Source organism: Lytechinus pictus, chromosome 9 (genome assembly GCF_037042905.1).
Source record: "Lytechinus pictus isolate F3 Inbred chromosome 9, Lp3.0, whole genome shotgun sequence".
In the NCBI taxonomy this organism is placed as follows: Eukaryota; Metazoa; Echinodermata; class Echinoidea; order Temnopleuroida; family Toxopneustidae; genus Lytechinus; species Lytechinus pictus.
Window position 1 is genome coordinate 8,758,279 of NC_087253.1, and position 144,179 is coordinate 8,902,457.

The 144,179-nt window shown below is 36.5% G+C and overlaps 6 protein-coding genes and 1 pseudogene across 6 annotated transcripts; 5 read left to right on the forward strand and 2 right to left on the reverse strand.

Moving 5' to 3' along the window:
* The first annotated feature begins 2,338 nt into the window (after positions 1 to 2,338).
* Positions 2,339 to 12,952, forward strand: LOC129280582 (regucalcin-like). The gene is made up of 7 exons (XM_064105057.1): positions 2,339 to 2,492; positions 6,722 to 6,904; positions 7,416 to 7,516; positions 8,583 to 8,636; positions 9,699 to 9,759; positions 10,836 to 10,967; positions 11,586 to 12,952. Exons 1-7 carry the CDS (start codon positions 2,339 to 2,341, stop codon positions 11,792 to 11,794), a joined length of 894 nt encoding a protein of 297 aa, XP_063961127.1. The 3' UTR covers positions 11,795 to 12,952.
* Positions 12,953 to 23,330: 10,378 nt separating this feature from the next.
* On the forward strand, positions 23,331 to 38,706 carry LOC129280406 (regucalcin-like). The gene is made up of 6 exons (XM_064105058.1): positions 23,331 to 23,483; positions 24,548 to 24,742; positions 25,835 to 26,027; positions 35,351 to 35,436; positions 36,370 to 36,501; positions 37,397 to 38,706. The coding sequence occupies exons 2-6, from the start codon at positions 24,589 to 24,591 to the stop codon at positions 37,603 to 37,605; spliced, it is 774 nt and encodes a 257-aa protein (XP_063961128.1). The 5' UTR covers positions 23,331 to 23,483; positions 24,548 to 24,588; the 3' UTR covers positions 37,606 to 38,706.
* Positions 38,707 to 52,430: 13,724 nt separating this feature from the next.
* On the forward strand, positions 52,431 to 54,561 carry LOC129280681 (alpha-(1,3)-fucosyltransferase C-like). Its single transcript, XM_054916699.2, has one exon. The coding sequence runs from the start codon at positions 52,722 to 52,724 to the stop codon at positions 54,279 to 54,281; it is 1,560 nt and encodes a 519-aa protein (XP_054772674.2). The 5' UTR covers positions 52,431 to 52,721; the 3' UTR covers positions 54,282 to 54,561.
* Positions 54,562 to 62,240: 7,679 nt separating this feature from the next.
* Positions 62,241 to 64,118, reverse strand: LOC135155401 (uncharacterized; annotated as a pseudogene).
* Positions 64,119 to 65,370: 1,252 nt separating this feature from the next.
* Positions 65,371 to 67,282, forward strand: LOC129280403 (alpha-(1,3)-fucosyltransferase 4-like). The gene is given in 2 exon segments (XM_064105059.1): positions 65,371 to 65,375; positions 65,766 to 67,282. Coding segments are annotated over 2 exon segments (1,431 nt in total). The 3' UTR covers positions 67,192 to 67,282.
* A 1,956-nt stretch (positions 67,283 to 69,238) lies between these two features.
* LOC135155492 (mucin-2-like) lies at positions 69,239 to 86,929 on the reverse strand. Its single transcript, XM_064104612.1, has 5 exons — positions 86,316 to 86,929; positions 82,483 to 83,094; positions 78,848 to 79,459; positions 75,213 to 75,824; positions 69,239 to 71,054 (listed from the first exon to the last, which is right to left on the reverse strand). The coding sequence occupies exons 4-5, from the start codon at positions 75,802 to 75,804 to the stop codon at positions 70,594 to 70,596; spliced, it is 1,053 nt and encodes a 350-aa protein (XP_063960682.1). The 5' UTR covers positions 75,805 to 75,824; positions 78,848 to 79,459; positions 82,483 to 83,094; positions 86,316 to 86,929; the 3' UTR covers positions 69,239 to 70,593.
* A 6,086-nt stretch (positions 86,930 to 93,015) lies between these two features.
* LOC129267800 (histone H1.1, embryonic-like) lies at positions 93,016 to 94,614 on the forward strand. The gene is given in 3 exon segments (XM_064105060.1): positions 93,016 to 93,048; positions 94,035 to 94,255; positions 94,257 to 94,614. Coding segments are annotated over 3 exon segments (612 nt in total).
* Positions 94,615 to 144,179: the final 49,565 nt, after the last annotated feature.

The following is a 144,179-nucleotide window of genomic DNA, read 5'->3' on the forward strand; positions in this document are numbered from 1 at the left end:
CTGGGGAGGGGATAGCGCGCGCTATGACGTAATTTGACAGCTGGCGAACGGACCGAGATAGGTTTGAAAGCTTGTGTGCGTTTACATCTACGAATCGGTGGACTGGGGCCGGCCCGATACCTACCCGAGACTACCTCTTGATGTGGTCTCGGGTAGGTTCGCTAAAAGGTGGCCTGAGGTAGGTTTGGGATGTTTACATCTGATTTCTTTCCGACCCGAGGTAGGCCCCGGGCCGGCCCGAGGTAGGGAATCTCTCAGATGTAACAGGGGTCAAAGTTGCAAAAGATATTGGAATAATACATCGCCTAAGTTTTTACTTGCCTAAAACTGTATTGCGTACATTATATTGCTCTTTAATCTTGCCATATTTTTATTACTGTAATTTGGTCTGGGCGAACACATACCAAACCCATCTTAAGAAATTATGTTCCCTTCAAAATAAATTGTGCGTATTATTTCTCCAGATTACAATATACCACTAGTCCACTAGCAAATACTAAAAATTTGTTTCATTCCCTAAAATTGTTGAAATTAGACGACATCAATAAACTTCAACAATGTCAGTTTCTCTACAGGTGTTTAAATTATCAAATTCCACACAAATTTCGTGATTTGTTTACGCATGTTTCCAACATACATTATTTTGATACCCGCTCAAATAATCAAATATTAATTCCCAAACATAGAAAAATAATCTTCCAACACAACATTCGTTATACTGGCCCCAAAATATGGAACGAAAATACCGGATTACATAAAACAATCTCTATCGTCAACTAGTTTTAAGTATAAAATAAAAAAAACTTCTTCTGTCATTTTATATATGAATATTTTCCAACTTACGTTTCCTCTTGACTTTAAGTTAACATGAACCATGGACAATTGTTGTTGCGGCATTTATATTTTGCCCCCACTGATACATTTGTTGAGCATTCTATTTTATACAGTAATTCATGCCCGCCTCCCGCTCACGTCTCCCTCTCTCGTTCCTTTTCCTTCTCTTCTTTTCTCTGCCCTTTCCTTTGTATTGTATTTTGTATTGTATTTCTGTCTATAGGCGTATCCCGTCACAAGCCTCGGCTTTTAGGGTATACGCCTTCTTCTTTATACCAAACATGTACATAGTTATATTCCTTATAACAATTTGATTTTTGTATGAACTAATGTTTATGAAAATTGTTTTGAAATGGAAAAAAATAAATGTTTATTTTAATTGAATTGAAAAAAAAAGGCCTGCGCTCTTGCGTTCCCCGTTGAATATTACGTCCATTTCAATTTGAATTTGGTGGAGCATTTTGCAAAATACATATCGTATTTTCTGTTATTTATTCATTTACTATAAATGTGTTCTGCTTTTGATTTATCATGTTTATGTTTCTTTTTATTCGTGGAGGGCTCCGTTGTAAAAACAGTTTTTTGACTGAACCGGACTACCATCCACTGTTCTTTTTATCGATTTTTTTAAAAATAAAACATGAATAAATAATAATAAATAAATATCGCAAACGTTGAAAGCTTTCTTTAAAAAAAATCCACCGGCCATCACCCCGAGGCAGCATTGCATGAAAGGAATAATATTGTAATGTAATTATTATCATCATAATTATTGTATCTCAGTTGTAAGAAATGATTTGTCGGACGACAAATTTTGATGAAATTCATAGATTCGGATGGGATTCCCAATTTTCGAGAACGTATAGATTCCTTCTGACACAGGAGAAGTAAGAAATGTTTCGTTTAAACATAAGTCATACCAGGGACATCCATGGCATTGTGTTGATAAACTGCACCCATTGACCCGTATTCTGTTCAAGTCCAATTCAACTAAGTCAATAGTCTAATTCTGTGCTAAATGGGAAGCCAAAATGTTCACATTCTGTTTGTAATTATATTTCATATTTCGTATGTTTACATCTTCTATCGCAATTCTTTAATGAAGAAAACTATTTCATTTCATAGTTTCCAGGAAGTTTTGAATGATTTGAGTGACAAATATGAGTTGATATTAGATTTGAATCTGCACCGGTACTGTTTGAGATATGCATGAGTTATGATTTGCTATCCATTAACCCAAGTTCAAAATACGGGTCATTGCCTCTAAATTCGATAAAACATTTTAAGGCAATGGTTGCTTTATTTGATTTGATGCCATTGAACATTACGAGAAGTCAACTGGCTACAAAAATGTGTACTTTTATATCCAAAGTGTATCTTCGTTAATGGTGCATGGTACATAAAACTGTTGCGTCATGTCATTTAAGCAAGATACTAAACCACTTGATATCGTTGTATCTAACATTCGATTTTTTTTTCTTTCCATCTAGAAACAAGCGTCATCATGACTGTCGAGGTGTACCTCAAGGATATGGGCTACCTCCTAGACGGCCCTCACTGGGATGACGTCAACAATAAGCTCTATTACGTCGACATCTTCGGTAACGCCATCCATCGATACGATGTCGCCTCGCAGAAGGATGAGAAGGTCGATATAGGTAAGGAAACCAAAATTGACGGGGATAATGATTGAGCTACCTACTGTTAAAGGTCAAGTCCACCCCAGAAAAATGTTGATTTGAATAAATAGAGAAAAATCAAACTAGCATAACGTTGAAAATCATTCGAAATGAATGGAAAGGGCAGGTTTTTTGTTCAAATGGATCTAATCATGCCAGAGGAGTCGCCATTCTTATTTCAAAAGATTTACCAATAACTTTCAATAACATAATTTATGGTCAAGAAGGACGGATGATTATGTTAAATATTATGATTAGTAATTGTTATCTATGTATAGTAAATATTTATGCACCCACAGAAAAGAAATACAGAGAACGATTCTTCAAAAAGCTTTATAGGTGGATCGAGTCGAACAGACCTCTAGATAGCGAGTTAGTAATAGGTGGAGACTTTAATTCCATCCTCTCCCCAACTAAAGACGTGAAAAGAAATCCGAATACTTATTATAAGACACCACAAAATCTTAAAGCTATTATCAAACATTTTGATTTATGTGATATATGGAGACGTTTTAATCCAAACAAACGACAGTTTACTTGGAGAAATGTATCTTTAGATTTGGCATCACGCCTTGATTATTGGCTGGTAAATAAGAATCTGAAAGCAAAAATAATGATGTGTGATATACGTCCATCTGTACGTTGTGACCACAACGCTATTTTTTTAAAGGTGTTGATAGGTAAAGTGGAGAAAGGTCCAGGATTCTGGAAATTAAATACGCATATTCTGAAAGATGATGTGTATAAAAGTAAAGTAAGAAAAATTATTAGAAACATTGAAAATATGAATCTTAGTTTCTCTGAAAGATGGGAACTTACAAAGATTAGATGTCGTGAATTTACACAAACATACTGTATTGGAAAGAAGCATAAATCAAAAGAATCAAAGACAAGCTTAGAAGAAAGATTTGCTAAGATAACTAGGAAAATTGATGAACAAGGTAACATTGATGATGTGACTAGAAAAGAGTACCTCTGTATTAAAAGTGATTTAGATAGACTGTATAAAAGAGATTGTAAAGCAGCAAGTGTACGAGCTAGAATCAAATGGCTAGAAAAGGGCGAAAAGAATACAAAATATTTTCTGAGTCTAGAAAAGAAAAACGCCCAGAAAAGAAATATAACTAAAATACGAAAAGATAATAAGATTATTACGAAACGAGTACAGATTCTAAATGAGGTTGTTTCTTTTTACAAAGAACTATACGCCAGTAAACATATACGAAAAGAAGATATTGAAATATATTTTGTAGGTTCCGTTGTAAATAAGTTAAATGAAACAGACAAAGAAAAATGTGAAGGACTATTAACATATTCAGAATGTCGAATTGCTGCTTTTAAGATGAGCAAAAACAAAAGTCCGGGAGCAGACGGTTTACCCGTCGAATTCTTTTTCGAGTTTTGGGACGATATTGAATTTATGTTGGTCAATGCTCTAAATGAAAATTTTAGTAATAAGGTTATGTCAAAAACCCAACGGTTAGGAATTATTACATTGATTCACAAAAAAGGACAGATTGAAGATTTGAATAACTGGAGGCCAATAACCTTGTTAAATTACGACTACAAAATAATGGCCGCTGCCTTATCAAACAGGTTACATAAAGTGTTATCAAAACTTGTTCATGAAAATCAGGTAGGTTACATAAAAAACAGAATGAGTGGTTTTAATATTAGACTTACGCAAGATGTTTTTGATTATATGAAAAAGTACAATTTAGAAGGTGCCTTAATGTTAGTTGACTTTCGGAAGGCATTCGACTCCGTGGAATTTGATTTTATTGAAAGCTGTTTGAGTCATTTTAATTTCGGCGAAGACTTCCGATGTTGGGTTAAATTAATGTATGAAAAAGTGGAGAGTTCGATACTAATCAATGGTTGGAGAACGCAAACATTTCAGATCTGTAGAGGCATAAGACAAGGCTGCCCCCTATCGGCAATGTTGTTTATCTTGGTGGTAGAAACCCTAGCAGAAAGAATCAGAAGAAATGACAAAATTAAAGGAATTATATTTGGACACAACAAAAGAACAGAATTAAAAATCTTACAATATGCAGACGATACATCTGTGTTTTTGAGAGAGAAATCGTCTATGCAATATATTATGGAAGAATTAGATAAATTTGGACATGTGGCCGGGCCGGTTGTTAATAAAGACAAAACAATGCTGAAATGGTTAGGCTCTACGGAAACTTATTGGAATTTTGATAAATATGGTTTGAAATGGACGAAAGGTTGTATTAAATATTTAGGAGTTCATATAGACCATGACCTAGATAAGGTTGTGAAATTGAACTGGGAAACCAAATTACAAAAGATACAGAGAATCGTGGACAATTGGAGGAAAAGAGATCTCACAATTATAGGAAGAGTCCTTATTATCAAGACTCTACTTGTAAGTCAAATAATTCATTTACTTATGTTTTGTCCAGTTCCTCACCAGATAGTAAAGAAATTGGAGAAGATAATTTACCATTTTTTATGGAACGCGAAAGTTGACAAAGTTAAGAGAATGACAATTGTAAAGGAATATGAGGATGGTGGTATTAGAATGATCGACATTCAGAAATTAATACAGAGTTTCAGATTGAAATGGTTGGCGAGAATAGTTGACGATACAAGTGGTTATTGGAAAGATTTTGCTTTATTGAATTTGGAATCAGTTGGGGGTGTCAGACTAGTTCTTAACTGTACTATGGATAATCACATGATAGAAAAATGGTTTGTTAACAAATTGCCAAAATTTTATGTTGAGATTATAAAATCATGGTCACACTTGAAAGAATCCACAAAAAAAGATGAGTTGTTATCGAACACACAGATTCTATGGTATAATAAATATATTGTATATCATAATCAACCATTTTTCTATAGAGATTGGTACGCTAGCAAAATAATTTTTCTGAAAGATATTTGTATCGAAGGAAAATTTGTATCTCTTACGAAACTGAAAGAATATTTTGAATCCGAGAAAACAAAAGCAAGAGCCCTGTTTGATTATTCTAAACTACAAAGGGCGATACCGAAAATATGGTTGAATGATTTAACAGATGGTATTACGTTGGACATTCCAAAAATACCACTGAAGGGAAAAGACAAGCAACTTAAGTTCTGTTCCAGCAAGCTATTTTACTACATTTTATTAACACATGACAAAACAAACGACGCTCCTACATATTGGGCTGACTTTGCCGATAGTCCTATAAATTGGAAGAATGTCTTTCAGAGAAATTTGAAAAATATAGGGGAAAACAAATTGAAACAATTCAACTTAAAATTGTTGTATAACTTAATTCCTACGAAGAGGATGTTGTTTTTATGGCAATTGGACAATGATGATAAATGTGAAGTTTGTAATATCAAAGAAGATTTAATACATGCTTTTTTGTATTGTAGTTTGAATAGGCATTTCTTTTATAATTTATTCATAATGATTAAAAATGTGTATGACGTAGACCTTTGTTTTCATGTCGATATTTTGTTGAAAAATTACAAAGAAAAGAAGATTGATGATATTATAACAATAGCACTTTGGAGTATTTATAAGATGTTAATTTTTAGAAACTTACATAGAAAAGAAGAAAGAGAAAATAAATTATGGTTTACTTTTGTCAGAGAATTGAAATTAAGATTAGATATCAATAAGATTCTGAGGAAAAGAAGTAAGAAAGAAATGTATAATTTGCCTGTTGCTTTGGAAATGTATCTATGAGTTTTGTTAAAAACGATGTGTATATGAAATGATTTTTTGTTGAAAATAAATGCCCCTGTTATGGGTGAAAGAGAAAAAAATAACGTTGAAAATTTCATCAAATTTGGATGTAAAATAAGGAATCCGAGCGTGTAAATAATTGCAACTGTTGGTGCTAATGCTGATGGCGATTTATTTTGATGGTAAAGATTTATTAGTTTAGTAATGCACCTAATTAATTAACATTATTGCAGAATCTAACTACTAGTACACGGCTTTTCGCGGTCCTGTAGTATACACAAACTCACTATATATGATGGTTACGATGATAATGACAATATAGAACAGAATGACGACGAAAGTTGTGATGACCACAATAATCACAATAACTACGAAGATAGTTTTGAAAATGGTGTTAGACATTTCACACTAAGTTCAAATTTAAGTTGATTTCTGTTGATTTCATTTTATTTATCATTGTTTTTAAACTTTTCTTTTACCTTAAACAATATTATAGGTGAGAGCGTAGGGGCCTCTGTCCCGACTCGCAGCGGGAAGACTCTGGTTGCTGCCAAGCATAAGATGGGCTATTGTGATTGGAGAACGGGTAACTTCGAGACCGTTGCTATGGTGGACGAAGACCAGCCGACGACGAGATTTAACGACGGAAAGTGCGACCCCGCTGGTAGATTATGGGCAGGTAATTAGTGTGAGACGATTCTTCATGCTTGCTTTACCCGAAGGATCCGAACATTGTTACATAAATATTCAAGAACGATGCACAAGTATGATTTAAAAAAAAAGGATGTTAGGGGTTCCAATCTCGATGTGTCGTTAGGACGCCTTCTCTTTTAGTATAAATTGAAAGTAATAAATCCCTAAAAACAGGGGAAACTCACCCTGATAATAAATTGACTATTAAAAATTCAAATTGTTTTATTTCGTTTTCAACAGAACAAAGTAAAATGATCGTATATAATAACAATGACATTTGCAAATGAAAGTTATACAAACAATACAAATTGATGTTAATATATGGCATTTTCTCCATAAGTAAAACAAGTTATCATAAACATTATAACGATCTGAGAAAATGGAGGGATCAACTAAAAGCTGAAATTTTTGATTAAACAGAGGAAAATTTGTAAAACATTATCTTTATTTGTCGAGAAATTTTTCATGCAATAATTATTTTTGTGACCTTGCCACAGGTACAATGGGAGCAGAGGAAGTACTGGCTGGTGTTGAGAAAGGAAAGGGCTCCCTCTTTTGTCTTCATTCTAACATGAAGGTCACAAAACATGTTGATAATGTAAGTTCGAAATAAAGTGATTTAAAATCCATTGCTCAGTCTCACCAACATCGATCAAAAGTCTTCGTTTGCACCCCCTAATTACGTCAGTGGTCACGACTAAATAACCACAAGGCCTATTCTTCTATCCACCCTTTCACACGGTAACAACAATCATAATTTGAATGATGATTCCAGTGAAAAAAATAAGGCTAATGACGAATTTTTAGCATGTGTGAAACCAAACTAAAAATTATTAGAATCACGAACGCTAAATAATCACGAATTAAAAATCTACTCCGGAGGTGAATTTCAATTAAGTTTCGCTCAAATTACGGTACGAATTTTGCGTGTGAAAGGCTTGACCTCCAAATATTTTTGGGGGCGAAGCTTACGTGACCTTTTAAGCACTTCCGTAGATAATACGATTGTCATGGTCATGGTAGTTTGTATTTGCGACGCAGTGCTTTGATTGACAAGTCACCAAGGACACATATCGCCTTCGCTCAGGAATTCGAATTCAAATCACAGTTTTCGAGTGAGCGTGTGAAAGGTCTGATGATTCTAAAGACGAATTGTAATCATCATTTCAATGATGATTCAAGATCCACGTGTGAAAAGGCCCTATATCTTCTTTCTCAGCTTTGACTTTAGATTGTCAGCAAATTGTTTCAAGACGAGATAGCATTTCACACAGGGAGAAATCGAAGTCTTTATTTTACTAGTTTGTTTGTTTTATTTTTTTCAAATATGATTTTACTTTGTTCTATTTACTTAATGTTATTTAGTTACTTTTGGTGGGGGGGGGGGCTGTAAACCTTTAGGTCTGGGGGTTTGGAAAATTTTTGAGGTAAAATTATTGTTTATTGAAATAAGACTTGACCAGCCTTTCTTTTTCGATCCAGTTATCTCGTTATTTAAAATTTGTATTTTATCAAACTTGAATTGATGACGAGCACTTGTATCTGCTTCTCCGTCACCTGGCCACAATCACCATCCAATGTGCATATTATACAAAATTTATTTCGATGTTCTTATGCTTTTAATAAATCAACTTACTGTTTCCTATATCATCCTTATTATAAAGATCGACATTTCTAATGGTATGGCGTGGACGGCTGATCGAAAAACCTTGTACTACATTCAGTGGCGTACCGTGGGTCACGGCATTGGGGGGGCACCAGCAAAAATTTTGAGTCACTAAGTGAGCGCGCAAAGCGCGCCCAGTTGCCAGGTATACTGATCTAATAGACATTTTAAGGACAGTGCCATTAAACGGATATGTCTCTCACTGGTCAAATAATGCGAGCGCGAAGCGCGAGCTTAAAATTTTTGATATTCAGACATAAAAAGGGACATTATAATCAATCTTTTGTAATCATGATACGTACCTGTCTCGCTACATAATGCAAGCGCGAAGTGCGAGCTGAAATTTTTGTAAATATTGACCCCAAAACAGGAAGATTTTAAGGACTATATTTTAGGAATCCATTAAGAGTATACACATCTCACCATAGTCATCTAATGCGAGTGCCAATAAGCGCTTGCTGATTTTGTTAGAATTCCATCTAAACATGCACATAAAGAACTTGTAATCATGATTAACATACCCATCTCGCTAATCAAATCTTGCGAGCGCGAAGCCTGAGCTGAAAATTTAGGAAATTCAGACCTGAAGAGGGGCATTTTAAGGCTTGTTTGTAGGAATTCACGAAGACAATACGTAGTTAACTAACCAAATGATGCGAGCGCGAAGCGCGAGCTGAAAATTTTTGATATTCAGATTAGAAAAAGGGACATTTTAAGGACTGATTCTAGGAATTCATGGAGAGCAGACATTATTACACCAATCCACTACTGCGAACGTAAGCACGGACAGGAAATGTTTTATATTAAGACCTTAAAATGGGGCAATCACTTTAAGTAGTCATGAAAAAGAAGCATACTATTGTACATAAAACAATAATAACTCGAAGTGCGAGGAAATATATTTGGCAGTTTGGTGTATATTGACTTGAAAACGGGAGGTTTTCATTATAATGAACAATAATGTCTTCTTTCCCATTTAGTTTCTCTTCCTTTCTCCCTCTTTTTCTCCTTTACCCCTTTTTTTTTTTTTTTTTTTTTTTTTGTCAGCCGATTGGGGGGGGGGGGGCACGTGCCCCCCCCCCCCATGCCTCCCCGTAGTTACGCCACTGACTACATTGATACGCTAAGACATGGCGTCGATGCTTTCGACTATAACAACGAAACAGCTGAAATTGGTAAGAGTTGTATTGAATTTATTTTAATGCCATAATCTTTTTTAATACACGTTTATGAAATTCATGGGCTTGAAACAATGACTCTATTATGATACATATAACCTTGAAAGTATAGCATATTTACAACGATTCCGTATACAGTACATTCGATAGGCCTATAACAATAACCTCCTATTGGCGAAAGCTGGATCCGCCCCCGGAAAAAAATCCGGATATCCCATCAGACTGCGAGATTGCAGGCATTGGTAATAATTAAGTTCTTGACAGGGACCGCGGAACGGTTTTGAAAGTGGGGGGGGGGGGGGGGGGCTCACCATGCAAAAAAAATTATTAGATGGTAATTTCTACGTTTTTTACACGGTTTTTTACCCGCAGCCCCCCGTTTCCGCGCCCCTGCTTGAGAATGTATAACGTTATATTTTGAGCTGATTTGTAGGCAATCTAAGCGGTTAATTTTAAATTCGTCTAATGCCAATTCGTCCAATTGCCAACTCGTCTACTATCAATTGGTCTACCATCAGTTCATCCATTATCCACATGGTCTAATTGCCATTTTGTCCAATCACCATTTCGTCTAATAGTCAGTTGGTCTAATAGCCATTTGGTCCAATTGGACTAAGTGTTATTTGTGCAAAATGAATGAAAATTAAATGGATTTAGACCAACTGGTTATGAGACGAAATGGTCATAGACGAAATGGCGATTAGACGAAGTGATGATTGGACCAAATGGTTATTAGACCAAAGGGTTGTCAGACGAAATGTTGATGGACGGAATGGCATTAGACTCAAATGAATTACAAATAATTTTCGTTTCAAATTTCGCTGAAACCAGCCCTCTGACCGAAATCATGTATTTCTATCGTTAAAAATAATCATACAATACACTCCAACATATTATACATAAAATAAAGCATAATAATGTATTCTAAGAATTGTATTATATTTTGTATTGAATTCTATTGCCCTGCATTTTCTCGTTAAAGACAAGTGTCCTGTGCGTATTGTATTCCTTTAATGTGCAGATTTGCAAATAAAGTGATTAACTCGCGTTGATATCATCTCCTGTTGTCATAGGTAACCGTCGTCAAGTTGTGAAAGTTCCGGACGAAGAGGGCCTCCCTGACGGTATGTTTATTGATAGCGAGGATATGCTGTGGGTTGCACTCTTCAATGGTGACGTCATTAATAGATACAACCCCAAAACAGGTAATGACATAATACAATCAAAACTTTGAAAAACAAGAAATCCAATCAAAAACCGCGATAGTGAATTTTATAAAATGTCTTAATAACATTTACCCCCCTTTATCTTTTCTGAAGAATCAATTGTCAAAGTCTCAGATTAATATAGACCATCCTCGATGATGATAAGGATTTCTTATCGTTGTAAATATTAATTATTGCATCATTAAGGTAGTATTCAATATTACTTTTATGACAACCTTTATCATGTCGATAATATTAAGTTTATTCACAGATTACACAATAATGATTATACAGATTTGGATTTAACTGACAACATTGAGTTTGGTGAAAAGATAAATATGGATCACTTTTGTTGCCAAAAATTGAAGTAGTTAGGCTACCTGACCTCGGGAAGCGGGGTGCTGCGTATGTTATCCTGGAAACTTAACCAAAATTACCTACATTTTGGAATGAAAACTTTTTTGGGGGCTTGTCCTTTTTTCTAAACCGGTACCCCTCTTGAAAAATCGTTCCCATGGCTACACCAGTTGGTTACTTGAGTACTAAGAGGATTGAAGGGGGGGGGGGTATATTTCTGTTATTTATTACAATGAAAACCACTTTTTTTTTTTTATCAAGGTGAAAAGTTGCAAACGATCCCCTTCCCGACCACGAACATCACTAGCTGCTGCTGGGGAGGACGCAACCTGGATGAACTCTACGTCACCAGCGCCAAACATTTCCTCACCGACGAACAAAAGAGAACACAACCATTGGCTGGATCTGTCTTTCGGGTCACCGGCCTCGGGGTCAAAGGGGTCAAGTGTGAACCTTTTAATGATAGTTAGACTCATCGAGAATTCATTGCTAGATATTCAGCATCACTTTGCAATTTGTTCTTCATTGTCGCATTATGTATATGAGAAAATTAACTTTGTTATAGTAAAAGAAATGTGATAAGGACAATATTTAATAGTACCCAAGGTAACGCAATATACAGTGCGCCCCACAAAAAGGGAAACCCGTTTTCAGAGATAGGTTTCACAATTATCAATTATGTTTTTACTATAAATTTGATACTCATGGCAAGAGTGGAATCAAATCTCGAATTTGAAACCAACTGCTAAGCAAATCGTTCACGCATGGCAGACTACAAACAATAAATATTGAGGCATAATTTGCGCAGGAACTCGCGTGTTCCAATCCCATCGCAGCACTAGCGTCCTTTGGCAAGGCGTTTATCTACATTTGCCACTCTTGACCCAGGTGTAGAAAATAGGTACCCGGTAGGAAGGTATTCCTTGAATGCTCGATGCGCCCGATCAGGGTAGCCGTGCTAAAGCCGGGGTATAATATGGACAGTGCTTACTCAAGTGTTAAATTATGTCAAAGCGCTATATAAATGTTGCACATTATTATTATTAACAGTCTTCATTAGTGCAGTCCTGTAGTATAGACCCACTAGAATGATAACATACTAATTTACTACTCACTACACTAATCATATATCTTACCAAGTAACAAGTAGTTTTCCTCTTTTCCACTGAAGTTTCTCTGCCAAAAATAAAAAATATTTTAAAACTAGCTATTGAAAACAAATTCAATGCAGACACTATTGGTCAGTTCGCTCCCCCTTTAAAGTGCCTTTAAGCATATCAGCGTAATTGATATTATAGTATCTCACAAATTCATCTGTTTTTATAATAATGTATGAATGTCTTGTAAATATGCAGCAATAAATCAATATGATCTTGGAGTGAAAAATCAATGAATAGACATTTATTTTGCGTAGTAGTTAAATTAAGATGGCGCTCGTCAATCTCTCTAGATTTAATTATGAGAGGTGCCGTGGCCGAGTGGTCTAAGGCGCCTGGCTATACATGGAAAGTCGGGGGTTCGATCCCCGGCCGCGGCACCTATGCCCTTGAGCAAGGCATTTAATCTACAATGCTCTTTTATCCTGCTTTCAAATAAATGGAAATGCTATATGCATTATTGGTAACTAGGTGTGCATTAGTTTTTAATTATATAATTAAGTATATTATTTTTAGTTCAAGAAAACAGGGAATATTGCCAACCGTACAGAAAGTGACACATTTGGTCAAAGAATATAGAGATACGGAATATCAAATGGCGTTTAAAAAGGGGAAGCTGGGGGTGCACTTAAGAAAATGGGAAAAAATCAATGCATACTTTTCTTAATATTATGGATGTATTGGTTGCTTCATTTTTGTTTCTGTTTGTTTTGTTCATTTGTTCAAATACAGATAGTTGTACCAGAGCAGGATGTATCGTGTATTATGGGTGAACGTGTGTAGATGGATGTGTAAGTTTTCTTGACGGGGAAGGGGCGGGGGGGGGGGGGTTAAAGTGAGCTTGTGTGAGTGTCTAGGGAGAGAGATGACGAGGGGAGGGGGTGTGTGGGTAAGGTTATGAGTGTGTAGGGACGTTTTTAGGCTAACAACCTTTCTCTAATTAACCTTTAAATTTTTTATCCCTTTTTCTTGTACATTTATGTTAAAAAGAGATTATTTCTATTCTGTTCAGGAAAAAAGTCATATTTTACAAAGTCTGTTTTTTTTTTATTTGTCCCCCCTGCTTTCACATTGTTCAGTTGTTATGGAAGAGAAATATTATTGAGCAGTTAACTTCATTGTAATAATTCTGAAAAATTGATCTCATAGTGAGATTGATATATTTATTTGTTTCGTATACATGTACAGAATCTTGATTTTATATGAATTGTGATTGTAAACTTATTGATTTGAAAGAGGAAGACAATGAAATATTATAAAAAAAAAAAATAGACCGGCCAAACGTCAAAAAGTGTTCTATAATGATTCAACGGCAAAATTTGTTAATGCTTGGCATCCCAGCTAATAGTTTTGCTAAAATACCCAGGAATAGCGTACGACCGGATGCCAAGCGCACCTTTGCGCGAGAGTGTCATTTTAACGTGAAATGTGAAAGGATGTAAAAAATCACGCACCATAATTTGACGGAATACTTTGCCACCTTTGATACGCGATCCTTTTTATTTGGATTTTAAAATTATAAGTCTAATAGATATACATTTCAAATTAGAATATTACACACACATATATGACACAGTGAACATTGGCGGCGGAAGCCAACAAATTTAGGGGGGGCCCACCTGAAAAAAAATGTTATCAACCTAAATTTTAGGAGGGGTTCGCGAAAAAAAAAAAAAAAAAAAAAAAAAAAAAGGTCATCAACCTAAATTGTAGGGGGGGGGGGACCACAAACATTTCAGGGGGAGGCACGTCAATTTAGGGGGGGGGGACGCAGGAAACAAAATTGACAAGCAAAAAAAAAAAAAGGTTTTCAACCAAAAATTTAGGGGGGGACCGTCCCCCCACCTCAAATTTAGGGGGGGGCAGGTCCCCCCGCTTCCGCCGCCTATGACAGTGAAAAATAAAACCGCGATTTCCTCAAAATAAAAGTTTGTGAAAACTATCAATAGTTTGAAGGTTTTTTTTACACGTTAAATTCTTCGATTTAAATGCGTACCCATTGAATGTATAGTAAGTGTCCTAATGTCACAAATATTGAACTAATTTTCAAGTATGATGGAAGATATCTCATTTTATGTTATCCGAAATGGGTTAATGTATATTTTACCGGGTGCGCATTTTGAATGAATGTGGCCATATGCTCATGAGTGACAACACTCAAAATCTGAAGAACAGAAAGTGGATGTAAAAAAAAGCCCTAGCTCATTGTGAAAAGCAATTCATAATTATGAATATTAACAGTATAATGCACCCAAAATCCAATAGTTCATAGCGAAATATTATATCATCATTGGTGTCTGAGCTTACAATCAGAGCAAAGAGTCCTGTAATTGTTCAGTTCATCCTAGATTGAGAATTGCAATTAAGTAATTGCAGTATACACGGTAGAGCAAGGCATTGATATTCCAACAAGTCCAAGAAGCAATTCGGTGGTGTGCCTGTGAGGCATACTGGTATCATTTTAGAGCAATATCGAGTACTGTTTATTGACAATATACATGGTATTTTGTTAAAAAGTTTTGTTTCCATAAAAATTCAAAGATGGCCGTCATAATTGCAAATTTTGAATGGTCATCTGCAATGAAAACGTATGATTTAATTCGCTAGACACGTTAGGTTATATATTTTTAAATCGTTAAAATGTAATGATACACCGAAAACCGGCTATTTCTGAATCAACTTTTTTGGAACCGTCTGTAAAAAAAATATGAAGGTAATTATAATCCACTTTGTCGGACTATACTTATATCATGGAGCTATAAAACACAGATATCTCCATGTTTATATGAACTTCTCTCTTGCAGTGGGTTGAAAATTTTACTTACACGACTATAGGCCAATTTATTTGGTGTAGCAGCTAGGTTCTGTCAACCATTGGAACAATTCCTTTTCAGGTCTAACTGTCAAAACTCATAGCTCTGCCTGCTCGTATATATATATACATATATATATTTATATTCATTCTAAAAACTACTTAAAATCCCCTTTTCATATTAGTTTATAACAATTTTTGACTCGCGTTTCGCGTGCGCATTGATAGTTAAAAATATTCATTAACGCATCCTGTACAGTATTACAAAAGGTGCTTAAAACATGTAAAATGTCCCATTTTCAGGCCTGAACATAATTATATTTAAAGAGCGCACTCTCATCGGGCCAATTAATTAATGAGATATATATCATTTTCATGAATTCCTACGAATAGTCCTAGATCAGAATATCAAATAGTTTCAGATAGCATTGCACTTCGAGATCGCATCATTGAAAAGGTGTAATTTTTTTTCCTGTTAAATTTCTCCCTTTTCAGATCGGAATATCAAAATTTCTCAGCTGTGTGTTCGCATATATCTAGGAAGATACTTATCCTTTATCACGCCTACGGAGGGAAATGTATAGAAAGTTATTTTCCCGCTCCTCCCTATTGGCTATTGTATGAAAACTTCAAATAAATTCAATTTCATGTAACAGAAAAAAGAAGGTACATGTCGGAACATGACATCATGAACCCAACCTATTATGAACATGAATGCGTACGTATAACTGTTTTCACAATGCTACATTTAAAAAAAATCAATAATATTTCATTATCAGATTATGCCACAGCGTTTTGCGAAGTAAAATGTTCTTTTTACTTTTTTATTAACATAGAGTTATTTATTTTCAGCCCGGAGTATGATCGGTGTCGAGTGTTTACAATGTTGTACGCTAAAAATGATACTTTCACGCAAAAGTGCACTTAGCATCCACCCGGAACGTCATTCCTCAATATTTCCGCAAGACTTTACGCTGGTATGCCAAGAAATGACAAATTTTACTATCCAAAGTATATACATATACTTATACATGTAATTACATGTATGTACATAATGTACGGTATGTTCATTTTTTTTCATTCAAAATGAGCATATTGTAAAATGCACATTGCCTCCTTTTGGCTAACATGAAACGAGATATCTTCCATCTTACTTGAAAATTCTTTTAATACTTGTGGCATTATAACATTTACTATATATACATTCGATGGATAAACGAATTCAAATCGAAGAATTGAAGTTGTGTAAAAAAAACTTCAAACTATTGATATTTTTCACAAACTTTTATTTTGAGGAAATCGCGGTTCTTGTGTTTCACTGTGCCATATATGTGTGTGTAATATTCAAATTTTAAAAATGTACATTTATGAGACTTATATTTTTAAAATCCAAATAAAAAGAATCGCATACCAAATATACAAAAAAATTTAAACATTCCGTCAAAATATCAAAATGCGTGATTTCGACATTCTTTCAGATTTTACGATAAAAATGATACTCTCACGCAAAAGTACGTTCGGCATCCGGCCGTACGCTATTTCATTCGGCTGGCCCAAAAAAAAGCACACACAAAAAAAAAAGGGGAAGCGATAAAAGGGAGAAAGGAAGAGAAACATAATAGTTGGGGTCTTGAGGTGAGACTATTATCACTGCTGGTTCGTATTTCATTTAAGAGGTGAAGCAAGGACGTGAATAGCGCAGTGAGCTATTAAAAAAATTTGAAGATGAAAAAAAAAACCTGAACATAAATCATTATATTCTAATTCTGTAGTTAGCCTTATTACTTATCACGCTGGATTATTCCATGACTATGACCTTCAAGTAATACACGCATGACTGAACCTTGTTGCACTGTTCATAACAAAATAATATAGGCCCTATTGAAAGCTCCTTGCTCATATTTTGCAGATACAATACTGCAATTGCAACCGATTTATTCCCTAATTCGACTCACAATCGTGAATAAATTATTTTCAGTCACGCCTCACTATCCTTAAGCACAACCAGTGCAACAACATCAACACCTGAAATAGAAAACATTTATATACTTTCCAAAAAACATACCTGTTTCGAGGGGAGCACCAAGCTTCGACGGCAAGACAGCACGAACGGTACTTACTGACGAATGTACTGAGGCCTCCCTCTGAGTTCAGATCTCGAAGAACTCATCAATGTACTGTACATGCTGTAAGGCCTATTCATCCATCAGAATTCTCTTTGCTCTATCTTCTTGCATCCAGTCAATCGTCCACATATCCATCCCGAATAAGACGTCCGTACTGTGCTGTGTCGAACTCGGTCAGTGAATTCCGAATCGTTTAGGAATTCAGACACTCCTCACGCAAGCATTGTTATGCTAATCGGATACTTCTGCTAAGAAAAGAAAATGTATTTATTCCCTAATTCGACTCTCAATCGTGAATAAATTATTTTCAGTCACGCCTCACTATCCTTAAGCACAACCAGTGCAACAACATCAACACCTGAAATAGAAAACATTTATATACTTTCCAAAAAACATACCTGTTTCGAGGGGAGCACCAAGCTTCGACGGCAAGACAAGCTAAACTTATAGCTCCCCCTCTCAGTCAATCAAAGAACGGGTAAACAAGAAAATGAGTTACACGACGCAATCATTTCAATTTAACCAACTTTAAATGTATAATGATAATAATACATGTCTCATTCAACAATCTCATCGAACGCCTACAATCCATCTTTAACAAAGTTATACGTATAATCATACTAGGCTGAGGCTAATTTACCCGGTATAAAAATAATTCTAAAGCCCCAAATTCATAGAAATTGAAAGACAATCCTTCATATTGTCTTTAATATATCCATCCTTAGCAGTCTCCGACCTCCACCTACCATGTTTCTTAAACAACCTGTCTGGAACACCAAAGTTCGCTGCTGCTGTGGCTCCGCCACTTCGGAGGCTATGCATGCCAAAACTCTTTGGATTCAACCCTACTTTCGCCAACGCCTCTCTCAATAATTCTAAACATCTAGTATAAGACAACTGTCCACGTCTTAACTTGTAACTATTACTGGATTTACAGTAATTTAGAGGCCTAAAAAGAAATACTTCATCAGAGGCATCGTTAAGCCCCGCTGCAATCAAATATTTCCTCAAAGCTAATACGGGGCAGGTGGGGAATTTGTAGCACCTATAAGAACCCATGCTCCTTGCCTGTAAATATCGGTTTTACTTTTCATGATGAAAGTATTCACATGAGACAAATACAAGTCTAAATCACATTTACGAATATGTATCATTTCATCAAATCGTAGAATGCCTGCGTAGGAAATCAAAATCATAGCACATAATCGAATATCTAATAGACTCGTTGAAGATCCATACTTCTCAACAACTGCTTTCAAAATGTCTGGGGTTATAACTTCTTTCTTAACGATCGGTTTGTTTAGTAATTTCTTTAAACATTGTAAAACAATATGTATGAACTTGCGATCACAGGGATTAACATTCATCCTTGGCTTGCAGTCAAAATGCCACTTAATGGCGTAAAAAGCCGATTCTATCCTCGAATAAGGAGCTTCTCTTTGATACAAATGAATAAGATAGCGACTAATATCTTCTGGTTCTGCTGTGTCAGAATTTACTTTATTTTGCTTACACTAATCTCTCCAGGTATTCAACGCTCTGTTGTATTTACTCATAGTGTTATCAGCTCTCGAAGCTGTCAAGACCTTGTTCAAAGTTATATCATATCCTTCATGAAGAGAATTTCTGGATTTAAGAAAAATTAAACAAAACTTATAAGCTGGTATATATTTATCTCAACACAATATATTCAAATTGTGATAAATTCTCAAGTTCAGTCATTCTTATCAAATTCTCAAAATTTAATCACTTCTAATACGTTTTACAGCCATGACAGCAAAATTAAACATTAACTATGCAGCTATCCTCAAACCAGGTGGTTTTATATTTTCACTAAAATTTCAGTATGAAATTCATTAGATCACAATTCCATATCATAATTCGTTTCAATCGTCTTGAAGGCTTAGCAAAACAATAGCTTTGGGATTCATTTCCTTTGCGAAAATATTTATTTTTGCCTTAAAACACTTGCAAAAAACTTTCTGAAACATTTCATTCACAAGAATTCTGTAATTTTGAGACTTTGAATGTTTTCAATCATCACCAATTTCTTCATTCTGAGCTCCGCCGCCAGTAAATTATAACTAATTTGAGAATGAAATCTCATATCAATTCCTTATCAACCTTTACGATGGTTATCCTTTTACATAATCATAACATTCTCCAATTTCCATCACCACTTATTTGCTCTGCAGCATAAGTGGATCCTAGCTATGCAGCTATCTGCCATGCGGCCGTGTAAAAATTACATGTTGCATTCCAACAGTATAATTTTGAATTAACCTCCATCAAATGGATTTATTACATACCAGCATTCATGTCAGCCATCTCTCACAAACCGTTTTTTTTTTTTTTTTTTTTTTTTTAATTATTATTTCTGCCTTGAACGAAAATTCCTTGAGGATTATCAATTTTGAAGTATTCAGAGAATAAGGAACGAAAATCACTTTGTTCAGAGAAAAGAATCGGCCAGAAGGGTGCAGACGGCCAGAAGGGAACAACCAAAGTCCCCCTAGCAGAACAAAACCTTCAGATGCTTAAGTACTTGCCCTATACATGCTATACATTCGATAGGTGGAACCAACCAATTATTCTCGCCCGACCAATCACATGAGAAGGGATCAACATGATCTATTAGGGGACACCAATATTTAGAATTGAACTTCTTAATTTTGAAATTAAAATCGTCCGCAAGTCTGTCCACAGTGTGAGGGCCCCAGATTTTGTCCAAAAATCCGACAAATTCATCTGACACACCCCAATCATCAAAATCTATCATGCGACTTAATGCATCTGCAAAACGGTTCTCCTCTCTGGGAGCCCAATGAACGTGAAGACTAATGTTGTTTCTTTTACACAACTCAAAGATGTGTAAACTCATCTCATGCAATTCTGCAATCATACTTCCTTTATTTACAATCGATCCTACTCCTTTATTATCACAGAGGACCTTGACAGTTTTATGTCTCATGTGAGATACAACTGTTTGCAGTGTCATACTTACTGACTTGAGTTCTCTCCAAGTGGAGTTTTTAACCATTTCAAACTCAAACCAATCTCATCCCATTTCATGCCTGCGCACTCAGAAACCCAGGCCCCGCAGCCTGATGGACTTGCATCAGAATAGATGAAAGTCTGTGGAACTGAATAAGCAGAAATAATGTTTACGTTAAGAATATGCAAATTCTTCTCCAGAAGAAGAACACGAATATTAATTCATCACTATTGATCACATTATGTCCTATCCCAATGTACCCTCCGGATGATTTCGTGATGCATAAATCTGGTTTTTAATTTGAGTAACTGTGCCAAACACTGGATACAATGTATCTTTCCAACTATAACTACGATCTTTCGTTCTGAAACCTCAGGCAATTCTGCTTGAAATGAATCTGAACATAACTCAAGATCCTTCATCCTTCTTTCAGTAATCTTTATATAAGCTACTCTGCTTTCCCGTGGTATTCCTAACCAATCCAAACACTGGACAGGAGTCCATTGAGATATTTCTCAACATTTGGTATCAAACCTGCTTCAAGTAAGTCATTTTTCACCGTCTTGACCATAGTATCATACGAATCAAAGGAAGCAGCACGACCCAATCATCTATATACAAAAAAAAATGAAAATACCATTTCTATACGCCAATGATTAACGATAGGCTTAAATCGTGTAATGAAAACAAAGGTAGCTGTTGCCAACCCAATGACAACACCTAAAAGGAGAAAAAACCTTGTACCACTACCAAAATCCCAACTAAAGCCTACAATTTTTCATGCACTTGAAAAATGTAATAATGATGATAACCTTGCTTAAGTTCAAAGGAAAGCATAAAATCTCCCTGTTTTAAATAAGACATGACTACATTCCAGTCTTCAAGTATAATAGTGTTCTTCCACAAGTGTTAGTTGACATAACGTTAACCAAGAATCAGTCTCTTTTTATATCTGAACTCTGAATTGAATCTGAAAGGGGGTAACATCATGGGGTGTAGTGGTGGATTCAACAACCAAACCCTTTTTAATAATAATTCGTTAATGGCTTCAGAAACGAAATCGGGATCGATGTCAATGCTGACTTATCATCTTATTGTAAGGTAATTTGTAACCATGTTCATTGACATCTACAACAAATTGAGATGCATCAGTTGATTTCCAAATTGTAAGGAAGCATTCAATCTACCTTTAACCAAAGGTTCTGAATTTCATTGATCATACTCATAATTTCTCAAATAAAATTCTTCCTCCTACCCTGCACATCTTGTCGAATCAACACTAACGTTACTCGATGTTTCCCAACCGAAACAAATTCAACAATGCTCTGTTTCTATATTTCTTAATTTAGAAGGGCCCGCTGACGGACCAGGAGTAGTCAATATATTCCAGATTGTTTGATCTGTGTCATATCTATGTCTAGGTTCATTAGTAAGAGGTGGAATTCAACCAAAATAACACATCTTTTCTTAACATATAATTATGGACTAGGTAGAATCAAGAATAGATTCCTTTGCTACGCCCTTCTGATCATTCTACTCTTCAGTTCTCAAATACCACACTTCGTCAATATACAGAACAAAACTGACATTTACCTTGCTCAGTTTGACCATGATCAATGGATCATTTAACTCTGTTGAGCATTGTTATCTCTGAAGGATGAATCTTGCTGGGATCTTGCTTCCTGATACCTGGGCAACTTCTCCAGTGCCCATGTCTACCACAGGCAAAACGTTCGTCGGTGGTCTGAGGCAACTTGCATACCCGCGCCAACTATTTTGTACATATAAGTTGGCGACACTGCCAAGCGAATATCGATTTCTTGACCCAAAGGGTATACGAAATAAGTTGTCGGAAGTAGTAGAAGAACCTTGAAAATTTCCAACATTCTTGCCCAATATAACCTTTGTTTGTTGAACGAAATAACTTACGCTTTCTATTTACACAAGCCTGAGCTTGCCTCATTCTTTTCTCCCTCATCAGTATTCATCCAATGCTGACCAACCTAAAATATAAAAATGATCTCTATATATTTATTTGATTAATCTCCCATAATTAAGTCATAAAGTAATTCCGCTGAAAAACGAACAGCTTCCATTAACAACATAAGGCCATATCTATTATGTACAACCGTTCATAAATTTCAAAAGCAATAGCCTAGTTTGGAATTTTCATTCATCTTTATCTCACTAACCTGCTTCAGATTCATCTGCTTTTCTGATATGTTTCTTCCTTTTAATTATATCTGCAATACCTTACTTCAGCAAAGCAAGGGCTGCGCCCGCTGCTTACCTTACTCTAATAAGGCAAATTTCTTATCCAACTCCTCCTGGCCTCTAGAATTATATTCATATTGAACCTTATTACCTTTCGAAAGACATCTCCGACGCCCTTTTTTAGTTGTAGAAGCTCCGCTGACCCGGGCAATGTATCGAGAATCAACATAATCAAACAGCCAGCCCAATCTTTAAACGAGCCAATGCTTCCTTTGTAGCATTGCTTACAAGAAGGCGAAGAGACTCCAGATTATTGAGTAAAATTTTCTGAAACTGCCTTTAATTTGTGGCATAACCCGAGGTTAATTTCTTGATTCGCCATTATTTTATATTTAACATCGAATCCAAACGTAGATCTATTACGATAAGGCCTATAGAGTTTAACACGTGGAAGAAGCGTTGAAAATAAGACGTCCGTACTGTGCTGTGTCGAACTCGGTCAGTGAATTCCGAATCGTTTAGGAATTCAGACACTCCTCACGCAAGCATTGTTATGCTAATCGGATACTTCTGCTAAGAAAAGAAAATGTATTGGGTTGGGACTTTGACCTACGATATCGTGATTTATTCCCCATTCACCCGATCTAATCATCTGTAACAACTCACCTTAGACATTATCCATATCCAGGCGAGGGATGTGCGCACGTATACACGACCCACACATGTTGAATCATTTCAGCTGTATTGAGGGTGTTATATTTGAATAATCGCACGTTCTTGCCGATAATTGCGATCAATACAACCAGAGCCGTAGTTGAAGGGAAACAACATCCACAAGCGATCGATCGAAGTAGCGTAAGTAAACACAGATATAGAATGGCACTGGCTTTACAATTTTCATATTTTAAAGGTTACTGCATTGGTGATGCTCATTGCCACGCACAAGCTTACTAGCATGACTAGAGTGACATTTGCTCCAGCGACAACTGCTCCGATGGAAAATCTGCACGTTAACAAAAACATAAAACTTAACCTCCAAAACTGAATAAACGTTAGATTATTCTGAACCAAAATCCCTTTTACAATCATACCTCTAACCCTAAATATGGCATCTGAGGTATTAAGCCCGCAGCAATTGTCGCAGGAGAAAATGCCATTATCAATTACCTTCACCATCACAAACTGGATCTTTATTCTAAAATAATTGCACGAGCGCCTTCGTCGTTGACCTTCCAGCAAATTTAAAACAATCATTCAATTTCTTCTCATTTTCTTGTCCCCCGGCCTACCCCAAAACAAACTCCCAATTGCGCTCTGATTTGCAAAGGTAGGTCGGGGAAGGGCGGGTCCAGTCGGATCGGACACAATAGATTTAGAGTCCGACTTTTATGCAAGAAATGGAAGGCGTATAGTTTATCCAACTTGACTAGAGTTTGAACACTTGTGATATCAGTTGAAGTTGAAGCACCGTCTCTCCTTAATTATTCATTTCCTTCTTTACTTCTTAGAAAACGTTTCTAACGACAAGGCCATGCACCCTACCGGTTTCTGTGTCACACAGAACTGAAGGCCCCTACCTGCCAGCAGGTTTGCCATAGAGCTACCGAACCGTTTACTAGATCCTCTCCTGTAACCCATAGCACCACTTAGTATATTCACCCACGTAATCCGGAACAGCCCTGGAAATTTGCATCCACAATCAGATTTTCTAATCATCAGATCGCCTAACACCATTAATAAGTGTTTTAGCGGGGGGGGGGGGGGTGGGGGTCATTGCATCATAAAAGAAAATGTTATGATCCATGAAAGTTATTTTTCATGTAATATTGTTTTTCATGTAATATGAAAGGAAATGGGCCAACTATTGAACCCTGTGTCACACCAAAGTCACAACATTTATTTCATGTTTGTTCTCGCAGAATAGGCCTACCATAATTTGACCAGTGGACATTGTGACGTCATGGCTGTTGAGGTTGTTCAGAAGGATACGGGATACCTATTGGAAGGACCTCATTGGGACGACGTCACCAATACCCTTCTGTATGTTGATATTTTTAACAAGTTCGTTCATTCTTACAACTCCGTGCCAAAGGAAGCTAAAAAGGTCGAGGTCCGTAAGTATGATTTGGTCATATTGTAGGGACCAATGATTCCATTGTCAAACACTAATTATTTTAGTAAAGCTATTGGAAAAGTGTGAATATTTTCGATGGTAAGCCCAGAAATGGATCATAATCAGATAATATACTTGCCATTGATAAGTATGTTCAAGTATTCTTAAATAGCTATTCTTAAATAATAAACTTCCTTCCTTTTCAACATACAATGGTGCCGCCTATGCCAGGAGTGTTACTACATTGGACTTGGACATATCGGATAATCACTTGAAATTCATAATGGGGTCACGAGATACAATTTTCAAGGTTATAGGAAGGCAAAGGTCAAATATTCGATAATGAAAATTTATATCCATAAACACTATGAAGCCCGCTTTTTGAACTCGGGTATAAACTTTGGTCTAAAGTTGTAGTTTAACTCGAGATATTATAAAGATATGTGTCATAAATCAATGAATCATATTAAGTTTGAGGGTCTATCATTGATTTCACCCATGCAGTGGCGTACTGAGCCAAAATATTGAGGGAGCCAGATATGGTGGATATCGAGCAAAATTTATAAAATGTTGCGAGCGAAGGGAGCAAGCAAAAATGTCTACATTTTTATTTTTTAATATTTCACCTTCTCTCTTTCCCTTTCCTTCCTTTTTTTCTTGGTCGAGAAAAAAATCTAGAGGGGGTTATATCTAGATAAATGGCGCTAACTACATGTCCATTCCTATCATCATGAATATAATTATGAAATATGAAACATTACACGCATAATTGCTGGGTGTTTCCATAAGAAACTGTATATTGCAGTGTCGTACAGATGGGGGTAGGGGGGGGGGGGTGGCGGCTCTTCCCCCTTAAAAATTACGACCAAGAAAAAAAGAGACAAGGAGAGAAAAGGAAAGCAAAATAAATTGTCAAAATTTTGCTCGCTCGCATCTTTTTATAAATTCTACGCCATACGCCATATCTTGCTCCCTCAACATTATGGTACATTGCGCAACTAGTAGGCCTATATTGTTGTTTAATTGATCATTTTGAATATTCTCCTGTTTATAATCATGATAATAATTACAATTTGACACCCGATTCATCCAGGTGATGCCGTAGGGGCAACTGTGACCACAACCAGTGGAAGAACTATGGCGTGTGTTGGACGAGAGGTGGGCTACATCAACTGGGATGCCGGAAAATTCGAAACATTTTGTGAAATAGATATAAAAAAGGGAACCAGATTCAATGACTGCAAGTGCGATCCAGCAGGAAGATTCTGGTTAGGTAATTTGATAAAGTATTAATCGATCCATTTCTTCAACTAAACTTGGTACAGCCAGAAGAATTAGGAAAATATTATCGGACATTAAAGGTGCACCTTATAGCGCTTAGTGCTTGTTGTTAAAGCAAAGACTTCCGAGGAAAAGTACGGACTATTTTACAGAATCATATTATAACGATGAGAATGAGCCTAATCTATAAACAACAGTTATTAATATTGTTATTTATAATAGAAATTGTTGGAGTTAAAGGGCGTTCCAGGCGCGTATCCATGATTTTGCACCCCGTAGTGCCGGACCTAGTTTTGGTGCCCCTGTGAACTTTTCGGAAAATGGCGCCCCCACCCACCAGGCAATCATAGATACCTTAAACTGTTAAATGCAATTTGAATTATGTTATTTCATAATCACGAGAGAAGAAGGCAATCGATGACCACTTTTTTTTAAACGTGTTAATTAAAAGAAAATATTTATTTATTTATTTATTTATTAAAATGTCTTTATACAGGATAACAGGCTCAGATTAACTGTTTTTCAGCCTGGTCCTGTTAACATAAAATAACAATATATACATAATAGATAAAAGAGTAACTTGGGTAATGTACAGTAATGAGTGAATTCAATAACATTTAAAATCAGAATTATCACTAATACCAAATTGTTTAGAGATAAGATACACTACCAGTCACAATTCCCAGACTCAGCACTACCTGCCTCAGCCAGAGAACAATAGAATCAGTGGACTAATTCCATTGCTCTCCGGCCGAAACGGGCAATAGTGATTCAAAGAACGGTGACTAGTACTGTATTCTTTTTTTTTTTAATTGACGAAATGTGAAAACTATCCTGTAGACAAAACAATAGCTGTGAGATATAAATTAAGATGCATGATATCAATGACAAAGTAAGTACAATATTTAACAAAATTTATGAAGGAAATTAAGAATATAATTATTATCATTGAGCATTTACTAGACTTAATTATAAAATTTTACAAAATAAATATCACCAAGTTAAGTAATGGAAGCTTATTTACTAAGAGTACGAATTATATTACATAAAAATTATTCGTTCCAACATATTTGATATCTCAAATCATTAGCACAATTCAAAACGAGAAAAATAAAGTAAAATGGAACAAAAAGCATATAATATCAATTTTTGAAATAAAACTTCTTATAAATCAATTTAAATGTTTCGATAGTTTGTGCATTTTGAATATTATGGGGTATGTCGTTCCATCGTTTGGCACCGGAAAATCTGAGAGCTTGTTTGAAAATTGAAAGGTGAACAACGGGTGCAACTACGTTAAGGCTATCATTATTTCTTGTATGGTAATTATGTCGGTCACATACCATTTCAATGTCATTACAAAGTTGGGGAGGGGCTAATCCATGTATACATTTAAACATTTGTGTGGCAAGAAAGTATTCTTTTCGTTCATCCATATCAGTCCAGGATAGGTTTTTTTCAAGTGTTTTAAGAGAAATATTTTGATCAAAGTTTCCAGTTATGTAACATCCATAAATATGTTGCAATACCACTTTCTGAAAAGAATAAATGCGACCAAAAACCATAGAATTTTAGGGACTTTTGGGTTTCTATTTAGTTTAACTTTTCAAAAGAGTCGTCAGGTGGTAGGCCCTTCTAAAATTGTGTGTGCGGGAGCTGTAATTTCTTTACCAGAGGCGGATCCAGCTTTCGCCAACAGGGGGGGGGGGGGGGAATATTTTCATCTATAATATGTGTCCCGATTGGACGTTCTAAGCAACTTTGCAACCGTAAACATGATTAGTATATTGACGCTAGCTGAACAGTTTTGCTATTCTGACCTCAAATTTGGAAAATCTATAAGCACTTTAAGTAATCAAGAATAGGATTATCTCAACCTTTTGTGCGAGCGCAAAGCGCGAGCTGACAATTTGTTAATTTCCGACCCGAAACTGGACATTCTAAGCACTTTTTGTAATCATGAACACGATGGGTATATATCTAAATAATTGATGCAAGCGCGAAGCGCCAGCTGAAATTTTAGATATTCTAACCTAAAATTTGGACATTATAAGCACTATTGCTAATCATGAACAGGATGGGTTTCTAACAAATCATTTAATGCGAGCGCGATGGCGAGTTTAAAATTTGTTGATATTCCGATCCAAGGTTGGGCATTCTAAGCATTTAATCTAACCATGAACAGGATCGTCACTTTATTTATCTCACCATTTTATGCGAGCGCAAAGCGCAGGCTGACAATTATTGAATTTCCGACCCAAAAGTGGACATTCTCAGCACTTTTTGTAACCATGAACAGGATGGGTAGCTATTTAAACAATTGCGCGAGCGCGAGCTGAAAAATGATATTCTGACCTAAAATTTGGATATTCTAAGCACTCTTGGTAATCATGAACAGGATGGTCATCTCATTTAGCAATTGATGCGAGCGCGAAGCGCGAGCTGAACATTTTTATATTCTGCATTAAGATTTCGACATCATAAGCACTTTCTGTAATTATGAACATCTAATTAAGTGCGAACTGAACATTTTTTATATTCTTACCCAAAACTTCTCATTCAAAGCACATTTTGTGACCATGAACAGGATGAGTATCTATCTAAACAATTGATGCGAGCTCGAAGCGCGAGCTGAAAATTTTCTATATTCTGATTTCAAATTTGGACATTCGAGTAAGCATTTTTGGTAGTCATGAACAGGACGAGTGTCAAACAAAACATTTTATGCTAGCGCGAAGCGCGAGCTGAAAATTTATGATCTTCCGACCCAAACTTAGACATTGTACATGTTGTACGCACTTTATCCAACCATGAACAGGATTGTCACCTTCCTAAACAATTGATCCGAGCGCGAAGAGCGAAAAGATTTTTTTTATATTCTGACCTAAAATTTTGACTTTCTAAAGACTTTTGGTAATCATGAACAGGATGGGCATCCAACTAAGCATTAATTTTGATGCGAGCAAACATGAGTTTGGCGCCCCCATGTGAAACATGAATTTGGCGCCCTGGTCAAACATCAAATTGGAACCCAGAAAGGTCGAATATGAATTTGGCGCCCTGTTGCACCCACAAATGTAATAACGCCCACAAATGTAATAACGCCCACAAATGTAATAACACTTTACCCACAAATGTAATAACGCCCACAATTGTAATAACACTTTACCCACAAATGTAATAATTTTTGATCGCCCACAAATGTAATAATGACTTTACCCACAAATGTAATAAATTTGAAGGGATTTTTGGACAATTCGTTCTAAACTAAAATCCTATAGTGATGCGTTCATATAGCACAAAATTGCAAAGTCTTTTTTCCAGACCCGATTAAATAAAAAATTATAACATAATTTAAAGTCTTTTTTCCAGACCCGGTTGTTTAAAAAATTACAACATAAGTCCAAAGTCTTTTTTCCAGACCCAGTTATTAAAAAAATTATAATATAAGTCCAAACTAAGATACCATAATGATATTCCAGTGGAATAAAAATAAAAATCGAGCTTAGTCTTTTCTCCAAACCCTGTTATTCGAAAATTATAAATAACAATACAACAACAACAAAAATAGTATAAAGACCCCACAATCTTATTAATGCTGGGTAACATAGACATATAGCATAGTCTTTCAGCCGGACCCTGTTATTTTTTTTTCAAAATAACGCTAACAGTAATAATAAGAACATTTCAAATCTAAGACCAAACAATCCTTCAACCTAAGAACCTGTTTTAAAAAGAGGTTTAGAGCATTGTCTTTATTCCAGACCTAATCATAAAAAAAATACAAAAAAAAAATCTTCTAACATAAGACTATATCATATTCTCACTCTTCTGGAATAACACGAGTTTTAAAACATACTCTTTTCTCCAGACCCGGTTATTTAAAAAAATGAATTATTATTATTATTTTTTTTTTTTTTTTATTTCGGCAGTGAAAAGTATAGAAATTGGTACAGTGAAGTACAATACATAATAAACATAACAGAGTATAGATTGAGCACCCACTGGACTGCCAGGGTCAAATAAAGTTAACTGAATTACTGTAGTCAATGAAGACCATTTGACCCTATCCAGTGGGTGCTTACATAAAACAGAAGCGGATAAAAGAGTGAGTATGAACAAAAAGGTTTAAGATCAATTATAATAGAATAACATAGGTCTACTTGATATCACTTCATCTTAACTTAAAATATCAATATCAATGAATTTAAATTTAAAAATAAAATAGTCGCTACGAAGATATAAAAACAACAAGGATAACTGCCACAAACACAATCCTAAATAATAAACTCCTGCAAAAATAAACATGGTCATTCATCACCGGCTAAGCACAAAATTGTTTCTTAGCTCATTCGTCCATGAGATAAGTGAGTTAACAACCACCCCAGAGCGCAAACTTACCGGCAATTCATCCCAGTAACGGGGAAAAGAATTAATAGCTGATAGATGAAGTCGATTTGTTCGCGCTCGGAGGTGGTTGAACTTCACGTCCTCCAAATGCCGACTGTTAATGATAATGGAACATCTAACTGCATCACAACGTACAATACTATACAAAGCCTTGAGAACATAAAATAGTAGTGAAAATTTCCTCCTTGATTCCAATGTTTGCCAGTTGAGTTTTAATAATCTGTCATGATAGGACATTTCTTGTCTTTTTTGTTTGAGTATTATGCGGGTGGCTCGTCTCTGAACATTTTCGACCTTTTGGGATAGATATTTCGTATGCAAGTGCCAAGCTGGTTGACCGTACTCAAGAATCGGAAGAACAATTGTTTTGAACAAGGAGAATATGGAAGATGCGGTCAAGGACTTAGAGACTGACAATACAAAACCGAGCATACGATTTGCTTTCTTAACAATGTGTTCAACGTGAGTATTCCATTGTAACTTATTATTAAGCATTATTCCTAGATACTTGTATTGCTGAACTGATTCTAGAACAATATTGTCATAAGTATAATAAGGTACTCCAGGGTTCTTTGCCCATGTTATCCGTAGAACTTTAGATTTGGATGAATTAATACGCATTCTATTGTTCGTACACCATGAATGAATATTATCAATATCGTTTTGCAACTGACAACTATCAGAGGGTGTAAATATTGGTCTGTATAATAACGTATCGTCAGCAAAAAGTGCACATGGTGATATGGTTTGGGAGAGAAGGTCATTTATAAACAAATTAAAGAGACACGGCCCTAAAACACTGCCTAAAACACTGCCTTGCGGTACACCAGAATTAAAAAAACTTCAACAGTTCAAATCTAAGACCAATCTTACAAAAGTTACACCCTTACTGGGTGTAACTGGGTGTAAAAATATGTATTTACCCCGCATCCAGTTTTTTTTTTAAATTATACTAAGACCCCTACAAAACACGACAGTATACGACAGGCTATTGAGTTATGTGGCAAAATGTCTCTTTTTTCTAATACAAGTTTATTACAAAATAAGTATTCGGAATTTAGATCCAATGTTAATGTATATAATGATATTAGATTGGTTGATAGTATTATTTCATTAAGTAAATTGACAGTTAGGAAAATATATTATGAATTGATCCAAGTAAAAACTGAAGAATCTAGAGTAGAGGAATTTTGGTGTAATACCTTAGTATTTGACTGTTTACCAATTTGGACAGATGTTTGGTTATTTAAGTTAAAGTTAGTTAAGGATAATGTACTTGTCAATTTTAATTTTAAGTTCATGCATAATATTTTGGCAACACCAGCTAACCTTTTTAGATGGAAATTAAAAGAAAATGACCAATGTTTTTACTGTGATAAAAAAGGTAATTGCAGTCATATGTTTTTCTCTTGTAACATAATGATAATATTTTGGAAAAAAGTTGAAGAAAATGTACAGAAATATATTTTGCCAAATTTTCATTTCCAGCCATGTCATATATTATCATGAATTTCATTTAGATCAAAAGAAAAAAATGATGTAGATATAATTTTGAATTATGCTTTATATACCATTTATAAATGTTTCGCTGGAAAAGAATCTAAAAGGAAAATAACGATTCAAAGGCTGTTTAATATTTTGTTTTACCTATTAAGATATCGTTTACAGATAGAAGAAAATGTGAAATCCAGAAAACCATGTATTTCCCTCCAGAAATGGAGGCAAATGTTAGCACTGTGAATATATTTTGTTTGATGAATAAAGAAGACCAGCAATGGTTATTTTACCAAAAAAAATAAAATAATAATGCATGGGTAAAGCAAACATCCTTTCTCCAGACTTGGTTATTATTTGAAAAAAAAGATAGTTTTTACAAATATTCTAAAACGAATACCCAATAATCTGATTACTGTGGAATAACATGAAGATCGATTGTAGACTTTTCTCCAGACAAAGTTATTTCAAGAATAAAAAAGCAATAAAACCCAACCCCAACAACGAATCTAAAAACCAACAATCATCCAAATTAAGACCACATGTTTAGAGCGATGTCTTTATTCCAGACCCAGTCATTTAAAAAATAATTCAAACAGTCTTAAAAACACAAGACTTTGTCATATTCTTATTCCTGTGGAATAACACGAGTATTATGCTTAGTCTTTCGTCTAGACCCGGTTATTTAAAAAATAAAGAAATATTGAAAAAAAAAAAAAAAATTCAAAATTAAGCCCAGTTAAAATGCTTGGGTTTAGAGTGTTGTCTGTACTCCACACCCAGTTCTCTGAAAAATACAAATTAAGCGAAACTTTAATCTTAAAACTTAATCCCAGCATCTTCTAAACTATTAAAACCCTGTGATAACGCATACCACGAAAACGACAAAATCAATCATCGGCGTAAATGTTCATATCTGAATGATACGCACCTTAAAACCCAAGTTAACAAAACAACGTTATTCTACATCAATGATATTGTGGGGTCTTTGTTGATATAGTTTGTTTGTTTTTATTGTTTCTTATAATTTCCTATTTTGAAATAACTGAGTCTGGAGCAAAGACTACACCAAAGGTCTTTGTTTTGTTGTTTTAGTTTGGACTTATATTATAATTTTCGAAGCAACTGGATCTGGAAAAAAGACTTTGAACTTATATTATAATTTTTGAAACAACCGGGTCTGGAAAAAAAGACTGTGAACTTGCAGTATAATTTTTGAAACAACTGGGTCTGGAAAAAAGACTTTGAACTTATATTATAATTTTTGAAACAACCGGGTCTGGAAAAAAAGACTGTGAACTTACAGTATAATTTTTGAAACAACTGGGTCTGGAAAAAAGACTTTGAACTTATATTATAATTTATGAAACAACCGGGTCTGGAAAAAAAGACTTTGAACTTATATTATAATTATTGAAACAACCGGGTCTGGAAGAAAAGACTTTGGAGTATATTATACTTTCTTTATTAACCGGGTCTGGAAAAAAAAGACTTTGCACTTTTGTGCTTTATGAACGTATTACTATAGGATTTCAGTTTAGAACGGATTCGCCAAAAATCCCTCCAAGTTAACTTTATTACATTTGTGGGTAAAGTCATTATTACATTTGTGGGCGATCAAAATTATTACATTTGTGGGTAAAGTGTTATTACATTTGTGGGCGATTATTACATTTGTGGGTGTAACACGCCCCCCTCCCTAGGTTAAACATGAATTTGGCGCCCCTATGTCGAACATCAATTCGGCAACCCATAGGTCAAACATAAATTTGGCGCCCCAACAGGTACGTCGAACATCAATTCGGCGCAACTTAGTAAAACATTATTTCGGCGCCCCCCTAGGTTGGACATCAAATCGGCCCCCTATGTTGAACATCAATTGGACGCCCCAAGGTAAAATCAAAATTCGGCGCCCCCTAGGTTGAACATCATTTCGGCGCCCCCAAGTCCAATATCAATTCGGCGCCCCCTATATCGAACTTCAATTTGGCGCCCCTAAGCAAAACATCAATCCGGCGCCCCCTCCCCTCTTCTGCTTTTTCCCCTTTTCTCTTTCTTTCCCTCCGTTTTTCATCTTTTTATTTCCCTCTCTTTTCTTTTTCTTTTTGGTGCCCCCTTTTTCATCTAACCGGGGGCCAGGGCCCAGAAAGACCCCCCCCCCCAGAATACGCACAATCATTCCACAAGAAAATGATTTCATGACAGTGGCATAAGGTTATGGGCTTACTTGCGCCGACATTAGTAGTATTGGAGCCTGTTGGGAGTGGTGGTGATGGTGGGTTTTTGCTATTTTTTAAACAAAGAAGTAGCATGAATTTGAATAGTGGTAAAACATAATAGGGGCATTGATAATCATAACTACATGTATAACGATTATTTATATCAATTGATCCGTTCTCCCTCTTTTTCGCCTGCTTTTCCCTTACTTAAAGGCACGATGGCTGTCCAAGATCCGTCGACAAGCTCGGAAGAAACCAAAAAAGGACAGGGCTCCCTCTTTTGTTTGAGTCCCGACAAAACAGTCCGAGAGTTTGTGCAGAAGGGCACACATGAGTATTACAGACCCCCATTCACTCACGTGTTATATCATAGCTCATCAAAAAATCATTAAAAATCAATCCCTCGATAGATTTTGCTTTAATCCATTGACATACATGTAAGTCACAATTAACAGTACATTAAGACTTGATATGTTAATCAGGTACTTGCCCAGCTCAATCAAAAGTTAAATGGCCTGAAATAAGACTAACCATAATTTCGGCCAGTTCATTGCCAGAAAAACCAAAACTGCATTGTGGGTAATAATAATTAAAATGAAATACAAAAATGCAGTCTAGCCTCCCCAAACGCCTTAATTATGAAAGAGTATGAACACAGCATTATCTCTATCGTTTTTATTTTGATATACAAACATTTGATCTATTTTTAATGAATTATTTTAATCAATAAAGTCATGTGATCTTTACTTACGCCTGTCCGGCATGCTTTGCGCGCAGATGAATTACTCTCGTGTGCCCAGAATGTACGTAGGTTTTCCCTTGCTTTGTTTAGAAGGGGGGGGGGAACTGTAAAGTTAATTTGACGATCCTTTTATGATTTTGGTTAAAATAGTTTGTTGATTGCAACTGTGCCATTAAGTAGCGCAAAATTTGAAGGAAAAAAAGCGAAATATTTCGACTCTAACGGTTCAGATGTTACAGCGTGCTCTGGATATTATTAAGAGGCAAATTATTTTTCGTTCAATTTTCTCATGTGTTACTATCCTTCGGTATTAAAAAAAATGTTTTCATGCTTTTACTTGAGAAACCAAGGGGATGGCGCTTTAAAAATGTCAGAATCCCTATTAATACTATACCAGGGTAAGAAGGGTGAATTAGGGAGAAAGGTCATTATAATTGCATTGCCTGTTAGAAATGACTCAAAGCTTATCTACAATTTATCAGTGTAACATTTTTCTACTCATCCACGGTGTCGATGCTTTTGATTATAACATCGAAACTGGTGAAATTGGTACGAATTATCCCATATTCTCTTAAAAACAAAAACGAGATCGTTAATGATAAAAGCAAACATGTCAAATGTTTGTCTGAATCTGGATGTATACGATGCAGTGCCTTACTGGGCACAAACGCTTCGTTATTATTAAACGCAATAGGTCGCTTGCCTTTATACACTTTAAGAAAAGAGGGGATATGAAAAAGAAAGATGCCCTGGGTTATGAATTTTCTCTTATTATAGAGAGGTGACTTCAAAGAGCAGACAAAGTTTTCACAGGATATTTTGTTTAGGTTGCTACTGAAAGCTTTTAATAGATGTAAACCCCTATTTCGACTCAGAAGAAATATCATTATTCAACATTTTTGGTTGGTCGGCAAGAAAAAAAAATTATGAAGGGGTCAAAAAGAGTGAAATTATCACGTTACGAAAATTATGTTCAAAAGGGTTGGGGTCTTTTTTGCTCATTCGCTTTGATTCGCTCGCTCACGACTTTTCTCGGAATTGCACCTCTTCGAAACTTTTGCCTCATTCGTTTGTTATTATAATAACAAAGTATGGTACTTTATCTTAATATTTTTAAGTAGGTCCCAATTAAGGAAAACACGCATACCATCAACCAGAGAAGGTTCACAAAGAGGTCATAAACAACTGTCTATTGATAAATGCCCCTGAGCATTCGAATTTTAATTCAGTTCAGTTTATTTCCATCATTCACATAATATACAAACATTTTCATTGGTTGACATGGGTATAACATATCATGAAATGGAATAAATGGTTCTTGAGACAAATAGGAGTTTATTCACAATGATAATTAAAACCAGAAAAGAATGGGGGGGGGGCTAAGTTGAAAGCATAACTTGTGAGTTATAGTCATATGCAGAGCTCTTCCGAATTTATCCTATTCTTCTTTATCTTCTTCAAATTCCTTATGAAACCTCACAGCAAACAGACGACAGGCAATCAGCGTTCCAAAGTCAGACGGTGTACCGGATGGTATGTGTATTGATGATGAGGGTATGCTATGGGTCGCCTTGTTTGATGGATGGGCTGTTAACAGATATAACCCCAAAACAGGTAAGTAGATTAATAAGAGTGAGTTTCTTCAAAATATTTATTTATTTATATATTTATATATTTATATATTTATATATTTATATATTTATATATTTATATATTTATATATTTATATATTTATATATTTATATATTTATATATTTATTTATATATTTATATATTTATTTATTTATTTGTTATGAAACCCATGGCGCCCATTCTTTCGGCAAGAAATTGATCAAGGTGGCATTTTCAGTTATGTAAACTGATTTCCTCAAGGGCCTAGAGATTAAAAAAGATCAATGTGTTCAATAATACGAACAATACATCAAATTACTTACGGGCAGAGCCTATGCAAAACAAATAATTATTTTTATTTAAAATCTGATGTGCGTTTTTAATGTATCTGTAGTTTATTTATGTTTGTTGTGTACATAATTTGGGAGGATCATTTCCAACAAACGATTTATGTGCTTTTTATGCTACTACCACCAAAGATATTTGTATTACCAAGTATGTTTTTATATTATGTATGAATTTTAAAATATCTTTAAGTGGAAATAAATGAATTGAATTATCAAACTATTTTTGGATACTGTTATAACACTCATACAAAGGGATTATTGACTTGTTTGCTAATTGTGAATTTGTTTGCCTACTGTGAAATGGTTTCCTTTTTTATTTTATTTTTGCTTGTCAATAGAAGTTCCCAATCGAACTCGTTAAAATAATTAAACATTTGATTTGCCCTGATTCTATTACCCCTCTTCACCATCTGGATTCTATTTGAATGATTCCCGCTTAATATGCTTAAAAACTCGTTGATCAATATTTGCTGATACGTTTCATTGATATAAATTCGTACTAGAATTTACCAATTTGAAATTCCCACAATTGTTTTTATCTTTTTTTCCAGGCGAAAAACTTCGGTCCATCAAATTTCCAACCAAGAACATCACAAGCTGTTGCTGGGGCGGGGCCAATCGCAATGAACCTTACGTGACGTGTGCAAAACACTTTCTCAAACCGGATGAACTCAAGGAACAAGATACTGCTGGTTCCATCTTCCGGGTTACTGACCTAGGGGTCAAAGGGGTCAAGTGTGACGTATTCAAAGACAATTAGTGGTGATGTTTTATTCCAAAAAAGTGGGAACCAATTATTTTTCTATTTCTCGTCTTGTAAACATATCATTGATTTAACTTTGAGTCTTGCCCGTTATTCTAATATAATGCCATTTTTGTAAAGATACATGCACCATTCTATGCGGAAGAAATATCGGAGCGTTGCTAATTCGTGACGCTTGATATAATAAATTTGAATTGTTTGGTGAAAAAGACACCATAATTCTTGATTGGAACGTAAAATAATGTCTCGCTTAAATATTTTGTATTCAGTTTAAACAACATGTGCCACTTTTTTATCATTGATGTCAATTATCATAGTTACCATTACTTGCCATAGCAATGTTCAATAAGAAATCATTACTCGGTGATTATGATTTATATTACACGAGTTGTCGACATTACAATGACAATGTTCATGAACAGCGTAACGTGTGCTGCTCCTTTTACAAAAAAATTCATTTCGTCTATTTTTTTTTCGAATTTTTTCAGCTGGAATCTATGACAATCTTGTTTGCCCTGCATTTAATAATAATAATAATAATATACAATTCTTGTATAGCGCATATCACATGAATGATGTCTCTATGCGCTTCCAAAGGACTTGGATATGATTACCCCAGCTGTAGCTTGGCAGTCGTAATTACTAAGATTACAGCGCACACGCATTTCAAGGAATAAATTCGTGCCAGGTACCCATTCACCTCAACTGGGTTGAGTGCAGCACAATGTGGATAAATTTCTTGCCCAAGGAAATTACGCCATGGCTGGGATTCGAACACACGACCCTCTGTTTCAAAGTCCGGAGACTAATCCACTGGGCCACAACGCTCCATCTTCTTCCAGCCGGCAGGGGCGTCCCATAATGTTTGAAAGACAGACCAAAGATGCCTTAAGTGACGTCATATTTTTTTCTAATTATAGCGGTATCATAGAGTCACACATCCTAGAACTCTTATACATTTTGAATTCTTTCTTCCCTTTTTGCCCTCTTCCCCCCTCCTTTCATGTTTTTTTTTTCACTACGTGAAATATCATCGTGATTATAGGGGGAGGTGGTCGCCCACGGCACCCCTCCCCCTGGTATCGCCTACATGTCTTTTGATATTATGAGTTAAACATTCTGTTGCCACTTATGTTCTGTTTCTAAGATAAAATCGTATTAAAAACATATACGCACGCAACATTGTTGTATGACTTATTGACGCGGATAGTATAACAAGGCCCCGTCTTACAAAGAGTTACGACTGATCCAATAAATCTCAACTCTATGGAAATCCATCCATACCATAATTTTTCCTTCAAGAAATTTGCACAATGGCCTCTGTAAACATAAAGAACACTGAATTCTCAAAGAAATGATGAATGTATGGACATACTTCATATCTAGGAATTATTTTGGACAAATTTGCATTTTAGATGTTGACGTTGCTGGCCGTCTATAGTTATGGTTGATCGGATCATTCGCAACTCTTTGTAAGACGGGGCCCAGTAATCAAACGAGAAAGGAGGAAGACTGAGAGAATCAGAGAGAGCCAGATAGAGACAAAAAAAAACTATGGAAGCTTAAAAATGGCCACCCAGACGATCAGAAAATGTCGTCTCGTCATGTCTACATCTCTTAGGGAAAAATATGAGATGACAAGGTCTTAGATTTCGACATGTCTTTACATCTTGTGGGGAGAGATGATCAGATGACAATATCGTGGATCTCGTCATGTCTACATCCAGTGAAAGAGATGATCAGGGGAGCGTTTCATCAATATTTTCATCCGACAAGTTGTCAGATCTGACATCTTTCCATGATTTTGATTGACTGAGAGGCACTGTCCCTATGGTAACTGTCGGATAAAATGGGACTTGTCTGATAAAACGTCCGACAAGTCCTTTCATGAAACGCCCCCCTGGTGATAAGATCTTGGATCTGCATGAGATCTCGTCATCTCATCATCTCTCCCACAATATGTCCCTATTGACTGAGACTCATTTCCTCATGGTGGAGAGGATACCCACCTCAGTAATCAAATATTGCGAGTGCGAAGCGCGAGCTGAGTTTTATATTCAGCCCTTTTTGTGACCCTGAACATGATACCTATCTCACTTAACAGACTTCAAACACGCGCACATTGTTTTTGTAAATTACCGTAAAACGGGATGTTTTAATTCAGCCGCATTTAACCTCTTTGGACACGTATCTCACTGTAAACAGACAACGAGCAATGTTGCGTCCCCGTTCGAACTTGAAATTGCATGGCACCCCCTTTGTTTAAGGTCAATTTGGGGCCCTCGGTTGAACATGAATTTGGCGCCCCCATGTGAAATATGACTTTGCCCCCCCCCCCCCCCCTCTTAAAAACATGGATTTGTAATTTGGACTTCCATTCACTCACGTGTTAAATCACAGCTCATCACAAACATCATTATTATTATTATTATTATTTATTCGGCAATTCACACAAAATATAACAATGTAAATATGAGTACACAAACAATTATAAATGCAAAATCTTACTGGCGGTCCTCTGAATGCATCAGTTGGCTGCCGGGGAAGAGGAAAGCAAACTTAATCACTGTAACCGTAATGGTCCCTCTTCCCGACCAACTGGTGCACATAGAAGACCTGTAAGATATAGCATGAAGGTAAATAAAATGTAAAATGTAAAACATTTCATAAACTAAACAACTAACAAAAACAAAGTACAAGGAGAACATGAAACTAATATGTATGATGACACTAGGTCATGACACGATACTGAGCTTAAACATGAGGAATTAATTCTGGCTTAAAAACTATTGCATAAAATGTAAAGTAAGCAAACTGAAACGATGAAGTATAAAACTGAGAAAAAAGAAAAAAAAAATATGAGAACATGTAGTAGCAAGCTGACAAGAATGTCTAAGATTATATATGTTGACCGGTATATAGAAGTTAAGAAAACATGGTAAAAGAAGTGAATAGGTACATAGGCTTAGTGGGCTTCAGGCGATTAAGGAAACTAGGAAAACACATTAAAGAACGAGTACTTCATATATTAAATTGTTTACACAATTATAATAAAGAAGCTGCGATGGAACTGTCCAGAAGATGTTTAAATAATGGCAGGAAAAAGAGGGGAAAAAAGCAAAAGAAAAAAGACGCCAGAGACATAAAAGCAGTATAATCAAAATTATAGTTTCGGCTCAAGAATGTCAAAAAAAAGTATACGAATGAATGATTCCAAATCATACCGTAATTATTAAATTAACCTATCGTAAATTAAACAAAGACTTCAAAAGATAAAGTTAATTGAAGAAGATATGACTTTTCAGCCTGTATTGCCAGGTCTGAAATTTAGAGAGTACAAAGTCAATGCGCAAGTCCCGAGGTAGTTCGTCCCACAGTCTAGGAAAAATGTAAATGGCGGAATCACTGAAACGTTTCGTACGAGCCATCAGGTGATGGAACCTGATATCCTCTTGTCTCCTTTCTATAACTCTGATTTTCAAAGAAATATCACTGCTCTCAACAATGTTGTAGAGAGCTTTAGCCACGAAGTTAATGAGCAAATATTTCCTACGGGATTCTAGCGAGACCCAATTAAGGAGTCTTAGACGCTCAGGATAGGGCATCTGCTGCCTGCGCTGTTTCAGGATGATACGAGTGGCTCTTCTTTGAATACTCTCAAGCCTGTCACCGAGATTCCTATTGGTGGGGTTCCACGCAGGTAAGCCGTACTCGAATTTTTTTTTCTCGAGATTTTTTTTTTCTCGATGACTGCTGAAGAGTAAAGACGTGTAGACGCGCGAGCTCCCAGTTAGCACGTGGAAACCTATTCAACTGAAATTTACGGTATGCCGAACCTAAGAAGCGGAACCGCACCAAAGGCCATGGCCGAAACTTCGGGGACACAAACCGACACATCTAGTGCATCGGATTAACTTTCATCGGACTTTGAAAATTATGTCAGAAGGGGCATAGCAGATATAAAATCTATGTGTGCAGGTTTTGAGAAAGCTCTGGATTTCTTAGGTGACAGGACTGAAAAGCTAGAGAAGCGAATGTCTCCACTAGAGAAGAAAGTTAAGGAATTAGAGATTGCTACCCAACAAAACACCCAAGCCCTTGAGAAGTCGGCGCTGGCAGAGAACAAGCTTGAAAGGTTTTCTCGCAGGAACAATTTAAGAGTCGTGGGATTACCGATGTCTCGCCAGGAGAGAGGGGTGGAGGTGGCTGTAGCTTTCCTTGAGAAATTCTTTGACATGCGGTCCCCTCGGGTCGAGAGGGCTCATCGGGACGGCCGGAAGGTAGGAGATAGGCCGTGCCATCTTCTAATCAGGATGTTGTCGTACCAGGATAAGCACTTTGTGCTTTCGCAACAGCGAAAAAAATTGGAGCAATACCCTTTCTATATCATCGATGATTTGTCAGCTATGGATAGAGCAGAGAAAAAAAATGGCAAAAAGATGTGCAGGAATCCTTTAACGCGGGGAAGCGACACTACTTCTCTGCTGGAAAATGGCGTGATAGCAGCGGTAATTTGGCTTGGTTCTATGACAAGCAGCGTGCAACTACCCAACAAGTACAAGCAACACTTGTTGTTGATGACCACAGCCTCATCCAACAAGATGATGACCAGCAGGTATATCCCGACAAAACGAAGCCTTCGACTTCGAGCGCTCGCCGGATTACAGCGGAGATACATGCTGAGCCATCCCAAGTTCAGTGAGAGTGAAAAGGATTAGTGAGTAGAAAAATCATCACCATAAAATGTGGATGAAAATTATATGGCATTATATGTTGAAACTCAATGAATACATGTGCTGATTGGGAGTCAAATGTCATCGTTTAATAAGATTTTAGTTTGCCTGTGAGACTGCATTTTGTTATCCTTCATGACAATTTATGAATACTCCAAAGGACAGGCGAGAACACGTTTACCAAGCTACATTTCGAAAGATTCGAATGAAGTCTTTATGTTAAGCAGTCATGCTCTATACACCTTGATATTTCTTTTCCATATCATATGTGTTAAATGTGATAAATATGCATATAAAGATTTTTTGATGGAACAGGTTGTTGAGGTTAATTTATACATAGGTTCCAAACAATTGTCTCCAATATTTTTTCATGGATACATTTGCTCATTGCAGTTAGTAGGGTTACATGTAAGTCAGGATCAATATTATATCCAACTGTGGCTATTACAAGCGGCAACAACCGGGATATCTCAATACTATCTCTTTAATTTATACTTCCAAACAATATTGATTCATGTGAAATGTTTTTATTTCAAAGGAATGGATAGTAATACATGTACTCTAATTATTCATTTATACCTGGAATACAGTAGCTTAGTACAAATGTACTTTACAAGTCAGGTTTCAGAAGGTCAATGTTTTGTTCAATATTTGGAGTTAAAAGCAAGGAAGATTGAGAAATCTCACATCTGCCATTTCAGATATTTTTTAAAGTCATGGTTCCAAGTAATGTTGATATTACTCTTTCAGAGTCAGGGTTCAAAATCTCAATGTCATATTCTATGCTCGGAATCAGAAACAAATATAATGAAGGAGTTACAAAATTACTTTTCAAGGCTTTCATTGAAGTCATGCCTTCAAGCAATATTAAAAGTTTTTCTTCAAAATTTGAATTCTTTATATTTTGAAAGGATTGAGAGTAACATTTTATTAGAAAATTTATACTTAAAAAGGTATGCTTGTGAAATTACAACCAGAACAATATATTTTTCTAAGTTGTACAGAAATTTTGAAGTGAACAATTTGACTCTAGGAATAACCATACACTTTTCTGTACACAACCATGTTCTAGTATTTACAATTGGAATATGTGTATCCCTACATTATGTGATGAAGTTTAGCTGTAGCCATTTCCAATGCACTGGTATGCCTGCCTGGTTGTTGAACATTAAAGCTGCCTTTGTTATGCATAGTCCTTGTGAAATTGACATTCTGAAATATTTGGAGCCGCGAAACATCTGTGTAAACATGCCTTGCTCACTTACTCAATTCAAAATGAATCAAATGAATTATCCAACCACTCTCTTTTATGATAGATTTTGTATGGATGTCTTCATAATGTTGTTGTCATTTGTTGACTGTAGCTGTTTACGAGTGATTCTATGACTGTGAAAGTATTATCTTTTAACTGCCGTGGACTAGGAAATGCTACGAAACGAAGAGACATCCTTGCATATATAAAATCTAAAGGAGCACAGATATATTGTTTACAGGATACACATTTTGTTCCTGAAATATGTCTTTCAGTGAAGAGGGAGTGGTTGGGTAAATGTTATTTTTCCTGTAACAATTCTCGCTCGAGAGGGGTAGCTGTTATGTTTGACAACAATTTTGTTGTAGAAGTTAAAAAGGAAAAAATAGATGAGAAAGGTAATTTTATTATCCTGAGCTTTTGTATTGGAACGTTGCAAGTAACATTAATTTCATTATATGGTCCAAATGACGATACTCCTGGTTTTTTTTTGATGATCTAAAAAGATATACAATTGAGTTTGATGATCCGCACATAATAATTTGTGGGGATTGGAATCTGGTGCAAGATTTTGATCTGGATACTTTAAATTACATTAGATTGAACAACAAAGAAGCAAGGAAGAAGGTGATAGAATTGAAAAATGATTTGGATTTGGTAGACGTTTGGCGTGAACATAATGTAGGGATTCGAAGTTATACATGGAGACAGCCTACTCCATTAAAACAGAGTAGGCTTGATTTTTTTTTGGTTTCTTCCGATCTCTTTTCTTTAATCACAAAAACAGAACATCTGTTTGGATATAAATCTGATCATTCTATAATCAGCTTAGAATTCGAATTAGATAAGTACCAAAAATGTTTTACTTATTGGAAATTTAACAATGTTTTGTTGAAAGATGAGGAATATGTGGACGTTATTAAAAGAAAGATAAAAGAAGAAGTATTACAATATGCAGACGAAGAATCTATTCAAGGTACAGAATATGAAGAGATGAGAAAGGAAGATATTTTGTTTTCTATCAATGAACAGTTGTTTTTTGATACTCTTCTCATGGAGTTGAGAAGTTCTACTATTTTATATTCGGTGAGAAGAAAAAGAGAGAATAAGGAAGAAAAAAAACAAGATTGAGAAGGAAATTTTTAAATTAAAAACCAATATGATATCAGAGGAAAGAACTTCAACTATTGAAAAGATACGTATTTTGAAAGAACAATTAGAAAACATTATTGAAAATGAGCAGCAAAATTCGATTAAGTATAACAGGATACAAGAAATGCAATTTGGAGAAAAGCCTTCAAAATATTTTTTGAATCTAGAAAAACAGAGATCAGTGGAAAAGACAATTATAAGATTGATCGATAAAAACAACTGTTTAATTGATCAACAAGAAGATATTTTACAAGAAGTATATCTTTATTTTAAGGATTTGTATGCATTTCAACCAGTATTAGAGGCCGAAAGATTGTTTGATATGATTCCTTTGAATAAAGTAAGGATATTTACACCACAAGAAAGTGAGGTTTTAGAAGGGGATATACGTTATTCAGAAATACTTGATGCAGTTAAACAGATTAAAATTGGTAAAGCGCCTGGTCAAGACGGCTTTACAGCAGAATTTGTTAAGTATTTTATTAATGATATAGGAATTTATTTGTGGCGAAGTGTCAAAAATGCTTATTTGACAGGTGAATTATCTCCTTCACAAAACTTAGGTCTTATAACTTTAATCCCTAAAGGTAATAAGCCCCGTCATTTTCTTAAAAATTGGAGACCGATATCTCTTCTTAATGTTGTATACAAAATTTTATCTACATGTCTTGCAAATAGGTTACGAAAGGTATTATCAGTAGTCATTCACACATATCAGAAAGGATTTTTACCTGGTCGTTTTATTGGGGAAAATATTAGAATAATAAACGATATTATTGCTTTAGCGGAAAAGCAAAATTTACCTTGTACTTTAATGCTATTAGATTTCGAAAAGGCGTTCGATAGTGTTTCCCATGAATTCATTCAAAAGGTTCTTTCGTTTTTTGGGGTGGGTCCGTCATTTCAGAGATGGGTGGATGTCTTGCACAGTAATGCTTACTCAAGCGTTATTGTTAATTCTCAATTGTCACACAGATTTAATATCCAAAGGGGCTGTAAACAAGGGGATCCAATTTCTCCTTACCTTTTCATTATGTGTGTGGGAATTCTTGCATTATGGATAAGAAATTCAAACCAGTTTGAGGGAATCAGCGTAAATAAAAGAGAATTCAAAATACTTCAATATGCCGACGATAAGGCTTTGTTCATTTCTGGCTCAAATAAGTCTTTTCAAAAGGTGTTGGAGATGATTTCTTTTTTTTTACTCAATTTACTGGACTTAAACTCAATTCACAAAAGACGCAAATTATTTTCTTGGGTAACCTAAAAAAGACAAATTTAGACATTGAATTAGAAGTAAACTTGATAAAGGATACTTATTTTCGCTATCTTGGTACAGATTTTCTTGTGAATATTAACAAGATCCCAGATTTCAATTACGATAGGATTTTCGATAAATTGAAAAGACAGATGATTTCATGGTCGAAGAGAAATATTACACCTTTGGGTAGAATTACAGTGGCTAAATCCCTTTTATTGCCTCAATTTAATCACCTTTTTCTTTCAATCCCCAGTCCATCGGCTCAACTAATGAAAAATATTAAAGTTAAATTTTTTCAATTTGTATGGAATGGAAAACCAGACAAAATTAGTAGGGAACAAATACTTGGTTCATACGAAGAAGGGGGATTGAAAATGATAGATATAGATTGTTTTAACAAAGCATTAAAATTGACATGGTTGAGAAGAATTATATTGAGAAAATGTGATGACGTAGAAAGTCTATTAGGATTTTCTTTAGGACAGCCTTTCCATCTGTTTTATGGAGATGAATATTTTTATAACATATCGGAAAAGATTAGTAATCCATTTTGGAAAGAGTTTTTTGCCATGCTATTTTCGATATTTCAGAAATCTGAAAATATCAATTGGTTAGCGCAACCGTTATGGAAAAATAGTAAAATACAAATAGATGGAAAGTCTGTTTATTTTAAATACTGGCAAGAAAAGGGTATAAGATTTGTTAATGATTTAATAGATCGAGAAGGAAATATTATATCTTTAACTGAATGTGAATCTAAGTTTAGTTTAAAAGTCAATGTTTTGGAATATTTTTCAATTTCTCAGGCTCTAAGATGTGTGTTTAATCGAAAATGTCAAAATCTAGACCATAGAATATGTGAACCATTTGTTATGCCTTATATTTCTCCTATAATGAGTGATAAAAAGGGGTGTAAAAGTATATATAAACTTTTGATAGGAAATAAAGATTCCGCCAAAACTATTGCAGCAAAATGGGGAAAAAATTCAACTATTCTTTTGGATCACACTAAAATACCGGAATTTAATAGGATGATTTTCAGATTTACAACTGACATTCGGATAAAGTATTTCCAATACAAAGTTTTCAATAGAATTGTGTTTTTAAATGATATTTTATTCAAACTAAAGATCACCAATACTGAGTGCTGTACATTTTGTTATACTGTAAAGGAAACAATTGAACACTTCTTTTACTTCTGTAATTTTAGTAGAAATATTTGGAGTAAAATAGAAACGTGGATATCATCTCCTATGTTTATTCTTAAATTTACTCCACAAAATATTTTGTTTGGATATAAAGAAAAGCGAAATGATGCCCTGAATTGTATTATCATTTTAGTAAAACAACAATTATATTTCTCGAGGTTGAACAAGACTGTACCTGATTTTAAGAAGATTAAGAAGGTAATACGAAGTTATTATTTAGATGAATGTTACATTTATGATTTGAATGGAAAAAGGAAAGATTTTAATTTGAAATGGAGTATGTTGAAACATTTGTTTGAATAATGTTTATAATTGGACTTCTGTAAACGTGTTATTTTTTTTTGTAAATAAACTTGCCCATTGGGGCAAAAGTATGAAAAAAAAAGCCGTACTCTAGTATCGGTAGTACTAGAGATTTGTAAAGTGCCAGGAGAGCTGAAGTTGCTAAACCCGATGACATGGAGGTGATCAATCCCAGCAATCTATTGGCTTTGCGGGTAATGTAATCAACGTGATCATCCCAAGACAGCTTGGTATTGATTATCACCCCTAGATATTTTGCTTGTAAGACTGGCTCAATGAGAGCTCCATTCAAATGATATACTGGTTCGGCGACGTTTTTCCTTAAACATGAAATTCGCATCACTTTCGTTTTGCTCACATCTAGCTTCATTCCATTGGAAACACACCACTGCGAAACCCTGTCAAGATCACGTTGTAATATTGCAGAGTCCGTGATATCACGTACAGGTCGGTAGATGATTGTGTCGTCCGCAAACAATGCACAAGGTGATTCCAAGCTATTAGGTACATCGTTGATGAACAAATTGAACAACAGCGGACCTAAGACACTCCCTTGAGGAACCCCAGACAGGACAGGAGCCCACTCCGAGAAGGAATCTTTGTATAGGACACGGTGGCGTCGTCCGCATAGAAAGGATTTCATCCATGCCCAGAGGTTACCGCCAATATTGAACATTTCTGAAAGCTTACAAAGCAGGACGTCGTGGGGCATCTTGTCAAATGCACGAGAAAAGTCTAAGTAGACTACATCGACAGGACATGAACGCCGACCCTCCAGGCAGGTAAGCCACTCATTCGTAAGATGTAATAATTGGGTTACACAGGATTTACGCTTTCTAAATCCATGCTGAACGCTGGTGATTGGGCAGTTAGTACTGAGATGGTTTTCAATTGCGCTCACTACAATAGATTCCATCATCTTACTGGCAACTGAGGTAAGCGCAACAGGCCGATTAGAGGGATCTGACCTGTCACCAGATTTAAAAACTGGACAGACATTCGCTACCTTCCATGATCCCGGAACTTTGCCTGCCGACAGTGACAATGAGAGAATACGCTGAAATATATGTGAAGACACCGCGGCGGTTCGCTTTAACAGGACCGGGGACAAACCATCCACGCCAGGGGCCTTATTCTCTTGAAGTGAGTCCATGAGTCGAAAGATATCACTGGTCGAAATGTCAAATGACTGCAAGCATTCGATCGGAAATTCACATGTCGGTGGAATAGCTGGCACACATATTTCCTCTGAAAAGGATGATTGAAAACAGCTGAGGAACTTACTTGCGATGTCGTGGGGTCTACTGAAGACTTCATCATTAACAACAAGAACTGGCGGAGGAGCGTTCCTTTTATGCTCTCGGATGAACGCGAAAAAACCGCTTCTTATTATCGGGAAGAGAGAAAAGGTCATTGACATAGAGACTGTATGAGGATCTGATGGCATAGTTTGTCTTGTTCCGAATATTCTTGAAGGACAGCCAATCCTCTGCTATCTTTGACCTTGTAGCTTTCCTGAAGAGTTTGCCCTTCAATGAAATCATGGCTTTAATTTCCCTGGAAATCCAGGGCTTCCATCTCCTGGATCTCTTGGTTACTCGGGGGATGGCATCCTTAGCTGCAGCCTCGAAGATGTCTAAGAATCCTTCCCAAGATGCATCAACATCATTGGTATCAATAAAGAGTGACCAAGGAACCAACTGAAGCAAGCGGTTTAGATGATCGAAGTCACCTCGTTGATAAAGCATAAAGTTACGAAGAACATCTCTGGTTGTGAACGACTTATTATTCACGATCCGAAAATGAACGGCGAAATGGTCACTAGGTGTTGGATTAGGACACACACGTGTCTCAGCGAACAGATCACGACGATTGGTGAACAAGTGATCAATCAACGTTCCCCTGGTCGCATCCTGAGGCGAAGGCCTCGTCACTGTATCAACTAGCTGTGTCAGGTCCATAGTGCTAAGCATAGTCAACAGCCGAGTTGCATCAGTCGAGTTGATGTCTAGCAAGTCAACGTTCAAGTCACCCGTCAGTATCACACCAGCATAATCACCCACGTATCGTTGTGTGTCATCGATGAACTCCTGGAGAAAGTCCCAATACTGGACATTAGCATTAGGTGGGCGATAGATGGGAATGAGAAGCCATTTTGACTTACGCATCACAATCTCAACACATGTCATCTCTAGGCAGGGGTGTTCCAATGCAACGAGACGTCGGGGACACAACTTTGCATGAATAACTGTAAGGACCCCACCTCCACCCTTTTCATGGCTCTCTTGAATGTCCTGCCGGTCACGTCGAAACAGAACATAGTCATGGGGAAATCCGAGCTCAGTAGAATCACAGGATTCATTTAACCAACTCTCACATATGCATAAAATATCAGTGGGATTACAACTGAGGTGCGCTATCAAGTCTGGCATGTTATGTCTTATGGAGCGTGCATTGAATACAGTCCAAGATATAGTTGAGACAGATCGACTAGAAGAACGTGAGTTTTCATTGCTAGGACTATGAAGCACAGACGGGCCCGGGTTCGGACATATATCTCCGGCTCTAAGCAAGAGTTGGTATGACGCTGTACAGTTGGGATAGTAGTAGATGTTAGATCCGCTATACTTGGGGCGCTGGGTTGGGGCGGCATATACATCACTACGTAAAATGCTCAAGTCACATTGTACGAGACAATCCTGCTTTTGGAGCAGGATAATAACAACAAACAGACAACTGACTACCTTCATTGTTGATCGAGAAAAGCTCCTTCTTTGTGTAGTGCAGGGTCCTATTGGCAATTCCATTGTCAAGGGTGACCATTTAGGCAAATCCAAACAAAAGAAAAAAGGACAATAATAGCCCCAATAGAGAAGACCTTTGCAGCTAGCATTAGTGAGTCCAGCAAGAGAAAGAGCGCTAAGGTAGAGAAGCATCAAGCCAGAGCTATGGCTAGACGAGGCAGGATCTCCTGTACCAGCAAACTTTCCACACTGGGGTCACGGTCAGTCATATTTCAGAACCTAGAATCACTATTTTCTGAAGCAAGAGGATGGAATCCACAAGTCAAACAGGTCCAATGTGATCACAGGACACATACAAATAGGTTGACAAACATTCCAAGCACAACTTTAACAAGAAAACAGAAATTTAACAACAAAAATAGGAGCACTCATGAGAGGTAGTTTTCTCCATCTTTGATGTCCGATTGACTTATTAAAAATCAACCCCTCTAAAGATTTCATTTTAATTACTGTAATTAATAATCACAACATGCCGTACAACAAAATTTGGTACGTTAATCGGGAACTTGTCTTAAATATTTGAATGGGGGTCTATACACAATACAAATGCAATGGGAATGTTTACAAAGAAATAGCATAGATGATCATTGACAAAAAAGTGATGACAGCTCCGAATGAGTTACCGGGGTTTTGAAAACTTTATTCACGAGATGCATACGCTTACATCCTTTTTATTTCCGTGCTACTAATGATGTATAGACGTTCCACGTACTTTATCTTTCCACTCTCTTTCCGTTGCTTAACTTCATTTGATGTGAGTTGCGATGATGCCCAGAGGATGCAAAGAATATACAGCGGACGTTTAACGGATGATAATGGGTATGGGACGTTTGTTGCTCGTATAATATGTTGCGGATTTACATCGTACACGGCGGAAATTAAAAAAAAATTGCGGCTCAAAACTTTTTGCGCGGATGAAATCAAGTGGACAATATGCTAGATTGATAGAGCATATAAAACACGTATGCAATGAGTACACAACGGATGCATAGCGTTTTTCCAACCGATGGCAAGATTAATTTACGTTTTACATCCTATTTGCTTCCGTAAGTGCATGTTGGACCGAGCCTCAAGCTCATAGTAGGGTTTTAAACACGAAGTATACACTTTCCAAGGATGTAGATGAAACATTAAAGGACAGTCGGATGTACAATAAGAAAGTTATGATATTTTGAAGTTTTGCTTAATTTCACAAAACATTTATATGCACATTCTGGTCGATAAGCAAATGAGCAGACTGATGACGTCACCCATTCACTATTTCTTTTGTGTTTTATTAAATGAAATATGAAAAACTCTCATTTTCTCCTCATTGTCATGTGAAACAAATTGTTATTCCTCCCTCAACATGTGGAATAACAGTTTTTTAATAGTTTATGGTTATAAAGTAAAAAGGTCCTTATTGTCAAATCTGTAAAAATTGAAATATTGTATAATTCAAACAATAAAAAAAATAAAAAAAAATAGCGAGTGAGGGATATCATCGACTCTCTCATTTACATATCACTGAGTTATGCATCTTAGCAGTCAGGTAAAAACCTCGGTATAACATAACGTAACATAACTGTTTTGTGAAAAATAAGCGAAACTTGAAAATGTCATAAATTTCTTTTTTTTACATCCGATTTCGATTAAAGTTCCAGCGTTATGCTTGTTTAATTTTTCTCTATCGATTCAAATCAACAATTCTCTGGGGTGGACTTGACCTTCAAGTAAAGTTTCATATTAATTTAGTTTTGAATCATGTGATATTTATTAAGCACGAGTTTTAGATTTGTGAAGGCAGTATTGCTAAACCTGATGGAATATTTTTTCCCCAATATTTGATGCATTTTGACAGGGGCGAATGTGTTAAAGCGTAAATCGTAGACGAAGGAAGAGATAGAGGGAGATAGAGAGAGAGAGAGAGAGAGAGTTGATTACTGTATGTATTGGATTTGTTCACCTCGCAGTTTATGACCTCTGTTTCCTTCCACCAGTATATTGACAATACCTCTTCCACGGATTGGTGCCCATTATGAATATCATTTTTTTTTTCCAACGTGCGACATGACTATATGAACGTGGCAGTCTATCATACTGGATAAACCTAAAGCAAGTCTACTTATTAAAACATGGCATACTGTGGGGCGCACGTTAAACACAAATGATTCCTGTAACGTTCAGCACTATGCTACTGAAGGAAGACATTGCGTGTGTTTTTATTAGCATTCGCGTTTATGTTTTTGGACTGATATTCTGATCTGCGTCACACGATGGGGTGAATGATGATCACAGGACTTTGTTGGAAAGGCTCTAAGGAGGAGGAGGAGGAGGCTTCAGACACTCGATTGGTATATTTAGAGCTGGTTTAAAACAGATTTACTCGGCAACATAAACACCCGATGGGAGATCGTCAAAATGGGACTTGAAAACTACAAGTTCTGTACTGGATTGGTGATATTACTCTCCTTATCGTCAATCGCGACGATGTTTACGGCGATGTACCATTCAAGTGACCTTAAAGAGATAAGAGCGAAGAAGAATTCTGCATTGGGCATCCGACAGATACTCAGCTCCAGGGAAGCAGCTCGAAAAGAAAGGAATCCTTCATCGTTTGGTTTGGGGGAAGCCTCAATATTCTCGGACAAGTATAGTCCACCTGAGGGAGATGACGCTTTTCGGAATCTCAGTATTATATCATTTAGATATGACACACTGTCTGTTCGTAGAGGTCTAACTCACAGCATTGCTAATGTAGAAGACGATGTTCTGACGTTCGATACATATGACATTTTAAAACCACTATCGAATGTAACCATTGAAGAAAGCAGCTTGGTTCACAAAATCCAACAAAAACAGAGAAACGCTGACTTTAACTGTGTCATCAGGATTGCCAAGTATTGTTCCTCTCGTTGTGATTATCTAGTTAAAGGTAAACATTCGAGGGAATGGACGCCATTTAGATGTGAACTCAGTGAGTTCTGTAGGTTTGAGACTCGTTTTATAGGTAACCTCACCAAGGAGGTTATGAAGACCATCGATGTTGTCTTCTTTATACCCGGATTTCGGGATGTTCGTCTGAAGCAAGTGATGGCTGCAAGACCACCAGGACAATTCTGGGTCCTCTGCGCCAAAGAGAGCCCTCAGCATGACCCAGATTATGCTCCTCGAGGTCTAACAGGAAACCCTTTCAATCTCACCATGACGTATGTCAGGGACAGTGATATTTACTTCCCATACGCCACCGTGCGGAAGCTTGGGAAGCCAAATGAAAATCCGCCAGATATTTCAAAGAAAACCAAGCTGATAGCTTGGATGGCATCCAACTGCAAACCATATTATTGGAAACGAACTGAACTGGCGAAGGCGATACAAAGGAATATCTCAGTGGATATGTACGGCAAGTGCGGTACGGGAAGACTTGCCCATGATAAAGCCATCGAGACGCTCGAGCAATATAAATTATATTTCGCGTTTGAAAATAGTGAATGCCGGGATTACATCACGGAGAAAGTGTGGAAGAATTGCCTTTCTCAGGGGATCGTACCCATCGTCTACGGATCAACGCGCGAAGGCTACGAGAAGTCACTCCCAAGGAATTCCTTCATCTCCGTGGAGGATTTCAGTAACATGAGCGAATTTGTAGATTACATTCACGCACTAGATAAAGACGACGCGCGTTACATGAAATATTTCGACTGGAGAAGGGATGGCGAGGTGCAGTTTCACTCTCCATCTGCGTTCAGAGGTAGTAGACCTGAACTGAATTTTTGTTACCTCGTCAAAAAACTAATATTCGTCTTTGTACATCCAGAGAACACTTGGCAGAAAAGAAATCCATATTTTACTTCTTGGTGGCGGAGGCAGTGTGCCGATCATTCTGTTGAGAAAATCGTTCTGGGATTCAATACCCATCGGTCAACAGAAGAACAGGCAATCATCGATGCATCTATGAGGCGCGGAGACATAGAAATGTAGTTTGCGTCTTTAAATTATATGAAAAGCCATAATATAATAGAACAGCTTTTGTATAGTGCATTACACCTTACAAAGGTGTCAATGCGCTTTAGGAAAAAAAAAGAAAAGATGAGGGAAAGCTGCTGGTAATGTTTTGATAATATTCTTTTTAGTTAAATAAATACGTTTTCAATGCAGATTTAAATTGCCCAATTGTATCAACTTGCCTTAAATTGTGTGGGATACTATTCCAGAGTTCCGGCGCTGCATGCGCAAACCCCCGTTCGCCATAAAACTTTGTCTTAACAACAGGTGCGTTATATAAATCCATATAAAGTTATCTAAGATTTCGAACAGGTTCATATTGTAGCGAACCCGTCCGCTACGGTTTTTTGTTATAATGCAGTAAACGTAGATGGCGCTATAGCTTTTGGTGCGTTAGAACTCAATGATCGACTTACGCAACGCACTGCGTAAGGCAGCTCTCGGAGACTATAAATTGCCGAGTTTCGCAGTGATCTCGTCATATCGACGCTGGCGGAGGTCGGAGTCAGACGAAGAACTCCCTGCGATCCTCTCCAACTGGCCTGAATCAAGAAAAGGTTTGGAAATGAACATTGCTCGCTTAATTTCTACTACTGCAAATACAGTTCTGGATAATTGGTGACGGTGTTACTGGTGATAACCTGTACAATTGCTGAACAATGATGTATAATTAAATTATGACCGTTGTCATACACCAAATGTATTCATCGTCTCCAACCTGTGTGATCTATGGAATCCAATTGACTACCACAGTATAAGCCTTCCCATAGAGATTATACAGCCCCAATAGAAATCCCCTGTTATTCTATATTTCACCTGTTCACACTACCCCTCAACACTCCACCCCCATATATTTTGGGAAAACGGAACACGCCCGGGTCTCTACATTACGCCATATATACAGATATAAGGAAACCGCTCGCATTAAGAATGGCTAGTAATTCATCAACGGATGAAGGTGATAGAGGCAAGGGACAGGCCGGCCCCCCAGCATCCAGGACCCGTTCCAAGAAGGAGGGCCGCCACAATATTTTACAAGTAACTGACAGATAAGATGGAGCCATTTGTCGAAAACATTGAAAAGAGAGTAGTAAGATCTTGAACTTGATACGTGACCTGACAGGCAACCAATTCATATCTTTTTGTTCTAGTAACAATCCTAGCAGCCGAGTATTTTTTAATGACCTGAAGTTTCTGGAGTTGAGTGTCTGGTACTCCATACAATAGACTATTGCAATAGTCTAAGTGGCACATGACAAAAGCATGCACCAGCCTTTCAGAGGTATCTCTATCAACATACGATCGAATTTTCCCAATCTTACGCAATGCATATGACGCAGATCGACATTTAGATTTTATGTAATATTGCATAGTGAAGTGATCATCAAATAGGACACCAATATTTATTGCTGTCTTAACAGGAACAACCTCTTCACCCTCAATTTCAAAAGGGCGCAAAGGTACATTGGGTCAAAATCGAGATTTTATATGCATAACCTCTGTTTTCCTACTATTCAACTTTAGGCCACTCAATCTTGACCACTCTTTAATTTCCTTGATACAACTCTGCACTCTAGCAATCAGATCTTCTATATCCGATGATTCCGATGATTTACATGTCATATACATCCGAGTATCGTCTGCATAAAAAACATTCTAGAAAATCCATAAGAATCAATAATATCTTCTAAAGGTGATGTATACATGGTAAAAACTAAGGGTTCGATAACAGACCCTTGGGGCACACCTTAGGCGGTGCTGCACCATCCCGAGTTTGCTCAATCTCGAGATTTTAGCCCAATCAGCCCTCTTCGCGATTAATCTCGAGATTCAAGAAACCCCATCTCCACCATCGCAAGAAGAGCGATTCCTGCTCGAGCGAGGCAACAGGCCGGATATTCCGAGCATGCGCACTTTCGGATCTTGGAGTTTCAACGGCGCGCGCTTTTGAATAACTTCCCGCGATATGCAATCAATGTACTCCTTTCACTAGCACTTTCGCCGAATTCGACCGGTGTTATGCAACAATCCTCTCAGCTCAGCCGCGCTCAGCGAGCGAAGAAGTGATGTATTCTTCGTTAAATATGATGGTTTTAATGTCATGGCGGAGAAGGAGGCAACGACAGAGAGAGAGGAGGAAAGAAATGCTATTTGCCCACATTTTGCGAAGGGGGGGGGGGGGTTTACAAACGAACAATCACAATTACTGGAATCTGTACAAAAACGAGCAATGCGTATAATCAACACATAATTATCGTATACTGAGGCACTCAAAGAATTAAACTTCGAATTGTTATCCGACCGCAGGAAAATCATGTGTGAAAAGCAATTCCTCCAATTGCAAAAGTCAGATCATATCTTAAATAACCTCCTTCAATCAAAAGAGTAGAAGTATGATTTTAGGAATAGAAAACAATTTCCCTTGCCAACGTGTAAAACAAAGAGGTACAAACAGAGTTTTATCCCCTGGTGTCTGTACAACCTTCAATAACAAGAATAGTCTCTAGCGCATTAGACAATGAGTTTGTGTATTACCCAGTTGAAAGGATCGAGCAGTCTCTTGATGTCATACATAACTTTTTTTATATTTAAATATTGCGTATTCCCAGATTCGTTATGCTCCCTTCCCCCTTTCCTCCTCTTCTCTCTCTCTCTCTCCTTCTTTTCTTTCTCACCTCCTTCCTTCTCCTTTTTCACCCCTTACTTTTTTCATCCTCCCCCTCCTCTACTTCCTTTTTTTCAACTTCCTTTTTTCTCTTCTTCCGCTTATCCTTCATGTTCATCTTCTTTTTTTTTCTTCCTTTTCTTCTTCTCCTTTCTTTTTTCTTTCTCATATTCCTTATTACTTTCTCCCCATCCCTTCCTCCTTCCCATCCGAATTACCTATTAACTATCCTAATTTATTCTGAGTGATCTGGTTTGACCATTTATAAAGAAATGCGGTTCAGGTTTTTGCCCCCCCCCCCCCCCCTGTTTCATGTGAGTATTTTTTCAACTTAGAATAGATATTCTTGTTTTCATTCCCTGCTTATTCTTCATATTCCGTTTTCCTTTTTATGCTGGTTATTTCCCTGTTTGTTTTGGTATTAATGTACACTACCATGACCATCGTCGATAATGAGCGCCTCCCCCCATCGGTCTGGTCTCTCCCAAAATCCATTCACTGGTGGGACACCATAGTTGCTGATTGGGGAAACGATGAACGCTATTTGCGATAAGGTCTATTCGTGTGTATAAAGTGCATGTGTTCGGTACGATCGCGATGTGTTTATGTTTTGACCAAGGCGGAAGTGGAACGCGAATGGCATTATGGACTGACGTCATGAATAAATTACCCCGAGTCCAATCTCGAGTGCGTCTGCACCTGCGAATTAGCGGGATAATTCGTAAAATAGCGCGCTATTTTGCAAATAAACCCGAGTTGACTTGGGATTGCAATCTCGAGATTAATCCTACGAACTAGCGCGATAATTGCGTCTCCATTGCAAACAATCTCGAGATTTTTCAGATCGGGATAATTTGCCGGATCAGAAATAGCGCGCTAATTTGAAAACTCGGGATGGTGCAGACGGCCCTCTTTTGTCGGTATATAAGTTGATGTTTGTTCACCATTACAGACTGAGTACGAGATGCTAGATATGTGCGAAACCAGTCCAATGCAAGGCCTTGGATTCCATACCAATGTGACATTCTATGCAACGTGATGTCATGGCCAATTGCATCGAATTCCGATGAATAGTCCAAAAGGACTAGAAATACTTCATGACCTCTATCCAAGGACATCAGTATATCATTGGAAACACGTAAGAGTGCTGTCTCACAGCTATGGAAATGTCTGTAAGCTGATTGAGTTCTTGCAAGGAGACGGTGTTCAGACAGGTAATTCCGCAGTTGAATAGCTGCTGCTCTGTCTACTGTCCTTGCCAGAAACTTAAGATTTGCAATTGGTCGATCATCTCTGTCCAGCTTATGATCTTTGATGAGAGGACATATGTAAGACATCTTTAAGCCATTAGGAAAACAGCCAGTTCGAAAAGATTCATTAATGATGCACGTAATTATAGGTACAAGCTCATCACAGCATTTGTCCAGTAAGCAAGTTGGAAAGGCCTCAAGACTACATGTTGATGTTGTAGAATTTTGATTATATCTGCCACCTGCTTATCTGACTCAGAAATGCCCTCCAGTTTTTCAACAAAAGACTGCATAAAACGTTCAGGAAGAGAAGTTTCTGAGTCATTGCCCGGCAAAGCCTTTGAAGAATGTGGACAAGAGAGTTTATCAATGTTCTGGAACAATTCACGAGAACTGCAAACAGACAGCTGGTCTCTGTGATACATTAACTTAGCAGTATCCAGAGCCTTCTTATATTCAGCACATTTAGTCTTGAAAATCTGTCGATGAATTACTTGGCCAGAATTCGATGATGAGAAACGTTCCAGCCTTCGAAGTTCCTGCTTCGCACGACGGAGCTCATCATTACACCATGGGGAGTTTGGTCGACATCTTACTGTGTGAGATAGAAGAGGAGCATGTTTGTCCAAGAGAGTACTGAGAACAGATTCATACTGAAGTATCAGATCATCAACACTATCAGCAGGGTTCCAGATACAATTCAGACTGTCTTAGGTCCTCACGAAACGACTCAACATAAGTTTGACGCAATTTACGCATCTTCACTTCAATATATGACGGTACAGGTTGGCTAATCATCAAGGTACACTTGCTTCTCATTGGCATGAATTGGTGATGTTAGGAGGATTGTGGTAGGCATGACTAAAATTGGTTTGAAAATCTTGATTGCTATTCATTATTCTTTCCAGATTAGGCCTATATTCAATAGGCCTATCACCATATGAAAATTTCATGAAAACCATTTCTTGCATAAAAAAAACTTGCGTTGTTTCTTTGTTTTCGATTTGTAAATTTAGCTCCGGTTGATGGGTCTTTTAATTTAGTAGATGAATTAATATTGTATGATGTGGTTATGGGGACAGTTGCAAAAAGTTACTATTATGGTACTTTTGCAATCCAATGGTAACTACCAAGGTAACGGTTATCAACAACCAATCAAAATCAATGATTCCATGCAAGTAACCATTGCATGGCAAGGTTACCATTATGGTAACTTTTATGCAACAGGGCCTTGGTATTCTGTGTTACTCTTTAGAAGGAAACACAGGGTAAAATAAGTTACGACGGGAAATTTGCTAGAAATAAGAAACGAAAAGATATTCTAAATTTTAGTTTAAACCGAAGCTTAATACACCACTGATCTGAGGGTCCCTTTTGTCATTTTTAATAAAAAGACTGGCAATAGTTATGATGCAATATAGTACTGTTGTGTAGCGCATGAGTTTTCATTACTCATACTTTTCTCAAAATGTCATTTGGATCAGGGTTGAAATCAATTGGTCATAATTACACAATTCACCCTTTCAAAATATTCATGAGATAATTTGAGATTAAATAGAGAAAATACAGGAAAGCTCACTTTGCAAATAAGATAAAAATTTGATGTACAATAGGGAGTTATGACATTTATCTATTCATTCATTTTTTTACAAATGAATTCACACAACAGTGATCTACATATCATTGGCGGTAATGTAGATCACGCAGATGAAGGAAACTTTCAAAGTTTTATATTTTTTAGAACGATTTTGATAAAAAATATTAATGAACATTTTACATTTTATTATGTTATGCAGGACCTGCTTGGAGAATAGTTTTCGGAAATTAATTTGTTACCTTGGGTAAAAATAAGTGAATTGAATAAATGAAAAATATGTCATTATTATCATTAGATCTATTTAAATCATGTTGTTTTGTCGACAGACTTCACCATACCGAGTGTTGATTAGAATGTATAGAGGGGGAGTTGGGGATGGGGGTGGGGAGAATAAGAGAGGCGAGAGAGAGAGGGGGAGGGATGATTGCGTGTTACCATAGTTATTGCAATGTCATAATGATTGATTTCCTCCATTGATATTATTTTGCTGTTGGATTTCTCAATAAAACGTCTATTATCATGATTAAACCCGGGATAACCTAAGACGAAACAAAAGAGTCCCCCCCCCCCAAAAAAAAAAAAAATACTCACCAATTTTCATGATATTAAAGGTCAAGTCCACCCCAGAAAAAAAATTATTTGAATGAATACAGAAAAATCAAACTAGCATGACGCTGAAAATTTTATCAAAATCGAATGTAAAAATTAAAAAAAAGTTGACATTTTAAAGTTTCGCTTATTTTTCACAAAGAAGTTATTTGCACAACTCCGTGAAATGCAAATGAGACACTCGATGATGACCCTCACTCACTAATTATTTTGCTTTTTATTGTTTGAATATTTCATTTTTATAGATTTGTCAATACGGACCAACTTGACTGAACCATTGCTAACTCTACACGTTCCGGGAGGAATTAATCTTTGCTTCACTTGACAATGAGTAGGAAATTTTCATATTTCATGAGTGGATGACGTCATGAGTCTCCTCATTAATTTTGCAAACCGACCAGGATGTACATATACCTTTTTTGTGAAACTTTAAAATGTCATGATTTTATTATTTGACATCCAATTTTCATGAAATTTCCAATGTTATGCTTGTTGGGTTTTTTTTTCTTTGTATTCAAATCAACTTTTTGTTGGGGTGGACGTGTCCTTTAAAGCTTTGCAAAAAAAAAATACGCTCATTTAAAATCACGAGTAAATTCCAACGTCAAGCGTATTTTCTTTGAGTAAATGCAAATTTGTAGTTGACTACCAGCCCCAGCATATTCTATTTTTAGTAGGACATACGCTTGATTTAAAATTGAACATAATTTCTTGCGCCGCCCTCTATGGAATGCAAAGTTAGTATCGATATGGTTGGATTGAATCTCGAATAAAATATTTGGGAAATAGGTAACGTGAAATTATGGTAATGCGATTTACGATACGCATATTGGTGAGCGTGTTGGCAATGATTGAGTATGTTTGTTTTCAGGATTTTTTTCTCCTCCCTATCATCCCGTCATTGCATTCAAAACATGGAATTCAAATTGTACTTTTACCTTTTACATATCAGTACTCTGTATTCTCATTTTGCAACATATTATGTGATCTTTTATCTTCTTGTTATTCTTCTACAACTTTTTTTTTTCTTGTTCATTGTCTTCTTCTCAATCTTCTTTTTTTTTCTCCTCCTCCTTCCTCTTCCCATTCTCCTTCTCCCTCTTCTTTTCTCCTTCTTCTTCTTCTACTCCATCTTCTTCTTCTCCTCCTCCTTCTTTCCCTTCTCCTTCTCCTCATACTTTTCTTCTTATTTTCCTTCTTCTTTTTCTTTTTTAAAAATCTTCTTCTTTTTCTTCTTCTTTCTCTTCTTTGTTTTAATTATGGGTGTGGTTTACATTCCCTATTTATCGTAAATAATATGTATGGTTTAATACGCAGTAGTATGTTATTTATTGCATTCAGTCTGTGATATTATGTGTACTTTTTAATTATGTAAGTAATTCCACTGCTTTGAGACTGTACATTTTTTATATTGTATATCCATGTTCAATTCAGTCTTTGTTACTGCGATCATGAAGCTATTAATAGCTTCATGGTTTATAACTTGAATATCTATCCGTGTATATGAATATCCATGAGAACCTATGACCATGAAGCTATAAAACACAGACCATGCGGTATTTCTTGACTTTGGATTGACATCGGGCCTGGATCGCTACGAAAATGTATCGCCAGACGCATGCGAGGGTGTGTGCGGATGTGTGTGAGAGAGGGTGTGTGTGTGTAGGTGTCGTGGCCGAGTGGTCTAAGGCGCCTGACTTTACTTTGAAAGTCCGGGGTTCGATCCTCGGCTGCGGTACCTATGCCCGTGAGCAAAGCATTATCCTGCATTCAACTTTATAGTCGTGTTAACCACCTAGAAGTCAGCTATATACATTCAGGGCATGTTATAAAACCGAAAGCTACAGGTTTATAAAATTAGGCTAAGCAGATCTATTTTGATATAGACAAACGTTATCCTCTGCCTCACTTGAAGACCCCAATAGACTGAGGCTATGAATCGTTGACGTTTCTATTTGACGATGCAATCGCCAGCAATAAGCTTCTTCATCAACCACTCAGCGAAATGATGGCAGTTGTTTGTGAATAGGTGATACGCTCCATGAATCGGTCCAAAGTCCCTGGCCATCTTTTCTGCCTGGTCCAAGGTGCAGTTGCTTCCTCTCTGCAAGCTCCAGATGGCAGGACAAACGTGAGAGTCACGCCCGATGGTCACTTCTCCGTAGTCGTAGACCACGCTAGCACCCCACTCGAAGGTCTTGCCCCGGAAGTAAACGAAGGAGTGGTCGTACTTGTAGGGGTTGACCTTGCCGGTGGGTAGTTTCATATACTCTGTGCGATTTGGTTGGCGTAGTTAGACGGTAAGTTGCGGAGATGATTTGCTGTCGGTTGTTCAGGAGCTTTGTCAGGTTTTGTAGGAAGACCGCATGTGAAGTCGACAAATTCTATGGCTCCAAGCCAAACATCTGCCATAGGTTCTGTGCATTAAATAATTAAGGGAAATTTTGAAGCTAGATGTCAAGTTACACAGTATTCATGGAAATTAATCCAAGTGGTTTGTGGCTAGATTAGAATTTAATACATAATGTAATAGTCACATGAAGGGAAGGCATTTGGCAGCACAAAAATGGATTACTAAAATACAGACGTAAAACATAACCGAAACGCAAATAGAACTGCGATTTGAATATAGCGAGAGATTCTTGAATGTAACTTTTTACAGTGCGTGAATCATCACTACTATCCTTAGTTTTACACTATGACTTTCTTTTCAATTAAAAATCAAGTCATGCATGAGTGAGTGTAAAAATCAAATACACAAAATATTAAATGAACACCGAAATGATAATTTTACCCATGCTTGTAGTTTTAAATTCAAACCTATGACCCATTCCTATAATATCAATTTGTTCACTTTAAATCTGTAGCACTAGGAGAACGATACCCGTCTATGGTAATTCAATGGGATTTGAATTGGGAGACGACCTGAAGATGAAGCAACTTTCTTCTTAGTGAATAGAGGTATCCCAATCAAGCATTTCCATAGAAGTTACATTAATGACAAAGTTACAATAGTTGTAAACCATGTAAACGGACCCCCGTGTTCATACTTTGAACTCCGACGTCACAGAATAGAATGCATCTCAAGGTCTTGTTACAATCGAACGACGGAGGGAAACTTTAGAACCGTTTGAGCAACCTGAAAATAGGATTGGTCAAAATAACTAATGCATAGGTGAATATGTGCCCAACAATCAATTTATTGTTTAGAATCTACCATGCTTTTTACTGATATAGATCATTCTCATTGATCATGAAGATTTCCAACAATGCCTCTATTGGCTACTTTGATCATAGTGTAAAAAGGGAACACACTGGGGTGAAACATTTATAAAGACATGTTTCGCTCTGTGAATGTATCAAGGGCGTAGGCTGGGTTAAGCATGGGGAGGTGCACATCTTGGGGAGGTAGAACTAAAGTTTGCAAAATCAGCTGTTGAAAGCAAAAGAAGGGGTACGAATTTCGTTTTGCTTGCAAGTGTCGGAACGCCTCTGCCTCAGTGGGTGGTTGCTCGTGCACCCAGTCCAGCCTACGCCCTTGTATATCAATGGCAAATCAAATACTCACCGGTTAGGATGCCATGGAAGGGTTTATTCGGTTTTGTCGAGCCTGTACTGGACGCACCACACGCAAAACAAAGAGATATCATCAGAGACAAACAGCTCAAATTAAGCAATATTTTTCAGCCCATGGTGTATGATTTAGAAATCCGAAGAACTAGTGTTTATCCAGAACCAATAATCATGATAATGACGTTTGAACCTTTAACTCAAAGATAAGAAGAGATCCCAAATCATTCGATTATCATATAATCATGCAGGCATATCGTTCAAACTGTCATAAAATACGTTTTACATCCTCTTTGCTTCCGTAAGTGAATGTTGGACCGTGCCTCAAGCTCATAGGGTTTTAAACACGAAGTATACACTTTCCAAGGATGTAGATGAAACATTAAAGGACAGTCGGATGTACAATAAGAAAGTTATGATATTTTGAAGTTTTTCTTAATTTCACAAAACAGTTATATGCACATTCTGGTCGGTAAGCAAATGAGCAGACTGATGACGTCACCCATTCACTATTTCTTTTGTGTTTTATTAAATGAAATATGAAAAACTCTCATTTTTTCCTCATTGTCATGTGAAACAAATTGTTATTCCTCCCTCAACATGTGGAATAACAGTTTTTTAATAGTTTATGGTTATAAAGTAAAAAGGTCATTATTGTCAAATCTGTAAAAATTGAAATATTGTATAACTCAAAAAAAAAAAAAAAAAAAATAGCGAGTGAGGGACATCATCGACTCTCTCATTTACATATCACTGAGTTATGCATCTTAGCAGTCAGGTATAAAACTTCTGTATAACATAACATAACATAACTGTTTTGTGAAAAATAAGCGAAACTTAAAAATGTCATAAATTTCTTTTTTACATCCGATTTCGAGGAAATTTCCAGCGTTATGCTTGTTTGAACTTTCTCTAGCGATTTAAATCAACAATTTTCTGGGGTGGACTTGACCTTCAAGTAAATTTTCATATTAATTCAGTTTTGAATCATGTGATATTCATTAAGCACGAGTATTAGATTTGTGAGGGCAGTATTGCTAAACCTGATGGAATATTTTTTCCCCCAATATTTGATGCATTTCGACAGGGGCGAATTTGTTAAAGCGTTAATCGTAGACGAAGGAAGAGATAGAGGGAGATAGAGAGAGAGAAAGAGAGTCTGAGAAAGAGATGAATTAATTACTTTTTATAATGGATTTGTTCACCTCGCAGTTTATGACCTCTGTTTCTATCCACCAGTATATTAACACAATACCTCTTCCACGGATTGGTGCCCATTATGAATATCATTTTTTTTTCCAACGCGCGACTAGACTATATGAACGTGGCAGTCTATCATACTGGATAAACCTAAAGCAAATCTACTTATTAAACATGGCGTACTGTGGGGCGCACGTTAAACACAAATGATTCCTGTAACGTTAAGCACTATATGCTACTGAAGGAAGACATTGCGTGTGTTTTTATTAGCATTCGCGTTTATGTTTTTGGACTAATATTCTGATCTGCGTCACACGATGGGGTGAATGATGATCACAGGACTTTGTTGGAAAGGCTCTAAGGAGGAGGAGGAGGAGGATGAGGAGGCTTCAGACACTCGAGTGGTATATTTGGAGCTGGTTTGAAACACATTTACTCGGCAACATAAACACCCGATGGGAGATCGTCAAGATGGGACTACAAGTTCTGTATTGGGTTGCTGCTATTACTCTCCCTATCGTCAATCGCGACGATGTTTACGGCGATGTACCATTTAAATGACCTTAAAGAGATAAGAGCGAAGAAGAATTCTGCATTGGGCATCCGACAGCTCGAAATGAAAGGAATCCTTCATCGTCTGGTTTGGGGGAAGCCTCAATATCCTCGGACAAGAATAGAGGTTCACCTGAGGGAGATGACGCTTTTCGGAATCTCAGTATTATATCATTTAGATATGACACACTGTCTGTTCGTAGAAATCTAACTCACAGCATTGCTAATGTAGACGACGATGTTCTGACGTTCGATACATATGACATTTTTAAACCACTATCGAATGTAACCAGTGAAGAAAGCAGCTTGGTTCACAAAATCTAACAAAAACAGAGAAACGCTGACTTTAACTGTGTCATCAGGATTGCCAAGTATTGTTCCTCTCGTTGTGATTATCTAGTTAAAGGTAAACATTCGAGGGAATGGACGCCATTCAGATGTGAACTCAGTGAGTTCTGCAGGTTTGAGACTCGTTTTATAGGTAACCTCACCAAGGAGGTTATGAAGACCATCGATGTTGTTTTCTTTATACCCGGATATCGGGATGTTCGTCTGAAGCAAGTGATGGCTGCAAGACCACCAGGACAACTCTAGGTCCTCTGCGCCAAAGAGAGTCCTCAGCATGACCCAGATTATGCTCCTCGAGGTCTAACAGGAAACCCTTTCAATCTCACCATGACGTATGTCAGGGACAGTGACATTTACTTCCCATACGCCACCGTGCGGAAGCTTGGGAAGCCAAATGAACATCCGCCAGATATTCCAAAGAAAACCAAGCTGATAGCTTGGATGGCATCCAACTGCAATCCATATTATTGGAAACGAACTGAACTAGTGAAAGCGATTCAAGGGAATATCTCAGTGGATATGTACGGCAAGTGCGGTACGGGAAGACTTGCCCATGATAAAACCATGGAGACCCTCAAGCAATATAAATTCTATATCGCGTTTGAAAATAGCGAATGCCGGGATTACATCACGGAGAAGGTGTGGAAAAATTGCCTTTTACAGGGAATCGTACCCATCGTCTACGGATCAACGCGCGAAGGCTACGAGAAGTCACTCCCAAGGAATTCCTTCATCTCCGTAGAGGATTTCAGTAACATGAGCGAATTTGTAGATTACATTCACGCACTGGATAAAGACGACGCGCGTTACATGAAATATTTCGACTGGAGGAGGGACGGCGCAGTGCAGTTTCACTCTCCATCTGCGTTCAGAGGTAGCAGACCGGAACTGAATTTCTGTTACCTCGTCAAAAAACTACTCCACGTCTTCGTACATCCAGAGAACACTTGGCAGAAAAGAAATCCAGATTTTGCATCTTGGTGGCGAGGGCAATGTGCCGATTATTCTATTAAGAAAATCGTTCTGGGATTCAATACCCATCGGTCAAGAGAAGAAAGGCAATCATCAATGCATCTAAGAGACGTGGTGACATAGAAATGTAGTTGGTGTAATTAATTGATATGAAAAGCCATCGAGATGTTATCATGCTAAAAAGATCTGGTTAGAGTTCTACCTTGAATATATAGGTCTAAGTACATCATGCGAGTTATTTGAGAATTCGTTTGACATGTTGGAAATAACGACAGTTTATGATAAGACAGTCCGCGAAATTCGAAGTTATAATTGATGCGCGATGAGATACAGAGCCGTATCAACACCTCTGGTTCAACTGGAAGGGACAGGAATAGTGAACTTGCCAATATTCGATACTGGCCTACAAGAGAACCCCTCTCTTTATATTACAAGATTCTAATTAATGCAGTAGCTGTATTGTAATGGGAATATCTTAATTAGTTTCTCAAGTTATTCGGAAATGATGTTTAAACAGACTGTGATGCAGAAATGTGGAATAAAAAATATATATTATGTTCTAACTGCTAAAGAAGCAAAGAAATTCAAAACAAATTTTTGAGAATATACTTAGAGGGATGCTCCGGGCTGAAAATATTTATATCTCAATAAATATAGAAAAATTCACAAAGCAAAATGCTGAAAATTTCATTGAAATTGGATAACATATAACGAAGTTATTGAATTTGATAGATATGCATTATTCTGGAAAAACAGTTCTAAGCACGTCTTCGTTGTTCTTTGCATTTTATTAAATGAAATCAGGTTTGGTCATTTTTTTTTTACCACTAACCAAAACAATTGGATTGACAATTGATTTAGTGCATTAGTTATTTCTTGCTGCAACTTATTTCATCATAATTGAGACACATCATTTACACATGTATGAAAAAAATGAATTAATTATGATTATCATGTAATAACATAAGGAAAAGAAAGTGGGGGTATGACATCATCGGCCCATCTGATCAATATTCATGAAGACATGCCTATAATTTTTTCACCGGAATAATGCAAATCTTTAAAATTCAATAACCTCGTTATTCATTATCCGATTTTGAGGAAATTTTCCTCATTTTGCTTTGTGAATTTTACTCTATTTATTGAGATACAAATATCTTCTGCCCGGAGCATCCCTTTAACTATAAAATACTTTCAGACCCTTATCAAAGAGAAATGTGAAATTGGCCGATCATGTAAAATTCAATTTATTTGACATAACAGGAAAATACATAGTTTTATGCATTTCTACGCTAAACGATTTTAGTATTTTACATTTGCTTCTCAATTGGCCAGAATTCGTGATGTCATGCCGTGTTAGGAAGATTGTGGTAAGCATGACTAAAATTGGTTTGAAAATCTTGATTGTTATTCATTATTCTTTCCAGATTAGGCCTATATTCAATAGGCCTATCACCATATGAAAATTTCATGAAAATCATTTCCTGCATAAAACTGGCATTATTGTGCTTGGTAGCTTTGTTTTCTATTTCTAAATGTAACTCCGGTTGTTCGGTCTTCTAATTTAGTAGATGAATTAATATTGTATGATGTGGTTATGGGGTCCGTTGCATAAAAGTCACTATTGTGTTAACTTTGCCATCCAATGGTAACTACTATACCATGGTAACGATGATCAACAACCAATCAAAATCAAGGATTCAATGCAGGTTACCATTGCATGTCAAGGTTACCATAATGGTTGCTTTTTTGCAACAGGGCCCTGGTATTCTTTGTTACTTTTTAGAAGGAAACAGGGTAAAATAAGTTGCGATGGAAATTTTGCTTGAAATAAGAAAGAAAGATATTCTGACTTTTAGTATAAACCGAAGCTTAATACGCCACTGGTCTGAGGGTCCCTTTTGTCATTTTTAATAAAAAATACTGGCAATAGTTATGATGCAACATAGTACTGAACGTGTAGCGCATGAGTTTTCATTTCTCAGTCTTTTCTCAAAATGTCACCTGGATCAGGCTTGAAATCAATTGGTCATAATAACCCAATTCACCCTTTCAAAATATTCATGAGATTAAATACAGAAAATACAAGAAAGCTCACATTGCAAATAAGATAAAAATCGGATAAATAAAGATTTATGACATTCTATTTTTTTTTTTTTTTTTTTTTTTACAAATGTATTCACACATCAGTGATCTACATATCATTGGCGGTAATGTAGATTACGCAGATGAAGGAAACTTTAAAAGTGTCATAATAATCTAGAACGATTTTGATGAAATATTAATGAGCATTTTGAGTTTTCTTATGTTATTCAGGAAATTAATTTGTTACCCTGGGTAAAATATGACATTATCATCACTAAATCTATTTAAATCAGTTTGTTTTGTCGACGGACGTGGTCATACAGAGTGTTGATTAGAATGTATAGAGGGGCAGTTGGGGTGGGGAGAATAAGAGAGACGAGAGAGAGAGAGAAAGAGAGAGAGCGTGATAAAGAGGGGGGGAGATAGAGGGATGATTGCGTGTTACCATATTTATTACATAATGTAAATGATTTCCTCAATTAATATCATTTTGTTGTTGGATTTCTCAATAAAACGCCTATACTATATTCTAATGGTGAAACCCGGGATAACATAAGACGAAACAAAAGAGCCACCCCCCAAAAAAGTCCTCACCAATTTTTATGATATTAAAGGTCAAGTCCACCCCCAGAAAAAAAAGTTGAATAAATAGAAAAAAAATCAAGCTAGTATAACACTGAAAATTTTATCAAAATCGAATGTAAAAAAAAGTTATGACATTTTAAAGTTTCGCTTATTTTTAACAAAACAGTTATTTGCACAATTCAGTAAAATGTAAATGAGACACTCGATTACGACCCTCCCTCACTAATCATTTTGCTTTTTATTGTTTGAATATTTCATTTTTTTATAGATTTGGCAATACGGACCAACTTGACTGACAATGAGTAGAACATTTTCAAATTTCATATAATAAAATACAAATATTAAAAAAAATTGATAGTGGATGACTTGCATACCGACCAGGATGTGTGTGTGTACGTCTCTGAGCTGTGTGTTTATTGCAGAAAATGGCGCAAATTTTGCAATTCGAAAGAAGAAATTAATGATATTGCTTTTTTGTCTCTTTTTCTTTTCTATATTTTGATGGTGAAATATGGGGAATCTTTCTAAAATATAATTTCCATAGGAGAATTTTGCTTGCCCGATTCTTTGCTTCAAAACACTTGCCCGACTCTAACTTTTACTTGCCCCGGGCAATCGGGCCAGCGCTTATGTCGCACCCTGCTCTAAGGTGCATTTCCCTTTTCAACATATCCGGTGGAATGTTTTACCTTTCATTTTTTTATTTGATTAAAATGTATTTCCTAAACACCTTCACAGGAGAAAACGGCGAATATTTGTCATTGAAAATAATTTTTTGGGAGGGCTAATTTGAGATGTCATAGGGATGTTGAAGGGTTGCATCGACTATATCGATCTTGTACAAGCTTTATATAATCATGATGATAAAAGAAGAAAAAAAAATTGAAATAAACAACGTTTCATTACGAAGTTACCTCCTGGCGATTCAGTTGAACTTATATTAGGCTCAGTCGTTGATACTGTTGGTGGTGACGAAATGATATCTGAGTCATTTGTTATCATCTGCCCTTCTGTCGATATCATCATCGAAGTGTTTTCAGCGTCACTTGTCGTATCGGACACTGTCATCGTCGAAGTCGTAGATATCGTTGCATTGTCCGAGACATTGAACATGGTTGTTGGCAATGTCGTCGATGATGATATATTGTCTGTTGTAAAGACCATGGTCGATGACGTCACATTTTCTTTAGTATTCGACATCGTTGCGGACACCGGGTCAGTAGTCGTTGAATTATCGGCAGTAACCATCGATTTTGTTGAATTCATCGTTGTTGAGCCCAATCCACTCGAAGAAGTTGGCGAACCGGTATCAGATTCTGAAGTTTTAAATAGATATTCTTTCATTACGTACGATTTTGGTATAACACATGAGAGTGTCGCTCGGAAGAAGGGGGTATGGGCGCTGCGGGGGGGGGGGCGGGCGGGCGGGCTTCTAAGTAATTAATTCAAAGGGTCGTAAATAGACTTGAAATTGTGAGAATTCAACATAATAAAAAAAAAACGGGTTTCCTGCACCATTTTCGTAAAGAGTATGAGATGAGATAGAGTCACCCTTAGTTGTTGTTTTTGTTGATGTGTGTGTGGGCGTTTCATGTGTGATAAGCATCATAGGCCATGCACCGCTTTTAAGCCGTTCACAGTAAGAAACTGAAAGTCATGCCCAGCTTTAGTCAACATCCACAATACCGAGTATCGAGGATTTTATTCATCGAAAGTTAAAGATCGATACGTTGCAAAAGTAACATCAAAATCGTATTAGGAATGTGTGCAATGGAGGGTACAAAATTGAAAATTCGATAAAGGCCACTGCAGACCCTACAGGGCGATTCCATACGTGTCATACGTGTCAACAATTTCTTGTCTCTTAGCTGATTGCTGGAGCAATAAAAACTATTTTTGGTCAATAATAAAGTTAAAGTGGGTATAGTCATGTGAAAAACGGATTACCAACAAAAAATATTTGATTATGGCTGAATTAATATGGCATATCACTTAAAGACCTTAGCTCTCTTCAACTCCTTCAAAATAAAGCAGCAAAGCTTATACACTTTAAATCAAAGTATAACCATGTCTCTCCTCTTTGATCTCCATTGGCTCCATGTTAATGATCGTATCAAACATAAAACCTTAACTCTAACTTCATGAACTTATAAATGTTTTAACAATCAAGCCCCAACATATTCACCTGACCTTCTCTTTGCACACACATCCAAATACAACACATGCTCGGTACCTCGTACTGCTAAACAATTAGGTGATAGGGCCTTTTCTACCGTTGCCCCTAAAACATGGAACTCCTTGCCGCCTTCACTAAAGACTTCCCCAACACTTTCCTCATTTAAGAAATGTCTAAAAACTTACCATTCTAATTTTTCTGTACGGTTTCCATATAATGTTCATAATTTTGTAGTTATTATTTTTATGTTTCACACTCCCTATTTGTGTTCTGTTATTCTTTCTTTTGATAATGCGCTTTGTATCTGATGAAAAGGCGCTATATAAATGAAGTGTATTATCATTATATTATTAAGGGCGAAAATATTGTGTGTCGTACGGGACTCAGAAATGTCCCGTACGACACGCAACATTTTCACCTCTAATTCACCCATGGACAGCTTATTTGTTTTGGTTGTCATTTTTTCATATGTCTTCCCAGTTACTCTATAATTACCACAAAACAAATTGAAGTTCTTCGTTTGTTTGGACAATAGGTTGAAAAATGTTGCGAAAATAGCTGATTTTTCTAGCATGGAATCGCCCTATTGTAATAGCTCGAATACGGGGGGGGGGGGGGGTGAGTAGTCATTGATCATGTAAATGCATTCCTGAAAAAAATGCAATTGTGTTCATTGTTGAATCAGGCCAACCCTGGAAAAAAGCCAACCTTTACGGCAATCCCACGACAGTGTAATATACATTATTCTCTCGTTATCGTACTTCCTCTTTGTAATCGTCGACATACTTGCATGGATCGCTATTGTTGACAAAACCATAATTTCAGAAGAAAATGCAAATAAGAGGTTGGAACATTTAATGTACCATTTTGAGGCAAATTCTATGCTAAAGTAAAAAGAAATACTACCAAAAATGATTTATTTAAATCGTTAAAAAATATAGAATCCAGTCTTGTAATATTGCAAACATTTTTTAGGGGGTTGAATTTTGATAAAATGCAATATTTTGCAGGCCCCGTTCCAGAAGTGTTTTTTTTAAGGTAGGGGGCATGGAAAAGGAGGAAAAGGGCAAACATCAGAAGTCATCAAAGTAGGAAGATACATTGTAAGTGCCAACTGCCAATGTGTTTTCACTAATACTTCCTTTCTACTGGAAATTGTACTCTTTTCAATATCTCGGGAGACAAATTATTCATTTTTTAGATATTAGGAGTGGTTTTTTTTTATCGTCATAACATCTTTAAATCATAATAAAAAAAAAAAATTGAAAAAGAATATGTACATTTTGGTCACCAATTTGTTAAATTTATATTTTTTCGGTATCACCTTAAAGGGGAAGTTCATTCTGACAAAAAAAAGTTTATTGTAAAAATAGAAGAAAAAATAATAAAAAATAATGCCAAAGGTTTGAGAAAAATCCATAAAAGAATTTAAAACGTTTGTAGAATTTTAATTATTTGATTTGTGACGTCATATGCGATAAGTTTTGCTACACATCGAATTGTAAAAGAAATCAATGAAATGTCATTTTCTTAGAAAATTGAAAATGTTTTTTGCTGTACCTTCAGTATATCAATAGACAAACCGTGACACCTGTTCCTAAAAAGAAACCGAAAATAGTCTCTACGAACCATTAAAGAATTGAAATGCATAAGCATTTTATATTACATAACGCATCGGACAGCTGCTTGTTTATGACGTCACAAATCCAAAACTTGAAATTCTAATATTAATTTAACCTTTAATAGATTTTCCTCAAATCTTTTCCAATATTTTTTATTACCTTTTCTGCTATTTCTACAACAAACTGTTCTTCGGGGTGACCTTCCACTTTAATTCTGTCATAATCACAAACACGTTCAATTTATGTAAGAGCTGACGCAGCAGGCAAAAAACATGATCATAGAAGATGTGAAAACATTGTGATCAAAATACAAATTGGTTGAATAGACACATGGAATTATTTGAACCAGTGTTTCCACTTTGAAGGAAATTTCCCGAAATCCGGATCATTTTCAGGTAATTTTCGGGGAAATGAACAAATTCTAGGAAATTCCGGGAAATCAGAAAATTACAATCAAACGTAGCAACTTTCAATATTCATGTAAAAAAAATGTTTGCCTTATACGTAGCTCAAAATTTTCTACTCGCGCTCCGCGCTCACATTTTGTAATTTTGCTATTTTCAATTAAAAAGTGCATTTAACAAAAAAGGTTAAATTCCTTGATTTTGGTCACTTGGACCAAGTTTTGGCTCGCTTTGTTATTGCCCGATTTTTCTTTAAAAAATAAAGTTTCAAGATTCCGGAAAATGTCTATGAATTTCAGGAAATTTGAGATTCTGTTTCGAGAAATCTCTTGCTGAATTCCTTGGACTTTATCATACTTTTTCATTTTGTCATTGTAAAATTATACATGCTACATGCAGGCGTAAAACATAGGAAACTGCGTGTAAGATTTGTTTTTATTATTATCATAAGCGTCCATCCAGATTCCAGCAAACCGAATTGATATTTTATTTAGAATCTAGGATTCGCTCTTATTTTATAAACGTTCACTTAGTTGAACATTGAGGTGTCCAGAAACCACTGAACAGGCCTACCCAGCAGTATGAAATAAATAAAATATCATAAATAATAGACAAAATAATAAATAAAGACAAACAAACCCAACTCTCCTCACACTTCTACAGATACATGCGCTTAAAAAAAAATCAGTGATCAAAGGATAGCTAGTTTGTGTTAAAAAAAAAACAATACGAACATGTAACATGACTAGGGAGGATTTGCAAGAAAATATTTGCAATAATCTGCAAATTTTCAAGTTATAAGTCAAATTTAACTGAAGCAAATCAATTAATAAAATAGTTATTGATGCAAGAAGCAGACCAGGGCCCCGTCTTACAAAAACTTACGATTGATCAGATCAATCTCAAATATATGGAAATCTATCATTGTTTTCTTTAGGAACTTCATTCTATTTTCATTGAAAACAACAAGAAGCATTCCGATTTGTCAAGAAAACAGTGAATGTGTGAATATACGTCATTTATGTAAAATATTTTGAACCAACAAGTATTTTAGATATTGATGCTGTTGGCTTTCCATAGTTACGATTGATCAAATCAATCGCAACTCTTTGTAAGACGGGATTCAACATTTCAAGTGCAAATTTACAATTAATTGTAAGACTGAATATGGTTGATTTTAGGACCAATAATTGACCTGTAATCGATTGCAAATTTCTTGCGAAACCCCATATGAGTTAAAAATTAATTGAAATCAAAGAAACTGCACATTACCAGTTGTTGATGGCAACATCGTGGTAGTATTCATGTCCACTGTGGCCATGGTGGGGGATGTTGTATTGTCGGGTTCTGTAGTATTACTGTTTATTGTGGTCATGATGGAAGTAGGGGTTGTGACATTCATGGTAACACCTGTTGTAGAACTCCCTGAATCTGTGGTAGCGGTGGTATCTGAATCCGTTGCGTTATTTGTTGCGGTGAACTCTGCGTCAGTGGTTGATGTAGGAGTTGTTTCATTCATGGTACCATCTGTTGTAGAACTCCCTGAATCTGTGGTAGTGGTGGTATCTGTGGTAGTGGTATCCGTTGCGTTATATGTTGTGAAGGACCCAGCGTCAGTGGTATTCGATGTTGTCATGATTTGGGTAGATGTTGTCGAGGAGTATGTGGATGAAGACTCCATGCCAGACGTTGGGATAGGAGACATTGTTTCTGTTGTGTCGACAGTAGCATCCATTGTTGATGGAGAAGTGTTAGTACCATTTGTAGGCATGTCAGTTGTGGTTGTTGCCGCGATATCCAACGAAGAATATGATACGATTAAAACTAGGACAGCCACCCGCCTTGCAATCCGGCAGCTAACCATGGTGGTGGACTTTCCTCAATCTATAAAGCAATCAAAGATTTTAAAACAATGAACTAAGTTGTATTTTTTTTAATAACATAACGATTTAAGAAGCATGCAAAGGTTGCCACTATAAGCTCAGCTTTACTGCGTGGCAACCCCGGAAAACAATATCAAATTATAATTAATAATGCTGTCTTAAAGTAAGAGTGCAGATGTATACAACCGCGTAGCCAGGATTTCATTTTGGAGGAGGCGGTAAATGGACGCGAAGCGTGCCAACACTTACAGAGCGCGCGAAGCGCGCTCCCTAGGTGGTGGGTGCAGGGAGAAGCTTTTGGTGTTTTGGTGTTTCATAAATTAAAATGAAAAGGAGCCGTCTCTCTTGTCTCTAGTACCTATATCAGCTCCAATTCAGTTGATTATATTGTTATTTTGAACCTTGTTTTCATGAACCTTGTATTAAAAAAAAAATTGTGAACGCACAAAAAATGAATACAATGGAGGAAATTAAAATAATAATAACCCCGCGCGAAGCGCGGAAGCTTTAGCGTTTTATCAAATTTTTTGCCATGAAAAGGGTCCCGAGAAAAGGGTATTCTCAAACATAAATTATATTGAGTACTTCCCCTGGAAAGATCAGATTTGATTACAAACAATTTAGCGACAGTGCATATCTTTAACTCGCAAAACAGAGGAGGAGAAGTGTATATGCCGGGGGAAGATATTCCTCCCCGCGCAGAGCAACGAAACTCTGAAATTTCAAAGGGCGGACGTTTCATCAAATGCAGATATCTCCAATACCCCATCGGCTCTGATTTAATTAATTTTCTAAGATTATTGAACTTCATTACACGGAAAATAGTGCGCAAAAAGTTGAAACTTCTGTGATTTATTGAAATTATATAAAAAAGGATGCCTAATTTCTTTGACTTATCCTGAAGCGCTTCATTTTGAATTATAAAGAAACTTAAAAGACATTCAACATTTCAAACTGAAGGCGAAAAACAGGACATGAGATGAATGCGCAGGGACATGAAGTTTAATAGAATTTGATAAAGAATATTGTACTTTTTTATTTAATACGACACAAATTTTATACCTTCCTCTTTTTAAATTAGGAACCTGTTTGCCCCAAAATTATGGTTGTTTAGTAATGAGTTGAAAAGCGGAAGAAGTTGCCTTCATGGAGGTGACGGCAGAAATTGATATAAATATTTTACCCGCCCGGAGCCGACCCGACCAGAAGTTGCGCGATCAATAAAAAAAAAGATAACTTCATATACTTGGGCCTAACCTTACTCTAATTCTATGCCCTAATGTATACATTTGAACTTTAACTGGCAAGAAAAACATATTGCTGAGGTGGGCTGAGCCTTACTTACACTAACTTCCCTTTGTGTCTGCCTACTCCTTTTCTTTCATCCCCTTCACTAACCTGATTGGTCTTCTCTACTCACTAATGCCCATTTTGTCTCCTTGTTTCTAGTGTTGCTGTAGCTTGTTTGTGGTCTATATTATGGTTGTTCCACTTTCTATGTTTGTCATTTTGCCTCCGACGAAGATTCTGCTAGGATCGAAAGCTTAGGCCCCTTTTTGACTTTATAATAATCACAAACACGTTCAATTTATATAAGAGCTGACGCAGCAGGCAAAAAACATGATCATAGAAGATGTGAAAACATTGTGATCAAAATACAAATTGGTTGAATAGACACATGGAATTATTTGAACCAGTGTTTCCACTTTGAAGGAAATTTCCCGAAATCCGGATCATTTTCAGGTAATTTTCGGGGAAATTAACAAATTCTAGGAAATTCCGGGAAATCAGAAAATTACAATCAAACGTAGCAACTTTCAATATTCATGTAAAAAAAATGTTTGCCTTATACGTAGCTCAAAATTTTCTGCTCGCGCTCCGCGCTCACATTTTGTAATTTTGCTATTTCCAATTAAAAAGTGCATTTAACAAAAAAGGTTAAATTCCTTGATTTTGGTCACTTGGACCAAGTTTTGGCTCGCTTTGCTATTGCCCGATTTTTCTTTAAAAAATAAAGTTTCAAAATTCCGGGAAATGTCTATGAATTTCAGGAAATTTGAGATTCTGTTTCGAGAAATCTCTTGCTGAATTCCTTGGACTTTATCATACTTTTTCATTTTGTCATTGTAAAATTATACATGCTACATGCAGGCGTAAAACATAGGAAACTGCGTGTAAGATTCGTTTTTATTATTATCATAAGCGTCCATCCAGATTCCAGCAAACCGAATTGATATTTTATTTAGAATCTAGGATTCGCTCTTATTTTATAAACGTTCACTTAGTTGAACATTGAGGTGTCCAGAAACCAATGAACAGGCCTACCCAGCAGTATGAAATAAATAAAATATCATAAATAATAGACAAAATAATAAATAAAGACAAACAAACCCAACTCTCCTCACACTTCTACAGATACATGCGCTTAAAAAAAAATAAGTGATCAAAAGATAGCTAGTTTGTGTTAAAAAAAAAACAATACGAACATGTAACATGACTAGGGAGGATTTGCAAGAAAATATTTGCAATAATCTGCAAATTTTCAAGTTATAAGTCAAATTTAACTGAAGCAAATCAATTAATAAAATAGTTATTGATGCAAGAAGTAGACCAGGGCCCCGTCTTACAAAAACTTACGATTGATCAGATCAATCTCAAATATATGGAAATCTATCATTGTTTTCTTTAGGAACTTCATTCTATTTTCATTGAAAACAACAAGAAGCATTCCGATTTGTCAAGAAAACAGTGAATGTGTGAATATACGTCATTTATGTAAAATATTTTGAACCAACAAGTATTTTAGATATTGATGCTGTTGGCTTTCCATAGTTACGATTGATCAAATCAATCGCAACTCTTTGTAAGACGGGATTCAACATTTCAAGTGCAAATTTACAATTAATTGTAAGACTGAATATGGTTGATTTTAGGACCAATAATTGACCTGTAATCGATTGCAAATTTCTTGCGAAACCCCATATGAGTTAAAAATTAATTGAAATCAAAGAAACTGCACATTACCAGTTGTTGATGGCAACATCGTGGTAGTATTCATGTCCACTGTGGCCATGGTGGGGGATGTTGTATTGTCGGGTTCTGTAGTATTACTGTTTATTGTGGTCATGATGGAAGTAGGGGTTGTGACATTCATGGTAACACCTGTTGTAGAACTCCCTGAATCTGTGGTAGCGGTGGTATCTGAATCCGTTGCGTTATTTGTTGCGGTGAACTCTGCGTCAGTGGTTGATGTAGGAGTTGTTTCATTCATGGTACCATCTGTTGTAGAACTCCCTGAATCTGTGGTAGTGGTGGTATCTGTGGTAGTGGTATCCGTTGCGTTATATGTTGTGAAGGACCCAGCGTCAGTGGTATTCGATGTTGTCATGATTTGGGTAGATGTTGTCGAGGAGTATGTGGATGAAGACTCCATGCCAGACGTTGGGATAGGAGACATTGTTTCTGTTGTGTCGACAGTAGCATCCATTGTTGATGGAGAAGTGTTAGTACCATTTGTAGGCATGTCAGTTGTGGTTGTTGCCGCGATATCCAACGAAGAATATGATACGATTAAAACTAGGACAGCCACCCGCCTTGCAATCCGGCAGCTAACCATGGTGGTGGACTTTCCTCAATCTATAAAGCAATCAAAGATTTTAAAACAATGAACTAAGTTGTATTTTTTTTAATAACATAACGATTTAAGAAGCATGCAAAGGTTGCCACTATAAGCTCAGCTTTACTGCGTGGCAACCCCGGAAAACAATATCAAATTATATTTAATAATGCTGTCTTAAAGTAAGAGTGCAGATGTATACAACCGCGTAGCCAGGATTTCATTTTGGAGGAGGCGGTAAATGGACGCGAAGCGTGCCAACACTTACAGAGCGCGCGAAGCGCGCTCCCTAGGTGGTGGGTGCAGGGAGAAGCTTTTGGTGTTTTGGTGTTTCATAAATTAAAATGAAAAGGAGCCGTCTCTCTTGTCTCTAGTACCTATATCAGCTCCAATTCAGTTGATTATATTGTTATTTTGAACCTTGTTTTCATGAACCTTGTATTAAAAAAAAAATTGTGAACGCACAAAAAATGAATACAATGGAGGAAATTAAAATAATAATAACCCCGCGCGAAGCGCGGAAGCTTTAGCGTTTTATCAAATTTTTTGCCATGAAAAGGGTCCCGAGAAAAGGGTATTCTCAAACATAAATTATATTGAGTACTTCCCCTGGAAAGATCAGATTTGATTACAAACAATTTAGCGACAGTGCATATCTTTAACTCGCAAAACAGAGGAGGAGAAGTGTATATGCCGGGGGAAGATATTCCTCCCCGCGCAGAGCAACGAAACTCTGAAATTTCAAAGGGCGGACGTTTCATCAAATGCAGATATCTCCAATACCCCATCGGCTCTGATTTAATTAATTTTCTAAGATTATTGAACTTCATTACACGGAAAATAGTGCGCAAAAAGTTGAAACTTCTGTGATTTATTGAAATTATATAAAAAAGGATGCCTAATTTCTTTGACTTATCCTGAAGCGCTTCATTTTGAATTATAAAGAAACTTAAAAGACATTCAACATTTCAAACTGAAGGCGAAAAACAGGACATGAGATGAATGCGCAGGGACATGAAGTTTAATAGAATTTGATAAAGAATATTGTACTTTTTTATTTAATACGACACAAATTTTATACCTTCCTCTTTTTAAATTAGGAACCTGTTTGCCCCAAAATTATGGTTGTTTAGTAATGAGTTGAAAAGCGGAAGAAGTTGCCTTCATGGAGGTGACGGCAGAAATTGATATAAATATTTTACCCGCCCGGAGCCGACCCGACCAGAAGTTGCGCGATCAATAAAAAAAAAGATAACTTCATATACTTGGGCCTAACCTTACTCTAATTCTATGCCCTAATGTATACATTTGAACTTTAACTGGCAAGAAAAACATATTGCTGAGGTGGGCTGAGCCTTACTTACACTAACTTCCCTTTGTGTCTGCCTACTCCTTTTCTTTCATCCCCTTCACTAACCTGATTGGTCTTCTCTACTCACTAATGCCCATTTTGTCTCCTTGTTTCTAGTGTTGCTGTAGCTTGTTTGTGGTCTATATTATGGTTGTTCCACTTTCTATGTTTGTCATTTTGCCTCCGACGAAGATTCTGCTAGGATCGAAAGCTTAGGCCCCTTTTTGACTTTATAATAATCACAAACACGTTCAATTTATATAAGAGCTGACGCAGCAGGCAAAAAACATGATCATAGAAGATGTGAAAACATTGTGATCAAAATACAAATTGGTTGAATAGACACATGGAATTATTTGAACCAGTGTTTCCACTTTGAAGGAAATTTCCCGAAATCCGGATCATTTTCAGGTAATTTTCGGGGAAATTAACAAATTCTAGGAAATTCCGGGAAATCAGAAAATTACAATCAAACGTAGCAACTTTCAATATTCATGTAAAAAAAATGTTTGCCTTATACGTAGCTCAAAATTTTCTGCTCGCGCTCCGCGCTCACATTTTGTAATTTTGCTATTTCCAATTAAAAAGTGCATTTAACAAAAAAGGTTAAATTCCTTGATTTTGGTCACTTGGACCAAGTTTTGGCTCGCTTTGCTATTGCCCGATTTTTCTTTAAAAAATAAAGTTTCAAAATTCCGGGAAATGTCTATGAATTTCAGGAAATTTGAGATTCTGTTTCGAGAAATCTCTTGCTGAATTCCTTGGACTTTATCATACTTTTTCATTTTGTCATTGTAAAATTATACATGCTACATGCAGGCGTAAAACATAGGAAACTGCGTGTAAGATTCGTTTTTATTATTATCATAAGCGTCCATCCAGATTCCAGCAAACCGAATTGATATTTTATTTAGAATCTAGGATTCGCTCTTATTTTATAAACGTTCACTTAGTTGAACATTGAGGTGTCCAGAAACCAATGAACAGGCCTACCCAGCAGTATGAAATAAATAAAATATCATAAATAATAGACAAAATAATAAATAAAGACAAACAAACCCAACTCTCCTCACACTTCTACAGATACATGCGCTTAAAAAAAAATAAGTGATCAAAAGATAGCTAGTTTGTGTTAAAAAAAAAACAATACGAACATGTAACATGACTAGGGAGGATTTGCAAGAAAATATTTGCAATAATCTGCAAATTTTCAAGTTATAAGTCAAATTTAACTGAAGCAAATCAATTAATAAAATAGTTATTGATGCAAGAAGTAGACCAGGGCCCCGTCTTACAAAAACTTACGATTGATCAGATCAATCTCAAATATATGGAAATCTATCATTGTTTTCTTTAGGAACTTCATTCTATTTTCATTGAAAACAACAAGAAGCATTCCGATTTGTCAAGAAAACAGTGAATGTGTGAATATACGTCATTTATGTAAAATATTTTGAACCAACAAGTATTTTAGATATTGATGCTGTTGGCTTTCCATAGTTACGATTGATCAAATCAATCGCAACTCTTTGTAAGACGGGATTCAACATTTCAAGTGCAAATTTACAATTAATTGTAAGACTGAATATGGTTGATTTTAGGACCAATAATTGACCTGTAATCGATTGCAAATTTCTTGCGAAACCCCATATGAGTTAAAAATTAATTGAAATCAAAGAAACTGCACATTACCAGTTGTTGATGGCAACATCGTGGTAGTATTCATGTCCACTGTGGCCATGGTGGGGGATGTTGTATTGTCGGGTTCTGTAGTATTACTGTTTATTGTGGTCATGATGGAAGTAGGGGTTGTGACATTCATGGTAACACCTGTTGTAGAACTCCCTGAATCTGTGGTAGCGGTGGTATCTGAATCCGTTGCGTTATTTGTTGCGGTGAACTCTGCGTCAGTGGTTGATGTAGGAGTTGTTTCATTCATGGTACCATCTGTTGTAGAACTCCCTGAATCTGTGGTAGTGGTGGTATCTGTGGTAGTGGTATCCGTTGCGTTATATGTTGTGAAGGACCCAGCGTCAGTGGTATTCGATGTTGTCATGATTTGGGTAGATGTTGTCGAGGAGTATGTGGATGAAGACTCCATGCCAGACGTTGGGATAGGAGACATTGTTTCTGTTGTGTCGACAGTAGCATCCATTGTTGATGGAGAAGTGTTAGTACCATTTGTAGGCATGTCAGTTGTGGTTGTTGCCGCGATATCCAACGAAGAATATGATACGATTAAAACTAGGACAGCCACCCGCCTTGCAATCCGGCAGCTAACCATGGTGGTGGACTTTCCTCAATCTATAAAGCAATCAAAGATTTTAAAACAATGAACTAAGTTGTATTTTTTTTAATAACATAACGATTTAAGAAGCATGCAAAGGTTGCCACTATAAGCTCAGCTTTACTGCGTGGCAACCCCGGAAAACAATATCAAATTATATTTAATAATGCTGTCTTAAAGTAAGAGTGCAGATGTATACAACCGCGTAGCCAGGATTTCATTTTGGAGGAGGCGGTAAATGGACGCGAAGCGTGCCAACACTTACAGAGCGCGCGAAGCGCGCTCCCTAGGTGGTGGGTGCAGGGAGAAGCTTTTGGTGTTTTGGTGTTTCATAAATTAAAATGAAAAGGAGCCGTCTCTCTTGTCTCTAGTACCTATATCAGCTCCAATTCAGTTGATTATATTGTTATTTTGAACCTTGTTTTCATGAACCTTGTATTAAAAAAAAAATTGTGAACGCACAAAAAATGAATACAATGGAGGAAATTAAAATAATAATAACCCCGCGCGAAGCGCGGAAGCTTTAGCGTTTTATCAAATTTTTTGCCATGAAAAGGGTCCCGAGAAAAGGGTATTCTCAAACATAAATTATATTGAGTACTTCCCCTGGAAAGATCAGATTTGATTACAAACAATTTAGCGACAGTGCATACACTCTTAAAAATGTTGGGCAACATACGGTCCACACAACAATTGGTTAAAACTTTATCCAATTCTGGGTAGTTTTACACCAATACTGTGTAGTTTTCACCCAAAGCACACATTATTGGTGTAAAACTACCCAGAATTGGATAAAGTTTTAACCAATTGTTGTGTGGACCGTATGTTGCCCAACATTTTTAAGAGTGTATCTTTAACTCGCAAAACAGAGGAGGAGAAGTGTATATGCCGGGGGAAGATATTCCTCCCCGCGCAGAGCAACGAAACTCTGAAATTTCAAAGGGCGGACGTTTCATCAAATGCAGATATCTCCAATACCCCATCGGCTCTGATTTAATTAATTTTCTAAGATTATTGAACTTCATTACACGGAAAATAGTGCGCAAAAAGTTGAAACTTCTGTGATTTATTGAAATTATATAAAAAAGGATGCCTAATTTCTTTGACTTATCCTGAAGCGCTTCATTTTGAATTATAAAGAAACTTAAAAGACATTCAACATTTCAAACTGAAGGCGAAAAACAGGACATGAGATGAATGCGCAGGGACATGAAGTTTAATAGAATTTGATAAAGAATATTGTACTTTTTTATTTAATACGACACAAATTTTATACCTTCCTCTTTTTAAATTAGGAACCTGTTTGCCCCAAAATTATGGTTGTTTAGTAATGAGTTGAAAAGCGGAAGAAGTTGCCTTCATGGAGGTGACGGCAGAAATTGATATAAATATTTTACCCGCCCGGAGCCGACCCGACCAGAAGTTGCGCGATCAATACAAAAAAAGATAACTTCATATACTTGGGCCTAACCTTACTCTAATTCTATGCCCTAATGTATACATTTGAACTTTAACTGGCAAGAAAAACATATTGCTGAGGTGGGCTGAGCCTTACTTACACTAACTTCCCTTTGTGTCTGCCTACTCCTTTTCTTTCATCCCCTTCACTAACCTGATTGGTCTTCTCTACTCACTAATGCCCATTTTGTCTCCTTGTTTCTAGTGTTGCTGTAGCTTGTTTGTGGTCTATATTATGGTTGTTCCACTTTCTATGTTTGTCATTTTGCCTCCGACGAAGATTCTGCTAGGATCGAAAGCTTAGGCCCCTTTTTGACTTTATAATAATCACAAACACGTTCAATTTATATAAGAGCTGACGCAGCAGGCAAAAAACATGATCATAGAAGATGTGAAAACATTGTGATCAAAATACAAATTGGTTGAATAGACACATGGAATTATTTGAACCAGTGTTTCCACTTTGAAGGAAATTTCCCGAAATCCGGATCATTTTCAGGTAATTTTCGGGGAAATTAACAAATTCTAGGAAATTCCGGGAAATCAGAAAATTACAATCAAACGTAGCAACTTTCAATATTCATGTAAAAAAAATGTTTGCCTTATACGTAGCTCAAAATTTTCTGCTCGCGCTCCGCGCTCACATTTTGTAATTTTGCTATTTCCAATTAAAAAGTGCATTTAACAAAAAAGGTTAAATTCCTTGATTTTGGTCACTTGGACCAAGTTTTGGCTCGCTTTGCTATTGCCCGATTTTTCTTTAAAAAATAAAGTTTCAAAATTCCGGGAAATGTCTATGAATTTCAGGAAATTTGAGATTCTGTTTCGAGAAATCTCTTGCTGAATTCCTTGGACTTTATCATACTTTTTCATTTTGTCATTGTAAAATTATACATGCTACATGCAGGCGTAAAACATAGGAAACTGCGTGTAAGATTCGTTTTTATTATTATCATAAGCGTCCATCCAGATTCCAGCAAACCGAATTGATATTTTATTTAGAATCTAGGATTCGCTCTTATTTTATAAACGTTCACTTAGTTGAACATTGAGGTGTCCAGAAACCAATGAACAGGCCTACCCAGCAGTATGAAATAAATAAAATATCATAAATAATAGACAAAATAATAAATAAAGACAAACAAACCCAACTCTCCTCACACTTCTACAGATACATGCGCTTAAAAAAAAATAAGTGATCAAAAGATAGCTAGTTTGTGTTAAAAAAAAAACAATACGAACATGTAACATGACTAGGGAGGATTTGCAAGAAAATATTTGCAATAATCTGCAAATTTTCAAGTTATAAGTCAAATTTAACTGAAGCAAATCAATTAATAAAATAGTTATTGATGCAAGAAGTAGACCAGGGCCCCGTCTTACAAAAACTTACGATTGATCAGATCAATCTCAAATATATGGAAATCTATCATTGTTTTCTTTAGGAACTTCATTCTATTTTCATTGAAAACAACAAGAAGCATTCCGATTTGTCAAGAAAACAGTGAATGTGTGAATATACGTCATTTATGTAAAATATTTTGAACCAACAAGTATTTTAGATATTGATGCTGTTGGCTTTCCATAGTTACGATTGATCAAATCAATCGCAACTCTTTGTAAGACGGGATTCAACATTTCAAGTGCAAATTTACAATTAATTGTAAGACTGAATATGGTTGATTTTAGGACCAATAATTGACCTGTAATCGATTGCAAATTTCTTGCGAAACCCCATATGAGTTAAAAATTAATTGAAATCAAAGAAACTGCACATTACCAGTTGTTGATGGCAACATCGTGGTAGTATTCATGTCCACTGTGGCCATGGTGGGGGATGTTGTATTGTCGGGTTCTGTAGTATTACTGTTTATTGTGGTCATGATGGAAGTAGGGGTTGTGACATTCATGGTAACACCTGTTGTAGAACTCCCTGAATCTGTGGTAGCGGTGGTATCTGAATCCGTTGCGTTATTTGTTGCGGTGAACTCTGCGTCAGTGGTTGATGTAGGAGTTGTTTCATTCATGGTACCATCTGTTGTAGAACTCCCTGAATCTGTGGTAGTGGTGGTATCTGTGGTAGTGGTATCCGTTGCGTTATATGTTGTGAAGGACCCAGCGTCAGTGGTATTCGATGTTGTCATGATTTGGGTAGATGTTGTCGAGGAGTATGTGGATGAAGACTCCATGCCAGACGTTGGGATAGGAGACATTGTTTCTGTTGTGTCGACAGTAGCATCCATTGTTGATGGAGAAGTGTTAGTACCATTTGTAGGCATGTCAGTTGTGGTTGTTGCCGCGATATCCAACGAAGAATATGATACGATTAAAACTAGGACAGCCACCCGCCTTGCAATCCGGCAGCTAACCATGGTGGTGGACTTTCCTCAATCTATAAAGCAATCAAAGATTTTAAAACAATGAACTAAGTTGTATTTTTTTTAATAACATAACGATTTAAGAAGCATGCAAAGGTTGCCACTATAAGCTCAGCTTTACTGCGTGGCAACCCCGGAAAACAATATCAAATTATATTTAATAATGCTGTCTTAAAGTAAGAGTGCAGATGTATACAACCGCGTAGCCAGGATTTCATTTTGGAGGAGGCGGTAAATGGACGCGAAGCGTGCCAACACTTACAGAGCGCGCGAAGCGCGCTCCCTAGGTGGTGGGTGCAGGGAGAAGCTTTTGGTGTTTTGGTGTTTCATAAATTAAAATGAAAAGGAGCCGTCTCTCTTGTCTCTAGTACCTATATCAGCTCCAATTCAGTTGATTATATTGTTATTTTGAACCTTGTTTTCATGAACCTTGTATTAAAAAAAAAATTGTGAACGCACAAAAAATGAATACAATGGAGGAAATTAAAATAATAATAACCCCGCGCGAAGCGCGGAAGCTTTAGCGTTTTATCAAATTTTTTGCCATGAAAAGGGTCCCGAGAAAAGGGTATTCTCAAACATAAATTATATTGAGTACTTCCCCTGGAAAGATCAGATTTGATTACAAACAATTTAGCGACAGTGCATACACTCTTAAAAATGTTGGGCAACATACGGTCCACACAACAATTGGTTAAAACTTTATCCAATTCTGGGTAGTTTTACACCAATACTGTGTAGTTTTCACCCAAAGCACACATTATTGGTGTAAAACTACCCAGAATTGGATAAAGTTTTAACCAATTGTTGTGTGGACCGTATGTTGCCCAACATTTTTAAGAGTGTATCTTTAACTCGCAAAACAGAGGAGGAGAAGTGTATATGCCGGGGGAAGATATTCCTCCCCGCGCAGAGCAACGAAACTCTGAAATTTCAAAGGGCGGACGTTTCATCAAATGCAGATATCTCCAATACCCCATCGGCTCTGATTTAATTAATTTTCTAAGATTATTGAACTTCATTACACGGAAAATAGTGCGCAAAAAGTTGAAACTTCTGTGATTTATTGAAATTATATAAAAAAGGATGCCTAATTTCTTTGACTTATCCTGAAGCGCTTCATTTTGAATTATAAAGAAACTTAAAAGACATTCAACATTTCAAACTGAAGGCGAAAAACAGGACATGAGATGAATGCGCAGGAACATGAAGTTTAATAGAATTTGATAAAGAATATTGTACTTTTTTATTTAATACGACACAAATTTTATACCTTCCTCTTTTTAAATTAGGAACCTGTTTGCCCCAAAATTATGGTTGTTTAGTAATGAGCTGAAAAGCGGAAGAAGTTGCCTTCATGGAGGTGACGGCAGAAATTGATATAAATATTTTACCCGCCCGGAGCCGACCCGACCAGAAGTTGCGCGATCAATAAAAAAAAAGATAACTTCATATACTTGGGCCTAACCTTACTCTAATTCTATGCCCTAATGTATACATTTGAACTTTAACTGGCAAGAAAAACATATTGCTGAGGTGGAAAAACAGGGTTAGAGAAAGGTTGGGGGAAACAATGGAGATCTTCAATATTGTCATTAACCGCGCGCAGCGCGGAAGCAAAACTCATATATAAATTTAGAGCAAGAGTGAAGGAGTTTCTCTTTTGAGAAAAAAAATAAAGAATAAAAAGAAAAAAACCAAAGCTACCTTTCTTCCCTTTCCTCCCTTCCCTTTTCCTTTTCTCCTCTCTTTTTTTCCCTTCGTTTTTTTTTTTTTTTTTTTTAGGGGGGGGGACTGTTTTTTTTTGGGGGGGCGACCGCTCCCACCGCCCCCCTGGCTACGCGCCTGGATGTATAATGGGGGGGGGGGGGGCAATAACAATAATAATAACAATAACATCCAATAATGATAATAATAATAACGTTAGAATTTGATAATAATAACAGTGATGGTAATAATAAACCACCAAATCCACTCTGTAGTGTGCTAATGAAAAGACACATAGAATCGAAGTACCATTATCCATTGCTCATGGTTAGTTTCATATACAAAATAAGAAAATAAATTACATGGAGGCTTTGTCAACATGGTTTCCCAAGTTGTAAAATATTATTATTATTATTATTATTTATTCGGCAAATAATATTCAAAAAATTAATTTCAATGTAAACAATACAAAATAAGAAATATCAACCAGTGGAACGCCAGGGACAGAAAAAGTTAACTTAATTACTGTGGCATGAAGCCTCCTGTCTCGATTTCAATGGTTGATTTACAATATATATTAATAACTAAACAATAATGAAATACTCATAATTATAAAGGGGTGTAGCATGCGATTAATACTATACAAATATATAAGGCTTTGAGAAAGTATAGTGGGAATTATTTATCCGAGGTTGGACTGGCAATTACTATTTTTCCCAAGGGGCGAAGCCCCGAGGGAAAAATAGTTACATTGCCAGTCCAACCGAGGATTAATAATTCCCACTATGCTTTCGAAAGAAACGCCTGATATATTTGTTTTATATCCCTCTTTAACTTGTGGGCCTATAGTCCTTGCCGATGTTTAACCGATCTAGGCCAAATCTTATGTTGTTGGACCTCGTCCTACTCTAAGCCTGTCGAGATAATGCTAGACAGTTCCTGGGTCCGCTGCGCTGCGTTGGCCGTTGCTGCAGTGGCACTCAAAATAAATACGTGCAGTCGAAATTTATGCTCTAAAATTTAGTATCGGATCTTGACTCACCTTGTTAGGTATGTTTATTCCATATTAAATGATCCTGTATGAATAGCCTTTAGAATTAGATTTTCTGCATTGTAATCTAAACCCAATTACACCGTTGTTTTTCAGATTGTCGGTACGGTAATTTGGGCGAGAGCTTGTATTTTACTTTATTTACTTTTTGCGAATGATCGATATCTGGGTCAAGTCAGGGAGCATGCGCAATTCAAAGTTGAGAGAAAATATCGAGCATGAGCATGCGCAGTTCTGCCCATGAAAGTATATCGAAAAATATACGGAGCTACAAGAAAACTATACGGAGCTAATTTCAGCGATGTGTTTTCCTATTGAAATTATACTTTGTCACTTGATCACGAATTGACCAATCGTTTATCTAGAATACTCATGAATATTCATAAGAGGGATATAATAAAATATATAAATAAATTTAGTTACTTGTAACTGAAAATGAGTGGAAATGACAGGGAAAGAGAATAAAGAAAGCTGAATGAAGGTGACAAAAAGAAAGGAAAGGAGAGAGTGGAGAGAGAGAGAGAGGGGTGGGAAAGGAAAATAAAAAGTGACACAGGCAAAGGAATTGTGAACGCACCCAAAATGGTACAATAATACTTAAAATACTTAAAATAAGACTTATAAGAACTACGCATATAAATTTATCATTTGATAACAATTGATGGGGTTATGACTTTAAAAAGAATATTATAACAAAATGTACGAATAGAGAGAAAAAAACATATCGCTTACTTACCTACTACGAAAATTGTGTTGGAAGAATCATGCTAATCAACCTCTTAGTGTTAAACCTGCTTGAAAGTGAGATATTGGATTACTGATAAAGGGAAGAAGACAGTAGAAAAATAAACTTCAGAAACTGCCATTGATCTCAGAAACATGTGATCCCATAATGAGAAGATGAATTCAGCTTCCTCCTTGAAACAAGTCAATGTTTTAAATTGCTGCAACAGGTAGCTAAAGCCCCTTTCACAATTGACGTACGACCATTTGCGACCTTTTGGTCGTGCGACAGGCTGCAACAGGCATCAATCGCTAGTCATCTCATAAGATCGCACAGAGGCTTTCACAGTTGCAACAGCTGTCGTACAACAAAACAACCAGTAAACCCCGATGCACGAGTAAGTCGCATATACTCTTATTGTGCTCGTGCGATCACATGCGAGTGTTGCACGAGGGATTGCGAGTGGAACGGTCGCATACATGCGAATGAAACGGTAGTGCAATGTTGTAAGCCGTTGCGATCGGTCTTGCAACAGTCTTATGGCCCATATTATTATCGCAACCAGTCGCAAGACAGGTCTCTGTACATGTAGGTCGCTTGCACATGTGCAAGTGTTGCACGACCTCCAGTCAAGTAAATGCGACTACTTAGTTGTGCCACCTCTCGCACCAAGTCGTACAACGTTGAAAGACACTCGCACGATGATCGCCCGACCGATGGTACGACCCCGGGTACGGTCTGATGCGAGTGAATCGATCGTATTTGATCGTGTTCGGATTTTGAACATGTTCAAAGTTCAGATGTGACCAGTCACGACCACCTCGAGTTCGTGCGACCGTCTACAACGACTGCGAGTGCTCGCAAGACACCAAGAGATCGATCGTGCAACAACAAGAAAAAACTGTTGCAGGCAGTCGTAAACTGGTCGGACGTCAATTGTGAAAGGGGCTGAACGGTCGCATACATGCGAATGCAACGGTAGTGGAATGTAGTAAGCCGTAATTTCGATCGGTCTTGCAACAGTCTCATATTATCGCACCCAGTCGCAAGACTGGTCTCTGTAGGTCTCCAGCACATGTGCAAGTGTTGTACGACCTCCAGTCGACTAAATGCGACTATACTTAGTTGTGCCACCTCTCGCACCAAGTCGTACAACGTTGAACAACACTCACACGATGATCGCCCGACCGATGGTACGACCTGTTGCGAGTGAATCAATCGTATTTGATCGCGTTTGGATTTTGAACATGTTCAAAGTTCAGATGCGACCAGTCACGATCACCTCCGACCACCTCGAGTTTGTGCGATCGTCTACAACGACTGCGAGTGCTCGCAAGACACCATGGGATCGATCGTGCAACAACAAGAAAAAACTGTTGCAGGTGGTCGTAAACAGGTCGTACGTCAATTGTGAAAGGGGCTGAACGGTCGCATACATGCGAATGCAACGGTAGTGGAATGTAGTAAGCCGTAATTTCGATCGGTCTTGCAACAGTCTCATATTATCGCACCCAGTCGCAAGACTGGTCTCTGTAGGTCTCCAGCACATGTGCAAGTGTTGTACGACCTCCAGTCGACTAAATGCGACTATACTTAGTTGTGCCACCTCTCGCACCAAGTCGTACAACGTTGAACAACACTCACACGATGATCGCCCGACCGATGGTACGACCTGTTGCGAGTGAATCAATCGTATTTGATCGCGTTTGGATTTTGAACATGTTCAAAGTTCAGATGCGACCAGTCACGATCACCTCCGACCACCTCGAGTTTGTGCGATCGTCTACAACGACTGCGAGTGCTCGCAAGACACCATGGGATCGATCGTGCAACAACAAGAAAAAACTGTTGCAGGTGGTCGTAAACAGGTCGTACGTCAATTGTGAAAGGGGCTTTACAAAACATTATGAGGAAATGGACAAGAATTTATTCAGCGCCAGTCTACCATTACCATTCTTTACAGAGTCACGATTTATTATTGTTGAAAACGGCTTTTTGTTTCAAAAATTTTCCTATTGAGTGTTTTCAATGGTTGACATTGTGGCGCTCTTTATGGCACACGATATTTAGTATTTGTCAAGTATGTGTTCCTTGTGCAGTTATTTTTTGTCTGCATGCATGTTCCTTTACATGAACTTATTTTTACCCAAAATGGAATTTCAGAATTAGGGGGGGGGTGATTTATTTTGAAAGCGCATCTATTTACCCCCCCCCCCACACACACCAAACGCTATTTAAAGCACCCGAATTGTTGGCTTAGGGTTCATTTATTGAATTAAATCTTAAAGATTTTACCCGACGTTTTTAGAGGGATCTTTATTTTATTTTATTCATTTTTTTGCTATTCACGAATGAAAAGTGACAAAATTAATGCAGAAAAATGTCTTGCCAAAGAAAAATAGGTCCTCGGTGGGATTCGATCACACAAACCGACTCCATTATACACTCGGCAAAAAAAGTTCTTGGACACTTATAAAAGTTAAGATATTCCATATAGATATTTGATTAAAGGTAAATTATTGTATGTCAACATGACCAGACAATATTCCTCTTCCAGTATGACATGACATTTTCATGTGAACAGTCATGCATTAATGGTTAAACGCTTTAAACAATAGCAATGTCAGAAAAAGAAAATTCCAAGAAATGCTCAGTCAGTGCATGGCTGGTTACAGGCATTGAACAATAGCAATGTCAGTAAAAGAAAATTGCAAGAAGACGATCAGTCATTCTTTCAGTTGTGATAGTTTGTGTGGCATTAATATCCATTAAACGATAAAAGCAAACTTAAAGTCAAATACCACTCTAAAAGTAAAGAGAAAGCTATCCACCTTGGATGCATCACTATTCCACTGGAATTTTAAGTCAAAGTCAGTCGATTAAAAAAATGTCAAATTTCAGTATCTTGGCATAAGCAAAAGAAAAGTATCCTTATCCTCCTATCTTCTGCAGGGGTGGTGGCCCTAGGTCGAACACTCCTAGGGCGGTCTGTAACTTCATCAGTCGCCAAATACCGCTGGTTCAAATTTAAAATTGGTGAAACCTGGAAATATCGAGCCACTTGTCTAAATGACTGCCCAGACTGCAACATTCCTATTGCTCTTGCACGCTCTTGGTTGGAAAGCTTCATCTTGAAAGTGAATGTCCAAAGGATCCATCTCATTATGCATCTCATGATGCATCCCTAAGCATTTAATTCAAATAATAACTACCTGTTGAAGTTGTTGAATGTATGCCTACAGGATGGCCATGATCATTAGCATTTGAATGGTCCATTTCTTGCAATTTTCTTTTACTGACATTGCTATTGTTTAAAGCATTTAATCACCCATTCATGACTGTTCACATGAAAATGTCATGTCATAATGGAAGAGGAATATTGTTTGGTCATGTTGACATACAATAATTTGCCTTTAATCAAATATCTATATGGAATATTTAAACTTTTATAAGTGTCCAATAATTTTTTTTTGCCGAGTGTACAAAAATATATATTTCTATTGGTAGGTTGGAGTCGGTTTTCTTTGAGGGACCGGAGCATACTTGTTTTGTTTACACCGCAACTGTAAAGACGTATACCAAGATGGCTGAGAAGGACACCAAGAAGGCTCCTAAGAAGAAACCAGTGACCCATTGAAGGAGCGGAATGGATCTTCGCTCCAGGCAATCAAGAAGTACATCGAGCAGAACTTCGATGTCCAGATGGACCGACAGCTCATTTTCATCAAGAGGGCTCTGAAGGCTGGTGTGGTGAAGGGCAAACTTACGCAGACAAAGGGTGAAGGTGCTCCGGGGTCATTCAGATTTAATGTGCAAGCAGCCAAGGCACAACCAGCGGAGAAGGCCAAGAAGGAGAAAGAGGGCCAAACAGCAAGCACAGCGGGAGAAGGCAAAGGCGAAATCTGCAGCCCAGAAGGAGAAGAAGAAGAAGGCAGCCGCTAAGAAGGCAAAGGCAGCACCAAAGAAAGTGAAGAAGCCTGCAAAGAAGACTAAGACCACTGAGAAGAAAGAAAAGAAAAAGACACCAAAGAAGAAAGTCCCTGCCAAGAAGTCGACACCCAAGAAGGCGACAAAGAAGGCAGTAACCAAGAAGCCAAAGGCTTCGAACCCCAAGAAACCCCAAGAAAAAATATATATATTTACAAAATCTAGAAATTATTGCAACTTTCACGATTGTTGTGAGACCTACCCCTGGGACCACTTATTTCACAGTTACTAGGATACAGATGGGGGTTGCATTGCATCCAAAAGTTCAATGACTGAAATAAAGAAAAAATAGAAAAATATCACAAAGGAAATGGAAGGGAAAGGGTAAAATGTAATATCATTTTTTTTTCTTTGTTACGTTAGATTTCGTTTTTAAGATTGTATGCATTTTTTCTTGCATGCTCCACTAGCTCGCGGCAATTTTTTGAGGGTGTTTTGTTTTGTTTTGTTTTTACCCGTACGCCATGTACTGCCCCTCTCTTTTTTTCTCATTATGCGACGATTAACAGCTCTGGACTTAATCATTGACGAACAGGACATTATGACATGTTTATTGAATTCGTATATTTTTCAAGATGGGTTAAATAGAGTAAATAACAAAACTATCATTAATCAACCTCAATCGCGAAGGGAATGCTTCTTGGGTGATAGTACATGTTGCACGAAGAATACAATTATTCACGCCATCTACGTCAGTCTCGATTGTGAAAAAAGTTTCTGAAGCATAACTCACATTGTCTGAATAAAAACTTGAATGATTTATTATGAAAAATCAAGTGACGAATACTTATCTATAGTGTGATGCCATGGGATCGCTGATGTTAGCACGTAAATTTGTGCTACGATACGGAAGGGGGCAAATTAAGAGCATCGCGCCCTCTCTCTCCCTTGTTATCTCTTTTAATCACACACACTAATAAGCCCTCACATGCGCATCTTCACACACCCTTACACACACACACACACACAAGTAGACCTAACGTAAGTTAGACCCCTTCTAGAGTCTAGATGTAGGCTACAGACTACTCAAAGACCGGCCCGCGGGCCAAATCTGGCCTGTGAAGCATGTCCATGATCATCTGGCCCGCCCTTGTCACTCATGAGGAATGACCGAGTCTCTGACTCTGATCTTTTAAATTTAAGGTAGACTAGACTCTAGTCTAGATATAAACTTAAGTTAGGCCTACATCTGTGTGTAAAGAAGAGTAGATCTAGTCCAGACTATACCTAGGCCTAGATCTAGATCTAACGTTATAGTCTAGGTCTAGATCTAGATCTAACGTTACAGTAGATCTAGACCTCGGCATCTCTAGTAATATCGCAATTGACTAACAAAAAAATATTAGTTAACGTTAGACTAGTCTCACTTATACTAGGGCAAGGTGGTGGCTACCTTTTTTTTTATTGGAGCAACTTTAGAATACCCCACCACAAAAATTGACCAGACGTTCGTAGGGTACCCAAAGCTTCACCAATAAAGCTATAGTTTATCTGAAGACTTAAGTTTCTTAAGTAGCACTAAACCTAATCCTAACCCTAGGTATTCGACGTTTATGTACATAATTTTAAACTCTATTGGTGTGGTATTATAAAGTTAAGCCTTTTAATTCATGGTAGATTCTACCGTGAGTTAGTCATAACTGTTACTAGTCTATGGTAAAAAAGTTATAGGGGCCTATCTGTATCTAGTCTAAGTTAGTTCTAACACTTAGACTAGGTCTAATCACATCCGGACCCTCAAGCCAGGGGCGGCGATCCCGGGGGGGGCGGACACGTCCCCCTCAATTTTTTAAGGGGGGATCGTCCCCTCCGGATAATTTGAAAAAGTGCAAAAAAAAAATGTATAGCAAATACTGATTAAAGGCTGCAACACATTTTTATGCTCTGGGGGGCCTAAGAGTGCATCGTTTAGACTAATAAAAATGCAAAATCTTCTCGCTCGGTCGCTACGCTCCCTCGCATAATATCCTTTAAACGTACAAGTAAATATTGTAGGTGTAACCTGGCTGCCAGGCCATGTGAATCTCCTTCTAATGCACAGTGCAACTGAGTCGGAATGGCAAAGACTAGTAGTAATGACCAAATCGAGAGGGAAATTTGGGCAGCTAGATCAGAGTAGGGTTAGTGGCTACTGTTATAGTAGTACTGTGGATGTGGCCGAGGAGTATGAGCTGTTGTAATCATATTAGATAATCCTTCATTTCCAGGTACTCCCTCACAGTCCAGTAATGAAACCAAAGAAGCGACAAAGGGTGACACCCAACGTTGTGGCATCAAAATGGATCCAAGGAAAAAAAGACCAGGATCATTTTGAATGCCATTACTTTGGCCCATTAAAAGGTTTGTGTTTTAAATTATTTGTGTAATTCCATTCTAAACTGAATATTTCATTCAAATTGATACACACCATAGACTTTCAGTGTAATGTACAGTTACACAGGTGTATATAGTTCTAGCCCAACTATTAATAGAGGTGCCATGCTTTACAGAGTAGAACTTTACTTTAATTGCATTGTAGGCCGCCTAAATGCTTTTGTCCTCTTTTAGTCCGTTCCTTGCATTCTTTTCCCTTTACCTTCCTTTTCAGAATAGTATAGGGAAGGGAGGGGAAGAAAAAAAAAAAAAAAAAAAAAAAAAAAAAAAAAAAAAAACTATCGTGTTCGTACTTAATGCACGATCGAGTCATCCACTCACTTTTTTTTTTATTTGCTTACAGATAAAAATTACTAACAATCTGAAAATCAGTTTTGTTTTCACTTTTTATGTGCTTTTAGTGTTTGCCGATTGATGTGTATGGCAACATGTTTCAGTCACCAATGCACCAAAATCTAAAAGTCAGTATGGTAGTTCATACACTCATCTTCCCCCCCCCCCCCCCAAAAAAAAAAAAAATATATATATATATATATAACAACAACAAAAAGTGGCCATTTTGTTTTTTTAACTCTAATTTTTGTTATAAGACTCTAATATTAGGTAATGAACAATATACCTAAGGGAAATTATTCCTCTTTCAGATGAGCATATATTAAGTCGTCATCCATGCATAATGAGTTACAGTCCAATAACCATGCAAATGTGTAAAAACAAAAATATTGAATTATTCACGAACATGATATTTTGCTTGGTGATTTTGACTAATACCATACACCATATGTTTTGATGCCTATCTAATGTAGGCATTTGGGGGGAGCATGCTGGCATGGGTATTGGACTCATCCATAGGCGATCAAAAATTAAAATTCTGCTCATCTGATTGTTTATCAAAAAATCTTTTAGGTTGAACAAGTGGCAACTTCCCTTTTTTATCTGAGTGTAATTATAGTTATTTATATAATTTCAGACTTGGAGGGAATATACAAGCTAAACATTTACATTAAGGGGAATCTGCTATAAAAGGGATTTTCCAATTCCTTTTCACATTTTAATAGTGTGTTTTGTCCAGTTGGATTGGTTAGGAATAGGCAGTTAATTCACAGGTTTTAGTTGGCAAAACAAAAATTCATAATTCAGCTATTGTATCTATACTGCCTAAAATATTTTCAGAAAGTACTGCAATGACAAAGGACATTCTTCTTTAACCTTGAATATGTCTATAAGGGGGTTGGGGCAGGGGCTGGCATGGAAAGGGATAGGAAAAATGTTATAGATGTTAATTGTGCCTTCAAGTAAAGTGTTTTTAATTCAATCAGTCTTTATTAATAGTTACAATTTTCTATTTCCTCCACTCTACATTACCCCCCCCCCAATTTTGCAGGAAGAGGAGTAGTTGTGACACGCGATATACAAAAAGATGAGTTTCTCTTACAGTATGCTGGAAATCTGATAAATGGCACCGATGGAGAGAACCTTGAAATTCAGAATGCTACTGGTTTTAGATTCTTCTTTGCTGCTAAAAATGGCACAAAGATGTGGTAAGGACATCTTTAGCAAGTCCATGTATGCCTTTAAAGAAAAATATAAAACTAAAACTGAAAAACTAAACAGAAAATAGAAAGAGTGCATATATACCTCCGGCTAGGAAGAGTGCTTACTGGAGCATGTCACAGTGTCTGTCACAATGAAAATACGCGCCTCACATTATAAGTGTACTGTACATTCACTTATTTTCATTGGACGCTAAAGGGAAATGCCCTTGGCTCTTCCATCCCTGGGGTCCATACCCCCTGGAAATTGCACATTTTTACCCCTGTGACCTTTGACCTCATGACGCCCCAAATTTTAGTATTTGTTGTGAGTTTCATCATGCACCTCTCCTGAAAGTTTGATTAAATTCTGACAAGAACTTTTTGAGTTATGCAAAACAATGAATCAACAGGACTGAAAAACAAAAATTCTTCCAAGTTCCTTGGCGGAGGTATTAACACATAATTATTCAGTGTGAAAATGAACATTATGTTCCCTAGCTCTGCTTATCTTGCATTGGATTGAGTAGTATGCTTTATTAGTATATGTAACTACATGTGTCTTGAAAGATCATTGTGTTTGTGCCGATTCTTTATTCTTTATTTCTTTCTGGTGAAAAGTTATTAGATTATAAGCTCAAGAAAAATTGAAAATTTCGGACAGCATGTTGTGAAAAATATACAATTATATGGTGTACAAATATATTGTGTGGAGATTCAAACAATTATCATTTTTTTGTCTAATTCTTCGGCAACTGTGAATTATTTTCAGATTGACATGTTTTTTAACTGCCTGTGGGAGAAAAAAAAAACTCACATTTGTTTTGCACGACAACATGCAGCTAAACACATGACAAATTGCTCTATCTGTTGTATAATATTGTTGTAAAATGAAGTTTAGATGGATCAGTATACAGCCAGGCATACGACCATTAAAAATGTAGTTTGATTAGAAGGTATCCATGACAGACTGTCACAATTTAATTGACTGTCCGGGCCTGCGGGTGGTTTATTATAACACTATAGTCTATGGGGTAAAATGATTGTATTTACAATGACTTTCATTGTTCACACCATACCACAAACACTCTTTCAGTATGTTACATACTCTGATTGTAATGCCTTCTTACTTTTCAGCATTGATGCAACCGATGAGCCAACTGGTGGGCCAAAGCTCGGGAGATTGGTCAATCATGGCGTAGGAAAATCATCAAATGTTAAACTCCGTGTTGTAGAAGATGAAGGCACCCCTTTCTTATGTTTGTTTGCATCCAAGGACATTGAAGCACAAACCGAACTCCTGTGTGACTATGGAGTGCCATTGCAATTCAATCAGGATGAAACGGTGAGCTCTAGCTAGCTATTTCGTTATTTTTTAAAGATGCTCTGAACGAACATTCGATAGGTATGAATATAAATAAATACTTAAATATGAATGCTTTTTTCCCCTTCAATTTGATAAATGCTTGCGTTTTGAAGAAGACAGTGCAGATGACAACTCAGACACAATGGTTATTAGTTAATGGAGGCGTTTGCATTCATAAACTTTCTCCGACATAGACAGTGATTATGATAATAAACTCATACTTGCCATCCGATTGCTCATCAAACAGCAGTACCGGGACAAATAAAGATAGTCAATTAAAAGACACATGTCAAGGACTACCAGAACTTGTCACTTTCTCTCCTTTCCCACCTTCATGTTTTCAGATGATTTCCAATTACTAATTTTCTCCCATTATTTTGTTTTTTATTTGTAGGTGTGATATATCCTCCCACCAGAAATCGATCTGATGCTGAACAGATACTCCCTGAATCAGGACCACCTACTGGTTTGAGTAAAGGTGTGATAAATCCTCCCACCAGCAATCGATCTGATGCTGAACAGATACTCCCTGATGATGAACAGCCACTCCTAGAAGCAAGACCACCTGCTGATTTGACTAAAGGTGTGATATGTCCTCTTATCAGCAATCGATCTGATGCTGAACAGATAATCCCTGAATCAGGACCACCTGCTGATTTGAGTAGAGGTGTGATCTATCCTCCCACCGGTAATCGATCTGATGCTGAACAGATACTCCCTGAATCAGGAACACCTGCTGATTTGAGTAATGGTGTGATATATCCTCCCACATGCAATCGAACTGGTGCTGAAAAGATACTCCTTGAATCAGGACCACCTGCTGATTTGAGTAAAGGTGTGGTAAATCCTCCCACCGGCAATCAATTTGATGATGAACAGCCACCCCCTAAAGCAAAACCACCTGCTGGTTTGAGTAAAGGTGTGATATGTCGTCCCACCGGCAATCAATCTGATCATAAACAGCTACTCCCTGAATCAAGACCACCAGCTGATTTGAGAAAAGGTGTGATATATCCTCCCAACAGCGATCAAGCTGATGATGAACAGCCTCTCACTGAAGCAAGACCTCCTGCTGATTTGAGTGAAGGTGTGATTTATCCTCCCACCAGTAATCGATCTGATGCTGAACAGATACATCCTGATGATGAACAGCCACTCCTAGAAGCAAGATCACCTGCTGATTTGACTAAAGGTGTGATATGTCCTCCCACCGGCAATCAATTTGATGATAAACAGCTACTCCCTGAATCAAGACTACCAGCTGATTTGAGAAAAGGTGTAATATATCCTCCCAACAGCGATCAAGCTGATGATGAACAGCCACTGCCTGAAGCAAGACCACCTGCTGATTTGAGAAAAGATGTGATATATCCTCCCACCGGTAATCGACCTACACGTAATGATGAACAGCCACTTCCTGAGGCAAGACCACCAGCTGATTTGAGTGAAGGTGTGATTTATCCTCCCACAAGTAATCGATCTGATGCTGAACAGATACTCCCTGAATCAGAACCACCTGCTGATTTGAGTAAACGTGTGATAAATCCTCCCACCAGCAATCGATCTGATGCTGAACAGATACTCCCTGATGATGAACAGCCACTCCTAGAAGCAAGACCACCTGCTGAATTGATTAAAGGTGTGATATATCCTCCCACCAGAAATCGATCTGATGCTGAACAGATACTCCCTGAATCAGAACCACCTGCTGATTTGAGTAAACGTGTGATAAATCCTCCCACCAGCAATCGATCTGATGCTGAACAGATAATCCCTGATGATGAACAGCCACTCCTAGAAGCAAGACCACCTGCTGATTTGACTAAAGGTGTGATATGTCCTCTCATCAGCAATCGATCTGATGCTGAACAGATAATCCCTGAATCAGGACCACCTGCTGATTTGAGTAGAGGTGTGATCTATCCTCCCACCGGTAATCGATCTGATGTTGAACAGATACTCCTTGAATCAGGACCACCTGCTGATTGGAGTAATGGTGTGATATATCCTCCCACTTGCAATCGAACTGGTGCTGAACAGATATTCCTTGAATCAGGACCACCTGCTGGTTTGAGTAAAGGTGTGATATGTCGTCCCACCGGCAATCAATCTGATGATGAACAGCTTCTCCCTGAAGCAAGACCACCAGCTGATTTGAGAAAAGGTGTGATATATCCTCCCACCAGTAATCGATCTGATGAACAGGCACTTCCTCAGACAAGACCACCTGCTGACTTGAGTAAAGATGTGGTATATCCTCCCACCTGCAATCAATCTGATGATGATGAACAGCCTCTCACTGAAGCAAGACCTCCTGCTGATTTGAGAAAAGGTGTGATATATCCTCCCACCAGCACTCGAGCTGATGATGAACAGCCACTTCCTGAAGCAAGGCCCTCTGCTGATTTGAGAAAAGGTGTGATATATCGTCCCACCAGCAATCGATCTGATGATAAACATCTCCTCGCTGAATCGCAACCATTGGGACAACCCACTGCATCGTTATCTTTGATTACAGATGTTGTTGTAGATAGCTTCGAAGAAGACGGTAGTGATGACGACTCAGACACAATGGTTGTTGTTAAAAGGAGGCGTTTGCATTCACAAACTTTCTCTGACATAGACAGTGATGATGATCCCTCATACGTGCCGTCTGATTGCTCACCAAACAGGAGTGATAGTGATACTTTTCCTGTACCCGATGAAATGGAGACGGGCAATGAAGAGCCAAATGTCAAGACACAAGTCACATCTTCAAAATCAGCACAATGCTCTGAAGAAAAAGAAAGGAAACAGCCATATAAGAAGCCCTATCGCTTTTGCATGTACTGCAAGAAACATATGTCAAAACTCTCAGATCACTTAAAAAATAAACACCGCAATGAAGAAAGAATACAATATGCACTCGGTTTACCTACAAAGGAGCGAATTGAAGAATTTGATAGAATCAGAAAAGAAGGGACCTTTGAAGTTAACAAAATCAGAGCAAAAGATGACAATCCACAATTTCAAAGAGAAAGGTCAAGCGCATCCAATTCTGTTGTAATATGTAGCAACTGTTCAGGGGCTTACTCTGCTCCATACATGAGAAGGCATAAGCATCATTGTGAATACAAGTCTGATTCCTCCAAGCCTTCAATGCACATTCCAGCATCATTTCTTTCAGTTATGAATGATTCAGATTCGTCATTTATTTCTGAAATTCTCAGCAAGTTCAGAAAAGATGAAGTTGGCCAACTTTGTCAAAGCGATCCCATACTTCGGGAAATAGGAAAAAGGCTGTGGTTAAAGCAGAACAAGAAGCCTGACAAAAAAACTTAAGTACGGAAGTCGGTCATGACTGACATGCGAAGACTTGCCAGACTTTACCTAACCCTGATCTCAGTGCAGGATAATCTTGGGCCTCTTCTTGTAAAGGCAGGAAATGTATCTGACCTGATGCAACGCTCCAACTTCCAGCACCTAGAAGTAGCAGTGCAGCAGTACACTGAGAGGAGAGAAGAAAGTGAAGGCTTGGGTGTCAAAGCAGGTTTGAAGTTAGGAGTATTCTACCTCCTGACATATTTACTGCTGTTCTTGATCTTCAACACAATCAAATATTTGGCGATGCTACATATCATCTAAACAAAAGGAGGGAAGAAAAGTTACGAAGACCGAGTGGGCAGCCATTGGAAGCTGACATTAAGGCAGTTAGAGATTACACAACCTCAAGAATCACAGAGCTACTTGAAGATACCCTGGCATTCTGGGATAGGCATCGTTTTGTTGAATTGAGAGACTGCCTCGTATCACGACTCACATTGTTCAATGCCCGGAGAGGGGGAGAGCCTAGCCGTTTATATATCAAGTGCTGGCAAGACGCAAAGGAAGGAGCATGGCTGGACAAGCAACAGCTGGCCACATTAGACTCCATAGACAAAGCCCTTGTCGAGGATTTAAAGGTTGGGTACCAGTTGGGAAAGGGAAAGCATTTAATCCCTGTGCTTTTTCCCACAGACACCCATGAGGCATTGGACAAGTTGATTAACAAAGAAATTCGATCGTGTGCAGGAATAGGAAACGACAACAACTACCTATTCCCAACAACCAGTGGTTCCAATTCCAATGTATCCGGATGGCATGCCTTGGACAACATATGTGAGTGTGTAACCCTCGATGATAAGCAGTCAATCACAGCAACTAAAAATAGACACCGTGTGAGTGTACTCTTTGCACTTTCACATATTCCAGAAAGAGAGAGATCTTTCATCTTTAAACATCTAGGACACTCACAGGAAACAAACGAAAATATCTATCAGGCACCCCTGGCACTCAAAGAAGTTAATGATGGATACAGGAGGTGAGCTGCATTCTAGTATATCAAGTTCAATGTATACAAGTTTGCTGGAGAAGAGCAGTATACCTAGGATGATGTCAAACAAATACTTTTATTTTTGGGATATGAAAAAGCAGTGCAAAAATTTTCCTGCTACACGAGTCCACATGAAATATTTCAAACAAAGCAAATTATGAATTATGTGATATATTGTATATGTCATGACAATCTCTCAATGTAATTTTATCGTATGATATGCCTACTTTCCATGAATGCACTTGTAGGCCTACAACTAAAAAAAGAAATACACTCTACAGAGCTTTGTTCACAAACAAAAACAAATTTAAACAAATATAAACTGTTCTATCAACTCAAGATAAACTCATGGATGGAGGAGGGGGGGGGCTGGGAGTAAAGTCAGTGTTTTTATTGTCTTGAATAATGCAGGTCATTTATAGATTCATAATCATTTTCCCCCAGTTTTCATGTAAGTCGGTCACTCTGTATGTGTTTCTTTTTTCCCGTTCTTTACGAACATGCTGTAGATATAATGGATCCTGCGACCAGCAGTGAACAAGTGAAGCCTCAAGTGAAGCCATCAGGTACCATATAGATTTCATGTATATATAATTGAATTGCCTATCAAAAATGAATTTATATGAGACAGATTTGTTTGTCATCTTATCATGTTATACAGCTGCTCTTTATTACGAGCAGGAATAGTTGAGTTTGAAGGATAATTTCCTGATAAAAAATATTGATAGTCACCATGCAGTGTCTTAATTTACTACCAAAGGCATTACAAAAGCATATTAATAGATAATAGTATTCACTGCTAGCATCAAAGAAAGAATTGATAATGTATACAGTGCTTGATTTTTTAAATTGTTTTTAGCTAAATCTTACTTATTAGATGCAGGTATTCGAATATTCACTTCACTTGCATTTTGTTTTTTCAAACTTTATTATTCAACAATCTCATTTCATTAATTAATTACCTATAAATGTAAATATGGTTACAAACTTTCAAGAGAAATTCTAAAGTGTCTGGTGAACAGATTGAATCATCTGTATTCCACTTTTTGCTATATTTCAAAAATTTCATTTGCCAATATGAAATATGAAAATGAAGTTTCCACACAAACCCATAAAAGTTATATATAAAATGCAGAAAAAAGCAGAGTCAATCAATATTCAAAACCAAATTTTATCGAGATCCAACTTTTTAATGGTAGTATTAAATTTATTTGTCTCCCTATCTCTCTCTCTCCATCTCTCTCCCTCCCTCTGTCTTCCCTCTCTCTTTGGTTGTGAAGGTCGTAACTATACACAATGGCGGAAATCTGATGAAAAGGAGCTGTTGGCACATTTCAAAGAATATATCAATGGAGAAGCAACAAAGAAGCTTCCGGGTATGTTACCATATTAGATAGTATATGCCACTTTGCAGAGAAATGTAAGGTTTTGAGAGAAAAAGGGAACAATATTTCCAACAACTTAGTAGTATATTTCAATATAGATTTTTATGAAAATTTTGTGTTATATTCCTTGACAGATAAATAGATATTTGTCAAGGTGAATCTCCCAATGAATTTGTCTATATCACTTTAAAAATCCTATCCTTATCCATAATTATTTTGTACCCTGTATGGTGTAAGGTATTCAATTAGTAAATTTCAGGATCTTCCACTGGGTATTTTGTCTGCATGCATAAAAGTTATGAATTACAACAGCTTAGAATTTCTTATAACAATCATCCATCAAATGAGCCTCATATTGCACATACACTTACAGATAATCCATATATCAAATTCACTTATCTTATCAAATTGCCTGTGACGCTTATTACTCACATACAAAAAAAAATTCTTAGAACTTTTCCTTTTATGAATCAAAACAAAGTCAGCTTTATAATATAAATGCTTTTTTTTTTTAGGTAATCTTTTGAATTCAACCCAAATAAAGACAATATTCAATAAATAGAAGATTAAAAGCTTGCCAATTGTGGGAGCATAAAATGGAGAAGAGTTCAATTTTGATTTGGGCATTTCTCTGATCACTTGGAGTACCTTTAACAGCCAAAACATTATCTTGTATGTCCCATTCATTAAAACGAACTTTAAGTTTTCTTTGTTGCACTATTTTCTTTTTCTTCTTCTTCTTTGGTTGGTTTTGTTTGGCAATTAGTCACAATTGACTGTTTTGGGCCCTCAAATTGCAAAGTCTTCGCTAAATTATGCTTTTTATCACCCAACATAAACGAAAGGCTTGTTGATAATTTATTACGGCTTGCCTGTTCATGCAAATGAGATGTCAAAGTGTTTGCCAAGGTATAATATTTGCTTGATCCAGGTAAGTGGGCAAGTGGGTTTGTAGAAAAACTGTGTGTAATAAATAACCACTTTTGACAGTGTAAAGCATGTCACCTCTTCATAAAGAATATTGAGTTACAACCTCACTATAAGAGTAAACTCCTTGAACTATATGTTGTTGTTCACAAACAAGATTGAGGGTAACAAAGTTGCAAGATACACCTTTGCCTGACAAGATGACACAGTAATGTATTATTTCAGGCAAATGCGGGAGTTTACAATGTCTCTCATTTCTCCAACATATTTATATCCCCTTTCATATATACAGGAAGGAAGGAAATCATTATATTCCTGAAAGCACACCCATCGTTTCCTCACCCTTGGCAGACAGTGCGCAAAAAAATGATGAATGTAGTGTACAACAAAAACAAAAGATTCCCTAAAGTAGTGTAACGGGCCAAAACAGGAATTTTCATTTCATTTTTATGCCTCCGCCCACTGATCATCGTGCATGAGTGTCCAGGTTGCATGATCAAGGTCAAAGGTCATTTAGGGTCAATGAACTTGGACCATGGTTAATTTTTTTTTTAATGTCGTCATAACTTTAAAATTGTAAGGGCCTATTTTATGAATCTTGGACAAAAGGTAATTCAAGTATTGCTGATAATCTTGCATCAGTGTCAGGTCACATGATCAAGGTCAAAGGGTCAATGACATTTGAACATGTTGGGGTAACAGCACTGAAATTTTAACTGTTAGTTTTTTAAATGTCATCATCATGGGCCTATTTCATGAACTTAAACATAAGGGTAATCAAGTATCACTGACTATGAGTTGCAAGTCGCATGGTCAAGGGCAATGGCCATTTATGAACTTTGACCATGTTTTGGTTATCAAAATTGAAATCTTAACCATGTTGTTTTTTTCAAAGTCAGCATTGCTGCTATATTGAATTGCGTAATGCAGGCGAGACTGCCAGAGGCGTTCCACTTGTTTGAAAATAAGGTTATTGCTTTAGGCAAATCATCCGCATTCAGTTGATGAAGCAACCCAAACGAAGATGATATAAATCGTGTATTTTTAACATTTTATTGGAATAAAATAAATGATTAATATGAGCTAATCTGTTTTTACGAAAAACTAATTCTATCTGCCCTTTTTTGTAACAAAAATAATTTGTCTAGCTGAATTCTGGAGGCGTTGCCCTATGCTAATACTCCATAATTCAAATAAGGGAAAATAAGTGTACAATACAAGTTTAGCAAAATGTTGGGAGGGAACGTTGTTTTCGGCAGTTTGTTGATAACACCAACATTTCTAGACAATAATTTGCTTAGATATGATGTGTATATACTTTCCATGAAAGTTAGTTGTCTATAAACAGACCATTAAGTATGTTTGTAACTGTAAAAGTTACAGTAATATTTTTGTAATCTAAAACATATTGTTGTTGGTTGATAATAACATTGATATTGTACTTTGATGAGTTAATATTGATATCAATTTAAAGGGAAGGTGAACCCTGGCAATAAATGGGTTTCAATAAACAGAGATCAGCAAGAGAAGTAATTTTTCTATTTTTCTATTTCTATGGAGAATGCAAATTGACAATGCACTGGGACAAAGGAGTGGTCAACTCCCATATGTTATATATGTTGAGAGATATTTGAATTCTTCATTAATTAAGCTAATGCCCGATTTTTTTTTATTGGATGAAAATTGTATTGAAGTGAATTGAATTTAAATGCCTATTGACTACAGTTTCATGCTAATACATTTACTTATAAATACAAATAGTATCAAACAGTCATGTCAGGTTGACTCCTCAAGCAATTTCTATATAAACACATGTTGGCCACTTTTATTCATAACGTACATACATAATTTTCACATTTAGTGTATGAGTATTTCACTTTGTTTATAGTACATGATAAAAGGAATGTACAATTATTATGCCAAGAGTAAGAACTGAGCAAGGGAAAACATCAATTTCACTCATGTCAAAAATCTGGATTGGTTTACCATTAGAGATTTAACATATTTGGACAACTAATCTTTTTTGTATAATAGTCTTAAGAAATGTTTGTTATGCAAGTATGTGTAGTTTACATACTATGCTGTATTGTTATTATATAGACCTACATTTTGCGATTTGTAGCCCCCCCCCCAAATAATTTCACCAAATGTGTAGAAAAAAATGTAAATTGCCTATTATCAGGCTCGCTTGCATTCATGTTCAGTTAAATGCTATTTAAAATGTATTTTCTCAAACTCAACTGCTTTGCTCACTCGCATTCATGTTAAATGCTATTTAGAATACATAGCTCCTCAAGCTCAATCACTTTGCTGGCTCACATTCCTGTTATTTGAAATGCGTGGTTTCATACTTGCTTGCGCTTCACTCGCTTGCATTCATGTTAAATGCTCTTTCAAAAGGCGTAGATTCTCAGGCTAGCTCGCTAGCAATAAAAAGAGCATAGGGCCTATTTTTAAATGCAATGCTTCTCGGGCAGAATGCGTATTCAATTTGCAAATTTCTGAAGCTCGATCGTATCGCTCCTCCACGTTTTCCGGGTGTGTGTGTGGTGTGAGGGGAGGGGGGGGGGGGTGTTGGTCAGCTTGGGAAATTTTTGCCCGATCCCCAATCCTGAAAATTGATCGACACCCCTGAACACTTACTGTAATTTGTTACATGGGTGAATACCAAAAGTTTTATATTCAGTTTTGTTAATGTCATTCAAAACTGCCATATATTTGTATCCAAATAAGCTATACTCTAGGTAATTGTATTGTACATGCATGTAGAGCACCCTGTTATAAAGGTGCAGGGTCCTGCCCCCTATTTTAAATAGATATGATTTTAATGAATTTCAAATTTGGATATTTATGTTTTTATGCTCAAAGAAACTTCTACCTCGGTCTTTACTTAATATTTTAATTTTAATTACAATGTTCACTGTCATTTAATTCAAAATTCCTCCAATTACCACATACCCCAAAATACTCTCATCTGTCTTTCAAAACTCAATATTTTATGAAGGTTCAGTTACTTGGAACAGCATTCCCGATTATATCAAACAAAGTTGTACTTTGTCTGTTTGTACATTTGTCCCTTCTTTTTTCTTTCCCTTTTGTACACTTTATATATACATATATACATGTGTATATCTATGTTGTAGATTTCTGTCAATATTTGCCTTTCTACAGAAATCCGTACTTACACTTTTTCATGCAATAACTGTTTCTTTGTATTTCTTTGTATTTTTTTAATGATCTATATTTCTATGTGAATATGTTTGTAACCTGTATTGTATTTTTGTGTGTGAAAGTGTTAAATGAAATCTGAATTGAATTGAATTGACTTGAATTTGGAATATTAACTTATTATCTAGGGTCATTTTTATCAATCTTTCTGTATTCTGCTGTAAATTCTTGTGTTACATAATGTTTTGAACAACACTGGTATTAAAGTTTCAGTTCAATTCAATTTAGTTGTCACTTGTTTGATTATCGGGTGATGTATGTATTATCAATTAACTGGACAGTGTTTACATCAAATGATAGTTTCACCGAGTGCATTTTTCTGGTAATCTTTCACTTTTTAATTGAATTTTATCAATTTATAAAGATAATAATTATCAAACTAGCACATATCATTGAGCATATACATATGTCGAGAAACGGATACTAGTACTCAAAAATAATGTCATGTATCATTTTCATGAATTTGCAAGACTTTAGGCTATACATGTTATTAATGATCGTAAGAGTTACATGATTTGCAGTTTCCTCTACACTGCCTTTTTTATCCAAAAGGAAAGAAGTGACATTTCTTTCAAAATTGACCTTTTCAGTGATTTGGTATCTGTGTGTTTGAAACAGGGGCGGCGCTAAAGGGGAAGCAGCCGGCCCCCTATACATTCTTTTTTAATGAAGAAAAAAAAAAGAGAAGAGGAGAAAGAAGAAGATGATGATAATGCATGATGGTGATGATAATGATGAAAGTAGAATAGAGATTAGAATTTCTTTTAATTTCATTTATTTTCCATTTCCAACAAAAATATTATAATAAATACACATGATAAACAGTGAAATCATAAAATAATAAACAATATATATATATGTAACATAATAAACAAAAATTGATGTGAATTTTTACGAAATTTACATGATTGCAAAAAATAATACCTGTTTGAAATGGGAGGGAGATGCTAAAAAGCCATGCTTGTAGATTGCATCTCCCTAAAAATTAAAACCACTTATTACTGTGCTAAATCACACAAAAATGAATTTAAAAAAAACCCTTCGCGACCCATATTAAAGGGATTGTTTCACTTTGTGAGCAATTTAAAAAAATATCATATTGCTTTTTGAAAATGGTATGAACATTTGACTAACAGCTCAAAAATACCCATGTGAAAGTTTGGGATCATAACATGTTCGGGAAGTGTTTTTAAAAACTGAAAATCTGAGGCAATGTTTGAAGAGAAAAATGCACTTCTCGACGGTTGATTCATGATTCTGTTTCCAATTTAAATCGATATTATATAGCGCCACCTTGTGATGTATGCAAGAAAGTAGGCGGAGCTTACCACGGGGAATTTCGCTTCTTGCGTGATCTGTGTGGGCGAAGCATAGAGATGTTATTAGTATACATATCTATGGGGCGAAGTTAGTTTGTTTTGGGTTTTTTCTGTGTCTCCGCTCGGTGTGTGCGATAAGCGATCGATGCATGTGCGTTGCTTATTGCCTGCAAGGAGATATCTCCTTGTTGCCTGTGTGAAAGGGTGTAGCTGTACGTGTGTGTCGCTTGTGCATAACATTGGGGGAATATCATAGGTCCATGATCATACTGTCAAACTGTGTCGAACTCGTGAATGTCCATTCCGTCTGTGGTCTGTACATTTGAATATGCTACATGTATGCCTCATAATGAACTTTGTAGACTTACAGACCATGGGATTTTGATGAATTTATATTTTGGCGACGTAAATTAGTAGCAAATAAAACGACAACAACAGAAAAGAACGCGACAAACCGGGGCTACAAATACAATCTCGGATCTACAGTGTAGAGTAATAGTAGTTTTTTTTGTGGATCATGGGGGCCGGGGATGGAGCGTGATTTTCCAGAAGCTATATTGTGCCCCCCCCCCCCCCAAAAAAAAAAAAATCCCCTCTGTTCTTTTCTTTAGTTTACCTTTGCATGCACTACAAGATATATCCTTGTGGTTGTTGATAATTCTCTTTTACCTGGTCACGATATAGCAAACGTCCGTCGACTGGTTCGAGAAGAGAATGCAATATAGCTCCATGTAATGCACTATCATGGAGCTGTAATATGTATCCGAACTCCACTCTGGTCATGTTACGTCCACGTAGTCACAGGCCTTCGTGTGTCATGTGCATGTTTACATGCACGGGGCATAGCTGGGTAGGAACTCGGAATAAAGGCAGTGACCTCTCCTTCTCCCCCCCCCCCCTGGCATGGAAACATCCACCATCGTGGGTTTGTGTGTGTGTGTGTGTGTGTGTGTGTGTTTTTACGTTCTCCACGAGCTCCCCCAACAAAGATATTCCCATCCCGGATTTCCCATCCCATCAAAATCTTCGGTAGGCCTATCTTCACGTAAGATGCTTATGAGAAACTCCCGGGGAGAAACTATATGATCAACATGATCAACGTATTGCCCCCCCCCCCCCCCTCCGATCGATCGGGGCCTATCCGTTTTGGACTTTATTTTGGAACGTGGTAGATAGGGTAGTTGCAAACCCAAAACATCTCAACTCCTAGACCCCGGACTATAATGACTATTAGACCTACAAATTATTATCCATAAACTTTGTTGGTTTTTATTTTTTTTTATTTGAATGTTTTTTTTGTAATGGGTAGGAATCGTATTTAATTTTATCCATGATTGGGGTCAATAATTCTTTCAGTTTCTCCGCCATATAATCCGCTCATGACATCTTTCAAATCATATCACTTTTCTTTTACATTTTCCATTTCTTTCGGCCGCTCTTTTCTTTTCTTCTGCTTCCCCTCTCTCGATCCTCCTTCCGTAAATTCTTTACAGTAAAAAAGAAGTCTGATTTTTTTTACACATCCCTGATTACTATATGAACCTTACGTGAAAATAGTGTTTTGTGTTCTTTTCTAGCTCGTTTACCTGAAAACCTGTAAATTGGTTATTGATTTTCTTTATACAATTTATATGAAACCACAGCGTATATGAAGCATCCTTTACCTTCGATCTGGTATTGTTTATATTGGTTGGTTATATTCACGATTAAAAAAATGCATAAATATAAACAAAATAACATTACATAATCAAATAATAAAAAAAATATATATATAACAATTTTTTTTTTTTTTTTTTTTTATAATTCTGTTTTTATTATACAAATTGAAATATAACAGTAATGAAGCTTACAATGCATGTAATACAGAATCGTAGGGATAGACCCGTTTCAGATTGGCTATTGATAGCCAACCTGTTCTTCCCCGGGGTCCCTAAAAATAAATTAATTAAATTAGCATTACAATATGAAAATTTCTAATAAATACGAGTATAACAAATCAATATAAAACAAATGTAAAATAATATATCCTCATGATATCATTCATTTGGGGAAAATAATGAAAAATGAAATAGTGTAATTAGTCACACGTTATCAATCACGAAAGTTCCCTTTTCTGCTCGATCCAATCACTGAAACATTCAAATTCCATGGAACAATTAGTCATACATCATCACCACAACTATCACATAACAATACACTTAAATTCGTGTATTTTAAAACAAATTCTTGTGAATGAGCATAATTGTATTTCCGTCGATATTAAAAGGCCGTCTCTAACAGGGTATGACCCCCCCCCCCTTCCCATGTCGGGGTAAGGGGGAGAGGGGGAAAATAGAAGTGAGGATGGAAAAAGTGAGAAAGAAGAAAAGTGGAAGAAGGAAAGAAAAAAAATGAAAAGAAAAGAGGCTGTCGGACTGACGCCTACCAGAAAAATGATATAACTGTTGGGTCACGAAGGAATGTTCCATTACTCCGTGTATATATATGCTATACCGACAGTGATTAGAATATACTGTCACACAGGGCGGTTCTAATTAATTGCTTCATGTTCCGAGAGAGATTTGAATGTATATAGGTTTTAGGTCTAAATCGCCTTACAATCAAGCCCATTCTTTTTTACGTACAGTGATTAAAATTGCCCGGCCATATGTCCCAGTCGCCAAAATTGTTAGCTCGCGCTTCGCGCTCGCATCATTCAGACTGTTCCATTATCATCTTCACAAGTTTCTTACGTGTTGGGCAGCGCTTTTAATATATTCACTCTTATGTCAGTAAATTTAGTTCGCGCTACAAACAGCTTGTTCTTTATTGTTTTACAACGTCCAGTCATGATCAATTATATATTTAAAAAAAATATATTGTTGAGCATGATATACCCTTCGTATTCATTATTACAAGAAGTGCAAAAGGAATGTCTAGTTTTTATGTCTACATGTACAAAATAGCTTATTGTGCTTCGCGCTTGCAATTATTGTTTGATGAGGTACATATAATTTGATATTTACATTAAAAAAACCTGCTTAGAATGTCCAGTTGTCGGGCCATAATAATATTCAGCTCGCGCTATTCGCTCGCATTGTTTAATTTAATGTCCACCATGTCCACAGTGGCGTATCTAGAACAAACGAGGCCCGGGCAAGTGCTAAAATCGCACCCCTTTCAAAATATAGGTCTATTGTGTATATACTCTGCACTCGACCAGTCAAAATAAAACATAATATTCTAGTCCGGGTTTTTTTATCATGAAAATGATGCGTATCTAACGAAAACAACGTATGCGAGCGCTAAGCACGTGCCTATTATTTTCAGTATTAAGATCTTAAAAAGGAATATTCTAAGCACTTTTTGTAATAATTAACATGATGCATATCCAGACAATGAACGCATTCGCGAAGCGCGAGCCGAAAATTATTGATATTGAGACCTACAATCGGGACATATCGATGCTTGTCTAATTAAGCATTTCATGCAAGCACGAGGGGCGAGCTGAAAATTAATATTGAGGGGAAATCTTAATAATAATGATGATAATGATAATAATTATAATAATTATAATAACAATAATTGGTGGCTTCTTATATAGCGCACGCGTCCACCTTTCGGTGCTCATGGCGCTTGTAGAAAAATAAACACAACACCCAACAACAATAGAAAACGAAAAAGAATAGAATTTGAATTCTCCTGAATGTTAATGGGAGATCAAAATTTAGTTTTCACTGGGACTTGAATGTTTCTGTTGATGAAAATTTGGCGTAATTGGATAGGCAATCGATTCCATAGCTTTGGTCCTATAACAGAGAATGCATCCCCCCATTTGTGTTTGGTTCTGGTTGTCTGGAGCAATAGAGCATCAGAATGATGAGCGGAGACTGCGTGAAGGCTGATATTTTGAGATAGAGCTGCGGAGATATTTTGGGGAAGAGAGAATAAATTGAATAATAGTAAAATAATTTTGAAGGAGATTCTTTTATCAACAGGCAGCCAATGTAAGGATTGGCGAGATGGAGTCATACTTTTTAGTGTATGTTAGGAGACGGGCAGCAGAGTTTTGTAGACGTTGAAGTTTTGTCCAATCTTTTTGCGGGAGGTTAAAGAACAATGAGTTTGAAAAATCTAAACGGGAGGAAATCAAAGCATGGATAATTTTAGGGGCTTTTTGTAGGAATTCATGAAAAGGATACGTATCTCATCGGGGTAGGCCCTAATGTGAGCGCGAAGCGCGAGATGATATTTTGTATATCCTCACCTAAAAATGTATAATGGAGAGTTTTTATCTCCCTCATCAAAATCAGAGCGTGGTGAGAAGCCTTTACAAACCAGAAAATTATATTTCTGAACTGTTTGCAAGAATTAATGAAAAGAAAGGTATAAAAATAATGCAAACTCGTAGCTATAGATGAAAAGTTATGACATTTGAGTTTGAAAAACTATTTTTTTTTAGAAGGAGTGTTTGTTGGAATTCATGGAGAGAATATAAGTATATCACTAATTAAAAGTTGCACGAATATTCATCCCTGGGTAAAGACATGCAAGATTATTTTTTTACGTTGAAAAGTGCATTAATGGTACAGAGAACGGGGGTATTACCGTCAGCGGTATTCTTTTTTTCAGCGTCTTAATTCCTTTGCCTTTTCTATTCATTTTTTCCCTTTCTTTCTTTGCATATCTCCCGTTTTTGCACCACTGAAAGTAGCACCCGGGGCACGTGCCTCCATTGCCGCCCCGGCTAGATACGCCATGTAATAAAGTCCACTTATCATGTCGGAAGAAATATCAGCTTGCGCTCCGCGCTCTAATCGATTGTTGAGTTATATATATATATATATGTATAACATGTACATGTATAACTTCACACATTTATATATATATATATATATATATATATATATATATATATATATATATATATATATATATATATATAGCCATTCTGTTCATGGTTCCATTGCTTTTTATGTCTTGTTTTAGGTCTAAATCTAGGGGGAAAATCACCTCGCGTCTAATTCTCTAATATGACGTTTCTTCTTTAAATAAAAAACGGACTTGAACTTTCCAGTTTTTAGATCTGAATTTTAAAAAATAATAATCAGCTCGCGCTTCGCGCTCGCATTAATTGTTTGATTACATACTCATCCAGGTTATGATTTCAAAACGTGGTTAACATGTTCAGTTCTCAATAATACTCATATTGTACATGACAGAAAAAGTGCTTAGATTGTCCGAGTTTCGGGTGGAAAATTAGAATTTCTGTTCGCGCTTCATGCACGCTCGCATCATAAAGTTATGCTTATATATCCATCCAATTTATGGTTGAAAATGTGATTCGAATATACATTTTTTAGTCCCAGATATTGAAAATGTACAACTCGCTCTCGCATTTTATTGATTGGTGAGATTTGTATTACATGTACATTCATGAGTCACTGCAAAACGAATACTTTTGTAGGTGAGTATATTAAAAATTACTTCTGTGTTTCGCGCTCGCACGAATCTTTTCGTTAGATACGCATCTTCTTCATGATTACAATAACTGCCCAGAATATTCAATTCTCAGTTCTAAATAAAAATATACAATAAATTTAGCTTGCATGTGATATATTTAGACCTCATGAGATAAGGTAAGATAAGACTGTATTAGAACTTCGATCTTTAGTTAGGTCAAGCCCTCTAATATAAAATGAATAAATAAATAAATAATAACGTGAATAATGCCCCCCCCCCCCAAAAAAAAAAAAAAAAAAAAAAAAAAGATTTTGGCGGCCTTTCGGGAAAGTGTGAATGATAATTCCCACCCCTACCTTTAACTGATGAAAGCCTGTACTGCCCTGGGTATGGTGGAAGAAAATGTGACTGAGGAGAGAGTTGAACACTTCCAAGACTCATGGTCGTATAGCTGACGTCGGTACACGTTACCGATATACATTTGTAGAATCAAGGGCTATACCGACAAACATTTTGAACATTTACGATGGAGTGTAGCTCGTGAGCAAAAAATAAAATAATATAATCACTTTTTAAAATGAACACCACTTCTCCCCCCCCCCCTCTCCCTTGCATGGTTGTGGAAGTTCGTAGTGTTTTTCGTTTTCGCGGGGGAGGGGCTCAAATAAAGGATTATAGGTATGTTCGTTTTGATCACACGAATCAAGCAGTGATAATAATACATGGGCACCTTGAGCACCTAACAAGATGGACACGTGTGCTATATATATATTATATTATGTTATTACTATTATTATCATTACTTAGAACTTATACGCTACTCGCCCCTCCCACTTCCCTCGTCTCCATTTTTTTTTGAGGGGGCCGCAGGTATAGGCATAATCTATAGCGTTCCCGCTCCCCCTTTCAATAATTTTTTTTTTTTTTCATCGTCCATTCTGGAGATATATGATTTCATCTCTCCGATCCGCCTCGTCAGTGTGTAAATGCGCTAGCGTGAAGGGAGGGGGTCGCTAGCAACCAACCTCCAACCTTGGACAACACAAGAAATAGGAGAAAAAATAAAGGACATTTTAATATTAGAAACGAAAATGTCTGCTATGTTCTTGTTTGTCTTATCCCCTGTTTATATTCCATAATGATGTAATGATTTTCATTTCAAGATTTCAAAAATCACATGTTCAGACCCCCCATTCCTCCATGTCCAGGGTTGCACTTTGTGAATAAGAGAATTCAACCTGGTCACACGTCGTTTTATTTTCGTTTTCAGATCCTTTCATTTTACTTCTCTCTCCCAATTTTCTTTCTTTAGTCATGTTCGTTGTGTTGTAGAACAATAGAGTGGACTCTTTGACGTCGAAATAAGGTTACCAGACTAACGAAGGGAATGGGAAAGGTAGCGATAAATGGAAGCGAGGGGAAGGGGCACGCCCTCCTAAATTTTAGATAAGTGGGGTAGTTACCCCCTTAAAAAGGAAGAGGGAAAGAAAGAAAGAAAAAAGAAAAGAAAGGAAAAATGTGAAAATAAAAATAAGAAAAAGATGAATATCACATGTTTACTAAAACCAATAATACCAAAATAGCAGTTTTGACAAAGGAAAATACTTAAAATTTAAAGCAAAATAATCATACAATCAAAAATAAAAAGTTTGTTTTCCGCACCAAAATGAAGGTGTTTGGATCAAACCTGTACATCACCCCCATATAAATCTTGGAGGTGATTTAGCACCCCCGCTTACAAAGGCCATGTGCATCGGTGTTTCCACAGATCCAAAACAAACTTCTCGAATTTATAGACATTTCCTAGAATTTTTAGTTTGATTTTAACAAAAATTGTACAAAAATGTAGCCAGCCGAAACTTTCAGCAAACAATTTTAAAAATATAACATGAATGTTGACAGTTGCTATGTTTAATTATTGTTTACTTGTAATCTTTGGATTTCCCGAAATTTCCTGCATGGATTTGTTTCATTCGGAACCTTTCCTGGAAAAGGTAAAATTTCCCGAAATTTCGGGAGGAGTGGAAACACTGATGTGCATCACGGGAATATCTATATATAACCCTTCATAATGCAATGTTATAAGGGGTTATAAGTAATATCACGAACATGCTATTTAAATAAAAATGTAGGATTTTAATATAAAATCGAAAAACTTTTCAAATTCAACTCTTTGCGTTTACTCGCATTTCTCTATTTTATTACTAAACTTTATATGCCCTGTCGCCGAACCCTGCATGTGTCTTTCCACATTTTTAAAAATCGGATTAAAGTGACATTTTTAGATTGGTGACTTCATTTTTTTGTACAAAATACCATCTGGACGTCTCAGGATTCTGGAGTTTCTTGGGGCTTTGCTATCTATGCCTAGAGAAAGGGGAAATAGAGAGGAACGATAAGAAAGGATATAAGAAGAAGAAAATTGAATGAAATAAGAAAAGAGGAACGATTTGAAAACAGAAAAAGTAGAAATCATTATACAAAAAAAATCAATCGCGAATATACTTTTTAAAAAATCAGCTTGCGTTTTACATGCGCTCTTATCATTATTCAGGAAAATATGCAGCAATATTCCAAAACAGTTTATACAATGTTTCGTATTAAGATCTTAATTTCAACAAATATCAGCTCGCTTGGCGTATAAACTTTATACTTACCATAAGACCGTATTTGATTAGAATGACCCGATTCAGCTCTTCATGTCAAAATATTAATAATTTTCAACTCGTTCTTCGTGCTCCGCGCTCGCACCATTCTGTTGTATAATCAATGCAATTTAATAAGTTTGAATCTCGGGTTTTCAGTTATTTTTTTCCAAGCAATGTGCTTATAATGACAATCCTCGGTCCTGCTAATTGTTAATATCATAATATGTTGGGTGTGGATCATTTGGTGTGTGTGGGTTGAATCATATTTTTAATAAGTACACTCTATTATTCATGCCAAAATTTTAAACGATATTATGTTTCTTTTGTTATGAAAATGCTAATACGCATTTACGAGAACAATAAATCAAATCGAATTGTTTAAGATGAACATAGCCTGCGTGATTACCAAAAGTGAGTAGAATGAGCCGTTTAAGATGTTCATGTTCATAAAAAAGTTCGCGCTCCTATATTTATTTTCAAGGCGAAATATAAAAATAAACATTACCTTGCGCGCTTCGCGCTCGCATCATTAATTTAGGCCATAGTAGGTCCATGATTGTAAGAATAAAGCTACGATGTACTTAAAAATTCAGACTTTAGTTGCATGGGACACCCCCCCTAAATGATAATAATCAAGCATTTATCAGCCGATGTGGAAGAAATGTGGATGGAAATATTTCTTACCCCCCCCCCCCCCGAAGTACGTAAAAATATACATTCTGGCACTGGCGGCGGAAGATCATGCTTCAACACCGCCGGAACACCGCCAATCCAGAATCTAATATTTTTATGCTTTCGCCGCCGGCCACAGAATAATGCAATTATTTTTATATCCTTTTTATCCCCAGCATATACCTTTATATTTTATATATTTTATGCTGCACCAAATCTTTTTATATGATTATTATAAAAATGTTCGTTATATACATTGGTTGTTGGGCTGTGCAGTTATGTGTTGGAGGGGGGGGGGACAGCTTTACGTTGTGCAGGGGTGGATCCAGGTTTTTCTAAAGGGAGGAGGCACAATTCATGAGAAAATTTTGAAAAGAAAAAAAAAAGGTTTTCATCTAAAAATTTACAATCTAAAGGTATTTCGCCAAAAATTTGTCAAGCAAACGAAGAAGAAGAAAGGACCTCGCGTTCAAAGGAAGGAAGTGCATACGTGAGTAAAATATGGCAGATTTACTACACAAGTTTTGACTACTACTCTCAAAAAGGTGCTCGGCCCATTAGAGAAACAGTCTTGAATAAATGAAATGTTATAATCATGTGACTGCACAATTAAAAATGAATGTCCTGTATTATGTTCATTTTTCGAGCGATATGGGAAGAGTCTTACGTAATACCAAGTAATTTGCATACCCACATAAACAACGAAACGTTCACGCATGGGATAAAGCCATCCTTCCCTCAGCTAGCCATGGTCCATGCCTCAGCTCACGACACACGCAGAGCTCGAGGGACCACATGTTCTTATTCTATTCTCAAGTACATGTATGATGTTCTGGATCGCACATATTTTATTCTGGTGCTACACTTTCGCTTTATCTTCATGTAATATTAAAGTACATCGCCCCAAATTTGCCACGTTACTACCATCCCGGCGAGGAGTCAGTAAGTCTGCATTTTTCTTATCTTAGATGGTCTGTACATAGCTTTCGTTGCGCTATCAGAATCTGTTTTTCTTCTTTCATACTACTTTCTCTGCTTCGACTAGAACCGTCAAGCCAGCAGAGAACATGCGCTGCATGTAATGTTTACAATTCTCAGTGCATGCCGGCCGGAGCGGCCTTGCCCCCATTCACTATTGGTTGATTGACAGTTCTCGCTTGCGTGTCCGTTACGATCTCAACGCAGAGGGAGGCATACAATTTTATTTTCAAATCGGGATGTCACAGTAATTTGGGAAATCGTCTAGTAGACGAGTTCTAATATAATCACATTTTCCTACCTACTAACAACTTTTCATTCAAAATAAAGATGATTTCTAGGGTTTCTTAGAACAAGTACATAAACTCATAAACATAATTCATCTTAATTTGAGAATTTTTTAAATCAGCTTCTCACAATGTTAAACGATCCCTTTAAACACTAAGGACAAAATGGATAAAGAGTGGAAAGAAAAAAAAAAGAGAGAGAGTGAGGGAGAGATGGCCTGCACGAAACCCATACCAAAGTCGCTGCTTTGCGATAGAAATAAAAATGGGAAACATGAAAAGCAACAGCAACAACAAAAATGAACATCAATACAGAAGAAGGGGAGGGGTGGGGGGGGGGGGGACAACGAGGAAGAAAAAAGGAGGATCTATACTATACTGCGCACACAAACCATGCAAACACTCACACATAATAATGTTCTATATTATATTTTGGTATTATGATATGTTTATCTTTATTTAGTGCCTTTTCCACAGAATAGAAAAGTGTATAGTCTACCTACGATGCTGTTTCCTGACGGGGCCCAGGGTAAGGGACACCATATCAATGCATAATTGCTATATCCATCATGATCCAGAACTACATATATATAATTTGCTGGTTTTGAGAAGTTGAACTCTGTAATCACGATTTTTTTAATGCTAAACATCTCGATAATTTGACATTTCAACATGGAGATGGAAATGTTTAAAACTACACTAGAAATGAGCTAAACTTAAGATAACAAATTAATATTTTTTTAACAGCCTGTCAAAGTTTCACCGGCTTTGGTTTATTGAAAGATTACCGTGATGTAATTTTACCTATCTACCCGGTGATGTCTTGTGCAAGGTTACGTTTTGGATGAAAGTGGGGCAGAGGTTTTTGCCCTCGAACGAAAGTCAAGCAAGGTACAGTGCTAAAAGTGTTTCCTGTTCATTATATTTTTTTAAAATATAAAATGATTGTCATCTTGAGACATTTCTTCATATTTTTGCTGTCTCAAATCTCACATTCTAATGAAATTTTTAAATTGTTTGCTCAAGCGCTCGCTCGCTTCGCTCAATAACATTCATAGGTAGCTCCCGCCATAGCAACGTGGGCACTCGCCCGCCATCTTGCGTTCCGGGTAATATATATCTTTCCTTAAAGCTTAACACATAACCTTAAGGCGAAATATGATTACATGTTGTTTCATATTTCCCCCTTTGGTTACGGTATGGGTAATATATATTTCCCCTTAAAGCATAATACTTAACCTTAAGGGGAAATATGATAATATATTGCCCTATTGTCTCATTTTTCCCCTTTGGTTACCTTACGGGTAATCACTAGCGTACCTACGGGGGGGGGGCAGGGGGGCATTTCCCCCCCCCCCCCCATGACGAGTGACAAGCAAGCAACAACAAAAAAAGGGGGGAAGGAAAGGAAGGAAAGGAAAGGAAAGGGCACTCACTTATCAGTATATAGGCCAAGGCCCAGCGGTTCAGCTAGCCATGCTCCGAGATTTGGGTCGTTTTTCAGGTCAGAACTAGCCCTAATTCGTGTTTTAGGCCTATAATTTTGAAACAAAATGCCGATGATCGCTCTACACTAGGGTGTACAAGTTACAACGTTCAAAAGTATGTCAGGACTCAGCTTCAGGTCCATCTGTCAAATCATCATGCCGTTACACAATGTACAGGCAGGGCCCGCGCTACGACAGGGCTGGGGGGGGGGGGGGCCTCGAGCACCCCCCCCCTCCCCTTCCCTCTTTTTTGAAGAAGTATGTTAAAGAGAAATAGAAAGCAACCAGCTAAGGGCAAGGCCCCGACAAAAAAACTCATTCTTTTCCCCCTGCAAAATGCGAGACCACATTTACCTACGTAAAAGCACGATTTAGCGAACGTAATTCAGCAAAAAATACGGATGCATAGTCAAGCATCACGGCAAAGCTTCCGAGTTCGGCAGTTTCCGGATTAATAAAATCAGTTCCGTAAAAGCGATCGTAAAAGCCTAAGTTGTTCATAAAATCAAACACTTTTAACGCCAGAATCTGGGTAAAAACACTCCATTCAGTTGTACAGGTGCGCAGAAGACGAACTGTCGGTCAACAATTTTCTTTTTCAATCCGCGCATAATTATATGCAAATTATACCGAACAAAATTAGTATCATGCACATCGTTTATTAGTGTCACAGATGGGTCGTTACTGTTACACTATATGGACAGATTGAATAGATGTGTAAAACATTAAAATTATAATCAGTATACGATGGGAAAATGATTCTTCTCCAGCTTCCGGAAACCAACCTGGGAACTTTTGTTGTGTCCTGCGGGACGCAATTACTCACCATCTTTGCATTATTTGTGCGTGAGATTTTTTTCTTTTCTTTTCTACTAAGTGCCCCTTTTCATCTCTGATAATTGCCGCTTTTATTTTACACTTGCCCCTTATCCTTTCTAATTAGTACCATTTTCCTAATCTGATAATTGCACTTTTTCCGTTGTCATAAGTGCATATTTTCCTCTCTGGTGAGTGCCCCTTATTAAGCGCGAGGAGTGCCCCAATTTCACGTCACGGTCTTGTAATCCCCCTTTTTACTTTGACATGTGCTCTTTTTCTTTTCTAATAAGTGTCCTTTTCCCTTTGGATATGTGCCCCCTTTTCCTTCCCCCATAAAAAGTGCTCCTAATTTAAAGCGACTAAGAGCAACTTTTTCTTGAATATCACCCAAATCTGGCTCGCTACGCTCGCTCGTATTTGAAGTTGATATAATTATGTTTCTTATTAAAGATCTTTTCAGTCGTTCATGATTAAATTTTGCTTAGAACCCCATCAGGATCGTTTTTTCTTCATTATAACATGTAATATTTTGCACTGCGACTTCACAAATCTCAAAATTTTTGCTCGCTCGCAAATGAATTTTCTAACCATCACAACCAACTGCAAAGTACATGTATATGCTTAAACAGTATTTTTGACCATGAAAAGAGAACAAATATTGAAATCATCCCTGATAATGCACTCACAATGTAAAGGTATATACCACTGTCTAAAAAATTGTATATTTTCGCTTTGAGGTTTCCCTTTGTAGGTGCCCCCTTTTTCCCGGAAAGTGCCCTTTATTGTTGGTGGTGTCCCCCCCCCCTACTTTGAATGACGCTCCGCCGCCCCTGGCCTGCTAAAACCCCTGAGCTTCTGGGGGCTCCATCCCTGGACCCCTCGCCAATTTACGCTCCGCTCGCTTCGCTCGCTACGCTCTACCTGATCAGGCCCATCTGTCAAATCATCATGCCGTTAAACAATGTACAGGGCCCGCGCTACGACAGGGCTCTGGGGGGGGGGGGGGCCTCGAGCCCCCCCCTCCCTCTTTTTTGAAGAAGTATGTTAAAGAGAAATAGAAAGCAACCAGCTAAGGGCAAGGCCCCGACAAAAAAACTCATTCTTTTCCCCCTGCAAAATGCGAGACCACATTTACCTAAGTAAAAGCACGATTTAGCGAACGTAATTCAGCAAAAAATACGGATGCATAGTCAAGCATCACGGCAAAGCTTCCGAGTTCGGCAGTTTCCGGATTAATAAAATCAGTTCCGTAAAAGCGATCGTAAAAGCCTAAGTTGTTCATAAAATCAAACACTTTTAACGCCAGAATCTGGGTAAAAACAATCCATTCAGTTGTACAGGTGCGCAGAAGACGAACTGTCGGTCAAAAATTATCTTTTTCAATCCGCGCATAATTATATGCAAATTATACCGAACAAAATCATGCACATCGTTTATTAGTGTCACAGATGGGTCGTTACTGTTACACTATATGGACAGATTGGATAGATGTGTAAAACATTAAAATTATAATCAGTATACGATGGGAAAATGGATCTTCTCCAGCTTCCGGAAACCAACCTGGGAACTTTTGTTGTGTCCTGCGGGACGCAATTACTCACCACCTTTGCATTATTTGTGCGTGAGATTTTTTTCTTTTCTTTTCTACTAAGTGCCCCTTTTCATCTCTGATAATTGCCGCTTTTATTTTACACTTGCCCCTTATCCTTTCTAATTAGTACCATTTTCCTAATCTGATAATTGCACTTTTTCCGTTGTCATAAGTGCATATTTTCCTCTCTGGTGAGTGCCCCTTATTAAGCGCGAGGAGTGCCCCAATTTCACGTCACGGTCTGGTAATCCCCCTTTTTACTTTGACATGTGCTCTTTTTCTTTTCTAATAAGTGTCCTTTTCCCTTTGGATATGTGCCCCCTTTTCCTTCCCCCATAAAAAGTGCTCCTAATTTAAAGCGACTAAGAGCAACTTTTTCTTGAATATCACCCAAATCTGGCTAGCTACGCTCGCTCGTATTTGAAGTTGATATAATTATGTTTCTTATTAAAGATCTTTTCAGTCGTTCATGATTAAATTTTGCTTAGAACCCCATCAGGATCGTTTTTTCTTCATTAAAACATGTAATATTTTGCACTGCGACTTCACAAATCTCAAAATTTTTGCTCGCTCGCAAATGAATTTTCTAACCATCACAACCAACTGCAAAGTACATGTATATGCTTAAACAGTATTTTGGACCATGAAAAGAGAACAAATATTGAAATCATCCCTGATAATGTACTCACAATGTAGAGGTATATACCACTGTCTAAAAAATTGTATATTTTCGCTTTGAGGTTTCCCTTTGTAGGTGCCCCCTTTTTCCCGGAAAGTGCCCTTTATTGTTGGTGGTGTCCCCCCCCCCCCTACTTTGAATGACGCTCCGCCGCCCCTGGCCTGCTAAAACCCCTGAGCTTCTGGGGGCTCCATCCCTGGACCCCTCGCCAATTTACGCTCCGCTCGCTTCGCTCGCTACGCTCTACCTGATCAGGCCCATCTGTCAAATCATCATGCCGTTAAACAATGTACAGGGCCCACGCTACGACAGGGCTCGGGGGGGGGGGGGGGGTCGAGCCCCCCCCCCCCTTCCTCTTTTTTGAAAAAGTATGTTAAAGAGAAATAGAAAGCAACCAGCTAAGGGCAAGGCCCCGACAAAAAACTCATTCTTTTTTTTCCCTGCAAAATTGCGAGACCACATTTACCTACGTAAAAGCACGATTTAGCAAACGTAATTCAGCAAAAAAGACGGAGGCATAGTCAAGCATCTCGGCAAAGCTTCCGGGTTCGGCAGTTTGCGGATTAATAAAATCAGTTCCGTAAAAGCGATCGTAAAAGCCTAAGTTGTTCGTAAAATTAAACACTTTTAACGCCAGAATCTGGGTAAAAACACTCCTTTCAGTTGTACAGGTGCGCAGAAGACGAACTGTCGGTCAAAAATTTTCTTTTTCAATCCGCGCATAATTATATGCAAATTATACCGAACAAAATTAGTCTCATGCACATCGTTTATTAGTGTCACAGATGGGTCGTTACTGTTACACTATATGGACAGATTGGATGGATATGTAAAACATTAAAATTATAATCAGTATACGATGGGAAAATGATTCTTCTCCAGCTTCCGGAAACCAACCTGGGAACTTTTGTTGTGTCCTGCGGGACGCAATTACTTACCACCTTTGCATTATTTGTGCGTGAGATTTTTTTCTTTTCTTTTCTACTGAGTGCCCCTTTTCATCTCTGATAATTGCCCCTTTTATTTTACACTTGCCCCTTATCCTTTCTAATTAGTACCATTTTCCTTATCTGATAATTGCTCTTTTTCCGTTGTCATAAATGCATTTTCCTCTCTGGTGAGTGCCCCTTATTAAGCGCGAGGAGTGCCCCATTTTCACGGTCTGGTAAACCCCCTTTTTACTTTGACATGTGCTTTTTTTCTTTTCTAATAAGTGTCCTTTTCCCTTTGGATATGTGCCCCTTTTTCCTTTCCCCATAAAAAGTGCTCCTAATTTAAAGCGACTAAGAGCAACTTTTTCTTGAATATCACCCAAATCTGGCTCGCTACGCTCGCTCGTATTTGAAGTTGGTATAATTATGTTTCTTATTAAAGATCTTTTCAGTCTTTCATGATTAAATTTTGCTTAGAACCCCATCAGGATCGTTTTTTCTTCATTATAACATGTAATTTTTTGCACTGCGACTTCACAAATCTCAAAATTTTTGCTCGCTCGCAAATGAATTTTCTAACCATCACAACCAACTGCAAAGTACATGGATATGCTTAAACAGTATTTTGGACCATGAAAAGAGAGAACAAACATTGAAATCATCCCTGATAATGTACTCACAATGTAGGGGTATATACCAATGTATAAAAAATTGTATATTTTCGCTTTGAGGTTTCCCTTTGTAGGTGCCCCCTTTTTCCCGGAAAGTGCCCTTTTTTGTTGGTGGTGTTCACCCCCCCCCCCCCACTTTGAATGACGCTCCGCCGCCCCTGGCCTGCTGAAACCCCTGAGCTTCCGGGGGCGCTATCCCTGGACCCCACGCCAATTTACGCTCCGCTCGCTTCGCTCGCTACGCTCTACCTGATCGTAAATACTTTAGCCACCCCCTCCCCCTCCCCCCCCCCACTTTGAAAAACGTTCCCCGGGGCCTGATGTAAGGTGTTTGAAGCTGAAGCCCGACGCCAGTGATTGCTGTCTGCCCATCCTAACTACTGTACTAGTCTTGTACTGACTGGTTTTGAAAATCAAGTGATAAGTGTAAGAGGTACTAGATAACTGTACCGTGTCAACATGGTTGTCTTCCGAGGTACCGGTGTCATGAATACCAGTGTCCCAAAGACTTTTTGTTACACCGGCGTACTATATCCATGAGGACTGCACACATAGTCCCGCTTCTTGTGTTAACAGTCTTTTCCCTCTAGAAATCCAAGGCTTATCATAATTTTATGCTGGAAAAATTCACAGATTATAAATGATATCCTGGCAAAAAGTATACACCAAATCGCACGAATTGAGTTTGACAATTCGATTTTTCTTCAGCTTCTCAGACTCCCCCCTGTCCTCACAAGCGCGGAACACGGCGCTGACGCGCCGCTTAATATTTTCTCACGATTTGCCCCCCCCCCCCCCCTCGCCGCCGGCTGGATCCGCCCCTGTATGTATCCTATCTCTCTGTTCCCCTATCTATCTTCCTCCAATTTCATTTCCCTCAACCTTCTGACATTCCTCACAGTGAGTGATTTTTCCTATATCTAGTGATACATAATTTTACTGTTTAATTTTTTTCTCACTTTACTACATTTATTTTCAATGAGTGAATAGATGCATATTCTGAATATTCTTTTAATTGTGCATGTGTGAATGAAACAAATGCAAATCAATTCAACTCAATTCATTGTCAAATACACTTTTTTACATCTCCAAATAAATGCAGAATTGGGAGCATAATAATTATGTCAATAGCTTCTTCAAAGAGGAATAATAGAAGTACGTTAATAGAAACATTGTCATTACCAGTGATAAGTTAACCACTGATTTTGTCAAAATTCAATACATTTCACATTTTTTTAAATGATAATTTTTTCTTTTAAAGCCACACTACACCAGGAGGCTGGCGAGCAGTGAGCATTTGGTTCAGTGGTTAAGATTTAGTTTTGATAAATAGACCCTATGCCTTTCAACACAATTATTGACAGTATATATTTCAGTAAATTAACCTATAATGGGTTTTATATCAGAAAGCAGGAATGTTCAATACTCATTTTGTTAATTGGTAACATATTAGTGGTGTGTGTGTTGAAAAGAGTAGCGGATATATTTGTAATCATTCAAGTGGGCATATATTTTAAGACTACGAGATCAGAATGTTGCATCCTGTGAGAGCTCATGGGAACAATATGAGTAGTTCAGGACTCGAGATGGAGCTATTTCTGAGTACTGGTGTAGTGTGGCTTTAAATCAAAATAGACCAAAGATATGCAATCGCCCGATCGCAAATATTAATATCAACCAGATTGTTACTGTGTTATTAGGACACCCCCTAGTCCCCCTTCCACACCCACACATCCCCCCTTACTCGTCCAAATCGCCCCCCCCCCCCCCCCGACGAGGTATGTCAGGTACGCCACTGCGGGTAATATATATATTTCCCCTTAAAGCATAAACACTTAACCATAAGGGGAAATATGATAATATATTACCCTATTGTCTCATATTTCCCCCTTTGGTTACCTTACGGGTAATATATATATTTCCCCTTAAAGCATAACACTTAACCATAAGGGGAAATATGATAACATATTACCATATTGTCTCATATTTCCCCCTTTGGTTACCTTACGGGTAATATATATATTTCCCATTAAAGCATAACACTTAACCATAAGGGGAAATATGATAATATATTACCCTATTGTCTCATATTTCCCCCTTTGGTTACGGTACAGGTAAAATATATTTCCCCTAAAAGCATATTCTTAACCTTAAGGGGAAATATGATTATATATTACCTTATTGTTTCATACTATCCCTTTTGGTTACGGTACTGGTAATTTGCTAAAACGAAGCGCTCAACTCTTAGGGGAAATATTTTGCTAAAGCGAAGCGCTCAACTCTTAGGGGAAATATGTATTAACCTAATGTCTCGAGGAGCTGCAGTTGTGAATTAATGCCTTGCCGAATGGCAATATAGCATCGGTCATAGTGGGACTCGAACCCGCGACCCTCGCATCGAAAGGCGAGATCCACTACACCACGACACTCTCACATTGACATATTCGTGCTTTTAGACCAAATTTAGGGTAAATATAGCACTTTAAGGGTAATTCATAAAAATTCCCCTCAGCGGAACTAACAGGGGAAATGTGACAAATTCCCCTTATTGTCACTTTGGGAGTTAAAATACGTAAAGGGGAATAAATTTGGCTGGTGTATATGTTAAATCCTTTATGATGAGTTTTTCACATATATTTCGATTACGGAACGTTTTGTTATATTATTTTGTAAGAACAGGTGGAAAAATTATTTTTTTCTGACTTTTTTGAAAGAGTTATTTCAGCTTTTATGAAAATTCCCCTTAAGTATCATTTATTCCGCATTTCCCCCTAAGTGCGGAGAAAGTGTTATATATATATATATATATACATATATATTATATATATATACATATATATTATATATATATATATATATATATATATATATATATATATATATATATATATCGAGAATATGCCTTGGTCTCGTATGATCGAGGTGCAGCATCGTAATATAATATAAGTGTGACTTTGACAAAAGAGAGAGGATGCAAGACGTAGCAATATTGTCCAACTCCTTTATTAGGCCAAGCTTTCGACCGTGTAACCGGTCTTCCTCAGGGCTTGAAAGGAGGATGGGAAGGGTTTGGTACGTGTTGTGAGATATGTCTGGTTCGCTGCACCAGACATATCACACAACACGTACCTACCTTTTGTCAAAGTCACATTTATATATATATATATATAAATTTGTGAATTTATACATGTACCATTTTTTTCCAAAGGGTAGATAGCTCTGGGGAACCTTGATTTAAGCTACGCCTACCATTGTTCTCTTCATCCATTTCTTTCACACAATATGAAGGTGTAGCATTTTACATCAGTGAACATTTACAATTCAAAGTAAGGAAAGAAATATCATTAAAACAGAGTGAAACTTTATTCATAGAAATCACGAAGCCAAAAAGCAAAAATATAATTATTGGATTGATTTACAGACCCCCTCATGATAAAGTAAATTTATTTTGTGAAGACCTTGAAATGTGCCTTCATACTATAAGAAAAGAAGAAAAACAAATATATTTAATGGGTGATTTTAACATCAACCTGTTATCCCAAAATAATGAACATGATTTATTCCTACACACAATGCATTCATTTGGCTATTATCCCCATATAGATAAACCGACCAGAATTGATAGCCATTCATCAACACTTATCGACAACATTTTTTCAAATATATTAAACAGAGATATTACCAGCGGATTGTTAATATCTGATATATCGGATCATTTGCCGGTTTTTTCATTTTGCGATAATGATATTCCAAAAGAAAATATACTCAAATCGACAATGTATAGAAAAGATTCTCAAAATAACATTGAATCGTTTAAAAGGGATCTTGCTATTGAAGAATGGTTGGATGTATTTAATGAGTCTAATTCAAACATTGCATACACAAATTTTAACAATAAATTGCAAACATTTTACGAGAAAAATTTTCCTCTGATACCACTGGTCAAAAGAAAGAAGGCAAAAATGCCATGGATTTCTAAAGCAATTTTAAGATCCATACGTACCCGAAATAAACTTTACAAGGCATTTTTAAAGAACCCTTCTATTCAAAACAAAAATAAATACAAAACTTATAGAAATAGACTAACCAATACAATTCGAGCTTCTCGCAAATTATTTTATTCCGAGAAGCTTTACAAAGTCAAATCAAACATGAAAGCAACATGGGAGATTATAAATGATTTGATTGGCAAGAAACCCAAAATATTACCCAAAGATAATTTCACAGCTCATGATGTTGCGATAAATTCAGAAGATGTAGCTGATACCTTTAATTCCTTTCTTGTTAACTTAGGACCCTCATTGGCAAACAAACTTGACAGAACTGATGAAAATTTTGGAAAATTTCTTCCCACACCCATTAACACTTCTTTATTCTTTAACCCAACAAATGTTCAGGAATTAATTGAAATAACAAAAAATCTCAAATCAAGCAAATCACAGGGAATTTATAGAATTAGTACTTTCCTTCTTAAGCAGATCATACACTATATTGCCTCTCCTTTGTGTCATATTTTTAATCTGTCGATTAGCACCGGAATATGTCCTGATTCCCTAAAAATTGCAAAGGTAAATCCTGTTTTTAAAAAAGACAATCCGCATGAAATAACAAATTACAGGCCTATTTCTATTCTTCCCAGCATTTCCAAAATATTAGAGAAGATTATTTACAATAGACTTTATAAGTTTCTAGATACTTTTCATTTTCTAAATTCTAACCAATATGGATTCAGGAAAGGACATTCGACTGATCAGGCGTTAATACAAATATACGATAAAATTACAAATACAATGGCAAAAAAAGAACATATCATAGGCGTATTCATGGACTTAAGCAAAGCCTTTGACACTCTTGACCACCAGATATTACTTAAAAAACTTGAAAATTGTGGAATTCGCGGAATTACACTATCTTGGTTTAAGAGTTATTTGTCCAATAGAAAACAATATGTAATTCACAATAATATTCCTTCTGATTTTCAGTTAATACAATGCGGAGTTCCACAAGGATCAATCCTAGGCCCCTTGCTTTTTTTTTTATATATATCAATGATTTGACTTCTGTAACACCTTTATTATCATATGTATTATTTGCAGATGACACCAACATTTTTTGTTCACATAATAGCTTAGAAACTTTAGTAGATATAATTAACCGTGAATTACCAAAACTATCTTTGTGGTTTAAGTGTAATAAGCTTTCACTCAATATAGATAAAACAAACTTTATATATTTCAAGCATACACACTCACATGATAACGAATTTCCTTACAATATAAACATAGACAATACTACTCTCAAAAGGAAAAGAGAAACAAAGTTTTTAGGTGTCACAATAGATGAAAATTTAAATTGGAATGAACATGTACGTTGTATAACTACTAGTATTTCTAGAAACGTTGGTATACTTTACAAAATGAAAAACATTATTCCACATACAACTCTTGTCATATTCTACAATTCATTAATATTGCCTTATATATCATATTGCAACATAGTTTGGGCAACATGTGCAAAAACTAAAATTAATACAATATACTTATTACAGAAAAAAGCAATTCGAATCTGTACTGATTCCCAATATTTATCACACACAAATCCATTATTCCATAAACTAAAGACTCTAACAGTATTTGACATAAATACTCTACAAAGTTTACTACTTATGTTTAAGTACGTACATAACATGCTCCCACCTTCATTCCACAATTTTTATACTCTGAATACATCTATTCATTATTACCCTACCCGTAACTCTTCAAATTTCCATTTAATCAACCCTAAATTGCTTATTGCGCAGAGATCCATAAGACACCATGGTCCAGATTTGTGGAACTCTCTACCAGAGCCTGTAAAACAATCTTCGTCTCTTCACTCATTTAAGGCAAACGTTAAATCTATGTTATTATCAGAATATTTGAAGTAAAATTTCTGTGTCATATCCTTTTTATCGTGAATTTATTCCTCCTTCGATTTAGTCATTACCAATATCTTCATCATGACCACCATCATCTCCATGGCCTTCATCATCATCATCATCATCATATCACCGTCACCCTCAGCTTTATCATCTTCATACTATAATATTGCATGAATTCATGTTTCGTATTTGAAAATGTATGCCCATTCTGCTTTATAAATGTATTAATTAATTCAATTAGTGTAAGTTTGGGATTGTCATTTTTTTTTCAAGCAATCTGCTTATGATGACAATCCTTCTCCTGCAAATTGTGAATATCATATAGTTAATCATTTTTGTCTGAAATTATCTTTTTAATACTCTTTATTTATGATTCATGCCAAAAATGCTAGCATATTATGTTTATTATGTTATGAAAAATGTATTATACAAATGTTATGGATGCAGAAGAAAACAATAAATCAAATCAAATCAAATCAAATATATATATATATATATATATAAACTCCTCAAAAAAGTTTAGAAATCTGACTTTGATCGATAATCCCTCCTCGGTTCTAGTAAATATCAATATGTAATTAATATTAATGAATAGATCATTTAATTTTCTTTAAAATGATACCCTACATGATATGATTACGGTTCATATGGAGGTGCAGTGCCTTGAAATGTGGGGCAAGGTCAAAATTCAAAAGTAGCAAATTGAAACAATATTGAAAGTCACTGTTCTTTTTTCCGTGGTGATGAGTGAGTTTCTCAGCGGTTTCTTTTCATTGTTTTCATGCACCTTAACATCAACATTAACATGAAATCAGCACACCTCTGCACAAGCAAACATATAACAAACAAAACATCACTACATAAACCACAACAAAACATAAATAAATGAAGAAGCAGGGGCTTGATTTGAATGGATTTCATCTCTATTGACACAGACAAAAGAATCATGTTCTCTATTGACCCTTTATGACTATTTTTGCTCGTTTTGCAGATTTTCAATTCAGACCTCATCCAACACTTTTGAATCATGCTCTTTTCGTGATGGCATGATCATAGCAAGCATGGTATCATTTGAAAGGAAATTGAATGATCTTTTGAATTAAATCAAATATGCATTGTGCAAAATTTGAAGTTGGGGGAAATTAATGGCCAAACTCAGATTTCCAACCTTTTTTTTGCTCGTTTTGCAGCCTTTTAATTCAGACTTCATCCAACTCTTTTGAATCCTGCTCTTTTTGTGATGACATGATCATAACAAGCATGGTATCGTTTAAAGGAAATCAAGTGATCTTTTGAATGATGTCAAATATGCATTGCGTTGAATTTTGAGATGGGATAAATTATTGGCCAAACTCAGATTTCCATACTTTTTTTGAGGGGTATATATATATATATATATATATATATATATATATATATATATCATATAGGATCTTATAGTTTTCACCATTCCCTGTTAGGATCAGGAATAAAATTTGATGCAGGTTTATATAAAGATGCATATACTGAAAATGAATTACTGCATTATCTGTTCATCTGTATACTGTTAATGAAAGAAATGTATATCCGAATGCATGTTCATGACATAATGTTACAGGTGTATATTATGCTGCTGTTTTAAGAAGAGTAAACATCACCATATGTTCTGAAAATAATCTGAAATGACCACTTTATATAATTTTCAAGAGTTAGGATGATTTCTACACTGTGTGATTCATCCAGAGTTATGTATGGACGTTTCTTGGTCAGGGCGCTTAGCCATGAGAGCAGGACTAATGTTAAATTAGTCAAGAATGTTAGTCCAACCATTTGGATAGTCAAGTAAGTCGAAATGGGCACCATCTGGAAGAACAAAAAAGTTAGTTCAGCAGCCTAAAAATGTAAGTCAAGCAACCTCACAAGTTAGTCATGGTATTTTGACTAACCGCCCAGGACTAATTTAAGCTATATACGTAATAATTATTGACAGGTTGGGACAAATTTCAATTAGTCAGCCGTTGCATGACTAACGTGTATGTTTGTGTCAAACAGCTCTATATGTTAATCAAAGTAGGCACTATCTGGACTAATCTTTTGTCAAATCACCAATAAAAGTTTTCAGTGATATAACTACCTTTACATTTTTTAATCCCTGAGAAAAAAGTGCAATAACAAACTTGGGGAGGGGTATACGTGAACATGAGCTCAGAAACACCTCCATTGTCAAAATGGGGACTTTTGCATTTGAGCCAGTGCGTTTTGCTTTCTACTCGAAATTACAAAATCTACCTGATCCGTCCATTAACACAGTTTAAAATTATAGATTCCCATTCAAATAGTTTTAACGTCACATTAATATCCGACTTTGTTCAAGCCAACCATTCTTCTTAAAATGTTCATGTTTTTCATAGTTATTTCGAGAAGGGATGGTTTTTCCAATAGAAAATAATTTACATTGTGAAATTAATGTGTGACGGTTGGGCAAGCTGTGAAGTAGGAACGCTAAATGTTTGCATGGATAGTACCAGGCTCTTAAATACTATTTCTTAATACAAGCAGATTATCTTATGTTTTGCGATAAAGGTCTACCAGGAATTAACATCAATATTCTTTTCGAAAACTTCTTTGATAATAGTATTCCTCTTTTTTTATAAAGTGGTTATGCATATGAACAGCGTCTCTTAATTATGAGCACTCCAACAAGAGTCTTAAGGCATCCTACATGGTACTAATTAAACACATGGGTGAAGAACGCAAAAGCAAGGACTGATCTTAATGTTCATCATGTTATTTTTTGCCCTGTGCTTTGGGATGATGCTAGTATTTTTTGGTTAAATAGAATGTCTCCGTTCATACTCTCTTTAATCATCTTTCGTGTTTTCTCCAAACAAAGATCTACCCCACACGATTTGCCTGTTTAACTTAGGTTTTAATTCAACGGAGTAGACAATTCAGGATTGGTATAGAAGTGACTTACAAAGGGACTTATTGATTTTTGGTTTCCATGTGTCTCGTTTACCTTGGTTACAGTGACATAAATGTACGCAGTTTACCCAAGTACAAAGGCCTAATGAATAGACACCTTAATCAATAATGCATTTCGAGTGTTGGTTGGCAGAGCTCAACCATGGAAAATTGAAAAACAAAATGTGTGTGTGTAGGTGTGTGTGTACGGTGTATGAGAATATAAAAAATGTGAAAAAGGTAACTTGAGTTGGCTCATTTTTTATGAAATAACTGAACAATGAGGATAAATTGAGCTAGACTATGACACATATACTACTGGTGGGGCACACTCTTTGAAATAAAAAAATCTACAAGTTTAGTTTGTGGAATATATAGCTAAAGTATATTCGGTAGATATCTACCGAATATATATTAGCTATATATTCCACGTGTTGGAGTAATATTAAGAGAAACAAGGTTGAAACTTTCATGCTTTAATCCAACAAAACTTATTGAAGTCCACACATTTTCAACGAGTACATAGCGTCTTTATCAAGTGAATGTCCCACAAATTTTCGACGAGTACATAGCGTCTTTATCAAGTGAATGACATTCACTTGATAAAGACGCTATGTACTCGTCGAAAATTTGTGGACTTCAATAAGTTTTGTTGGATTAAAGCATGAAAGTTTCAACCTTGTTTCTCGCTAATGTATATATTAATAACTAATTTGACGTACAGAAAAGCAACATGCGTAATCTTTGTCAGCAGAACAATAAGGAGATGTGACGCAGGTCGCGCCCCCCCCTCTTAATTAGAATGCTACCACGTGTCCGTCTCTTTCTTTCTCCATGATAATAGTGATTAAATTTATGTTAGGGTTATGGAAGCATATATATATATATATATATATATATATTTACAGTGCATGAAAAATTAGCATATTCATGTAAAATGTACTCTGCTAACAAAAAAAATGTGTTTCGTGTTCAATTTCCAATATTAAACACGTTTAAATTGGCAAAAATACTACTTTGGTTTCGTTTCGAAAGGAGCATTATCTATGAGCAACAAGTTAAATATAAAATAAAATCGATGATAAATGTTAACAGAAGAGTTTGGTTGCACATTTTTACAGTAGGTTGTATGAAAAGTAGAGTGGGTGTGTTCGGATAACCTCTTTGACGATTTTTTTTCAGGGATTACCTAAATTGGCGGAGACATCCTGCGAACTTTGTGAAGAGTTAATAAGTAACAAAGAATGTCTTGGAATTTTAAAAGAATTGAAACATAATAAATCACCTTGAAATAACGGTCTTTCTTCGGAGTTCTAATATACCTTTTGGGCGGATATCGGAGATTAAGTTAAAGATGCCTTAAATGAGGCATATTGGTCCGGCAAATTAGCTTCGTCGCAAAAACAAGCAGTTATTACGTTAATCGCTAGATATGGGAAAGATCCTGTTTTATTAAAAAATTACAGACCCACAGTATATCCCTTCTTCACGTGGATTTTAAAATTCTAACAAAAGTTTTGGCTAAGCGAATCAAGAAAATACTTAATGAAATCCTTGTGGGGGATCAGGTGGGTTACATACAAGGTAGAAATATTGATGAGGCCATTCGTACTATAGATGATGCTATTTTTTATACATCCCATTTTAATCTACCTGTTTTTTTGTTAGCTATAGATTTTGAGGCCTTTGACTCGTTATCACATCATTTTCTTCAAAAGGCTTTTGGTTTTGGTACATCCTTTCAGAGATGGGTCAAAGTCTTGTATACTGAAACCTCTAAGCGTTTTAAATGAAGGAAATTCCACTGGTTATTTTGAAATAAAAAGGGGGTGAAGCAAGGGGATCCTCTCTTGTGAATTGAAGTAATGGCTCATAAATGACAAAAGGATAATCTGATTAAAGGAATTAAATTAGCACTTTATGCAGATGATATGGCAGTTTTTGCTCGTAATGTAAAATCAGTTGATAGACTAAAAGTTTTATTTGCAGAATTTGAAAACCTTTCTGGATTAAAAATCAATAATGACAAAACTAAAGTATTAAAGTTAGATTCATGTCAGCATTTGGATTATGACTTCTCTTTCGGCGAGATAGTTGATTTTCTTAAAGTTTTGGGAGTATTTTTCACCCTAGATGAACATAAGAAAGAAGATCTAAATTACAAAGAAATCTTAAATAAAATTAAAACACTATTGAACTTTTGGAAGTTAAGGGATATAACGCTTATGGGGAAGATTCAGCTATTGAAGATGCATATTTATTCTAAAGTCCTCTATCGAGCGTCTCTTACTCCTGTTCATAAGTTGGTTTATGAATCATTGGATGAATTCAATTTGGATTTCTTATGGAAAAGGTAAGAAAAACAAAATCAATAGGAATACGAATTTAGAATATAAGCAAGTAGTATCCCGTAATTAGTAACCAACTGGAATAAAATTATTGGAAATGGTTTTTTGACTGATTTGAGTAGGTATGGGTGTCAACATTTACCAAAAAAAAGTTAGAAGGAATACGGGTTGGGGAAAGTGCTTTTTTTCAAGGTCAAAGGTCAATGACCTTTTTAAATATACTGTATCATGGTATCTCCCAGATAAAATATTACAGGTTGGTGATCATGGTGTCAAAATGCACAGATTCGTACAAGAAGATCAAATAAAATCAAATCAAGTACCTACAATGCTCATTCACCCATGAAATTCAAGGTCAAAGCCCTTCAAAGTTCAATGACCTTTATTACATTATATACCATATACGGTATAATGGCATCTCTGAGATGAAAAGGTGCAGGTTGGTGATCTAGGTGTCAAAATGCAGAGGTTCTTACAGGAAGATCAAATAAAATCAAATTAATTACCCAGAATGCACATTAAACAATAAAATTCAAGGTCAAAGCCTTTCAAAGGTCAATGACCTTTTTTCTACATCATATACCATATACGGTATAATGTTATCTCTCAGATGAAAAGGCGCAGGTTGGTGATCTTGGTGTCAAAATGCACAGATTCTTACAAGAAGATCAAATGAAATCAAATCAAGTACCTACAATGCTCATTCACCAAATGAATGAAATTCAAGGTCAAAGCTTTCAAAGCTCAATGACTTTTTTTTACATTGTATACCATATACGGTATAATGGTATCTCTGAGATGAAAAGGTGCAGGTTGGTGATATTGGTGTCAAAATGCAGAGGTTCTTACAGGAAGATCAAATAAAATAGAATTAAGTACCCAGAATGCATATTAAACTATAAAATTCAAGGTAAAAGCATTTCAAAGGTCAATTACCTTTTTTACATATTGTATCACACTGTATAATAGTATCTCTGAGATGAAACGGCACAGGTTGGTGATCGTTGTATCAAAATTCCCAGATTCTTACAGGAAGGTCAAATAAGATAAAGTTAATCACCTAGAATGCATACTAACCCATAAAGTTCAAGGTCAAAGGTCAGTGACCTTTTTACATAGGCTATATATCGTATAAAGGTATCTCTGAGATAAAACGCTGCATGTTGGTGATTTTGATGTCAAAAAGCAATTTTTGCAAAAAGATAAAAAAGACTCAAAATAATCCAATATCCAAAGTCAAAGGTCAAAAGTTGATAAATATTTATATATCCATGCATGATTCCCCCAAAAAAGAAATTTATCCATTATATTCACATTTTATTTGTGAATAATAGAAAGAAAGATAACTATTTGTAATGAACACTTGGAAGTCTAATAATTTCACTCTGAAAGAAATAAGGATAAAAAATGGCCATGGAAATATATTTAGGAGTTAAAGGTCAATCAACTATGTCAATAGCGTCAGGGAATTTAATATAACGTGATTGTGGCATGTAGGTATAGTGATTCTGATGGGAAAAAGACTGACCTGCGTGGAAAAAGAACACAAATTTAATAGTTGAATCCTTGACCAATGATGATGTCAAAATACAAGTTCGAGGTAAAATTGGATCAAATAGCACTTTTTCTTATAATATACTGTAATGCATTGACAAAAGTGTAAAAAAAATTAATGTGTGATATAATTTGAAATGGTGACAATGGTGAAGTTACCTAAAGTAGCAGCATTTAGATATGCATTTTATAAATCTAAATCAAGGTACTAATTTCTCTGTAGCAATAGGTCACTAACCTCAAATGCTACAATCAATACTATAACGCTATAACTTAATCTGTAAATGGAAAGGATAGGCCTAAGTCTTATGGCAAGCATCATCCGAGAACATTTTCATATAGCCAGGGACAATGACGAAGAATTAAAATAAGGCAATCATTAGAGCTGCAGCTTTTTTGTCATAGATGAAGTTAAGTGTCTCAACTTCAGCAAAGAGTAATTGAACTCTTGAAAACCTTCTGACATTTTCAAGACTTTGATCTGGCCCATTCATTGAAAGCCTAACGTTCTGTCAAGGGATATCAGACCAGGATCTATATTATTACTGATAATTGCACAGCTTGATTATCAAGAACTGGAAGTGGTGCTGTTGGAGTTTTGTTAGGTCGATGGATGTGTACTTGTAAGCTATTATCTCCTTTTGAACTTCATTGTTATATGCCTAATTTGTGCATGATAATAATCAGTTGTTCTGGACCAAAAACATGATCCTTGTACAAACTGATACCTAGTAGAAATAGCATCATGGGTGACGTACGGCAGAGAGCAGATATGAAGTTTTGTCTTGCAGCATTAGCATCACAAGAGATTCTGGCAGCTCGCAATGAACTGATGAAAGGTACTAATAATACGGGAATTCACCTTTGTTGAAGTTGATATATATATAATTTACTACATGTATATGACAGAAGCTGCAGCTCTAATGATGGCCTTCATTTCATCATCATCATCATCCCTCTGCTGTTTGGAAATGCTCTCAGATGATGCTAGCTGTGACATGAGAGTTAGACCTGTCCTATCCATTTTCAGAAGATTAAGCTAATAGTTTATAGTATTTATTATAGCATTGAGGTGAGTGGCCTATCGCTGGAGAGAAAAGACACGACAACCTTGATTTAGATATAATGATGCATTAAATGCTGCTACTTAAGATAAAAATCATTTCAAATTATATACTTGATTTCATTTATTTTTCAGTGCTTTTGGCAATGCATCGCAGTATATGAAAAAGTGTTATTTGGTTATCAACTTTTTTAACTTAGTTTCCACTGATATTTTGGAAAGGGCTCATTGACCTCTGACCCCTAAATACATTCTCCATGGCCTTCATTATTTCAGACCGAAATTATGAAACCTCCATGTTTTCATTACAAATTAGCCATGGTTATTAACATTATTGAGATATAAAATATGAACACAAAAGATATTGTTTTTGGTTATTTTTATATCGTATAGATTATATATTTCCTCTGATCTAGGATTTCAAGGGTGAAAGTTGATTCTTTATACTTATTTTAGTGTTGTTTAATCTTCTTGTACAAGTCTTTGGATTTTGGCACCAAGATCACCAACCTGCGGTGTTTTATCTCAGAGATACCATTATTATTACACTGTAAAAAAAAATATTTGAATCAGTAGTTAACACTTAATGTATTTAAGTAGAATTTACAATTTGTAATTATTTTTCGTTGTTTTTAAGTAGTTTCAACTTGTCTTTTAATTTACTTGATTTACTTGATTTATTTGGGTTCAATATACATTTAAGAATATTCACGTATTGATAGCTTGCTTTGATTGAGTAAATCTAACTCAATTAGGCAAAGATGATTGTTACTTATAAAATCATGTTGAATGTACTTATATTTTTCAATTAACGCCATATTTAAATAATGCATGAATATTCATTAGAGCAAGTAAATGTTTTTTTTTTTTAAATAACTGTCATATCTATTTGTGTTTGAAATTGTTTTGGATAAGGGTGTGCTAACTATTGTATTCTTTTGTTGAATCAATGAAAAGGCAATATTAAATAGTCATTTAGCAGAAAATTATTCTCACTGTTTTATTTGTAAGAATGAAACGATCGCGTATAAATATAAATGTCAGTACCTATGGGCATTTTCACCACAGATGGACACAGAGGCAACAAAATCAAGTTGATATTCATGTCAAATGCTTTATGTTTTTTAATAAAACAAGACCTGAAGTTTCTGAGACAATTTTTTTTTCCGACTCTGGCAGCCATTTTTTATTTCAAAATGGCTGCCAAAGTATGGATACAAATTAGTGTTGAAAATAGTATATTGATACATATTTTGTTTTGACAGATTTTTAAAGAACAGGTTTGATCATGATGTTTTCGCCTGTGATTTAGCTTGCTATTATAACACTTTTTAAAATCCCACAGAAAGAAACACCAGTAATTCATTCATCTGATAAAAAAAACATTGATGAAGTATGTGATATGGTATGTAATGTCAGTTACCAAAAACATGAACTTTTTTTCTCATTTCCTGGAAAAGAGGATATATTATATGAAACTTGGTAGATTTCCTCTCTAGGTAACACCCTCCCTTCTACACCAAAATTAAAGATTACCAATTAACAATGAAGCCATAGGGTACCATTAAATATATGTAATGTCAGTTACCAAGTGGAAAATGTAATGTCAGTTACCGAGATGTAATGTCAGTTACCATGATAAAATGTTGGTTACCAATATTGAAATGCAAATATGTGGTCAATTTTATGGTAAAGAAATATTGTATACGTGTTATTTAAGTTTTTCACTTTAAAAGTCACACCAGAAGGAGCTTGCTATTTACTTTTAAAAGGTATAGTTCACAAGGAATACTATATGAAATTATGAAGGAAGTTGCATTCCCATCGTGCAAAAAAAAATTACTATGAAATTGTTTTGTACATGCACTTACCAAGTACCTAATTGTTTGTATCAGACAATTTTTTGTTTGGTTTTCGGGGGGGGGGGGGTAGGGGGTACTTTTCCCAATCTATTGCCTAAATCTGCAACATTTTTTAAGCTTAACATTGTGATGAAGGGGATTTCCAGGGTCCCTTTTTTAGTTTCTAGGATTCTTTTGAGCATTGCTTCGCTAAAAGTAAATTCCTGGTTTTTATACCTGTTAGTAGTGTGGATGTGTGATACAATTTTGTTTTTGGTTTACAAATATAGATGAAAAGTGAAATTTTACAGTTCTGATCAATGTTGCATGGATCTACTAAAACTGTTTTTTTTTTCTAATTTACAAATAGTTCAGTTTCAGTTTAGAAGCTGGAGTTTATTTTTTGTTGACAGCTTAAAAAAGAAATTAGCAAAGAAAATGATTAAACAAATTATGAAGAGAATTGAAATCCGACAGATATGAACAAGCATTGCTTGCACTGACCAGAATAGAAATCAATAAAACTACATGGCTGCATGAGATTCGGGGGAGGGGTACGTGTAGCCTAGGGGAGGAGACCCTTATTCATTTTGCCTTTTTTGAGGGGAGGGGGAGGTTGGAGAAGGAAAAGGTTTAAAAAGTCAATATAAAAGTGATGAATATAATAATATAGTCAGAAAAATCCATGTGTACAGTCAATGCAATATTAAATTACTATAGGAAAACATGTAGCTGCTATGACCACCCCCCCCCCGAGTAAGTAAAACATACATTTCTTATCTTTTGATAATTAAAAATGTGAAGTATTATGAAACTTTTATGATTTTAAAAAGCCTAACATATAAGTACCAAGAAAATCATGCCTTTGAAAATCATATAGCACTGGTAAATGTAAATGTGTATTGTCAGTTACCGACAAGTAATGATAAAAATTTTCAAATCAAAGAAAGGAATTAAGAAAAAGAAAAAAAAAGTTTCATTGAAATGTTCCTAGAAACTCGGGTATACTTCCACATCAAGCTCACTTTCATGTGAAGCCCTGCACAGAAGATACAATGCAATGATTCCACACATTTGACTTCCATGTGTTATCTCTATGGCAAATTAAGTGTAATGTCAGTTACCAGCGTGGTTGTGGAAAAATTATCATAGCCCCCAAAAGACAAAAACGAATTGTTTGATATTTTGACACATCTTAACCTAGTAACGGAGGTGTATTTACATATTCAAATTATTACTCTATCTACTCAGGGACATGAGATATTTCAATTTTAATGAACACCCTGAAATTGCATGTCCTTTTGCGTAATGTCAGTTACCGACACATTTTTGCTTGCTGATGCGTAAAAAAAATGTGGTTACATAGGAAAAATTAGTATCAGAGTATACAGCAAGGTTCACTTTATTAACTCTATCAAAAGCAAACTCCCATCATTTGTTG

What these genes read in the sequence shown, in the direction of transcription:
- LOC129280582 (XM_064105057.1), top strand. Translation starts at nt 2,339, where the DNA reads ATGACTGTCGAGGTGTACCTCAAGGATATGGGCTACCTCCTAGACGGC. An exon ending in CGCTGGTAGATTATGGGCAG is followed by an intron (nt 6,905 to 7,415) that starts GTAATTAGTGTG and finishes ACCTTGCCACAG; the next exon opens with GTACAATGGGAGCAGAGGAA. An exon ending in CAACGAAACAGCTGAAATTG is followed by an intron (nt 9,760 to 10,835) that starts GTAAGAGTTGTA and finishes CTGTTGTCATAG; the next exon opens with GTAACCGTCGTCAAGTTGTG.
- LOC129280406 (XM_064105058.1), top strand. Translation starts at nt 24,589, where the DNA reads ATGGCTGTTGAGGTTGTTCAGAAGGATACGGGATACCTATTGGAAGGA. An exon ending in AGCTAAAAAGGTCGAGGTCC is followed by an intron (nt 24,743 to 25,834) that starts GTAAGTATGATT and finishes CGATTCATCCAG; the next exon opens with GTGATGCCGTAGGGGCAACT. An exon ending in CATCGAAACTGGTGAAATTG is followed by an intron (nt 35,437 to 36,369) that starts GTACGAATTATC and finishes GAAACCTCACAG; the next exon opens with CAAACAGACGACAGGCAATC.
- LOC129280681 (XM_054916699.2), top strand. Translation starts at nt 52,722, where the DNA reads ATGGGACTTGAAAACTACAAGTTCTGTACTGGATTGGTGATATTACTC.
- LOC135155492 (XM_064104612.1), bottom strand. Translation starts at nt 75,804, where the DNA reads ATGGTTAGCTGCCGGATTGCAAGGCGGGTGGCTGTCCTAGTTTTAATC. An exon ending in GATGTTGCCATCAACAACTG is followed by an intron (nt 71,055 to 75,212) that starts GTAATGTGCAGT and finishes TTAAAACTTCAG; the next exon opens with AATCTGATACCGGTTCGCCA.